Source organism: Gastrolobium bilobum, unplaced genomic scaffold (genome assembly GCF_033153095.1).
Source record: "Gastrolobium bilobum isolate Gb01-03AN ecotype WA unplaced genomic scaffold, APGP_CSIRO_Gbil_v1 utg7396, whole genome shotgun sequence".
NCBI lineage: Eukaryota > Viridiplantae > Streptophyta > Magnoliopsida > Fabales > Fabaceae > Gastrolobium > Gastrolobium bilobum.
The window spans coordinates 21,136-165,314 of NW_026899269.1; the positions used below are offsets into that span (position 1 = coordinate 21,136).

The following is a 144,179-nucleotide window of genomic DNA, read 5'->3' on the forward strand; positions in this document are numbered from 1 at the left end:
TAAGAGGGTGAGGCTGTGGGTGAGGTGCAAGCGATGTTCCTTGTACTAACTGTAGGTAATAGACGTATTCCTGCATTTCTCTGGCCAGTAGAATAGTTATAACACACATGGCATGAATATCTGTTGCACTGCATTGAGTTTTGGAACTTATACTGTTAAATGCTTTTGAACTGATATTGCACGTGTAAGTGAGCTTGGGGTGGAAGATCCTTGAGGACCCCTTGTCTTACTGAGATTTCTTGTTTAGATCTCACCCCACGTTTGGGGACGCTTATTTCAGGTTCAGGTAACTTGGGGGCTGATGCCTCTGGCAGAGGGAGGTCGGAGCTCAGTTGATGATTATTGCTGTTTATATGCTGTCATGTTTGGATGCTGGATATATCTGCTGATGTTATGTTTTTAGCTTACTTTTAGTATGTTGCTGTTGTTGAGACTTCTGTTGGGCTTGTTGTCTTATTTGGGTGAGCATGAGGTTTGTCCATGCCACTTTGATTTCTGTTATGTTTAAGTTATCTGAGTTGTATAAACTATCAGTTAAAGTGGCATGGGGTTTGTCCATGCCACTTTAATTAAAAAATATCACGATTCATGAAGAAGTAATTATAAGGTCTAAACAGTAACTTCAGTCATCATAACCACAACTAACAAATATATATAGATTATAATTTATACATAATCGATACATTATTTTGCCGTGTGAAATTTTCCAAGCTCAATACTGTTAACACAGAACCTAACCTACATAATGCAACATTAATGGTAAAAAATCTTTTTAACCCAAAACTTTAAGGCACTAGGTGATTTATATTAATAATTTTATATCTTTTTAACACTAAATACAGCATAAGCAGAACCAACCTAGATTCCATTCCAGGTGTGTATACTACATAGTTTGCGAAATTGGCATCCTCCATGATTTTGGTTTTTCTGTTTATGTTTACTCACTTCAATTCTTTTTCATTACTGGTTTAATGAATTTTATTCAAGGTTAAAAAAAAAATTAAAATTTGTTCTTTTTCACTTCGGTGTACCGGGTTCTATCATTTTTGTCACTTCAACCTTTGAACTGGAAAGAACAAACCCAAAAATAATATGATTCAACCTCAAACCCGTTTGAATGTAACGGATAATAGTGGAGCCCGAGAATTGATGTGTCTTCGAATTATAGGAGCTAATAATAAACGATATGCTTCTTTTGGTGATATTGTTGTTGCTGTAGTAAAGGAAGCAGTACCAAATACGTCCTTAGAAAGATCAGAAGTGATCGCAGCTGTAATTGTACGTACTTGTAAAGAACTCAAACGTAGTAACGGTATAATAATACACTATGATGATAATGTTGCGGTTGTTATTGACCAAGAGGGAAATCCTAAAGGAACACGAATTTTTTGTGCAATCGCCCGTGAATTGAAATAGTTAAATTTCACTAAAATAGTTTCACTGGCACCCGAAGTATTATAAAAAAATGAGACTATGATAGATAGATATATCTATATTAATATTATTTAATATTTCATAAAAACCCAATAAAAAATGGAATAAGAAAAAACATAGAGAAAAGAGCATGTTGATGATATGGAAAGTCAAGGGCAACCATAATTTTCGTTTATCATGGGTAAGGATATCATTGCTGACATAATAACCTCTGTACGAAATGCTGACATGAATAAAAAAGGAACGATTCAAATACCATTTACTAACATTACCGAAAACACTGTGAAAATACTTTTACGGGAGGGTTTTGTTGAAAACGTCAGAAAACATAGGGAAAGCAACAAATATTTTTTAGTTTTAACTCTACGATATAGAAGAAATAGGAAAGGGTCATATAAAACTATTTTAAATTTAAAACGAATCAGTACACCCAGTCTACGAATCTATTTGAATTATCAACGAATTCTTAGAATTTTGGGAGGGATGAGGATTGTAATTCTTTCTACTTCTAGGGGTATAATGACAGATCGAGAGACTCGATTAGAAAGAATCGGCGAAGAAATTTTATGTTATATATGGTAATTTTTCTGATATACGAATTATACGAGAACCTTCTATTCGTTTTTTTTAAGGAGGGGGTACAATTTGAAATTCAAAATGGAAAATGTAATAAATAAACATTATTTTCTTTCATTAAATAGATTTGCGATTAAGTAAAGGAATGATAAATATGATAATAAGGGCCTTTGCTCATAAAATTTGTGAAAAATGTCGATTGATCCGCAGGCGGGGACACGTTATAGTAACTTGTTCAAATCCGAGACATAAACAAAGACAAGGATAATATTTCCACAAAAAGAGGACTTTTATTTTTAAAAACCAGATGCACAAATAAAATAAATTTAGATTAAAGAAAAAATAGTATAAATTTCAATAAGAAATCATAAAAAATATGGCTAAACCTATACAAAAAATTGGTTCGCGTAAAAATGGACGTATTGGTTCGCATAAGCATGCTCGTAAAATACCAAAGGGGGTTATTCATGTTCAAGCTAGTTTCAACAATACCACTGTGATTGTTACAGATATTCAGGGTCAGGTGATTTCTTGGTCCTCTGCCGGTACTTGTGGATTCAAAGGTACACAGAGGGGAACGCCATTTGCAGCTCAAATCGCAGCAGGAAATGCTATTAGAATGGTAGCGGATCAAGACATGCAATGAGCAGAAGTCATGATAAAAGGTCCCGGTCTCAGAAGAGATGCGACATTAAGAGCTATTCGTAGAAGTGGTATAGTCTTAAATTTTATACGAGATGTAACCCCTATGCCACATAATGGATGTAGATCTCCAAAAAAAAGGTGTGTAAAACTAAAAATAAACATCGAAGAGATTTCAAATTCAAGAGAAATTTTTTTTTTGAAAGGGTTGATGATAAGAAAATATATTACTATGGTTCGAGAGAAAGTAAGAGTATTTACTCGGACACTATAGTGGAAGTGTGTTGAATCAAGAGTAGACAGTAAGCGTCTTTATTATGGACGTTTTATTCTGTCTCCACTTATGAAAGGCCAAGCCGATATAATAGGCATTGCGATGCGAAGAGTTTTGCTCAGAGAAATAGAGGGGACGTGTATCACAAGTGCAAAATCTGAGAAGATACCACATGAATATTCTACCATAGCGGGTATTCAAGAATCAGTACATGATATTTTAAAGAATTTGAAAGAAATTGTATTAAAAAGTCAGCTCTATGGAACTCGGGAGGCGTCTATTTGTTTCAGATATCATTTTACCACCTTCTGTAGAACTCGTTGATAATACACAACATATAGCTAACGTAACAGAACCAATCCATTTGTATATTGGATTAAAAATGGATAGGAATCGCGGATATCGTATAAAAACACTAAAAAAATTTCAAGACAAAAGTTATATTATAGATGTTGTTACGATATGATAGATCGATATATCCAATCAGAGATTGGTATGTTAATATATGATCTGTTTGCCCTCCCTCAGGTACCTATAGGAGAGGTACCCTAAAGATAAGCGGATCACTGTGCACTATAATATAATGACATAGTCAAGGCGTGGGGTGTGTGCACAGTGACAAGCTAAGAGAAAGGGTTTAGAGTGTGTGTACCTTATTGGTTTAACCCTTTATTTATAGATGGGTTACCTGGCAGGAGCAGATTTTTTGGCCTCTTAGGAGTATTGGGGGTCCAATTGTTGATCCATTGCTGCCGTAGTAGGATTAGTATAATTAAGGAATATTTCCTTAATTTCCCCTTAGCAGTTAGCCTTATTTGGGCCTTCTAGAATATGGGCTGCTTAGTTGTTCGGATAAGATCGTCATTAATAGAAGATTCCCTCCCTGTTTGTGCTGTCCTTTATTGGACCTTCTAGAACATAGGCCTTTGTCATGTCCATAACAGTTTCCCCTCATTCTGAATCCGGGAATGATTTTCCCTGGCTCCTTACATGGGCGGATTATGCATGAGCCCGACAAGATACTTCACATGTGTAATCGGGGAACGGACGACCTTGAGTTGTTGGGATCCAACTGACGAGTTGCCCACAAGCCTCATCCATGTAACCCGGCTAAAAGTTGCCCCCAGCCCGGTAGTTTGGTTGTTCAGGCTGCCAAGATGAAATAGCAGTAATCTCAGCATTTGAATTTCCTTTGCATATTTTATTCAAGTTAACATTCAAATTCTTGCTTTGACTTGGCATCTTTATTGAAGCAATTTTCTTTGGGTTGGAACTTTTTTTGGCCGACTTAATTAGGTCAGCGATTGCAGATATTATTTCTGTCATTCATTCAGCCAATTTTAGTGAACCGAGTATTTGAATATGTTGTTTCCATATTTCTCCCTCAACCTTTTTTGGCTGAGATGGTGCTTCGGTGAGGCAACGTTTGCCTTCTATTAACCTCGAGCTCGGCTTCTCCTTCTGAGATTTTCGCTTTGAGCCCAACTTCTTGCACTGTGGCTTTATTGATTCAGATTTAGCTTTTCAGTGTTAACTGAACAGAATGACCAAGCCAAAGGTATTTCATGCGGATTCCGCCTTTTAACCCAATTTTCTTAATTAGGTTTTCAAATTTGAGGTGTCATGGTGACTTGATCAAGGTCGTACCAATCTGCCCCTTATTTTTCAAGCCAAATTTTATTTATCACAGCTTGTACACATGTTGTTTATTTTGACAACATTTAGGATTCAGAAGCGTCCTTCCGTTTTCCTATGCCTCGGCTAGAAGTCACAGTCCTGCAGTGTGCTTTTTATTTTTAACCCGTTTTCTATCCAGGTTCTTGCATGTTGCTAGCCGTAGGTTTCCAATACCTTGGTTTTATAATATTTAACTCGGCTTCTTGTCAGAGTGTCATTTTTTGACTTTGGCTTATTTTGACTTTCTCATGCGTTTTAGGCTTTGAATTTTTGGAACAGGGAATGGTACTTCACTGCCCTTTATCTCGGCGGGTTGAGCATGAACCCGACAAGATACTGCGTACATTCCATATAACCGGGTGATGAGTGAGCTTGAGTTGTTCGGATCGAACTAGCGATTTGTCACCAAGCGCATCATCCTTGTAACTCGGCTTAATATAGTTGTGTCCAGGTGTCCATTTCTTGGATCCCGGATGTGAGTTTTCAGTTCTCCTTACCAATTTTCTTGTCAGTAATCGCAGATTTGGGGTGCGATCCTTTTTTCCAGGACCACATCTCTCCAAACCTGTCTTCACTTTATCCTGGATTGGGGTGTGATCCTTTTACTAGGATCCCATCTCGCCAAATCCGTCTTCATTTTTTATCCCGGATTTATATCTTGGGTCTTCATCCCGGATTGGGGTGTGATCCTTTTTTCAGGACCACATCTCTCCAAATCCGGTAGTCTGGATGTCCGGGGTTCATAAGTCGGGTATCATGTATGTTGTTTCAACATTCCTCCCTCAATCTTTTTGGCCGAGGTACGTAGCTCGGACTAGTTGACCAGTCTTTTTGACTGTCTTACCGAGATCTTAAAGTATGGGGATTGCTGCTTTTCTCTTTTAATTTTGGTTGCATTCCTGCACTTCCCCCCAGTTCGCCAGTCGGGATATCCGGGTTGTCGGGCTGTATTACTTAAATCAAAGTATCTTTATGTCGGAATACTTACTTGCTTTTGTTATTTTCCTTTTTTGCTTATTTGAGGATATTCGAGATCCCTTTTGACTGATGTTGCGGGGTTTTTTTCCCGGTTCTTTGCATGTTTGGTTTGCAGAGTCGAGTTTCTCCTTACTATAATTAGCCCAGTTTTATATACTGTAGCTTTATTTGTTTGAGATTGGCTTTTCCAGAATCTCGTATTGATATCGTCTTCTATTTCAACCCGGCTGTGCATACCGTGTCTTTCACAGATTTTGACTTGATCAACATCATTCACCTTTTTGAGTCCGGCTTGCATTATCGTGACGTTCAGATAGAACAGGGTGAGACTCCCGCTGAATGCAGGGCCGGGATGTCGATTTTCTTTGTAATTACTATTGCTGGGTTCTTATCTGGTTCTTCTTATCTTATGTTTCTAAGGCTTTCCATCCATTTCACGCCTTTGGATGATTTTGCATTTATATTCGCATCTTGAGTTTAATGCCTCCCTGATAACTTAGATATATTTTTCTAAGTATTCGAGGTTCATCAGATTCCAGAGTTGCCTGAAGTATTCGTTAAATACTTCTAAGGACTTAGCATTCTCTTGATTTTGATAAACAAGCTTGTATCCTTGTTATCTAGGAATATCAAACCTTACTCGAGTTGTTCCTCATCTGAGACGGGTTATTTTTATAACTCAATAAATTCTTATTTTCGCAACTCGTGCATTTTACGAGTTTCGGTATATTGACCTGCCCGAGGTCAGAGCATTATACGGATTTCGCTTTTTGTCACTCTCTGTGACGCATGTTTGTTTTAACTTAATGTTTTGTTAAGTCGGCATTGATGAAGGTGATCATTGTCGCCTTCAATCATGACCTAGGTTTCATAACCTGGTACTATCCAAGATAAAGGTAGTATTGTCACATGTCCCACTTGGGTCTTTCGACCTTAGTACGGAGCATTTCGACTTGATCAGAGTCAGCATGACAAATTGCGCTTGTATCTCAAAATTTATGTTGATGCATCATAAACACAAGGATCCATATTTACGAAGGTATTTACTTGTTCCCTCGTTTTACTTTAACCCAGATTTGTATATCGTGGTTTCATAATATTCAACTCGGCTTTTTTCCTGAGTTTCAATTTCGAAGGCATCATGATGACTTGCTTCAATCTGCCCTCTTGAATCTTAGTTTGGTTTGGATTACGAAAGCGTCCTCCCGTTTTCCCTGAGCCAGGCTTGATGTTGCATGCATGCATTATTCTTTTATTTGAACCCGAATTTGGATCCGTCTTCCATTTTATATCATGGATTTGCATCTATCCCGGATTGGATCTCGCCATATCCGTCTTCATTTTATTTTTGATTTGCATCTCGGATCTTTATTTCTATCCCGCATTGGATCTCGCCATATCCGTCTTCATTTTATTTTCGATTTGCATCTCGAATCTTTATTTCTGTCCCGGATTGGATCTCGCAATATCCATCTTCATTTTATTTCCAATTTGCATCTCAGATCTTTATTTCTATCCCGGATTGGATCTCGCCATATCCGTCTTCAACTTTTATGATGGATTGACTCCATTTAATAAACCATTTATATCCCGGAGGGCGGGTCTTCATTCTGACTTGGCTTCTTTTGTCGAAGCGTTATATTTAAGGAGACACATTTTGCCTCTTTGAATTGCATTGCTGCTTCTTCTTGCATGGCTTTTTAATTTGGACCCCACTTCTTTTGCAGTGCCTTTTTATCTAAACCCAGCTTCTCATGCCTCAGCCCTTCTTTCAGCTTGGCATTTTTCGCATAAGTCTTGTATTGGACTTTATCTTTAATTGAAGCTCGAATCATTGACCATTTTTTCCGCGACTCGACTTTCTAGCCAAATCTTATTTGAGTGGATCTCCACATCATTCGTTTGAGTATTCCTTGCAACAATAAATGCAGCATAATAAAGTATGGAGAAGGAAATTAGCAATAATATTGATTCAATCAGCAATCAATAATTATCCAAGTATAATCAGATAATAATTGCAATCAACAATTAATAATAATTGACCAGCATCAATAATAATTAATACTAGTTGACTATAATTCATTCTATCAGATTTGATTGAGCATCCATCATGAAGGATCCATGCTCCCCAATTTTGTTGATCTTCATCTATGCTCCATGAAACTTAGGGAACGCGGCCTCATGGTGAAATCTGATACTCTTTTGTCATGATAATATTCAAAATATCTGCCGACCTGCTTTTGTCGACATATAATACTAGACATATGCATAATTATACACTTTGTATATCAATGCTTGTTGAAATTTCACATCATATAAGAATTTGGTCCAACAAGATGTTTCGTAAAATCATGATAATAATTTCTGGGATATAAAAGTAAGGAAAAGAATATTTCCCTGTTATTTTGTAACCATCCTGCTTGCAATAGAGAAGGATTCCTGTAGTTGGAGGAACATAAACCAATTCGGGTCTTTTTGATTTGGGTCCATTGGCATAGTTTCAACATATTATTCTCACTCCTATTGAAATCTGATCCCGTTTTAGGTCATGATGCCGAACATATTGCTGATGTGGAATATTTGAGAATTTTAAGTGCTCCTCCACATGTTATGCAGCCGACCTATTTGCAAAGGTTTCTAGCTTTTGCTCGAGAATCTCACCCATAAATAGAATAGAATTAGAATAAGAGAAACATTGACTATAGTGCCACAAGCTGCATACTTCAACGGATCTTTCCCCGAGGTGGTTATTGATTTCGTTGCATTTAATGGCCCAGATGTTCATAAAAAATGCAATTGTATGATGACAACATATGTTTTATGTGGGCACTATCCCAATCATCATAAAATATTTATGTTAATCAAGAATCTTTTATATGGCCTAACTATTGAATCATGGGCTTATTACCAAGTGCCCATATAAAATAGAATTATGCCAATCAAATGAAAAAGCGAGAATCTGATATATGATTACCTCATACCATTGCCATTTGAAATATAGAATCATGGCTTCATGCCCGCGGCACGTACCTCCATTTAGCTATCAAATTGATGGGAACTAGAGGATGATTTTAACGCTAACGCCTCTCCAGTAAAGGTTGGCTAGCCAAGTCACAAAACCGATGTGGCAACTTTTCCCCGGCATTATAACTTCCTTGCAATATTCATGAAGTATCTTTTTACTTCCGATTTGCCTTGTTTTCTCAACCTCTTTATTCGTGTTCCTAGATTGAGGCCTCCAAAATTCTCGTACTGCATTTTCTCGAACTGTTATGGGAATCTATCATGCCGATTCAAAGTCAATTCTGGCCTGGTAAGAGAACTTGGTTGGGCATCACCACCATCAGTGACGTTATTATTCTGGCCGAGTTGTATAGATGGACAAAGCTTTGCCAAGAATTTGCCTTCTTTTGGTAGGAGAACATGGAACAAAGCTTTGCCAAGACGCGTGACAGTGATTGGTTATGCTCTGAGGAACTCTAGCATATTCATATTTGTTGGGTCGACCTTGATCGCCTGTGTTCTCTAGTGTAAGGCAATACGTCCAGCCATGCTTAACTTGGAGTGGGATATTGTTCTGCTTGAGGCAGATGTGTCCAATTGAGATTGGATGATTGATCTAGGATTTAAGTGCTTCTCTCTAGATACCTATGAACTAGGTAACTTGGGGACAGCGAATCACAACACATTATATGACGGCCTTAGCCTGAGGGGTGTGTGTGTGCACTGTCGTGATTGCATAAAATAGGGTTAGAGCTCTCCATACTTGTGGTCTTTAGCTCCTATTTATAGTGCTCACTTGTGGGCTTGCGCTATTCGGGCTTTCCGCGACTATGGGCCTTCCTCTGGTCCATAACAGTTACCCCCCAGCCCGGTAGACTGAGCTTTCAGGATGCCGGGATGAAAAGCCGGGTTTGCATGGTACCCATATGGTCGTATTGAATGGGGACACTTTGATAATTTATGTTGTATTGGCAATCCTTGATTCGAGACTATGACTCTGCAAAGTACCCCGGATAGTCATCCGACCTATGCCCTGGGGGTTGACCGTAGTAGCTGGTGACCATTTAAGTTAACCGGCATCTCCTAATCTGGAACCACGGTTCTTCACAATACCCCGGATGTTAGGACCCAACCATAACATTGGAATTTCCAGTTATGACTATTCTCCTCCCGAAAAGACGGTTCCTCTTTTTAGGTAATCATAACTGCTTTCCACGTGACCTTGTATCGTATGCCACGACGCCCGTTTGAGCCGCTTGCATTTATTGCAACTGTCAGGGTGCTCTTTCAACTGTCTCGTCCAGCAAAGTTACCTTTTTGCCCTTGACCTTTGGTTTTCGCAAGTCACGCTATTTGATTTCTCTTTTTTCCTTCATTTGTCACTCATGCATTTCTGAATTGGCGTTGCTCTTTAAGGATTTCATCAGTTTACCCATTTTCCAGAATCCTCCAACCAAAGTGTTCAATCGTTTTCCAGGTACGTGCTTTACTTTACTTCAAGCTATTGTTTCTTTTTGTTGTTGCTTTCTACGTGCCCCTGCTCTCTATCATCTTTCGCCCATGGTGTTTACCATTTACTATGCTTGCTGTCTGGTTATACATGTTTCGTTCTTGACCACCTGATCACATCCCATTCGAACATTTCTCCCTTCCTTGCCTGTGATTATTCACATTTTATTATTCCTTTCGTACAAGTTCTTCTGAGATATGCGTGGGGGGAACTTCAGCGGTCAAGGGGGGTCCACCTGTCCTCGAATCTTTGGCCGTAGTGATGAGATTATGACAGAGGAGGAAGAAAAGGTTGCCCAAGAGGAAGAAAGGTTCATCCAAAGCCTTCCTCATAGGCCAAGATACTGGCTGTATGGAAGACCTCAGACCGAAGCGAAAACTCAAGCCGCTCTTTTAAGAGGTTACCGAGGTGGTAGAATCAGGGGAGCTTCTTCGTCCTGTCCTTCCGTACAAGGACGTCGTCAAAGACCTGGCCGTACTCCGGGTGGTGAAGACTCTCCTCTACCCCGTCTGGCCTCAATGTGCGTTACCAATCATATTCCGGCTCGAACTATTTCTCAAACCGAGTCAATCCCTAACGAGGTTCGAAGCCCGGATCCATGTTTCAACTGCGTCTATCTTAGCGCTCAATTCATCGAGAGGGGGAACGACTCCATGGCCGACATAGTTTTAGGAAGTTGCACCCACTATCCCGGCTCATTCACTCCTGTTCCCTTAACTTCTTCTGATGATTCATCGAGCTCTGCTCATAGTAGTTTGTTTGATTCAGGTGCGTGATTTCTTTGCTACGTGCTATTTCTGTGTTTAATCCTCCCACTTTATTATTCTAGGTTTTTATGGAGTCCCCTTGTGCAGAGTTGAATCCTGAAGCTACTTCATTTAATCAAGGTCAGGAAGCCGACGTCATCCCTGCCGAACAAGGCTCCGCCCTCGTTAGCGATGATCTGCGTAAGCAATTTCTCTGGGTTACTGAGGAAGTGCTCAGTTTTAGATCCCTCATGACTACTGAAGAGATATCCGGGCTTCCCATAGGGAACCCGGTGGGATTCGATACTTTTTGCCCCGCCGAAGATGAGCCCGTCTGTTCAGGCCGAAATCCCCAAGAACCCCCTTTTTCTTCTGTTATCATGATCTGATTACAAAAATTGGTATCCTCTTTCCTTTTTCTTCTTTTAAGATACAATTATTGAACCATCTTCGTGTTTCCCCTACTCAAATTCACCCTAATGGTTGGGCTTATATCGTTGCCTTTGAACAACTGTGCTCATCGCTGTCTGTGTTGAGCACCGTACCCCTGTTTCTATATTTTTTTAACATATATATCCCCCGAACCGGATCCGAGCCCGCTGAATTCAAAGGGTGAACCAGCATCCGAGGTCGTTTCAGTAAGCCTTCCCGGAGGTTATTTTCTGTGTTCAGTGATTCATTCAAAGATTTCAAAGGCGCTTTCTTTAAAGTCGTCGTCGAGGTTGGCGCAAGACCGTGCTTTTTGAAGGAGGACGGGGAAGGAAAATTTCCTCTATACTGGTGCTATGACCACCATCTTCGGAAGCCGGCTGATTTCAAGCTTGGATTGTCAGCCGAGGAAAAGGCCAACAGCAAGACCTTGTTGGATCATGTCGGCTCTCAATGGCATTTGAGCGCTGCTTCCTTAGTGGCTAGGTCTCATGCCAACCTAACCCATACCAGTACGAACTTGTACATAGAGCATATATATTTTGTCAACGTTGTTTTTTTTGTTTGCTTACATTGGTTCTGTTTTGCTTTTGTGTAGCCTGCCAGATGAATCCTGCTGCAGGTAAAGTTCCGGACTACGTTCTATCCCGGCGAGGGAAAGCTGCCGCTTGTCCTCCTGCTGTCTATAAGCGACCTAGGCTTGCTAGCCCCACTGCCGGATCTGGAATGCCCATGTCTTCTGGGACGGCTGAAATATCAGTGTTGGACTTAACTAATGATGCTAATCAGTGGCTCGACCCCGGCAACCTCCAAACTTCTGCTGGAATCGAAACCGTTGGTGCCACACGAGCTGTCGTGACCATGGACCGGGGTTCTTCATCCCCCAATCCCCTTCCTTCTGGACTTAGGAGAGGGGCTCTGTGGGAGACCGGGGTGGCTACCGAACTTCGTGGTGTAACCCGCCCTCCCCTAGAATTTTATGAAACTGGAATTTTTGTCAAAGGCCCAGGAGGAGGAGCTTCAAAAGGCTGAACTGTACGCCTATAAATTGGCCTCTTTTGTAAAGCCATACTCATTGTTGCTGGAGAAGTACTCAGACGTATGTGCTGAGAAAGATACCCTGCACGCTGATAAGGATACCCTTCAGGCCGATCGTGATAAGGTGGCTGAAGAGAATAAAAATTTGTCCATTGCGGCAACGGGCTTGAAAACATCCTTGGAACAGGCCCAGGCCGATTTGAAACTTGTGTCGGATTCGTTTGGCCTGGATGCAAACAAGGATGCTATTATAAATTTTTTTAAAGACAAATTGGCTGCTCTTACCGAATCAGAAGCGAAGAATAAGGCCCTGGATTTGCAAGTCTGCAAGTTGCAAGCCGACGTTCGAGCTCTACAATCCGATTATGATAATAGCCAAGCCGTACTTGAAAAGGCTGTCGGGTCTGCTTTTGATAATGTTGTTAATCAAATCAAGTTCTTTAATCCCGACGTGACCCTGGATGTTGACCAATTGGACTGTTTTGGTTATGTTCTTGATGGCGTTTTCTTCTCATCCACCAAAGAAAATGACGTAGCAGCCGGGGAAGGTACGCCTGTGAACCGAGCAATGGGGGCCGCGGGGCAACAATTCGAAGATGAGATGAGAGACATGTTCAAGAATGATGCTCAGTAACTTGAAGAGCTGGGATGCCGGTCTATTCTGTAATCATTTTTGCTTTTTGTTAATATTTTGCTGACTCTATGCCACATGCTGGCTGTTTTGCCCAGTTTGAAATGATTTGACAATATTTGCCAATTTCGTGTGCATGATTTTAGTTTATGTTCATGAAACGTTTTAAAAGTTTTTTAGGGTGTCCCCCTACTTTAACGTTTGTCCCCATTCGAGGAAGACAGGTTCAACTGCCTCGTCCCGACTTGCGAGGCTAGAACGCTCTATCCTGCCCTTTGGGCAAGACGGGTTCAAATACCCCAGATTTATTTACAAGGCTAGAACGCTCTATCCTGCCCTTTGGGCAAGATGGGTTCAAATACCCCAGGTTTATTTACGAGGCTAGAACGCTCTATCCTGCCCTTTGGGCAAGACAGGTTCAAAACTTCAAATACTCCGAGTTTATTTACGAGGCTTGAACGCTCTATCCTGCCCTTTGGGCAGGACGGGTTCAAATACCCCGGGTTTATTTACGAGGTTAGAACGCTATATCCTGCCCTTTGGACAGGAAGGGTTCAAATATCCCGGATTCCCTTACGAGGCTAGAACGCTCTATCCTTGCCTTTTGGGCAGGACGGGTTCAAATACCCCGGATTCCCTTACGAGGCTAGAACGCTCATCCCTGCCTTTTGGGCAGGACGGGTTCAACTTTATATGCCTCTTTTTCTTCTCTGAAAAATACCCTTCGTGCAACACGGTCAAATTTCCCGCAAACTGGCGCCGGTGTGGCGCTAGTCTGCACCACGCCACTGTCTAAAATGAAAAGTCGGAACAAATTGTACGTGAACTGGCGCCAGTTGGCGCCATCCTTCAACTTTATGGGCGCCACTTGGCGCCAACTTTCTTGTATTTTGGGCGCACAATGGCACCATTCTTCTTGTGTTTTGGGCGCCTAGTGGCGCCACTTTTGGTACTAGGAGGTGCCATGTTGGCGCTAGGTAGCGCCATGTGGTAGTCTCCGGTGCAAAATTCGTAAACTGGCGCGAGTCCGCGCCAGTGTGGTGCCAGTCCGCACCATTCTTCTGGAATTTGTAGTGTGTTGCACCCGTGTGAAGTTGCGTTAACAGACTTGTATAATTTTGCAATTTTTACTCCTTTTATCTGTATAAACACAACCAATAGGTGAGAAATATTATTGAAAAGAAAGAATCAATATAATTAGCAAATATATATTTAAATTGCTCTAGTATGACTCAATTCTTATCAATTTTAACACAGAAAACCACACTTGCCAGAGGCACATCAAACCATTTCCAGATTTAAACGTTGCTGTCCCCAGCAATGTACAAGACTCAATCCAAGAAACAATCAATTATTCCAACACAACATCACACAGACAATCAATAGATCACTATGCTAAGCATGAATGAATCAATGCAAAGAACTCCTAACAATGTCTTCTATTCTCATGAAAATATCAGAATCTAGCTTGAACACCCCTCACCAAGATAAACATATAACGCTCAGCACTCAAGTGTTTAGGGGAGTAACAATCACTCAATCCATCACATTAATAACATTACCATAAGCTTGATCATATTCTCAAAAATTCTTAAAAATGAAGAATCAAACACATGCATCAATTGATCAAAAGGACTTCACAGGTTGTAACTTGGCCGAGTTAATGGGTAGGAATATATGGACAGTAGCTCAAACAACAATGAAATTGAAAAACTGGTATTATTTCACTTTAACACATTCAACTCAATGGTTTTGCTCCACTCAGATTCCCACAGAATTTCAGGAATTAATTCCTATCAACCACATTTTCTTTACATTCACCCTTTTTCTTTTTCTTGCTTTCTTTTTCTTTTTCTCTTTCTCCCTTTGTTTTAAGGGCACAGATGAAATTTTACCTCCCCTAATTACTTGACCTCTGTGGAGCTTACCTCAATTTCTTTGTTTTATTTTTCAACACATCAGTAATTCAATCTCAATTAAGGTAAGTCACATGGATATAGACTAAGCCATCAATCAGGAATTATGAACAAAAAGGCTCAGGCTCAAAGGGGCTAGCAATGGAAAAATTCATATATGTGGGTTATTTTGGCCAATAGCTAACAAGAACAAAATGCCTTTATCATATCAACCAATGTATGCATAACAGAGAAATAGAGCAAGTTCTAGAATGCTATCACAGTGAGGTCTCTCAGAATAAAATAAGTGTTTAAGCACAAAACCTCACCGGCTATGATGTCAAGCTAGACTTCCAAAAGAAACATCAGGCATTATTTATCATTCAAGCACGAAATTCAGACAAACGAGCAATCATGAAATCTACTCATGCCCATACAATATCATGCCAGAAGTTCATACAAAACATGTTTTCTAGGATGAATCAGTCAAGCACATTAACTAGAAGGAGCACATTTAAACCTGAGAATTGCTTGAAAAAAAGATCATTTTTTTCACAAAAAACTACAAAAAAAAAATTAAAAAAATTAAGAGTTAGAATATCTCCCCTGATAGAAGAATTGCAGCAGTTCTAAGATGCAAGCCTACCATTCCCAGATTTAGAGAATTGTTGTCCTCAGCAATAATTAAACCACAAGAAGGAAGAAAAAACCTGCACAATGGAACAAACGGTGGCATATAGGATAAACTATAATGCGCACATTAAAACATCAGAAAGAGATATACCAACACAAAACAACTAATAATACGAAACAGAAAAATAAACTAATATACAAAATCTCCGTCAGCAAGGAGATATAATCAACCCTCCATGTCATCCCCCTCAGCAGCGTGGGATGACTCAGCAACTGGAAGATCTGGTGGTACTGGATGCTTTGGTGTATGAGACCACCATTCCCAGATTTGTTCCAAACCATGAAGCCATGTTAAGAACTCTTTGAAGCTTTGGTTTTCTGAGAGATAGTGTCTCGGTGTCTCTTGTCAAACTTCAGCTCCCGGTGTCTCTTTCAACTCGTATCAAAGAGTTTCACCACTTCCTTTCTCAGTACCTTCTTTTGTATAGGATGACGCCTCCCTTGGGGTTTTCTCCCATGTTTGTCATCATCTTCATTGAGAATTTTTTGGGTACGGGAAGAGGGATCTTTATCTTTCAAATCTGAAGTAGACCACCCTACGGCAGTCTCATGTTCCTTCAGTACTTCAATCACTGCCTCCTTATTACCCAAGAAGGTATGTTTCAAAGTTTCAGGAAGCTCTTTCAACTTTATTTTTGGGGCACCATCTTCTTTGTCATCATTTGTTTTCTCAAGAACTTCAAACACTACATTTTTTTTCTCTTAGCAGGAACAATCTTACGCTCCTCAAGTTCTTTATCAAGCTCTTGACTAGAAGATTTTTCTTCCTTCCCCACTTGCTCGAGTCTAAAACAATCGCCTTTGCCATAAGATTGTTTCATAGAGTCAAAGACATTGATGGTAATGGACTCATCATTCATCCTTAACTCTAGCTTCCCATTCTCAACGTCAATCATGGCACGAGATGTAGCTAAGAACGGTCTACCCAGCAAAAGAGGCATCTCAGCTCCCCCTTCCATGTCCAACACCACAAAATCAGCAGGAAAGATGAACTTGTCCACCTTCACAAGAACATCTTCCACTATTCCACTAGGCTTCCTTATAGACTTATCAGCAAGTTGAAGAGATGCCAAAGTAGGCTTCAACTCGGTGATCCCCAAGGATTTACAAATAGAAAGGGGCATCAAATTAATGCTAGCACCAAGATCACATAATGCCCTGCCAATTTTGGTGTTGCCAATTTCAATTTGAATATTGAAGCTCCCTGGATCATTAAGCTTGGGTGGAAAATTCTTCTGTATTATGGCACTACACTCCTCAGTGAGTGTTACTGTTTGGCACTCTTGCAGCTTATGCTTTCTTGATAACAAGTCCTTCATGAACTTAGCATAATTGGGCATGCAAGCCAGAACTTCAGCAAAGGGAATGTTGACATGCAATTTCTTGAATATATCAAGAAATCTGTCATAATGTTGCTTCTGAGCATCCTTCTCGAATCTTTCAGGATAGGGTGCCATGGCTCTCACATATTCAGGACTTAGCTCAAACTTCTTCTTTTCAACTGGTTTCTCCACTTCAGCAGGTTTTTCGATTTCTTTTTCTTTTTCGGGCTCACCTGCAGTATCTAGCTTCTTCTCAGCTTCCACATTTATGCTCGGATTTTCTGGAGTTGCCACCACTTTACCACTTCTAGTTGTGACAAACATGCAATCCTCCTTGGGATTTATAACTGTGTTACAAGGGAAAGTGCCTGGAGTTCTATCAGCAACTTGCTTAGCCAGTTGGCCAATTTGATTCTCCAAGTTTTTTATAGAAGCACTCATGTTTTTAGTATTGGCCCTAGTCTCCTCTACGAAAGCATTTGTGTTCTTGGTATTGGCTCTAGTCTCCTCTATGAAAGTATTAGAGTGTTGAGCCATTTGTCCCACTAGCTTCTCCAAATCAGAAGGTTCCTTGGCTTGAAATGGTGGAGGCTGCAAGTAGTTGTTTGAATTGTAATCCAGACATGTGCCTTGGATCTTCCGTTGATAATTATTACCTCCAGGAGCAAAATTCTGACCTCTTTGAACCTTTTGCTGTTGAGGTCTTTGATCATACCAGATGCCATTCACTTGTACTTGTTGAGGTGAATCAGAAGGCATCAAAGGACATTCACTAGACTCATGATTGTCCTGGCAATATTCACACACCACAGCAGCAGTTTTTGTCTGAACACCAGCAAGCTGCATCTTGTCAAGCCTTGAGGTCAGGTTTGCTACCTGCTGAGATAGCAAACTGTTTTCAGCCAACACCGCATCATTACCTTCCAATTGAAGGATACCTCTCTTAGGCTTGGATGACAGCACTTCATTTTCATTGGCAGCCATCCTCTTAATCAACTCAAGAGTCTCATTTGCTCTCAGAGTTTTAATAGTGCCATCCGCTGCACCATTCAACACCATCCGAGTCTCAGGCCTGCAACCATTGAAAAAGATTCTCACCTGATTGCCAGCAGTCAAGTTATACTGAGGACACCTCCTCAGTAAATCCTTGAATATGTTCCATGCTCCACACATAGTTTCACCCTGTAACTGAGTGAAATTGGTGATGTCATTCACAATCTGGTTGTACCTCTCCATCGAGAAGAACTCAACAAAGAACTTCTGAGACATGTCATCCCATGTAGCAATGCTACGGGCTGCCTCTCCAACCAACTAAGACCTTTTCCCTGAAGAGCAAAAGGGAACAACCTTAACCGAATTGCATCATTAGACACTTGAGGATGTTTAGTGGAGTCACAGATCCTCAAGAATCTGTCAATAAATCTGTGAGGGTCTTCACTCTCCCCTCCTCCAAACTGGTCTCTCTCCACTAAATTGATATGAGAGGACTTAAGCTCCCAATTGTTGGCAACGTTTGGCTGAACAATACTCGCGTTCGGCCTGTTGAAGGATGGAACCATAATAGTATCCATGAGTGGATTATCTTCTTCATTGTTCCCTGCCATCTTGTGTGCTTCTTCAGACAGATTTTTCTAACTCGTTAAAAGCAAGCTTCTTCCGACAAATTTTCTGTTCCTCTTTTTTGTTTTTGTAATCTCCAAATCAAGTGGAAATTCTGGCTCTTTACCTCGCATACAACTCAGAAAAGAGATCAGTAGCACTGTTCAAGAATCAAAAATAAAATAATAAAAAAAATCCAATCTTAAAAATCAAAATTAATTGATATAAGAAACGCCAATCCCCGGCAACGTCGCCAAAAACTTGATGCTTCCCGGCAAGTATACCGATCGCACAAGTAATATAATAGTAAGTAAAGTATCGTCTCCACAGGGATTGGGTCGAATATCAATTAATTGTTCCTTTTAAGAATGGATGAGTTCAAAGGTTGTGACAAATATTGTCAAATTTTGTGAAATTGAGAACCGAAAATAAAGACTTGTTTTTGTAATTTTTCTGTAATGAAGAATAAAAATAAGAACAAGAAAATGAGTTTTGATTTATAAAAATGAGAAAAGCATTGTAGCTAGAGCGCACTCACCTTATGATCCCCACTTATTACTTTGGATTTTTGAGAGAATAATAAAAAGCATTGCAGCTAAGGTACACACACCATATGATCCCCACTTTAAACTTTGGATTGATTGACAACGTTCATTCAATTTAATAACTCAGACAAATTATCATCTAAAATAATTAGTTAAATCTCAATCTCTTGGCAATCTAACCCTTTAAGTCAATCGGATTCCTAATCCCTTAGCAACCCCGCAAGAAATTAAGCATTAATCACGATAAATCAAACGACTGCAACTCACACAAGTCTATCCCTAGAGCATGCATAAATTGTTATCTTACCCCATTTCAGAATTAAAAACTCCAATATTCCTATCGCGAGCCCTAATTCCCAAATTATTATCTCCTATTAGGTTGATCAAGTCTAACAGAAAAAAGATAGCGAAAAAAATGATTCCTAAAGTAGAGATTAATAGGAATGTATAAACCAATGCTTCCATAGATTTGATCGTGGTTTACAATTATAGCTTTCATGCCTGTTTATTTAGGACCATATCCCGGATAAAGAAAAAGAGCAGGAGTAAAAAAAGTGATGATTCAAATCCAGATTTACCCGGTTCCCTACGTAAAATTAAAATAACAATAAAAAAAAGTTGAAAAGGCACAAAAGAATGTTCTATCAGACTGCTTGTCTTCTTGTCGTTGGGTCTCCAAGTTTTTGGAATGCTCCAAATTCTACTTGAGCATCCAAATCGGGGTCGATACCAGCAAAAACATCTCTGAACAAGGTTCTAGCACCATGCCAAATGTGCCCGAAAAAGAAGAGCAGAGCAAACGAAGCATGTCCAAAAGTAAACCAACCCCTTGGACTGCTACGAAAAACACCATCCGATTTCAAAGTAGCACGATCTAATTCAAAAATTTCACCTAATTGAGCGCGTCTAGCATATTTTTTCACAGTAGTTGGATCACTATAACCGACTCCATTGAGTTCGCCACCATAAAACTCAATGGTTACACCTACTTGTTCAACACTATACTTAGATTCTGCCCTTCGAAAAGGAACATCGGCTCGAACAATTCCGTCTCCGTCTACCAAAACAACCGGAAATGTTTCAAAAAAGGTAGGCATACGACGTACAAAAAGTTCACGCCCCTCTTTATCTCGAAAAATAGGATGTCCTAACCAACCCACGGCTATTCCATCTCCATTGTCCATTGAGCCCGCTCTAAACAACCCCCCCTTTGCCGGATTATTGCCGATGTAATCATAAAAAGCTAATTTTTCAGGAATTTTAGACCAAGCTTCTGATAAACTTTGATTTTCGGCTAGCCCAGCACCAACTCTTCGATATATTTCTTGCTGGAAATATCCCTGATCCCATTGATAACGAGTGGGACCAAATAATTCAATTGGGGTGGTTGCTGAACCATACCACATAGTTCCGGCAACAACAAAAGCTGCAAAAAAGACAGCAGCGATACTGCTCGAAAGGACGGTTTCAATATTTCCCATACGCAATCCTTTGTACAGACGTTGGGGCGGGCGCACACTAAGATGGAAAAGGCCCGCTAATATACCTAATGTCCCTGCTGCAATATGATGAGAGGCTATTCCCCCCGGAACAAAGGGATCAAAACCCTCCACACCCCATGCGGGATTTACGGATTGTACCCTTCCGGTTAGTCCATAAGGGTCGGACACCCATATTCCAGGACCATACAATCCTGTTACATGAAATGCGCCGAAACCAAAACAAGCCACCCCCGCAAGAAATAAATGAATTCCAAAGATTTTGGGTAAATCCAAAGAAGGTTTTCCAGTACGTTCATCACAAAATATTTCTAGATCCCAATAGACCCAATGCCAGATAGCTGCCAAAAAGCACAAACCTGAAAAGACAATATGTGCTCCGGCCACACCTTCGTAACTCCAAATACCCGGATTGGTTATAGCCCCCCCTGTGATGTTCCAACCGCCCCATGAATTAGTTATTCCTAAACGAGTCATAAAGGGTATAACGAACATACCCTGTCGCCACATTGGATCAAGAACAGGGTCAGAGGGATCAAAAACTGCTAATTCATATAGAGCCATCGAACCGGCCCAACCAGCAACCAGAGCTGTATGCATTATATGAACAGAAAGTAAACGGCCGGGATCATTTAATACAACGGTATGAACACGATACCAAGGCAAACCCATGAAAATACCTCTTATATCAACAAAAAATAGACACTATGTAACTTTATTGCACTGGAAATATACAAAATGTTATTCTATTTCGAAAATATCGAATATCATTTTTACATCTTCTGCACAAAGATCTTCCATTTTCAAAAGGTCTTCTTGGTTGTTATTCAAGAGTTCTAATAATGTATTTATATTATACCTTTTGAGACAATTATAGATCCTGTGGGGCAACTCTAATTGGTCAATAAAAATGGATTTCAATGTTATTTCTTTTTTTTTTCCTTAGGTTAGACCTAGCCAATCTATCATGAAAAGTAAAAAGGGGTAAGGTCAATTTGTGTTGATTGTTTTCTAATTTTAAATTTTCCTCTTCCGCATGTAAAAAAGGAATAAATCAATCAATCAAATTCCGGGAGGCTTCATAAAGTGCTTCCTTCGGAGTTAAACTTCCATTTGTCCATATTTCGAGAAAGAGTATCTATTGTTTTTCATTCCCATTCACATAAGAATGAATACTATGATTTGCATTTCGAACAGATATGAATACATCATCTATAGTATAACTTTCGTCTTGAAAGTTTTTGAGTGTTTTTATATGATATCTGCGATTCCTATTTAATCCAATATACAAATGGATTGGTCCTGTTACGTTAGCTATATGTTGTGTATTATCAACGAGTTCTACATAAGGTGGTAAAATGATGTCTTGAGCAGTTACATATCCAGGACCCTTAAAACAAATAGACGCCTCCTGAGTTCCATAGAGATGACTTTTTAATACAATTTATTTCAAATTCATTAAAATATCATGTACTGATTCTTGAATCTAAATTCATATCCATAGGTTTAGCCATATTTTTTATTATTTCATATTGAAATTTATACTATTTTTTTCTTTAATCTAAATTTATTTTTTTTGTGCATCTGGTTTTAAAAATAAAAATTCCTCTTTTGTGGAAATATTGTCCTTGTCTTTGTTTATGTCTCGGATTTGAACAAATTACTATAACGTGTCCCCGCCTGCGGATCAATAGACATTTTTCACAAATTTTACGAGCAAAGGCCCTTATTTTCATATTTATCATTCCTTTACTTAAAAAAATATAAAATCATTAATATAAATCACCCAATGGCTTAATGTTTTGAGTTAAAATGATTTTTTACCATTAATGTTGCATTATGTAGGTTAGGTTGTGTGTTAACAGTATTGAGCTTGGAAAATTTCACACGGCAAAATAATGTATCGATTATGTATAAATTATAATCTGTATATATTTGTTAGTTATGGTTATGATGACTGAAGTTACTGTTTAGACCTTATAATTACTTCTTCATTTATCATGATATTTTTTAATTAATTATAATTTTTTCAAAAATATGCTTAGTGATATATTTTTATTTATTTTAAATAATTCATATTTCTATTGTCGATTCATACTCTCAATCAAAAACATATAATTGAAAATATTATATTCAACTGTCAAATTATTATTATTATTATTATTATTATTACTCTGAGGTAAAAAGTTTTGGGCGACCTTTGGAGGACAGTAGCCTCATTAAACTATGATGAATACGTAAGTATTTTATTTGAAAATGGTAATTAGTTAAATGAATATAATGTTGATCATCTCAAAATAATTTACTTCTTAAGAATATTATTGTAACAGAGGGCATATCAAACAAATGGCATAACGGATGCGGGAACAAAATTTTGACGTGCATAATTACACCAGATGTTTTATGTACTCTAAAATGAACGGCAAATTGAGACTACTAACTTCGTTAGAATGGAGAAAAAAAGGTTATTGCGAATTGAGAAGCAGAGAAAGTTATATTTATTATTATTTTAAATTTATCATTTTTATTATTTGATTGGTTATCGTTGTATTAATTTGAAATCAACAATAGAAAAAAATAGAAGAAAAAAACTGTTGTTGATTTCGAATTGATCCTTGGATAAATAATTAGATAATAAGAATGGTACATCTAAAATATAATAAATATAACCGCCCCGACTGAGAGAGGCTTGATAGTCCATTATTATTCCTTATAAAGCAAAGGTTTTTTTTTTTCAGAAACTCTTAGTATTTAAAAAATCATTGAATTTCAATTATTTCGAGTTGAGTCGAATGAACTTAGTATTATCACTGGCTGCTTGTGGAAGCTTCCAAAAAATAATCCATTTTCTTTATCACTGGCTGCTACACTAGTCCGGTGAACATTCTTTACCTCAGTTACTCTACCATCAGCCTCATTCATACTCTCATATCACATGAATACCGAACTAATTTGTTTCCAGCTGCAATAGTAGACTGAAGAATATCATCCTCTTTCTGTTGCTTCACTTTAAGTGAATTTTAGAATAAATTTCAGCCCAAACTTTATTGAAATCTGAACGACACCGACTCCACTCCTCCTGTTTCTGCTTCAGTCGAGTCAATATTACAGGGAGCGCACGAGTTGGGTTTTTACGCAATATGTCTATAACGTCAAGACCATGGTTACCATATAGACGTTCAATGCACCTTAAATTTTGAACAGTAAAGTAATCTTCAATACGGTTCAGAGTCTCCATATTGATCTTATTTTCATTCATGTTATTATATAATTCCTCTGCACGTTTAGCTGCAGAACTCACAGACTCTAATAACATGTCCAGCTCAAATCTGTCATCTTCACATCTGAACAAGCTCTCTTCGTACTGATTCCTGCACATATGTTCGAAAGAGTAATCCTCACTTCCTGAACTCACAGATACCCAGTGATCATTCAATACTTGAGCACCAAGCTCAGATCTCTGACTAGCTGTAGGAATTGGATAATCAGCAGGTAGAAGCCGGTAGCTGGGAGTGCAACGTTTACAGTCACTGAGGTCAAGTTCTTGAATGGATTTTCCCATGTACTTCTTCTCCCTGTATCTTTCCTTCTCTTTAGCTCCATCCATCTCACGCTTCTGCTCTTTGTCTTTGTCTTTGTCTTTGTCTTTGTCCTCCAACTTTGATGATCTTAGTGACTTTTTACTCATGACACCAGCAAGGAACCTATCAATATTTTCACAACGCTCCAGGAAATCATTGAATTCCTTCATAAGATCAGGATGTTTTCCAAGTAAATCGGTTACCAAATTTTGCAATTCATTCCTATTTATTATTCCACCGGTGAAAAAAATATGAAGGCACTTCAAGAAAGCTTGGTAGTCATCAGCACTGTTCAACTTCTCCTTAACTTTCTCAGAGAAACTGATTGCTTGACTATACATGTTCTTTAAGGTATCCTTGTCTTCCTTAGAAGAAAAGTCTGAAGCCAACCCAAAACCTTCAGCCTTCTTGACAGATTTATTTTTCTTTAGAAAGCGCTGCAAGTTCAAATCCCTGCTGTTATTATTTTATATTGACAAAAATCTCACATGAGTCTTTACAATATTATTATTTTTTTATTCTATAAATAATGTTCTCCCATCTAAATGTGACAACGCCTAACTCACCAGGTGTTGTAAGCGAGTTAGGTAACGTGACATTTTGATCAAAAATTTACAAAATGTGACATTCAGATAATTTTTTACAAAAAATGTGGCACTTTAATCGTTGTCCATCAAAGAATCCTATAACAATTTCCATCTTAACAACAAATCAAGAATTACAAGCCGTCTGTACTAAATAGGGAATGAAAGAAAGGGGCAAAAAAGTAGAATACATTCTTATATATTAAATTAAAGTTTATTCTCTTAAATGTAATGCCTATAATAGAGTAAACGCATATGATTTACTCTGCATCAGTATCCTTTCTATATATACTGCAAAATACAACTCTGTGTTTTGTGATATAGTTTCTGAACTGTTAAGAGTTTGTTTCGTGCCAGCTCAGTTTCTGTTACAAGTTAGATTTGCTGAGCTGGGGGGACACTGTAATCAGTTTAATCTTAAGTCAATAACACAGTTCTCACTCCGAAACTTTCTCTGATCTCTTCTTTCTTTCTCCTCCTCCTCCTCCTCTCTCTCTCTCTCTCTCTCATACTTACATTTACTCAACAAACATAAACACATACTAGAACAGACGAAACGTAAAAGAAAAAAAAAACAGAACAAACTTAAAAAATAAAAATAAAAAATAAAAAAAGAACCTATTCAGTCACAAAATTATATTCTGTTATGTAAATAAGTTTACATTCACTCCAATTCCTTCTTATACTCAAACTAACTAGGTTGATTGAGAAAACTGCATTACACTCAACTAACAGAAAACAACCTTTTTCGTCCTAATCAGCAATAACTTTGGGGTAATTGATGAATCATGTAGCTTGTGAAACTCATGCATTAGAGAGGGAGCAAAAGATTGAAAGTTTTGCTACTGAGTCACCTATTAGAGCACAATCAAGTATATTTGAAGTGCCAGCATTATTCACAATGGATATGAATGCAGCTATAAAACAAACTTGAGAGAATTTCAAAGCTTGGATACAAACATGACAGGCTTGGAGAATTCTATAGGTTTGGAAGTTGAAGATTTAAAACTGTAGTTGAGTCACTTCCAGAGAGGATTACTATTTAAGAAGCTCATACTTTACCAAATGATGGCAACAATGTTGAATCCATCTCAGAACCTCGGATAATACAAAAGGAACAGGACATTTTTTTTAGAATTTCTTAACCATCATCTATCCAACTTGGGTTGTTCACGTTTCATGTTTCTATTTATTGAAGACACCGAATGAAAACATAATGGGTTAGTACGATTATTTGAGTGATCCTGTTGCATATATCTTGACCATAAAATCTCACAAGTTTTTGGTGATGCAGCATGTCTACCTCAATCTCAATATCCAGCCTGCTCATATGAATGCACACAAGAAGATGAATATTCAACAAGTGATGATAATGCTGAAGTTCAAAATGCTTTTGATGAATTCATTGCTCAGAATAATCTTTGTGAGCCTCAAGCTTTCTCCTGTGGTGGCAGCAATGCAGAAGCAGCTATAGAAGAAGCAGATAATACACGAGGTACAAAGAAGTGTAAGAATTAAAAGAACTTAACACACTCCCTTTGCAATTGTGTTGTTCGATGTTTCCTAGTAACTAGTTCATCAAATGAAATTAGCATATGTAGATGTAATACGTTTGCATACATTACATGAGATATCATTTTTAATATATTTAAAATATCAACAATTTTAAGAAGTTTTTTCTCCCCAGCCAATAAGCCTCCATTTCATGAACCAGGCTGCTCTTGTCAATGCATACAAGAAGATCAATCTTCAACAAATGATGATGATACTGAAGTTCCCAATGCCTTTAATGTGTTCGTTGCTCAGAACAACATATGAAAGTTTTACATATCATACATTATTTTTTTTCTTTTCATTTTGTTTTATTTCATGAAACTCCAACTTCTGTTCATTACCTTAATAGGAAATTGATGCTCTTTGAGGATGGAAGTGTTGCAAGTGAGGCAGAATGTGGTGATCCAGTTTTAACAATTAAACAGCTAAAATCATCTTAAAAATCTGAAAGACTCTTTAAGTGTTTTATATCAGGAACTAGAAGAAGAGAGAAGTTCCTCTGCAATAGCTGCTAACCAGACAATGACAATGATTACCAGGCGGCAGGAAGAAAAAGCAGCAATGCAAATGGAAGCATTGCAGTGCCAAAGAATGCTGGAAGAGCAATCAGAGTATGATCCAGAAGCTTTGCAGATTTTGAATGATTTAATGATGAAAAGAGAGAAAGAGAAGAAGCAAGAACTTGAAAAGGAATTGGAAGAGCACAGGAAAAAGATACTCGACTATGAAGGAAAAGAGAAATTGAGGGTGTTGAGAAGAAAAGATGGAATTGTAAGAAGTAGAGACTCATCTTCATCTTGCAGCAACATGGATGAGCTAACCATTGATCTTAATTAACTATGAAGCAAAGGATGAAGACAATGGCATCTTCAACCATGAGGAAAGCAGCCACAACAATACAACTGCTGATACAGTTTCAAATTTGGAGGAGATGGCAATAGACTGTGCAAAGTTTATAAGTGTTGTTGATAATTCATCGGCAGAATTTGAGGAAGAGAAGGTGTCCATTCTAGATGTGTTCAAAGCATTGAGGGAAAAACTTATCACAGTGGGTGATATAATGAGCAATTCCTTGATGAATTTAACTTGATTGAGCTTTCATCAAGACCAGGTGACAAAGACTTGATATGCAAAACTCATTTCCTACACTTGAAATGGATAGCATGAAGGTGTCCTTTGAAGAGGAGGTTGATCATGTTTATGAGAGGTTACAAGCTCTTAAAACATATAGGGAGTTTCTAAAGCACTGTAAGGGATCCACACAGAATGGAGACAAAGGAATGGATTTTCTTCAAGAAATCTTGCAACATCTTTGTGATTATAAGCAATGGAAATCCGCCTAAAGAACTTGGGAAACAATCCATTGGGGTGAAGATTCATTCACCAACCGAAAACCGTGTAGGGTATCCAATTTATATCAAAGTTCATTTTAATCTTAAGTCAATAACACAGTTCTCACTCAGAAACTTTCACTGATCTATTCTCTCTTCCTCCTCCTCCTCCTCCTCCTCCTCCTCCTCCTCCTCTCTCTCTCTCTCTCTCTCATACTTACATTTACTCAACAAACATAAACACATACTAGAACAGACGAAACGTACAATAAACAAAAAAAAATAGAACAAACTTAAAAAATAAAAATAAAAAATAAAAAAGGAACCTACTCAGTCACAAAATTATATTCTGTTATGTAAATAAGTTTACATTCACTCCAATTCCTTCTTATACTCAAACTCACTAGGTTGATTGAGAAAACTGCATTACACTCAACTAACATAAAACAACATTTTCGTCCTAAATGATCAGCAATAACTTTGGGGTAATAAGTTATGAGTCAGATTAGTTCTAGCAATCCCAACCCCATGAGCATGTAACCAACCTAGGAAAATGAAAATGTAGAGAGAAAGAATCATCCAATAAAACCGTTAAAAAGGGGAGAAATGGATACCTCAAGAAATTGTTGAGCATTTGTATGATCAGGTTCTCTCTCATCCTGATCACGATTAATCCTCTTATCCTTACTCTCACGTTTCCTCCGCTTCTTGTGCATGTTCATCATTCTTTTCTCATCATCCATCTCAGGGTTTTCAACACTCAGATCACGCTCACGATCATGAGAAGGAAGCCTCTTTCGTCGATATCCTTGTGTCTTGTCTACTTGCATTTGCCGCATCATGGGTGCCATAGAACTCCGCTCACTAAAGCGCTGCAATGAATTTCGAGCATCCGGAGCATGCTGTGTAGAAGGTGCTGCGGAACTATCTGGTAAGAATCTAGTGAACTCCTCAAGCAAATCTCGATGATCCTTAAACAGGGTAGCAACCTCACTATAAGCTTCACCCATGTCCTTATGCTCTCTGCGGTACATAATCATCATGTCCAAGAACGATATGTAAACATGCTCATCACTTTGGAATCGTTTCTTTATCTTGTTCAAAAAACTCATAGCTTCTTCAAATTCAACTGTTTTCTTTGGAGGAGCCTCATCCTCGTCAAGGGTTATCTCATATCCCTTTGGCAGGAAAGTGTTGTGCCCAAGTTTCTGGGAAGTGATTGCTCCCCCACCAACACTACCTCCACCTCATCCTCCTCCTCCAGGGACTTGGGTTTGGCCATAGAAATCACCATGTGAGGAACTATCTGGTAAGAATCTAGTGAACTCCTCAAGCAAATCTCGATGATCCTTAAACAGGGTAGTAACCTCACTATAAACTTCACCCATGTCCTTATGCTTTTTGCGGTACATATTTATAATGTCCAAGAACGATTTGTAAACATGCTCATCACTTTGGAATCGTTTCTTTATCTTGTTCACAAAACTAATAGCTTCTTCAAATTCAACCGTTTTCTTTGGAGGAGCCTCATCCTCGTCAAGGGTTATCTCATATCCCTTTGGCAGGAAAGTGTTGTGCCCAAGTTTCTGGGAAGTGATTGCTCCCCCACCAACACTACCTCCCCCTCCTCCTCCTCCTCCAGGGACTTGGGTTTGGCCATAGGAATCACCACGTGAGGAACTATAGGGGCGTTTGAATTGAGAACCAGAACCAGCATAAATATCATCATCGCTTACTCTCTTCATCTTTTATCGGTTCTTCAGATTTTCCTAGGAAAATTCGCTGGAAAACAAGTCGAGTAGATCGACAAGAGAAAAAAAAAGAGTGAAGGGTTTGATCGGACAGAACAAGAAATAAGGTAAACAAGAAAAATAAGAAATAGGGTTTCTTCTTTCTCTGTGTCTCTCTTACTTTGGTGTGATGGTTTAAGGTTTAGGGTTTATAAAAGAGAAAAACAAAAATAAGGAATTAAGACAAAAAGAGTGAAAAACAAGATATGATATGATATGATATTCTCATATCTTATATTATGTTTGATGTGCATTAGATAAGCTATCTGACAGGACAATAGTATCTTATCCGGTGTTTGATGTGAATCAGATTGTGCCCGAATATGCTTTAAATAGACAAAAATATTCTCAATAATAGATTTTCATATAATTCTTTTTTATTTTATGTTTAAGCTTTTCATTTATTTATATTAATTCCTATTTTAAACTATTTAAAAAAAAAGTAAATTCATTTTTTTAAATAAAATATATTAAAAATACATAATTACGAATATTTTTACACATTAACTATGAAATAAATATATTAAATTGTATCTAATTACAAATTTTTTTAAGTTTATCTCAAAATGTATTAAATTGTATCTAATAAATATATTAAATTGATAGGATTAGGCAAAAAAAATTAAGTTAATGCTATTTAATAAATTAATTATGCATTTATTGTAGTAGAAATAAAGGAAATAATTAAATAAATATTCTAAATCTCTATGGAAGAAGGATCAATCAACAAATTAATGACTCTACTAATTTAATTTAATATATTAGTTATAATTTTATTTAAAAGTAATCTATTAAATTAATATATTTAAAATCAAATTAAATCTAATCATGCCAATTATTAAAAAAACTTTAAAATATATTTTGTTTTTAAAATAAAATAAAATAAAAACATAAATGAAATGATAGTTACAATTCATAAAATTTATATTTAATATATTTTAATTTTATTTGTCCTGATGATATAAGCATAGGTTATGTCAAAATTTTTATATAAATACATAAAATACAAAATTTAAAAGTACACAATACGATAAAGTTTTGTTTCAAAATTTAAAAGTACATAATACAAAATTTAAAAGCACAAATTCTTTTAGTTTTAAAATAATCATTGTTTAAAGTTTTGTACAAAAATTAAATAATTTATTAAATACTTTTTGATTTAATGAAAATATAAGTTTATTTGATTATATTACACCTTCACTCTATTAAATCATTCTTACTCCAATAAGTAGAAATAAAAAAATAAAGTAGAGTTAAGACAAATAATATATTTTTATTTTTTAAAGTGTAAAATAATTTAGAATAAATTATAACTTTTTAAATACAATTAGATACATAAAATGTGCCTATCACATTAGAAAGCAAGTTAAATTCAACACCTATACACATTTATTACACAATATAACGCCCAATAATTGGGCGTCACTCAAGAGGCAATCATGCTTAATTTAGGCGTCACTCATCGGGTATTGACATGTGTCATATTTTTTCCAAAAAAATAATAATTTAGTCATAAAACTTCTGAAGGCCATAACTTTTGACTCGGGTATCTAAATCAGGTAATTCTTTTTTTGATTCCACATAACTTTTCGAGATCTACGCAATGAGATCTCATTTGACATATTTTATTTCTCACAAACACAATTTAAATTTGCAAGAATGATATTAGAAGAGTCGTTAAACCCGGAAGCCTCTGAGTTCTGGATTTGTGATTTAATATAAATAAATAAATAAAATTTTGATTTGTGATTTAAATTTTTTTTTATTATAAAAAAATTTGGTTTGCGATTGAAATTAATGATTAATGTTATGAGCTTCTGGGTTATTATTTATGGTCTGAAATTAATTATGGCTTATGAAAGTTTTTCAAGAATAAAATTACCTAAATTAGGCGTGATTGCCTCTTGATTGAATCCCAATTTAGACGTCATTGGTGACGTGTCAGGTGTTGACACGTGTTGACGTGTCACATTTTTAAAATCAGAAGCTTCTGTATTCTGGGTTTGTGATTTAATATAAAAAATAAATCAAGATTTGATGTGTGATTTAAATTAAAAAAATAACAATTATTATTAATAAGGAAAAAAAAATAAAGACGCCCAATTTATTAACAAGATTTGATGTGTGATTTAAGTTAATACTTTTTAATAAATTAATTACGTATTTATTATAGTTTTCAAAATAATTACATATTTATTGCACAATAAAATGCCCAATTTGGGCGTCACTAAAGACGCCTAATTTGGGCGTCACTCAAGAGACAATCATGCTTAATTTAGGCGTCACTCATTAGGTGTTGACACGTGTCATATTTTTTTCAAAAAAACAATAATTTAATCATAAAACTTCTGAATGCCATAACTTTTGACTCGGGTATCCAAATCAGGTAATTCCTTTTTTGATTTCACATAAATTTTTGAGATCTTTGCAATGAGATCTCATTTGACATATTTTACTTCTCACAAACAGAATTTTAATTTTGCAAGAATGATATTATAAGAGTCGTTAAACACGGAAGCATCTGAGTTCTGGATTTGTGATTTAATATAAATAAATAAATTAAATTTTGATTTGTGATTTAAATTTTTTTTAATAACTTTTTTTATTATAACAAAAATTTGGTTTGTGATTTAATTTAAAAATTAAAATTAAAATTATTATTAATAAAGAAAACAAAATAAAAATTTGATTTGTGATTTAAACTAAAAAATCATTTTGAAAAGTCTGTAGAAATAAAGGTAATAATTAAATAAATATTCTAAATCTCTAAGGAATAAGAATATTATTTTTGAAATTAATGATTAAAAAGCTTCTAGGTTATTATTTATGGTCTGAAATTAATTATGGCTTATGAATTTTTTTCAAAAATAAAATTACCTAAATTAAGCGTGATTGCCTCTTGATTAAACCCCAATTTAGACGTCATTGGTGACGTGTCAGGTGTTGACACGTGTTGACACGTGTCACATTTTTAAACTAAGAAGCCTCTGTGTTCTGGGTTTGTGATTTAATATAAAAAATAAATCAAGATTTGATGTGTGATTTAAATTAAAAAATAACAATTATTATTAATAAGCAAAACAAAATAAAGATTTGATTTGTGATTAAAACTCAAAAATCAATTTGAAAAATCTGTATTAATAAAGGAAATAATTAAATAAATATTCTAAATCTCTAAGGAAGAAGGATTACCTGATTTAAATTTAAATTATGTTTGTGAGAAATAAAATATATCAAATAAGACGTCATTGCGTAGATCTCGAAAACTTATGTGGAATCAAAAAAAGAATTACCTGATTTGGATACCCAAATCAAAAATTATGGCCTTCAGAAGTTTTATGATTAAATTATTATTTTTTTGGAAAACTTGTCGTCTACTTTGAGGAAATGTTCTTGGAAAAAAAATATGACACGTGTCAACACCTGATGAGTGACGCCTAAATTAGACGTGAATGCCTCTTGAGTGACGCCCAATTTAGGCGTCTTTAGTGACGCCCAAATTGGGCGTCATAATTTGCAATAAATGTGTAATTATTTCTAAAACTGTATTAAATGCGTAATTAATTTATTAAAAAGTTAAATTTATTTTTTTGCCGACAGATTAATTTAATTTCATTAGTTGCGTTAGTTTTTCTGACTGGAGTGGTTGTGTCATCAACGTCTCTGACGGGACTGGGTGCCGTCAACTTCTCTTATGGAACTGCTTGACAATACATGACGAGACTGGTTTCGTCATTCCTTTTGACGTGTTTGACTACCTTAGTCCGGTAAAACTTATCAAATGTGCTTTTAATTGAAAAAAATTCTTACAACGATGCTTTAGCCTGCTAAATATGCTTCATAAACTGCAGTGCAAGGTTTCCTCATATGTACATAGATGCATATTTGCTATTGAAGCCTTCTTGGGGTGATGGGGATTACACAAGCAAAGGGACTCTAATTTTAGAAATAATAGATGATGAAATTGAAGAAGCTGATAAAGAAAAGTTTGAGAGCAACAATGGGGAAGATCATGAACAAGATGACGAAGGGATAGCAGATAAGCATCATATAGTTTGTGATGTTGAAAGCTTTTATCCTCAGAGAGGTGGAAAAGTTCTTTCTCAAACTTGCACTCTGATGAAAAGGATAAAGAGAGGGATGAGAAGGAAGATAGAAAACTTGAATTTGCATTTTGAGAATCATGTAGCTTGTGAAACTCATGCATTAGAGAGGGAGCAAAAGATTGAAAGTTTTGCTACTGAGTCACCTATTAGAGCATAATCAAGTATATTTGAAGTGCCAGCATTATTCACAATGGATATGAATGCAGCTATAAAACAAACTTGAGAGAATTTCAAAGCTTGGATACAAATATGACAGGCTTGGAGAATTCTATAGGTTTGGAAGTTGAAGATTTAAAACTGTAGTTGAGTCACTTCCAGAGAGGATTACTATTTAAGAAGCTCATACTTTACCAAATGATGGCAACAATGTTGAATCTTCCTTAGAACCTCGGAAAATACAAAAGGAACAGGACATATTTTTTTAGAATTTCTTAACCATCATCTATTTAACTTGGGTTGTTCACGTTTCATGTTTCTATTTATTGAAGTCACCGAATGAAAACATAATGGGTTAGTACGATTATTTGAGTGATCCTGTTGCATATATCTTGACCATAAAATCTCACAAGTTTTTGGTCATGCAGCATGTCTACCTCAATCTCAAGATCCAGCCTGCTCATATGAATGCACACAAGAAGATGAATATTCAACAAGTGATGATAATGTTGAAGTTCAAAATGCTTTTGATGAATTCATTGCTTAGAATAATCTTTGTGAGCCTCAAGCTTTATCCAATGGTGGCAACAATGCAGAAGCAGCTGTAGAAGAAGCAGATAATACACAAGGTACAAAGAAGTGTAACAATGACAATGATTACCAGGCGGCAGGAAGAAAAAGCAGCAATGCAAATGGAAGCATTGCAGTGCCAAAGAATGCTGGAAGAGCAATCAGAGTATGATCCAGAAGCTTTGCAGATTTTGAATGATTTAATGATGAAAAGAGAGAAAGAGAAGAAGCAAGAACTTGAAAAGGAATTGGAAGAGCACAGGAAAAAGATACTCGACTATGAAGGAAAAGAGAAATTGAGGGTGTTGAGAAGAAAAGATGGAATTGTAAGAAGTAGAGACTCATCTTCATCTTGCAACAACATGGATGAGCTAACCATTGATCTTAATTAACTATGAAGCAAAGGATGAAGACAATGGCATCTTCAACCATGAGGAAAGTAGCCACAACAATTTAAGTGCTGATACAGTTTCAAATTTGGAGGAGATGGCAATAGACTGTGCAAAGTTTATAAGTGTTGTTGATTATTCATTGGCAGAATTTGAGGAAGAGAAGGTGTCCATTCTAGATGAGTTCAAAGCATTGAGGGAAAAACTTATCACAGTGGGTGATATAATGAGCAATTCCTTGATGAATTTAACTTGATTGAGCTTTCATCAAGACCAGGTGACAAAGACTTGATATGCAAAACTCATTTCCTACACTTGAAATGGATAGCATGAAGGTGTCCTTTGAAGAGGAGGTTGGTCATGTTTATGAGAAGTTACAAGCTCTTAAAACAGATAGGGAGTTTCTAAAGCACTGTAAGGGATCCACACAGAATGGAGACAAAGGAATGGATCTTCTTCAAGAAATCTTGCAACATCTTTGTGATCATAAGCAGTGGAACTCCGCCTAAAGAACTTGGGTAACAATCCATTGGGGTGAAGATTCATTCACCAACCGAAAACCGTGTAGGGTATGCAAATTATATCGAAGTTCATTTTATGTCGTTTCTTATCATCAATAGTTTTTCATACTTAAAAGGATGCAGATTGCATAGTTGAAGTGTTCATATTTAAGGTGTCAAAATTGACACATTAGCATCAATAGTTCATTCTATGTAGTGTAACTGTACAAAAATTATGGTGCTAGACCCTGTGTTTAGCAGGATCTCCTCCTTGTCAACTTCTCCTACAAAGGTGGAAAATAATAGGAGTATAGTAGGTCTAGTGACTTTGGTCTCTGAGTAAAGCCATATGGGATTTGAGCAAATATTTCTCAATATATGATTTTTTTTTATTTCCATGCTATTTTTTTGGGTTTGATATTTATCTTTTTCATTTGCTTTTCCTTTGTTACGTTTAGTTGCCAGAGGAAAGTACAATGACGGAGCCAGCAAAAAATGTTAGCCCGTGCAAGCTCCCCAAAAATTTATCCCCTGCTCCTTTTATCTGTTTTGCATAACTACCAAATTTTAGCCTTTACCTATGCCAACAAATTCTAAAAAGTTTGAAAATTACCTAGTACCAAGGCACTAGCTAACCCCAACGTAGCTTTGCCACTGAAGAGTGAAGTATAGAAAGGAACTTTATCCTTTAATGAAGTGATAAGTTAGGCCTTCTAAATAAATCCAATATGACATCTAAAACAAAGCACTTTGTTTTAGATTGTCTTAGAGATGTGTTCATCACATTTGGAGTTTCATTTAAGACTTATTATGGCAACCAATTCTCGAGATGTAGAGCTCATATTCTTTTTTTTAATTTTTTTTTTTGGGTACGTATAGAGCCCATATTTAGTTGGGTTTACGTGTGATTAAAAGAATTTTGTTAATAGGTGAGCCAATGTTATTAAACTGATTATCAATTCGGTTGAGATACTAAGTTGATCGCTCAATCTATGAATCACTTGTTGAACTTGCTGGTTGAATTACTTAATTGAATTATATAAGAATATATAATAAATGTAATAATAAAAGTATTATGATAAATACATGAGGTTGGATCCTTTGACACCGGTGTCAAATTTGAAATTTGAAACCTCATCTGAGAGCAGTTAGATCGAAAAAGATCAATGGTGTCACATGCTTACAAATCAGAGCCGTTGATCTTTTTGGATCTAATGGCTCTCATATGAGGTGTCAAATTTCAAATTTGACACTGGTGTCAAATGATCCTACCTCTAAATATATACTTGTGGTATAGTGATTAATGTTAGAAAGATATAAAATCATTAATGTAATATCACCTAATATCTTAAAGTTTTGGATTAAAACAGTTCTTTAGCATTAATGTTGCATTACGTAGGTTAGGTTGTGGGTGTTAACAGTATGAGCTTGGAAAATTTCACACAGCAAAATAATGTATCGATTATGTATAAATTATAATTTGTATATATTTGTTAGTTATGGTTATGATGACTGAAGTTACTGTTTAGACCTCATAATTACTTCTTCATGGATCATAATATTCATTCATTAATTATAATTTTTTCAAAAATATGTTTAGTGATATTTTTTTATTTATTTTAAATAATTCATATTTCTATCGTCGATTCATACTCTCAATCAAAAACATATAATTGAAAATATTATATTCAACTGTCAAATTATTATTATTATCATTATGAGGTAAAAAGTTTTGGGCGACCTTTGGAGGACAGTAGCCTCATTAAACTATGATGAATATGTAAGTATTTTATTTGAAAATGGTAATTAGCGAAATGATTATAATGTTGATCATCTCAAAATAAATTTTTTTTTGGTGAAGATCTCAAAATTATTTACTTCTTAAGAATAGTGTTGTAACAGAGTGCATGTCAAACAAATGGCATAACATATGCCGGAACAAAATTTTGACGTGCATAATTACACCAGATTGTTTTATTTACTCTAAAATCAACGGCAAATTGAGAAGACTAATTTTGTTAGGATGGAGAAAAAAAGATTATAACGAATTGTGAAGCGGAGAAAGTTATATTTACTATCATATTAGACTTATTATTCTTATTATCTGATTAGTTATCGTTATATTAATTTGAAATCAACAATAGAAAAATAGAAGAAAAAAATAACTGTTGTTGATTTCGAATTGATCCTTTGATAAATAGAAGAAAAATGCATGTATCCCCAAGAAACTCACAAAGAAAACTAAAGCGCTCAAAATGTAAAAACTGATTACAACTAAAAACTGAATTCTCTCTTCAACACGAAAATCTGACTTCCACTAAGTTCTGAGTTCCACTCCTTTTTACAAAACAAAGACTATTTTTTTTTTTAAAAAAAAACTAAATCTTCAAATTGATGTTGTCCCTTAGATCAAAAAGCGTCCAACGGCGTTCAAATTTCCATCTCATCTTCTTCTTTCATCTTTCATTGCCATGTGTCTTTTTCTGTGTATGAAAAGAAAAATAATTTGTAAAAAGTAAAAATTCCTTTTTTTTACCTCTTTTTACCAACTTGGGCTTACTTCTTTAAATTTGGCCCAAATTTTACCTGCACTTTAATACAATTAAGCCCATAAAACATAAGATAATTACCACTAAATTAAATAGAAATTAAGACTAACACTCGTCAGATTAGGTTTTGGCCTAAATACGTTAAGTTTATATAAAATATTTTGAACTTGGTTTGACCTATTAATTTGGTGTACTCTACATTATAGGTTTGGTCTTGTCTATATTTAAAAATCAAAATATATGACCTAGGTATATTAGCATGTTTAAGCCTACGAATCTTTAATAATTATCAAAGTTAAAATATATATATATATATATATATATATATATAATAAATTTGTATTAGTTAAAATTATATAAAAAATTATTTATTTTATTTTAATTAAATTAAATAATATGATATACTGACGTATAGGTCAATCTTTGTAAAAGGAAATGTTTTCTAAACAAGTTTTTTTGAGGTCCAAGCCTATTTTATTTGGGATAGGATATTGTGACAACCAAGTCATGTTACACCCATGTGACAACCAGTCAATCTCACTGTTAAATTAGGTTTTTGATCTAACGATCCAGATTTAATCCTTATATACACCATCACTTCCCCTTCTCTCTCCCTTTTCTCTCTGATCATACTCTCTCTTTTCCCTTCTCTCTCATCACAATCTCTCTCTTCCCTTCTCTCTCATCATACAATCTACCGCCGCCGCCGCGTCGCCCTCTCTAATTCACCGCCGCCGCCCCAGGAGGAAGGAGAATGTTCCCCCAGAGTAAAATACAAGCGTGCCCTTGAATTCTTCACCTTGCAACGAATCAATTGTCCTTCAGTCCAAACCCCTATTGCCAGAAAATGCAGTTGATTCTAGTCTGTCAAATTGGTTGATTACTCCTAATTATAATGTCTCCAAGATTACAATTCATTGTCAATGATGCAGATATGTCATTGAAGAATCAGAGACTTGGAAGATATTAACCCCATGAATTTCACACAGGAAATTGCAATATGATACTACCAGCCTATTATTGGTGGAAACCAATTTGAAAGGACAACGCATCTATTTTCAACAAAAAAAAAAGGATAACACATCAAATTTTGATTCTTCTGTTGATTATTCATTCAACAAATCAGTATAAGCCACTAAAGCCAGTTGGGATGATTTTCATTGTATTTGTGTGTCTAATTATTATCCTGTATTTTGTTTTGTTTTGTTTTTTGGAAGGGTTATGTTGTGATCAATGCAGTGAGCGGCGGCGGTGGTAGATTGTATGATGAGAGAGAAGGGAAGAGAGAGATTGTGATGAGAGAGAAGGGAAAAGAAAGAGTATGATCAGAGAGAAAGGGGAGAGAGAAGGGGAAATGAGGGTGTATATAAGGATTAAATCTGGATCGTTAGATCAAAAACCTAATTTAACGGTGAGATTGACTGGTTGTCACATGGGTGTAACATGACTTGGTTGTCACAATATCCTATCCCATTTTATTTTATTAAATATATTAGCTAGGTCAAACCTAACTTACTTAGACCGAATTATAAACACTTAATAGACCATTTGATCCATTTAAATCCCTACATGGAAGTTATGTGTGAGGAAGAACTTGCAATTTGAAACTAATTGGAATCTACTGGTTTATTTTACTTGCCATGGTTAAGACTTAAGACAGCCACTAATATGAATTAAAAAAAAAATTCAACGTTGTGTTTTTTCTGTAGAGAAAAATTCTTACTATTCATATATGCAAATTATTCTAAGAATGAGTGGGGTTATATTTACAATCTCTTTCAATTTATTTTGCCACCATTAGATTAACTCCAAATCTATGGTGCCTAATTTTTCTTCTCTCTCTACTCTCACACCACCATGTTCCCTTATTTATAGGGATTTGACACAGCAACCTTCCTTCTCTTTCATCTCACCTTCTCACACTTTCTTCCCCCATGCAACATGTTAGAAAGAACATCGTATTTTTCAAATTTGGAGAGTATGGTATAAGCCCTTTTTCCCATTCAAATGGATACAATAACGAAATTTGGATTCAATGGATTCAGTTCTTGCTAATGGCAACCAATTGTTATGTTGTATTATGTTATATATTTCTCCAAAGTTGGAATTTTTTTTTTTTATCAGTTGGAAAATTGTAATGTTATTGAACTCCCAAAACGGCTTATGTTGAAGCAGTGGGTACAGAATAATTCCAATAGAATCAATAACTACTGGAGTATTGGAAAGATTTATTGAGAGAGATACGTGAATATGTGTATTGCGAACTACTTGCATTTTAAAGTTTAATAACTTTGTGTTCCAAAAAAAAAAAAAAGTTTAATAACTGTAAAGGGGAATGTTATATTTACAAACTTTTTTCCTTACAAATTATATTAAGTATGACTGGTCAGACTTTTGTCTTATATGCATTATGTATGACCTATAAGACATAACATAATGTAATTTGTAAGAGTTTGTAAACAAAAAGTTTGTAAATATAACATTCCCCAACTTTAAAATAGGTTTTAAGAGAAACTTTTTTGTTGTAAATATAAACCTCCTTTTTGGCTGTTGGCTTGTTGCCTTCTTCAGTGAGGGCTTTAACTTTGATAATCTTTGCTTAAAATTTAGTTGGCTTTTGTCATAAGCATTTTGTCATGCGTAGAATACCAAGTATTAGCAACTTGAACATACTATAGATCTTACAATTGGGGCATAAGTGCATGGAATATATTTTTTCTTCCTCTTTCAATATATGCCACTGCTTAATCACAATGCTATGAGGCAAAATGACGGAAGAAATTTGAGATAAACTTAGAAAAATTTGTAATTAGATACAATTTAATATATTTATTTCATAGTTAATGTGTAAAAATATTCGTAATTATGTATCTAATTACAAATATTTTTATTTTTACACACGTCTTTTTTTTGGAGATCTACATCCATTATGTGGCATAGGGGTTACATTCCGTATAAAATTTAAGACAATACCACTTCTACGAATAGCTCTTAATGTCGCATCTCTTCAGAGACCGGGACCTTTTATCATGACTTCTGCTTGTTGCATGCCTTGATCCGCAACCATTCTAATAGCATTTCCTGCTGCGATTTGAGTTGCAAATGGTGTTCCCCTCCGAGTACCTTTGAACCCAAGAGTACCGGCGGAGGACCAAGAAATCACCTGACCCCGAACATCTGTAACAGTCACAGTGGTACTGATGAAACTAGCTTGAACATGAATAACCCCCTTTGGTATTTTACGAGCATGCTTACGCGAACCAATACGTCCATTTTTACGCGAACCAATTTTTGGTATAGGTTTAGCCATATTTTTTATGATTTCATATTGAAATTTATACTATTTTTTTTCTTTAATCTAAATTTATTTTATTTGTGCATCTGGTTTTTAAAAATAAAAATTCCTCTTTTGTGGAAATATTATCCTTGTCTTTGTTTATGTCTCGGATTTGAACAAATTACTATAATGTGTCCCCGCCTGTGGATCAATCGACATTTTTCACAAATTTTACGAGCAAAGGCCCTTATTTTCATATTTATCATTCCTTTACTTAATCGCAAATCTATTTATTGAAAGAAAATAAGGTTTATTTATTACATTTTTCCATTTTGAATTTCAAATTGTACCCCCCTCCTTAAAAAAATTGAATAGAAGATTCTCGTATAATTCGTATATCAGAAAAATTACCATATATAACATAAAATTTCTCCGTCGATTCTTTCTAATCGAGCCTCTTGATCTGTCATTACACCCCTAGAAGTAGAAAAAATTACAATCCCCATCCCTCCCAAAATTCTAGGAATTCATTGATAATTCAAATAGATTCGTAGACCGGGTGTACTGATTCGTTTTAAATTTAAAATAATTTTATATGACCCTTTCCTATTTCTTCTATATCGTAGAGTTAAAACTAAAAAATATTTATTGCTTTCCCTATGTTTTCTGACGTTTTCAACAAAACCCTCCCGTAAAAGTATTTTCATAGTGTTTTCGGCAATGTTAGTAAATGGTATTTGAACAGTTCCTTTTTTATTCATGTCAGCGTTTCGTATAAAGGTTATTATGTCAGCGATGATATCCTTACCCATGATAAACGAAAATTATGGTTGCCCTTGACTTTTCATATAATCAACATGCTCTTTTCTCTATGTTTTTTTCTTATTCCATTTTTTTATTGGGTTTTTATGAAATATTAAATAATATTAATATAGATATATCTATCTATCATGGTCTTTTTTTTTATAATACTTCGAGTGCTAGGGAAACTATTTTAGTGAAATTTAAATGTCTCAATTCACGGGTGATTGCACAAAAAATTCGAGTTCTTTTTGGATTTCCCTTTTGGTCAATAACAACCGCAGTATTATCATCATAGTGTATTATTATACCGTTACTGCGTTTGAGTTCTTTACAAGTACGTACATTTACAGCTTCGATCACTTCTGATCTTTCTAAGGACGTATTTGGTACTGCTTCCTTTACTACAACAACAACAATATCACCAATAGAAGCATATCGTTTATTATTAGCTCCTATAATTCGAATACACATCAATTCTCGGGCTCCACTATTATCCGCTACATTCAAACGGGTTTGAGGTTGAATCATATTATTTTTGGGTTTGTTCTTTCCAGTTCAAAGGTTGAAGTGACAAAAATGATAGAACTCGGTACACCGAAGTGAAAAAGAACCAATTTTAATTTTTTTTTAACCTTGAATAAAATTCATTAAACCAGTAATGAAAAAGAATTGAAGTGAGTAAACGTAAACAGAAAAACCAAAATCATGGAGGATGTCAATTTCGCAAACTATGTAGTATACAGACCTGGAGTGGAATCTAGGTTGGTTCTGCTTATGCTGTATTTAGTGTTAAAAAGATATAAAATTATTAATATAAATCACCTAGTGCCTTAAAGTTTTAGGTTAAAAAGATTTTTTACCATTAATGTTGCATTATGTAGGTTAGGTTGTGTGTTAACAGTATTGAGCTTGGAAAATTTCACACGGCAAAATAATGTATCGATTATGTATAAATTATAATCTGTATATATTTGTTAGTTGTGGTTATGATGAATGAAGTTACTGTTTAGACCTTATAATTACTTCTTCATGAATCATGATATTTTTTAATTAATTATCATTTTTTCAAAAATATGCTTAGCGATATATTTTTATTTATTTTAAATAATTCATATTTCTATCATCGATTCATACTCTCAATCAAAAACATATAATTGAAAATATTATATTCAACTGTCAAATTATTATTATTATTATTATTATTATTATTATTATTATTATGAGATGAAAAGTTTTGGGCGACCTTTGGAGGACAGTAGCCTCATTAAACTACGATGAATATGTAAGTATTTTATTTGAAAATGGTAATTAGCGAAATGAATATAATGTTGATCATCTCAAAATAATTTACTTCTTATAATAGTATTGTAACCGAGGGCATATCAAACAAATGGCATAACGTGTGTCGGAACAAAATTTTGACTTGCATAATCACACCAGATGTTTTATGTACTCTAAAATCAACAGCAAATTGAGAGTACTAACTTGGTTTGGATGGAGAAAAAAGGTTATAGCGAATTGAGAAGCGGAGAAAGTTATATTTATTATTATTATTATTTTAGGCTTATCATTTCCATGCTTTTCTCTTATTATTTGATTGGTTGTATTCTACAACATGAGATAATATATCAATTTGAAATCAATAATAATTGGTTATTGTTATATCAATAATAAAAAATAGAAAGAAAAAAAAAACTATTGCTGATTTCGACTTTGATAAATAATTAGATAGTAAGGGTGGTACGTCTAAAATATAATAAATATAACCGCCCCAACTGAGAGGCTTGATAGTCCATTGTTCCTTATAAAACAAAGGTTTTTTTTCTTCCAGAAACTCTTAGTATTTAAAAAATACATTGAATTTCAATTATTTCGAGTTGAGTCGAGTGAACTTACTCAAAGGAACAATATTCTCATAATGTCTGTTTTTTCGTTTTCAAAATTAAGACTTCACTTAAATATAATCGAGTCCCTTATTACTCGAACTTTTTACATATTGATTTATAAAACAAACAAATAATAACATTTGTAGATAGATCTAAAAACTTTATTTTTGGGTTTGTTCTTTCTTGTTCAAAGGTTGAAGTGACAAAAATAATAGAACCCAGTGACAAAAATAATAGAACCCTGTATACCGAAGTGAAAATGAATTGAAGTGAAAAAGAACCAATTTTAATTATTATTATTTTAACCTTGAATAAAATTCATTAAACCAGTAATGAAAAAGAATTGAAGTGAGTAAACATAAATAGAAAAACAAAAATCACTGGCTGCTTGTGGAAGCTTGTGAAGCTTCCAAAAAATAATCCATTTTCTTTATCACTGGCTGCTACACTAGTCCGGTGAACATTCTTTACCTCAGTTACTCTACCATCAGCTGCATTCATACTCTCATATCACATGAATACCGAACTAATTTGTTTCCAGCTGCAATAGTAGACTTAAGAATATCATCCTCTTTCTGCTGCTTCACTTTAAGTGAATTTTAGAATAAATTTCAGCCCAAACTTTATTGAAATCTGAACGACACCGACTCCACTCCTCCTGTTTCTGCTTCAGTCGAGTCAATATTACAGGGAGCGCACGAGTTGGGTTTTTACGCAATATGTCTATAACGTCAAGACCATGGTCACCATATAGACGTTCAATGCACCTTAAATTTTGAACAGTAAAGTAATCTTCAATACGGTTCAGAGTCTCCATATTGATCTTATTTTCATTCATGTTATTATATAATTCCTCTGCACGTTTAGCTGCAGAACTCACAGACTCTAATAACATGTCCAGCTCAAATCTGTCATCTTCACATCTGAACAAGCTCTCTTCGTACTGATTCCTGCACATATGTTCGAAAGAGTAATCCTCACTTCCTGAACTCACAGATACCCAGTGATCATTCAATACTTGAGCACCAAGCTCAGATCTCTGACTAGCTGTAGGAATTGGATAATCAGCAGGTAGAAGCCGGTAGCTGGGAGTGCAACGTTTACAGTCACTGAGGTCAAGTTCTTGAATGGATTTTCCCATGTACTTCTTCTCCCTGTATCTTTCCTTCTCTTTAGCTCCATCCATCTCACGCTTCTGCTCTTTGTCTTTGTCTTTGTCTTTGTCTTTGTCTTTGTCCTCCAACTTTGATGATCTTAGTGACTTTTTACTCATGACACCAGCAAGGAACCTATCAATATTTTCACAACGCTCCAGGAAATCATTGAATTCCTTCATAAGATCAGGATGCTTTCCAAGTAAATCGGTTACCAAATTTTGCAATTCATTCCTATTTATTATTCCACCGGTGAAAAAAATATGAAGGCACTTCAAGAAAGCTTGGTAGTCATCAGCACTGTTCAACTTCTCCTTAACTTTCTCAGAGAAACTGAATGCTTGACTATACATGTTCTTTAAGGTATCCTTGTCTTCCTTAGAAGAAAAGTCTGAAGCCAACCCAAAACCTTCAGCCTTCTTGACAGATTTATTTTTCTTTAGAAAGCGCTGCAAGTTCAAATCCCTGTTGTTATTATTTTATATTGACAAAAATCTCACATGAGTCTTTACAATATTATTTTTTTTTTATTCTATAAATAATGTTCTCCCATCTAAATGTGACAACGCCTAACTCACCAGGTGTTGTAAGCGAGTTAGGTAACGTGACATTTTGATCAAAAATTTACAAAATGTGACATTCAGATAATTTTTTACAAAAAATGTGGCACTTTAATCGTTGTCCATCAAAGAATCCTATAACAATTTCCATCTTAACAACAAATCAAGAATTACAAGCCGTCTGTACTAAATAGGGAATGAAAGAAAGGGGCAAAAAAGTAGAATACATTCTTATATATTAAATTAAAGTTTATTCTCTTAAATGTAATGCCTATAATAGAGTAAACACATATGATTTACTCTGCATCAGTATCCTTTCTATATATACTGCAAAAGACAACTCTGTGTTTTGTGATATAGTTTCTGAACTGTTAAGAGTTTGTTTCGTGCCAGCTCAGTTTCTGTTAGAAGTTAGATTTGCTGAGCTGGGGGGACACTGTAATCAGTTTAATCTTAAGTCAATAACACAGTTCTCACTCCGAAACTTTCTCTAATCTCTTCTCTCTTTCTCCTCCTCCTCTCTCTCTCTCTCATACTTACATTTACTCAACAAACATAAACACATACTAGAACAGACGAAACGTACAAAGAAAAAAAAAACAGAACAAACTTAAAAAATAAAAAATAAAAAAAGGAACCTATTCAGTCACAAAATTATATTCTGTTATGTAAATAAGTTTACATTCACTCCAATTCCTTCTTATACTCAAACTAACTAGGTTGATTGAGAAAACTGCATTACACTCAACTAACAGAAAACAACCTTTTTCGTCCTAATCAGCAATAACTTTGGGGTAATTGATGAATCATGTAGCTTGTGAAACTCATGCATTAGAGAGGGAGCAAAAGATTGAAAGTTTTGCTACTGAGTCACCTATTAGAGCACAATCAAGTATATTTGAAGTGCCAGCATTATTCACAATGGATATGAATGCAGCTATAAAACAAACTTGAGAGAATTTCAAAGCTTGGATACAAACATGACAGGCTTGGAGAATTCTATAGGTTTGGAAGTTGAAGATTTAAAACTGTAGTTGAGTCACTTCCAGAGAGGATTACTATTTAAGAAGCTCATACTTTACCAAATGATGGCAACAATGTTGAATCCATCTCAGAACCTCGGATAATACAAAAGGAACAGGACATGTTTTTTTAGAATTTCTTAACCATCATCTATCCAACTTGGGTTGTTCACGTTTCATGTTTCTATTTATTGAAGACACCGAATGAAAACATAATGGGTTAGTACGATTATTTGAGTGATCCTGTTGCATATATCTTGACCATAAAATCTCACAAGTTTTTGGTCATGCAGCATGTCTACCTCAATCTCAATATCCAGCTGCTTATATGAATGCACACAAGAAGATGAATATTCAACAAGTGATGATAATGCTGAAGTTCAAAATGCTTTTGATGAATTCATTGCTCAGAATAATCTTTGTGAGCCTCAAGCTTTCTCCTGTGGTGGCAGCAATGCAGAAGCAGCTATAGAAGAAGCAGATAATACACGAGGTACAAAGAAGTGTAAGAATTAAAAGAACTTAACACACTCCCTTTGCAATTGTGTTGTTCGATGTTTCCTAGTAACTAGTTCATCAAATGAAATTAGCATATGTAGATGTAATACGTTTGCATACATTACATGAGATATCATTTTTAATATATTTAAAATATCAACAATTTTAAGAAGTTTTTTCTCCCCAGCCAATAAGCCTCCATTTCATGAACCAGGCTGCTCTTGTCAATGCATACAAGAAGATCAATCTTCAACCAATGATGATGATACTGAAGTTCCCAATGCCTTTAATGTGTTCGTTGCTCAGAACAACATATGAAAGTTTTACATATCATACATTATTTTTTTTCTTTTCATTTTGTTTTATTTCATGAAACTCCAACTTCTGTTCATTACCTTAATAGGAAATTGATGCTCTTTGAGGATGGAAGTGTTGCAAGTGAGGCAGAATGTGGTGATCCAGTTTTAACAATTGAACGGCTAAAAACATCTTTAAAATTTGAAAGACTCTTTAAGTGTTTTATATCAGGAACTAGAAGAGAGAAGTGCCTCTGCAATAGCTGCTAACCAGACAATGGCAATGATTACCAGGCTGCAGGAAGAAAAAGCAGCAATGCAAATGGAAGCATTGTAGTGCCAAAGAATGGTGGAAGAGCAATCAGAGTATGATCCGGAAGCTTTGCAGCTTTTGAATGATTTAATGATGAGAAGAGAGAAAGAGAAGCAAGAACTTGAAAAGGAATTGGAAGAGCACAGGAAAAAGATACTGGACTATGAAGGAAAAGAGAAATTGAGGGTGTTGAGAAGAAAAGATGGAATTGTAAGAAGTAGAGACTCGTCTTCATCATGGTTGTTAGTATCGCACGATACACGATACGTATCGTGCGATACGATACGATACAGCAACAAAACGATACAAATCGCACCAATGAATCGATTATGATAAGAATCGGAATAGTGAATCGTTGAAATCGGACGATTCAGTTATGAATCGTGAATCGCTGCAAATTTGCGATTCAAATTTTAAAAAAAAAAACCAACAGTCGCAGAAGTTGAAAAGATAAAAATGTAATCTGAAGAGTTGTTTTGCTTCAGAAAAATTTGGGATTTAAAATCCCATCTGAAACTCATAATAACAAACAATAAAAGTGAAAAAGAACAGAAAGGAAAACAAAACGATTTGCAGAGAGTTGAAGCAGAGAAGAAACGATTTGCAGGGAGACTGAGTTGAACACCTGAAGGAATCTGAAAACGAAAAACAGTAGAGGTTTAAAACTGAGTTGAACGCCTGCAGGGAGACTGAGTTGAACGCCTACAGGGAGACTGAGTTGAACGCCAGTTCGGGTAATCTTTTAAAACTCTCCAGTCTTCACTATTTCAGTCTTCAATTCTTCATCTAATAGCTAATTTTGAAGAGGTTTAAAATATATTAAAATATTATAAAATATCTCTGAGTTGCAGCTGTGTGTGGTGGCCTTGTGGATACCGTGTCATGCATTGATGTTATACATATGTTGCAGCAGCATTTAAAGAAGCTTTTTAAAGTATTAAAATTTAAAAATCTAAACTTGTAGTGTTGTCTTGTCAACTTTTCAGATAGTGGGTAATGGGTATACTATTATATTATATTATAATACATAGTTACATCAATTTTTAACTTACATAGTTACTTATTTTTTTTGGTATTTGGGTTTTTTTTAATTTGGATTTATATGATATTATACATTTTGAAGTTATTTTTAATTTGTTTCTGTATCTTACGATTCGATACGATTCACGATTCATGATACGAAAAAATAGCCGAACGATTCACGATACGTATTGCGATTCAAAAACCTTGCTCTTCATCTTGCAGCAACATGGATGAGCTAACCATTGATCTTAATTAACTACGAAGCAAAGGATGAAGACAATGGCATCTTCAACCATGAGGAAAGCAGCCACAACAATACAACTGCTAATACAGTTTTAAATTTGGAGGAGATGGCAATAGACTGTGCAAAGTTTATAAGTGTTGTTGATAATTCATTGGCAGAATTTGAGGAAGAGAAGGTGTCCATTCTAGATGAGTTCAAAGCATTGAGGGAAAAACTTATCACAGTGGGTGATATAATGAGCAATTCCTTGATGAATTTAACTTGATTGAGCTTTCATCAAGACCAGGTGACAAAGACTTGATATGCAAAACTCATTTCCTACACTTGAAATGGATAGCATGAAGGTGTCCTTTGAAGAGGAGGTTGATCATGTTTATGAGAGGTTACAAGCTCTTAAAACATATAGGGAGTTTCTAAAGCACTGTAAGGGATCCACACAGAATGGAGACAAAGGAATGGATTTTCTTCAAGAAATCTTGCAACATCTTTGTGATTATAAGCAATGGAAATCCGCCTAAAGAACTTGGGAAACAATCCATTGGGGTGAAGATTCATTCACCAACCGAAAACCGTGTAGGGTATCCAATTTATATCAAAGTTCATTTTAATCTTAAGTCAATAACACAGTTCTCACTCAGAAACTTTCTCTGATCTCTTCTCTCTTCCTCCTCCTCCTCCTCCTCCTCCTCTCTCTCTCTCTCTCTCTCTCATACTTACATTTACTCAACAAACATAAACACATACTAGAACAGACGAAACGTACAAAGAACAAAAAAAAAAGAACAAACTTAAAAAAAAAAAAAAGGAACATATTCAGTCACAAAATTATATTTTGTTATGTAAATAAGTTTACATTCACTCCAATTCCTTCTTATACTCAAACTAACTAGGTTGATTGAGAAAACTGCATTACACTCAACTAACAGAAAACAACCTTTTTCGTCCTAATCAGCAATAACTTTGGGGTAATTGATGAATCATGTAGCTTGTGAAACTCATGCATTAGAGAGGGAGCAAAAGATTGAAAGTTTTGCTACTGAGTCACCTATTAGAGCACAATCAAGTATATTTGAAGTGCCAGCATTATTCACAATGGATATGAATGAAGCTATAAAACAAACTTGAGAGAATTTCAAAGCTTGGATACAAACATGACAGGCTTGGAGAATTCTATAGGTTTGGAAGTTGAAGATTTAAAACTGTAGTTGAGTCACTTCCAGAGAGGATTACTATTTAAGAATATAACGCCTCACAATTTTAAATCAAGTAATTAAAATATTAAGTGAGCAATCAAGTGATGGATTAGTGAAAATCCAAAAGATTAGGCCAAAATACAAAGAAAGGGCAAAACGGTAATTAGCCAACACGCAACCCTAGGAAGATAAAAATTGAGTAGAAGGTCTCAGATGGTAAAAATATCCCTGGAAATGGGTTCAGAACGAAAAATTGAGTGGACAGGCAAGTTTCAGAAAAATCAGTGAATAGTGTTTTTCGCGGGTAAAAATATCGCTGTACGATTGCACCGTAAAACGTGCCGATTGAGTTTTGAGCTCTAGGTTTCAAATATGAGTTAAAAATGGTCTAATGAGTTAGGAAATATGATTTCTTATAATATTCGTCGAAATTAAGACAGTTTGGGGAAGCGTGCCAATGACGCGCATAATAGCTTAAAACAGTGTTTTCTCCGAACGAATGGAGGACTCTTAATTCATCTGATCAAGCCTAATTAAAGGGGAATAGTTAATGTTAAAAATTTGAGTTTCTAAATAGGTTGTGAATTTACGGACGTTTAGTGGAATCGGAGGAAAATTCGGATTAGTTTTAAATCGCGTGAGGTGGCGGTGGGACCCACCCCACTTAAGTGACTTAAGCCACATGTGCTTGGCACTATTCATGCATCACTTTCCTCCCTCTTCTTGCTCAAACCCGCAGCCACCATAGCCCTTCCCCTCCAAGATTTCATTTCACCATAACTTAGCCATTTCTTCACCAAATCCATTGATTCTTGTCTTGAAATTTGATGGAAATGGCCTTCTAAATCCATTGGTGGTACTCCCAAGCCTTGAAAGCCACTAGATTTTGAGAAAAACCCTCCCCAAAGCTGCGGCCCTTTCCTTTAGATTTGTGAAAATGGTGTTGATTGATGCTCCAATGGTGGAGTATGTTTAGGAGGAGCCTTGTGCCAAGCTTTTGGGTGAGTTTCCTTGTGTTCCAATGGTTTGATTTTGTGGTTGAATTTATGAACCCTAAAGAGGGCTTGTTGGATTGATGTGTTTAGAGAGCTCAATTGGAAAATGTTTGTACATGAATGTGTCTTAGAATGATGTGTAGTAGCCATAAATGCAATAAAAATTATTGATGAAAAATGTGAATTTTTAACTTAGAAAATTTTGAGGTTGTCATGACTTTGAGTTTTGAAAATGTGTTAGGATTGGATTGATGAGTTGTTGTATGATTGTATGTTGATATAATAGGATTGTATGAGGTGTGGAATGATTAAAGTTGTATGGAAATTCCTTGGAATGCCATAGGGTAAAATTCGATTCTTTGAGGAAAGATTGAGGAATTGATGTTGAAAAATGATTTGGATGATGATTTGTGTAGTTATATGGTGCTTAGATGGGTTGTGTTGTGCTTGGAGAGTGTTTGAATCAATGGAAAAAAATGAATTGTGTTAGAGACCTAAATGAGCCCAGAATGAAATATTTCGCAAAACGATGCGTAAATGTCGGAAAACGGAAAAACGACGATTGAACTAGCCTCTAAACAACCTAAGGGAGTGTTATAAAATGAGAAAGAAAATTTAGAAAAATAAATCTCACATTTACACTACAATGGCCGAACCATCAAGGGAGGATGGGGATGATTTTTGTGTTTTTGCGTTTTGATACTATTTGACGAGTACTGATGGATGTACGTTATTGTATAGGTTGCCGTACGTCGACCTGAATCCCGAATCTTGAATCAGTGAATTGCCCTTGGTCCGGGACCAAGTGGATTGAGGTAAGAAATTGGTCCATTGCATGTGTAATTATAAATTAACATGTATGGGTTGAACTGAGAGTGATTGGGAATGTCCTCTGTGTAGGCATTCCGCTGTGTACCGAGTTGAGGGATAAGCTGCGGCGAAGCTTGTGGAAACACGAATTAAGGTAACCTCTTGGTACTGGGGCTTGTTCCCCTTTTCTGTTCCACCTTGCCAGTTGATGGCAACGGTAGGAAGTGTGTATGAATAGTATAGAACACATGAGCATGCATGCATTATTGCTATGGGTACTGCAGTACCGAGTCTCTGGCCAGTAGACAGTTTTATTAGCCTTCGGGCATTTTCGGACTTCCGCTGGATAGGTCTCCAGGAGGGAGTTCCAGTTGACCGCGTGTCATGGTGTGTGATCCGGGTAGGAGCACACTAGGAATGTCTTTGGCGTTTTGGTTGGTTTGGGCATCATGGTTGTGGTTTCTGTGAACACACCTTGGATGATACCCATAGGCTTATATATGCCGAGGGCGTACGTGGAATTGGGGTTACCATCCCGTATCGTCGTATTTTGTTTTCTTTATATTCCCCATTCTCTAAATCCCTTGCTATATCCCATTTTCAAAGTGGTTGTTGTATTCTATTGATATGCATCGAAGTGAACCATTGGGTGGAGTTTTCTCCAGAACCTCTTGGTTACTGAGATATATTCGTATATCTCACCCCGTCTCGGGGCATTTATTTCAGGAGGTAGCAGTGGAGCAGGAGCCTCGGGCAAGAGGCCCGCAGAGTGAGCGATGGAGCGTTTCTTATTTTGCATTTTGTTGGCCGTGTGGCCTAGGCTAGACTTAGGGCATGAACATGTCATTTGTATTTATTAGTAGCTTCATTAGCATCTTGTTCATGCCATTTTGCCTAAGTCTAGTAGTGATGTATTTGGTTATGTTGTCTTTTAAATTAAGTTGAAATTTTAGAAGAATGTAATTTGAAGTTTTAGTTTCAAGTTGTAATTTGTAAAGCCATATTGTAATAGTATTGATGCATGTCTAATTATGATGGAAGGGCCTTAGGCCTATTTTAGGTTATGATAATATGTATGATGGAAATATGCATGAAAAAGGTGTTAGTGATTGCAACTACTTAAGAATGATTAATATGGACTCTATGTTTAATAACTATAAACTGGATTGGGTTGTAAGTGCCCCAAGGCGTTGTTGGTCCTTGTGTGTGCCACCCATTGGATTATTACTGTATTATCATGTGTTTATTAGGTACATTTGAGGTTTAAATGATCTTTTACAAATTTGGGATTATTGGAAAAACAAAGGAAACTCTGGCGAATTTTCTGTAGAATTGACAGATTTTAGGAAAACTTCGGGAGAGCATATCTCCCTCCATAGAAGTCCCCTAGGGACGTTCTATACGCCATTTTGAAGGTTGAGATGTCCTCTACCTTGTGTCAAAATTTGAGGAAATTCTGGGTTGATCTTCGGCCTGAAAAAAATAGAGAAACACGGACTGCCCATGTGCCCCTGCACCTGAGGCAGATTCTGGACCGGATTTGGGAAATTAATTCCCGCTTCGTTTCTCTGCCAAATTAAGCGTGTGATATATCAAAATGAAGTTTTAGATGTCTAGTTTGTAGGATAAAAATTTGAGAGCAAATGGTTGAGTGGATTGAGTGCAGTAATTCGAGAAATGTGAGTGGTTTGGAGCTGTTTTTGGGGTTGTTTGGGCTAATTGCTTATCCAACTTCAAACGGCGATAACCGGAGCAAATGAGCTCTGAATTGAGCGTATTTTAGCTTGTTAAAAAGGGAATTAAGTAACACAAAGATATAATCTGAGAAGTAGGGTTGGTTGCGATCTGTTTGGTCGCAGAAAAACTTAGAGTGTAACATATTCGAATTGGTGTAAAACGTGAAGTTGGAAATTGGCTAAGTGAGTTTATGGGAACTCCTTAGTAACTTATAATAAGTAACGTAAGTGATAAAAATAGTTTAAATAAGTCTTCCGCAAGAGTTTATGGTTACGGTCACAGCTTTTAATTATTACGCCTTTTTATGTTTTAAATGCTCGCGTAATAATCGAAAAAAATTTATTCGCGTTTTATAAATGAACTGCTGTGATTGTGACTGCGCTTAATATCATAATTAATGTTAACAATACCGGTACGTAACGGGCTGTTACATTTTATGGTATCAGAGCAGTTTTGTTAGGGAACTCTGATAATGTATATATAGTTGTGTTGTGTGTTGCATAGTTGTATGTAGATTCTTATCGATTACTGCATATGTGATTCCTTAGTGTGGGTCTGATCAACCCATTCCTTTGTGTTACATGCGTAGTCATCATAAGAAGCCTACGTGGCAACTGTGGAGCACCAAATGTAAGTCTTTAGCCTGATGTTGTGGATGCAGTGTTGACTGCTTCATGGACAAGAGATGGCAGTAAGTAAAATATGAATATTATAGGACTTCGGGGAAACATACTTAAATGTTTTGTCTGACCTTGTAGATGAAATTTATAAAGCTGGATTGTAAGTGAAAGTTGTAAACAAATCTATGATATGTACGGTATTGCATGGATGAACCTTGTAGTACCATGAATAATAAAGATATATAATAGAGATGAGTCCATAGTATGGAAAAGGTATTGGTGAAGCTTCCAAGTATATGTGTTGTATAGTAAAAACAATTATGTCCAGGTGGACGTGGTGGAGGGACTTCATCAAGGTGGAAGATTAGAACCTGTTGGGTTATTGAAAATGATGAACAGATATGCTTAGGCGTGAGTTTGAATATTTTATGTTGACTAGAAGTTATAAGTCCTTGATGGATGATGTACACTTAAACAAATTGAGATGGTTCATGCAGAGAAATAAATAGAATAATTGATGATTAATCCTATGGGATTTGACCACTTGAAATTATAATGCTGGTCAATTGTTAAATTGAGATATATTGAAATATGGGATTTAAACTCATAAGGAGGTAGTGCTGATTAAACATAGGCGAGATGAATTAATTATGTATTATATGTATAAGGAAGAAGTTGAGAGGATCGCCATGGATGGCATTGAACAAGGTTCATTGAGAGTATGATTGTCCGTAACGGAATAATGGTTTAGCTTGACCGATATGCCATGAAGGAAACAAATATGACTATATGTGTGCGTTAATGTGTGGAATTCTCCTTGGAAATGGCTACTATGTAGAGATTCAGGTGTTACGAAGCATAAGAGGATTGATCCATGATGGAGGTCTCTTGGAAATCTCAGAGAATGAATATCGTAATTTAAATGGCCTAATTACTTGTGGATGTTGTAATGCATTGTGAATAATACCTAATGGCCTGATGGCCAGTATACCTATTCTGATGAATAAACGGATAATAATCCAGTGATGGCCTAAGTGCCAGTATACATATATATGTATGTACACCTTGTGACGGCCTGAGCGCCTAATTATCCGTGTTGAGGTAAATTATTATATATATATTTTTTTTTGTAAAAGGACAAAGAGGCCGAATGAAATCCCCGATGATGGGAAGTATCTGAAGAGATTGTATGATTAGAGAATGAGCTAATGTACAACCTGATGGGAAATCATGTGATTAGTGTATGAACTAAGTTACAATAAAGTGTGGAATTATGTGTTTAGCAAAAGAGCTAATGTGTAATGTCAAAACAAAAATGATAAGATTAGTTAATGAGTTGAGGTATAAGTGTTAGTGCAAGGATTGATATAATTTTGCAGTGCACGGATTGAGGTGAAATTAGTCCTCTGGGATAGGACGAATATGTTTAGAAGATCCCTGTGTGATGGGAAGTATATGTGAGATGTGTGCAGAACTTTGAGAAAATTCTGGATTCACGGAATAGAGATTATGTTATGAACTATGCCAATTGAATAGTCAAAGTAAGAGAGAAAACAATCTGTGAGAAGAATAAGCAAGGAAGAGATAATGGACTATAGATTTGAACGGTAATATGACAGAAAAAACTATTAAAAGTTAGAAAATGTGTACGAAATTACGAAGAGAATGTGAATTATGATAATAGTGACTTATGTGTAAACTATCAGTGAGAAGAATGAAATGAGAGAGTAAGACGAATTGACTTATATGTAACAGGGTATATTATACCACTACTGCTATGATTATGGGGATAACCCCATGTGAATATACCAAAGATATTTTGTTGTTATATACAGAGTGATACAGACACCAAATGGACTGGGTCCATGTGTGATCTGGAGTGTACGGGGTACCAGTTTTGCCGTTATATACGGATATGTTATAAGTATGAACTCCCCTGTGTACTGGGTACACGTTTGCTGTTGTATACAGATGTGATGTAAATATGAACTCCTCTATGCACTAGGTGCACGTTATGAGACTTGATATTACCATCTCTGTGCGGCTTATGTGCCCGAAGTGTGTAGCCATCTCCATGCGGATTATGTTCCCGGAGACTATTATTATGTTATACGAGTAATATGAGATGAGGAAGTATCCCGCAGTGATGAGACTGCTATTATAGTTGAATTGATCTACATAAGTGCACAAATAAGAAACGTTGGGAATACTAATAGAACACAGTCAGCAGGTGGTAGGTTATCATTACTGCATGGATTATATGGGTGGATTCTCTGATCGGTGGGTCATTACATCTGGGGCCCTGAGGACAGCAAGAGCTCGAGCGGTTAAAACCTGTGAATGTTGTTACCCACTGTATTGAGAGAGTTCTTCCATGTGATTAACGCAAAAATGAGGTCAAATGTTTGTAAATGAACAAAATACGTCAGATTTGGATATAAGAGGTGAGGCATAGTGTGTAAGAATTTAGAAGTGTGATAGTGAAGCACTATTGTGGGTGTAAAGTAAGTTCGATGAAATAATTTCGGCTCCAAGTGAGGTAATAAGTTTGTTGGAATCCTCGCTTTATGATAAAAGAGATAATAATGTGATTTAATGTTGACAGATTGAGTGAGTGTCCTTCTAGGAAGGCTGGTAATGATCAAGAGCTCATGTTAAAGGAGTGTTATATATAATCGCATATGCCACTTATGGTGGAAAGTGTGTGGAAAATGCACAATGTTGATGTTGTTTTGGTTAAGTATTAATGAGGTATAGCTGAGTGCTGTGGTAGCTTTGAATATTCCGATAGACTGATATACCAACCGATGGTAAATTGTATAAGTAGTGGCAAGGATGGATTTAGTTTTATGTGACTTGATAATGAAGTTTCAAAGATTCCTATAGGATGAGACTTGCATGTGAGAGACATGACATTTTTAGTGGTCCATCAGTTAATAGTGAAATGGGTGTGGAAAAATGATTCGTCCCAAGGTATTTGGTGAAAGTTGGTAAAACTGTAAGGTGATATTATATTGAGTTTGACATCCAGGATTAAATGACGATGATTACGAAGAAGTGGTATAAATAAGTGGAACAAATGGTTAAGTTGTAACACCGGAGTGGAATGAAAGTTGAAAATAGTTAGTGGGAGAAAATATTAAGCATGAGGCCTTCATGTGGAGGTCATTAATGAGTGTTGTGTTTAGACTATGAGAGGTCTAAGTATGGAGTTGAGCTGATTGAGTTGGTAAAATTGAGATGGTTAAGTTAATAAAGAGTTTAACAATGAGTGTAAATTATGAACATGATTTTGTGGATGGAAAAGAAAATTCGGGAGTGTGTTTGTGGTTGAAGGGCCTTATAGGGCTAATCGAAAATATAAACTATGATGAGTATTGTTAGTTTCGTATCACAGAGAGAAATATATAGTTGTGAGTACCTAAAAAGAGGTGAAGACACGTGACAAGGAAAAATAAAGTATATGAGTATAGAATTTAATGTGAGTCGTAATTGTAGGACACGACAAAGTGCCTTTGAAACTAGAAAGTATGTGCTTGGGTGAAAGCCAAGAAAACAACGAAATGATAAGCGTAGTAACAGTAATAGAAAGAAATGGTTGTTGGGGTATTGTGAAAACAGTGAGGAAAGCGAAAAGAGTTAAGTACTAAAGAACATGTGAGTTGGAAATACTCCAGGAATAACTAGTGAATGTGCATGAGAACGGTTAGAGCCTAGTATGAAAACGATTAGGTGCTTTTGAGAACGACCATGGGTCAGAAGGATGGATAAAAATGAGAATGAGGTAAATTGATACCGACAAATCCGTAATATGGTTATATTATTACCTACAAATCAGCGAAAGAGAAACGGTAAACCAGAGAAAGTTTAAAGTATTGGGAATTAAAATGTCACAGAACCATGAGAGACGAGTAATTATGAAGGATCAAAGGTTAACGAGTATCATAAAAAGGAGATCATGCTTGTGATAAAAGTAATATGGTAAAGATACACACTTGAGGATGCTACTTGGGAGCGAGAGGATGAGATTCTCCGGCTGTGTCCTGAGTTAGCGGGTGAGTACGATTTAATTTTGCGGACAAAATTCTAAAAAGTTGGGGTGAATATAACGCCTCACAATTTTAAATCAAGTAATTAAAATATTAAGTGAGCAATCAAGTGATGGATTAGTGAAAATCCAAAAGATTAGGCCAAAATACAAAGAAAGGGCAAAACGGTAATTAGCCAACACGCAACCCTAGGAAGATAAAAATTGAGTAGAAGGTCTCAGATGGTAAAAATATCCCTGGAAATGGGTTCAGAACGAAAAATTGAGTGGACAGGCAAGTTTCAGAAAAATCAGTGAATAGTGTTTTTCGCGGGTAAAAATATCGCTGTACGATTGCACCGTAAAACGTGCCGATTGAGTTTTGAGCTCTAGGTTTCAAATATGAGTTAAAAATGGTCTAATGAGTTAGGAAATATGATTTCTTATAATATTCGTCGAAATTAAGACAGTTTGGGGAAGCGTGCCAATGACGCGCATAATAGCTTAAAACAGTGTTTTCTCCGAACGAATGGAGGACTCTTAATTCATCTGATCAAGCCTAATTAAAGGGGAATAGTTAATGTTAAAAATTTGAGTTTCTAAATAGGTTGTGAATTTACGGACGTTTAGTGGAATCGGAGGAAAATTCGGATTAGTTTTAAATCGCGTGAGGTGGCGGTGGGACCCACCCCACTTAAGTGACTTAAGCCACATGTGCTTGGCACTATTCATGCATCACTTTCCTCCCTCTTCTTGCTCAAACCCGCAGCCACCATAGCCCTTCCCCTCCAAGATTTCATTTCACCATAACTTAGCCATTTCTTCACCAAATCCATTGATTCTTGTCTTGAAATTTGATGGAAATGGCCTTCTAAATCCATTGGTGGTACTCCCAAGCCTTGAAAGCCACTAGATTTTGAGAAAAACCCTCCCCAAAGCTGCGGCCCTTTCCTTTAGATTTGTGAAAATGGTGTTGATTGATGCTCCAATGGTGGAGTATGTTTAGGAGGAGCCTTGTGCCAAGCTTTTGGGTGAGTTTCCTTGTGTTCCAATGGTTTGATTTTGTGGTTGAATTTATGAACCCTAAAGAGGGCTTGTTGGATTGATGTGTTTAGAGAGCTCAATTGGAAAATGTTTGTACATGAATGTGTCTTAGAATGATGTGTAGTAGCCATAAATGCAATAAAAATTATTGATGAAAAATGTGAATTTTTAACTTAGAAAATTTTGAGGTTGTCATGACTTTGAGTTTTGAAAATGTGTTAGGATTGGATTGATGAGTTGTTGTATGATTGTATGTTGATATAATAGGATTGTATGAGGTGTGGAATGATTAAAGTTGTATGGAAATTCCTTGGAATGCCATAGGGTAAAATTCGATTCTTTGAGGAAAGATTGAGGAATTGATGTTGAAAAATGATTTGGATGATGATTTGTGTAGTTATATGGTGCTTAGATGGGTTGTGTTGTGCTTGGAGAGTGTTTGAATCAATGGAAAAAAATGAATTGTGTTAGAGACCTAAATGAGCCCAGAATGAAATATTTCGCAAAACGATGCGTAAATGTCGGAAAACGGAAAAACGACGATTGAACTAGCCTCTAAACAACCTAAGGGAGTGTTATAAAATGAGAAAGAAAATTTAGAAAAATAAATCTCACATTTACACTACAATGGCCGAACCATCAAGGGAGGATGGGGATGATTTTTGTGTTTTTGCGTTTTGATACTATTTGACGAGTACTGATGGATGTACGTTATTGTATAGGTTGCCGTACGTCGACCTGAATCCCGAATCTTGAATCAGTGAATTGCCCTTGGTCCGGGACCAAGTGGATTGAGGTAAGAAATTGGTCCATTGCATGTGTAATTATAAATTAACATGTATGGGTTGAACTGAGAGTGATTGGGAATGTCCTCTGTGTAGGCATTCCGCTGTGTACCGAGTTGAGGGATAAGCTGCGGCGAAGCTTGTGGAAACACGAATTAAGGTAACCTCTTGGTACTGGGGCTTGTTCCCCTTTTCTGTTCCACCTTGCCAGTTGATGGCAACGGTAGGAAGTGTGTATGAATAGTATAGAACACATGAGCATGCATGCATTATTGCTATGGGTACTGCAGTACCGAGTCTCTGGCCAGTAGACAGTTTTATTAGCCTTCGGGCATTTTCGGACTTCCGCTGGATAGGTCTCCAGGAGGGAGTTCCAGTTGACCGCGTGTCATGGTGTGTGATCCGGGTAGGAGCACACTAGGAATGTCTTTGGCGTTTTGGTTGGTTTGGGCATCATGGTTGTGGTTTCTGTGAACACACCTTGGATGATACCCATAGGCTTATATATGCCGAGGGCGTACGTGGAATTGGGGTTACCATCCCGTATCGTCGTATTTTGTTTTCTTTATATTCCCCATTCTCTAAATCCCTTGCTATATCCCGTTTTCAAAGTGGTTGTTGTATTCTATTGATATGCATCGAAGTGAACCATTGGGTGGAGTTTTCTCCAGAACCTCTTGGTTACTGAGATATATTCGTATATCTCACCCCGTCTCGGGGCATTTATTTCAGGAGGTAGCAGTGGAGCAGGAGCCTCGGGCAAGAGGCCCGCAGAGTGAGCGATGGAGCGTTTCTTATTTTGCATTTTGTTGGCCGTGTGGCCTAGGCTAGACTTAGGGCATGAACATGTCATTTGTATTTATTAGTAGCTTCATTAGCATCTTGTTCATGCCATTTTGCCTAAGTCTAGTAGTGATGTATTTGGTTATGTTGTCTTTTAAATTAAGTTGAAATTTTAGAAGAATGTAATTTGAAGTTTTAGTTTCAAGTTGTAATTTGTAAAGCCATATTGTAATAGTATTGATGCATGTCTAATTATGATGGAAGGGCCTTAGGCCTATTTTAGGTTATGATAATATGTATGATGGAAATATGCATGAAAAAGGTGTTAGTGATTGCAACTACTTAAGAATGATTAATATGGACTCTATGTTTAATAACTATAAACTGGATTGGGTTGTAAGTGCCCCAAGGCGTTGTTGGTCCTTGTGTGTGCCACCCATTGGATTATTACTGTATTATCATGTGTTTATTAGGTACATTTGAGGTTTAAATGATCTTTTACAAATTTGGGATTATTGGAAAAACAAAGGAAACTCTGGCGAATTTTCTGTAGAATTGACAGATTTTAGGAAAACTTCGGGAGAGCATATCTCCCTCCATAGAAGTCCCCTAGGGACGTTCTATACGCCATTTTGAAGGTTGAGATGTCCTCTACCTTGTGTCAAAATTTGAGGAAATTCTGGGTTGATCTTCGGCCTGAAAAAAATAGAGAAACACGGACTGCCCATGTGCCCCTGCACCTGAGGCAGATTCTGGACCGGATTTGGGAAATTAATTCCCGCTTCGTTTCTCTGCCAAATTAAGCGTGTGATATATCAAAATGAAGTTTTAGATGTCTAGTTTGTAGGATAAAAATTTGAGAGCAAATGGTTGAGTGGATTGAGTGCAGTAATTCGAGAAATGTGAGTGGTTTGGAGCTGTTTTTGGGGTTGTTTGGGCTAATTGCTTATCCAACTTCAAACGGCGATAACCGGAGCAAATGAGCTCTGAATTGAGCGTATTTTAGCTTGTTAAAAAGGGAATTAAGTAACACAAAGATATAATCTGAGAAGTAGGGTTGGTTGCGATCTGTTTGGTCGCAGAAAAACTTAGAGTGTAACATATTCGAATTGGTGTAAAACGTGAAGTTGGAAATTGGCTAAGTGAGTTTATGGGAACTCCTTAGTAACTTATAATAAGTAACGTAAGTGATAAAAATAGTTTAAATAAGTCTTCCGCAAGAGTTTATGGTTACGGTCACAGCTTTTAATTATTACGCCTTTTTATGTTTTAAATGCTCGCGTAATAATCGAAAAAAATTTATTCGCGTTTTATAAATGAACTGCTGTGATTGTGACTGCGCTTAATATCATAATTAATGTTAACAATACCGGTACATAACGGGCTGTTACAAAGAAGCTCATACTTTACCAAATGATGGCAACAATGTTGAATCCATCTCAGAACCTCGGATAATACAAAAGGAACAGGACATGTTTTTTAGAATTTCTTAACCATCATCTATCCAACTTGGGTTGTTCACGTTTCATGTTTCTATTTATTGAAGACACCGAATGAAAACATAATGGGTTAGTACGATTATTTGAGTGATCCTGTTGCATATATCTTGACCATAAAATCTCACCAGTTTTTGGTCATGCAGCATGTCTACCTCAATCTCAATATCCAGCCTGCTCATATGAATGCACACAAGAAGATGAATATTCAACAAGTGATGATAATGCTGAAGTTCAAAATGCTTTTGATGAATTCATTGCTCAGAATAATCTTTGTGAGCCTGAAGCTTTCTCCTGTGGTGGCAGCAATGCAGAAGCAGCTATAGAAGAAGCAGATAATACACGAGGTACAAAGGAGTGTAAGAATTAAAAGAACTTAACACACTCCCTTTGCAATTGTGTTGTTCGATGTTTCCTAGTAACTAGTTCATCAAATGAAATTAGCATATGTAGATGTAATACGTTTGCATACATTAAATGAGATATCATTTTTAATATATTTAAAATATCAACAATTTTAAGAAGTTTTTTCTCCCCAGCCAATAAGCCTCCATTTCATAAACCAGGCTGCTCTTGTCAATGCATACAAGAAGATCAATCTTCAACCAATGATGATGATACTGAAGTTCCCAATGCCTTTAATGTGTTCGTTGCTCAGAACAACATATTTTACATATCATACATTATTTTTTTTCTTTTCATTTTGTTTTATTTCATGAAACTCCAACTTCTGTTCATTACCTTAATAGGAAATTGATGCTCTTTGAGGATGGAAGTGTTGCAAGTGAGGCAGAATGTGGTGATCCAGTTTTAACAATTGAACGGCCAAAAACATCTTTAAAATCTGAAAGACTCTTTAAGTGTTTTATATCAGGAACTAGAAGAGAGAAGTGCCTCTGCAATAGCTGCTAACCAGACAATGGCAATGATTACCAGGCTGCAGGAAGAAAAAGCAGCAATGCAAATGGAAGCATTGCAGTGCCAAAGAATGGTGGAAGAGCAATCAGAGTATGATCCGGAAGCTTTGCAGCTTTTGAATGATTTAATGATGAGAAGAGAGAAAGAGAAGCAAGAACTTGAAAAGGAACTGGAAGAGCACAGGAAAAAGATACTGGACTATGAAGGAAAAGAGAAATTGAGGGTGTTGAGAAGAAAAGATGGAATTGTAAGAAGTAGAGACTCCTCTTCATCTTGCAGCAACATGGATGAGCTAACCATTGATCTTAATTAACTACAAAGCAAAGGATGAAGACAATGGCATCTTCAACCATGAGGAAAGCAGCCACAACAATACAACTGCTAATACAGTTTTAAATTTGGAGGAGATGGCAATAGACTGTGCAAAGTTTATAAGTGTTGTTGATAATTCATTGGCAGAATTTGAGGAAGAGAAGGTGTCCATTCTAGATGAGTTCAAAGCATTGAGGGAAAAACTTATCACAGTGGGTGATATAATGAGCAATTCCTTGATGAATTTAACTTGATTGAGCTTTCATCAAGACCAGGTGACAAAGACTTGATATGAAAAACTCATTTCCTACACTTGAAATGGATAGCATGAAGTTGTCCTTTGAAGAGGAGGTTGATCATGTTTATGAGAGGTTACAAGCTCTTAAAACATATAGGGAGTTTCTAAAGCACTGTAAGGGATCCACACATAATGGAGACAAACGAATGGATTTTCTTCAAGAAATCTTGCAACATCTTTGTGATTATAAGCAATGGAAATCCGCCTAAAGAACTTGGGAAACAATCCATTGGGGTGAAGATTCATTCACCAACCGAAAACTGTGTAGGGTATCCAATTTATATCAAAGTTCATTTTAATCTTAAGTCAATAACACAGTTCTCACTCAGAAACTTTCTCTGATCTCTTCTCTCTTCCTCCTCCTCCTCTCTCTCTCTCTCTCTCTCGCTCATACTTACATTTACTCAACAAACATAAACACATACTAGAACAGACGAAACGTACAAAGAACAAAAAAAACAGAACAAACTTAAAAAATAAAAATAAAAAATAAAAAAGGAACCTACTCAATCACAAAATTATATTCTGTTATGTAAATAAGTTTACATTCACTCCAATTCCTTCTTATACTCAAACTCACTAGGTTGATAGAGAAAACTGCATTACACTCAACTAACAGAAAACAACCTTTTCGTCCAAAATAATCAGCAATAACTTTGGGGTAATAAGTTATGAGTCAGATTAGTTCTAGCAAACCCAACCCCATGAGCATGTAACCAACCTAGGAAAATGAAAATGTAGAGAGAAAGAATCATCCAATAAAACCGTTAAAAAGGGGAGAAATGGATACCTCAAGAAATTGTTGAGCATTTGTATGATCAGGTTCTCTCTCATCCTGATCACGATTAATCCTCCTATCCTTACTCTCACGTTTCCTCCGCTTCTTGTGCATGTTCATCATTGTTTTGTCATCATCCATCTCAGGGTGTTCAACACTCAGATCACGCTCAGGATCATGAGAAGGAAGCCTCTTTCGTCGATATCCTTGTGTCTTGTCTACTTGCATTTGCCGCATCATGGGTGCCATAGAACTCCGCTCACTAAAGCGCTGCAATGAATTTCGAGCATCCGGAGCATGCTGTGTAGAAGGTGCTGCGGAACTATCTGGTAAGAATCTAGTGAACTCCTCAAGCAAATCTCGATGATCCTTAAACAGGGTAGCAACCTCACTATAAGCTTCACCCATGTCCTTATGCTCTCTGTGGTACATAATCATCATGTCCAAGAATGATATGTAAACATGCTCATCACTTTGGAATCGTTTCTTTATCTTGTTCAAAAAACTCATAGCTTCTTCAAATTCAACCGTTTTCTTTGGAGGAGCCTCATCCTCGTCAAGGGTTATCTCATATCCCTTTGGCAGGAAAGTGTTGTGCCCAAGTTTCTGCGAAGTGATTGCTCCCCCACCAACACTACCTCCTCCTCCTCCTCCTCCAGGGACTTGGGTTTGGCCATAGGAATCACCACGTGAGGAACTACAGGGGCGTTTGAATTGAGAACCAGAACCAGCATAAATATCATCATCGCTTACTCTCTTCATCTTTTATCGGTTCTTCAGATTTTCCTAGGAAAATTCGCTGGAAAACAATTCGAGTAGATCGACAAGAGAAAAAAAATAAAGAGTGAAGGTGTTTGATCGGACAGAACAAGAAATAAGGTAAACAAGAAAAATAAGAAATAGGGTTTCTTCTTTCTCTGTGTCTCTCTTACTTTGGTGTGATGGTTTAAGGTTTAGGGTTTATAAAAGAGAAAAAAAAAAATAAGGAATTGAGACAAAAAGAGTGAAAAACAAGATATGATATGATATGATATTCTCATATCTTATATTATGTTTGATGTGCATTAGATAAGCTATCTGACAGGACAATAGTATCTTATCCGGTGTTTGATGTGAATCAGATTGTGCCCGGATATTCTTTAAATAGATAAAAATATTTTCAATAATAGATTTTCATATAATTCTTTTTTATTTTATGTTTAAGCTTTTCATTTATTTATATTAATTCCTATTTTAAACTATTTAAAAAAAATTAAATTCATTTTTTTAAATAAAATATATTAAAAATACATAATTACGAATATTTTTACACATTAACTATGAAATAAATATATTAAATTGTATCTAATTACAAATTTTTTTAAGTTTATCTCAAAATGTATTAAATTGTATCTAATAAATATATTAAATTGACAGGATTAGGCAAAAAAGTTAAGTTAATGCTATTTAATAAATTAGTTACGCATTTATTATAGTAGAAATAAAGGAAATAATTAAATAAATATTTTAAATCTCTATGGAAGAATGATCAATCAACAAATTAATGACTCTACTAATTTAATTTAATACATTATTTAAAATTAATATATTTAAAATCAAATTAAATCTAATATGCCAATTATTAAAAAAAATTAAAATATATCTTGCTTTTAAAATAAAATAAAATAAAAACATAAATGAAATGATAGTTAAAATTCATAAAAATTTTATTTAATATATTTTAATTTTTTTTGTCCTGATGATATAAGCATAGGTTATGTCAAAATTTCTATATAAATACATAAAATACAAATTTAAAAGTACACAATACGATAAAGTTTTGTTTCAAAATTTAAAATTACATAATACAAAATTTAAAAGCACAAATTCTTTTAGTTTTAAATAATCATTGTTTAAAGTTTTGTACAAAAATTAAATAATTTATTAAATACTTTTCGATTTAATGAAAATATAAGTTTATTTGATTATATTACACCTTCACTCTATTAAATCATTCTTACTCCAATAAGTAGAAATAAAAAAATAAAGTAGAGTTAAGACAAATAATATATTTTTATTTTTTAAAGTGTAAAATAATTTAGAATAAATTATAAATTTTTAAATACAATTAGATACATAAAATGTGCCTATCACATTAGAAAGCAAGTTAAATTCAACACCTATACACATTTATTACACAATATAACGCCCAATAATTGGGCGTCACTCAAGAGGCAATCATGCTTAATTTAGGCGTCACTCATCGGGTATTGACACGTGTCATATTTTTTTCTAAAAAAATAATAATTTAGTCATAAAACTTCTGAAGGCCATAACTTTTGACTCGGGTATCTAAATCAGGTAATTCTTTTTTTGATTCCATATAACTTTTCGAGATCTACGCAATGAGATCTCATTTGACATATTTTATTCCTCACAAAAACAATTTAAATTTGCAAGAATGATATTAGAAGAGTCGTTAAACCCGGAAGCCTCTGAGTTCTGGATTTGTGATTTAATATAAATAAATAAATAAAATTTTGATTTGTGATTTAATTTTTTTTTTATAATTTTTTTTATTATAAAAAATTTTGGTTTGCGATTTAAATAAAATTGCGATTGAAATCAATGATTAATGTTATGAGCTTCTGGGTTATTATTTATGGTCTGAAATTAATTATGGCTTATGAAAGTTTTTCAAAAATAAAATTACCTAAATTAGGCGTGATTGCCTCTTGATTGAAACCCAATTTAGACGTCATTGGTGACGTGTCAGGTGTTGACACGTGTTGACGTGTCACATTTTTAAAATCAGAAGCTTCTGTGTTCTGGGTTTGTGATTTAATATAAAAAATAAATCAAGATTTGATGTGTGATTTAAATTAAAAAAATAAAAATTATTATTAATAAGGAAAAAAAAATAAAGAAGCCCAATTTATTAACAAGATTTGATGTGTGATTTAAGTTAATACTTTTTAATAAATTAATTACGCATTTATTATAGTTTTGAAAATAATTACATATTTATTGCACAATAAAACGCCCAATTTAGGCGTCACTAAAGACGCCTAAATTGGGCGTCACTCAAGAGACAATCATGCTTAATTTAGGCGTCACTCATTAGGTGTTGACACGTGTCATATTTTATTTTCAAAAAAACAATAATTTAATCATAAAACTTCTGAATGCCATAACTTTTGACTCGGGTATCCAAATCAGGTAATTCCTTTTTTGATTTCACATAAATTTTTGAGATCTACGCAATGAGATCTCATTTGACATATTTTATTTCTCACAAACAAAATTTTAATTTTGCAAGAATTATATTATAAGAGTCGTTAAACCCGGAAGCATCTGAGTTCTGAATTTGTGATTTAATATAAATAAATAAATAAATAAAATTTTGATTTGTGATTTAAATTTTTTTTTAATAATATTTTTTATTATAACAAAAATTTGGTTTGTGATTTAAATTAAAAATTAAAATTAAAATTATTATTAATAAATAAAACAAAAAAAAATTTGATTTGTGATTTAAACTAAAAAATCATTTTGAAAAGTCTGTAGAAATAAAGGTAATAATTAAATAAATATTCTAAATATCTAAGGAAGAAGAATATTATTTTTGAAATTAATGATTAAAAAGCTTCTAGGTTATTATTTATGGTCTGAAATTAATTATGGCTTATGAATTTATTTCAAAAATAAAATTACCTAAATTAGGCGTGATTGCCTCTTGATTAAACCCCAATTTAGACGTCATTGGTGACGTGTCAGGTGTTGACACGTGTTGACACGTGTCACATTTTTAAACTCAGAAGCCTCTGTGTTCTGGGTTTGTGATTTAATATAAAAAATAAATCAAGATTTGATGTGTGATTTAAATTAAAAAAATAACAATTATTATTAAAAAGAAAAACAAAATAAAGATTTGATTTGAGATATAAACTCAAAAATCAATTTGAAAAAGCTGTATTAATAAAGGAAATAATTAAATAAATATTCTAAATCTCTAAGGAAGAAGGATTACCTGATTTAAATTTAAATTATGTTTGTGAGAAATAAAATATATCAAATAAGACGTCATTGCGTAGATCTCGAAAACTTATGTGGAATCAAAAAAAGAATTACCTGATTTGGATACCCGAATCAAAAATTATGGCCTTCAGAAGTTTTATGATTAAATTATTTTTTTTTGGAAAACTTGTCGTCTACTTTGAGGAAATGTTCTTGGAAAAAAAATATGACACGTGTCAACACCTGATGAGTGACGCCTAAATTAGACGTGAATGCCTCTTGAGTGACGCCCAATTTAGGCGTCTTTAGTGACGCCCAAATTGGGCGTCATAATTTGCAATAAATGTGTAATTATTTCTAAAACTGTATTAAATGCGTAATTAATTTATTAAAAAGAATTAAATTTATTTTTTTGCCGACGGATTAATTTAATTTCATTAGTTGCGTTAGTTTTTCTGACTGGAGTGGTTGTGTCATCAATGTCTCTGACGAGACTGGGTGCCGTCAACTTCTCTTATGGAACTGCTTGACAATACATGACGAGATTGGTTTCGTCATTCCTTTTGACATGTTTGACTACCTTAGTCCGGTAAAACTTATCAAATTTGCTTTTAATTGAAAAATCTTCCACAAAAAATTCTTACAACGGTGCTTTAGCCTGCTAAATAAGCTTCATAAACTGCAGTGCAAGGTTTCCCCATATGTACATAGATGCATATTTGCTATTGAAGCCTTCTTGGGGTGATGGGGATTACACAAGCAAAGGGACTCTAATTTTAGAAATAATAGATGATGAAATTGAAGAAGCTGATAAAGAAAAGTTTGAGAGCAACAATGAGGAAGATCATGAACATGATGACGAAGGGATAACAGATAAGCATCATATCGTTTGTGATGTTGAAAGCTTTTATCCTCATAGAGGTGGCAAAGTTCTTTCTCAAACTTGCACTCTGATGAAAAGGATAAAGAGAGGGATGAGAAGGAAGATAGAAAACTTGAATTTGCATTTTGAGAATCATGTAGCTTGTGAAACTCATGCATTAGAGAGGGAGCAAAAGATTGAAAGTTTTGCTACTGAGTCACCTATTAGAGCACAATCAAGTATATTTGAAGTGCCAGCATTATTCACAATGGATATGAATGCACTATAAAACAAACTTGAGAGAATTTCAAAGCTTGGATACAAATATGACAGGCTTGGAGAATTATATAGGTTTGGAAGTTGAAGATTTAAAATTGTAGTTGAGTCACTTCCAGAGAGGATTACTATTTAAGAAGATCATACTTTACCAAATGATGGCAACAATGTTGAATCCATCTCAGAACCTCGGATAATACAAAAGGAACAGGACATCTTTTTTTAGAATTTCTTAACCATCATCTATTTAACTTGGGTTGTTCACGTTTCATGTTTCTATTTATTGAAGTCACCGAATGAAAACATAATGGGTTAGTACGATTATTTGAGTGATCCTGTTGCATATATCTTGACCATAAAATCTCACAAGCTTTTGGTCATGCAGCATGTCTACCTCAATCTCAAGATCCAGCCTGCTCATATGAATGCACACAAGAAGATGAATATTCAACAAGTGATGATAATGCTGAAGTTCAAAATGCTTTCGATGAATTCATTGCTTAGAATAATCTTTGTGAGCCTCAAGCTTTATCCAATGGTGGCAGCAATGCAGAAGCAGCTGTAGAAGAAGCAGATAATACACAAGGTACAAAGAAGTGTAAGAATTAAAAGAACTTAACACACTCCCCTTGCAATTGTGTTGTTCGATGTTTCCTAGTAACTAGTTCATCAATTGAAATCAGCATATGTAGATGTAATACGTTTGCATACATTACATGAGATATCATTTTTAATATATTTAAAATATCAACAATTTTAAGAAGTTTTTTCTCCCCAGCCAATAAGCCTCCATTTCATGAACCAGACTGCTCTTGTCAATGCATACAAGAAGATCAATCTTCAACCAATGATGATGATACTGAAGTTCCCAATGCCTTTAATGTGTTCCTTGCTCAGAACAACATATGAAAGTTTTACATATCATACATTATTATTTTTCTTTTCATTTTGTTTCATCTCATGAAACTCCAACTTCTGCTCCCTACTTTAATAGGAAATTGATGCTCTTTAGGATGGAAGTGTTGCAAGTGAGGCAGAATGTGGTGATCCAATTTTAACAATTAAACGGCTAAAATCATTTTAAAAATCTGAAAGACTCTTTAAGTGTTTTATATCAGGAACTAGAAGAAGAGAGAAGTGCCTCTGCAATAGCTGCTAACCAGACAATGACAATGATTACCAGGCGGCAGGAAGAAAAAGCAGCAATGCAAATGGAAGCATTGCAGTGCCAAAGAATGATGGAAGAGCAATCAGAGTATGATCCGGAAGCTTTGCAGATTTTGAATGATTTAATGATGAAAAGAGAGAAAGAGAAGCAAGAACTTGAAAAGGAATTGGAAGAGCACAGGAAAAAGATACTGGACTATGAAGGAAAAGAGAAATTGAGGGTGTTGAGAAGAAAAGATGGAATTGTAAGAAGTAGAGACTCCTCTTCATCTTGCAGCAACATGGATGAGCTAACCATTGATCTTAATTAACTATGAAGCAAAGGATGAAGACAATGGCATCTTCAACCATGAGGAAAGCAGCCACAACAATTTAAGTGCTGATACAGTTTCAAATTTGGAGGAGATGGCAATAGACTGTGCAAAGTATATAAGTGTTGTTGATAATTCATTGGCAGAATTTGAGGAAGAGAAGGTGTCCATTCTAGATGAGTTCAAAGCATTGAGGGAAAAACTTATCACAGTGGGTTATATAATGAGCAATTCCTTGATGAATTTAACTTGATTGAGCTTTCATCAAGACCAGGTGACAAAGACTTGATATGAAAAACTCATTTCCTACACTTGAAATGGATAGCATGAAGGTGTCCATTGAAGAGGAGGTTGATCATGTTTATGAGAGGTTACAAGCTCTTAAAACATATAGGGAGTTTCTAAAGCACTGTAAGGGATCCACACAGAATGGAGACAAAGGAATGGATTTTCTTCAAGAAATCTTGCAACATCTTTGTGATCATAAGCAGTGGAACTCCGCCTAAAGAACTTGGGTAACAATCCATTGGGGTGAAGATTCATTCACCAACCGAAAACCGTGTAGGGTATGCAATTTATATCAAAGTTCATTTTATGTCGTTTTTAGCATCAATAGTTTTTCATACTTAAAAGGATGCATATTGCATAGTTGAAGTGTTCATATTTAAGATGTCAAAATTTACACATTAGCATCAATAGTTCATTCTATGTAGTTGGACTGTACAAAAATTTTGGTGCAAGAACCCTGTGTTTTGCAGGATCTCCTCATTGTCAACTTCTCGTGAAAGATAATAGGAGTATAGTAGGTCTAGTGACTTTGGTCTCTGAGTAAAGCCATATGGGATTTGAGCAAATTTACCTATGCCAAATTTTAAAAAAATTTAAAATTATTTAGTGCCAAGGCACTAGCTAGTCCTAATGTGACCCAGCCACTGCTCTTAATGATGGAGGAGTGAAGTATAAAGAGGAACTTTATCCTTTAATGAAGTTATAAGTTAGGCCTCCTAAATAGGCCCAATATGACGCCTAAAACAAAGCACTTTGTTTTAGATTGTCTTAGAGATGTGTTCATCACATTTGGAGTTTCATTTTAGACTTATTATGCAACCAATCATCGTAACGCTCATATTTTTTTTTTTTCCTTTTTTTTTTTTTGGGTACATATAGAACTCATATTTAGTTGGGTTTATGTGTGATTAAAAGGATTTTGTTAATAGGTGAACCAATGTTGTTAAACTGTGATTACCAATTCGGTTGAGGTACTAAGTTGATAACTCATTGGCTCAATCTATCAATCACTTGTTGAACTACTATTGTTTATTTGTTCGTTTATTATTACTAAACGGTTTAAAATCATTAGTCGCGCACAATTAAAATGATTCTAATAATAATATAATTAACAAGCTGCAGCTAATTCCTCCCTTAGTAGAAAAGACGAAAGTCCTATGTATATGTGAATATAGAAATCGATGGATTCAAAAAAAGTAAGTCAATTTTCAAAACAAAAAAAAAAAAAAGTAAGTCAAAATATCATATTTAAAAAGAAGAATGATGATGAATTCTTATTTATCCCTCTTGCTTCGAATTTACATAGCTGTGGTTGTTTTTGCTGCCGAGATCACATGCCATGGCTCCCAATTCATTTATCACTTTTTCTTTTCCCCATTTCCTGCCCATGCTGATCAGAGATTTTCTGAATCATGCTTTTGGATGGTGCATGGATATAGAAGCTAGCTGTTGAGATATGGGTATTATGGGTTAGTGCTAAAGCGCTTTACGAAGGATGGTGTGGTCTGAGTCTGACATGATTAAACTCTTTGCTCGAAAGAAGTATGGGTCTCTCACATGCTACTGCTATGCTATGCCTCTGTCAGGTGGTAGTTATTTTGTCGGATTCAAAGATAACGAGGTATAAATGGACCGGATTAGGATAGGTTTTGGCTTAAATACGTCAAGTTTGTGTAAAAAATATTGGGTATAGCCTGGCTTATTAGACTGTGTAGGCTCCAAATTATAAGTCTGATCTGACCTATATTCAAAAAATAAAAGTCTTGGCCTAAGCCTGTTAGCCTGTTTGAGCCTACTAAACATTCAACAATTAAATGAATAACTAAAATAATATTATTTTATTATTCAAAATTATTAAATAATAATTTTATTTATTATATTTTAAATACATGATATAGGCCGTCCTGTAGGTTTATAGGCCCGAACTGTACAAAAAAAGTCTATGGCCGGTTTTCTAAATAGATTTTTGTAATAGCCTAGACCTATTCTATTTTACTACTTATAATAGGTCAAATCAGGCCTAATATAGGCTAGACCGTAGGCCTCTGTAAGCCGGCCTAACTCATTTACACCTCTAGAGACATGCAACGGGTAGTGGAAATAAAAAATCCAAAAGAAGTTTACGCTTTTTTTTTGTTCGCTTACAACTAAAAATAAAAAGTAAAAATAAATTAAAATAAAATGTAAATTAAAAGGACCGAGAAAAAAACTACTGAATGTATTTTATTATTTTTAAATAAAAACTGCTAATGTACATATTTTTAATAAAAAATACTGTTAAGATCTGATAGATCGTAAATATCCAATCAGAGATTTGTAATTTAATATTGGATGTGTTTACCCTCTCAGGTACCTATGGGGAGGTACCCTAGATATCAGAGGAACTCTGTGCACAACAAAAGAAACGACATAGTCAAGGCGTGAGGAGTGTGCACAATGACAAGCTAAGAGAGAGAATTTAAAGATCCAATATTAAATTATCAATCTCTGATTGGATATTCACGATCTATCAGATTTTAACATTGGCGTCATCTTTGGAGATTAGTATAATTAAAGAATATTTCCTTAATTCCCTCTTAATTATTAGCTCTATTTGGATCTTTTAGAATGTAGACTTTTGTCAAGTTCATAACAAATACAAAAATGAAAATATACCCCATCAAAAGAGGGTGTTCACAATTTTAATTAAAAATCGTGTTTAAAAAATTATGATGATTGAATAACGTTTTAAAAAAGCAAAAAGTTTAAAAAATGAGCAAGAGAGCAAGCTAGAATCGGAATAAAAAATGAGTGAAAAGTTTAGCATAAAATAAAAAATAGTAAAGCCTCTTTGGATCGTTTACAAAAAAATATGATTCTTATATTTGTTTCTTATAAAAAAAAATTAATCTCGAGATCCATAAGAAATTTAAAGTGAATTTATTTAGTCGAAAACGTGATCCTCATAAATTCAAAAAAAAATGCACATTTTTTCGTCAAAAGTACTAAAATGAGTCCACTTTGAATTTCACAAAGATTACGATAGTAATTCTTTTTATAAGGGACTAAAGTGAGAATCGTATTTTTTATTAGAGATTTTACTCAAAAAAAATAAGTGAAATTTTTTTCAATTAAAATAAAAAATAAAAAAATTATAAATTTTGTGATAAGTCAAATAAATAAGGTGGATTATTTTTACAATATCAGATAGTGAACGAAAGTAGCACCAGAACCAGGGACATTTTGGTACTTTAATAGTTTCCATAAAATTTTCAAAAAATCAAAATGTTCTGCCACGTCATAGTTCCGTGTGTCATTCTCATGGCAAGTCCCCTCCGTCAGATCACCGTCCCTTCCGTGATTCCTGGCTGTCTATGTTTCCATGATTGAAAACATCAACAACAACAGAGAGAAAATAAAAAATAAAAAATAAAGAATTTTTTTCTGTATCTTATTTCGTTTTATATTATTTATTATCTTCCTTCCAATCAAGATCCTCAAATCCTCGCAGTTGCTGGTTCTAAAATCAACGTAAATTTCTATTTTATGGAGTGTTTGGCACCAGGATTTTTGAGAAATTGAATTTTTCTAAATTTTAAATTTTTGGATATTATTGTAAACTGAATATAAAAATTATATTTTTAAAAATTGAGATTTTCGGACAAAACAAAAATTTCTCCTCTACCAAACGCCCCTAAGGCGCTTTCAAAGAAATTATCGACTACGTAGCACCGATATCGACACGTAATATGAGATACGACACGATATTTTAACTCGATAAATTTAAAAAATATTAAATTTCGACACATTAGAACACGTTTTGATATTGAATAATATTTTTAATTTATGTTCTTGTTATATTTAATATTCAATAATTTAACAAAAAAATAAAACTAAACTTATAATACTCATTAACTTTGTAAAAAAACATAAAATATCATAAATTATATTAAATTTAATAAAATAGTAATAGTAATTCAACAAATCTAATAGTTAGAACTAAAATTGCAACGCAACGCAATGTAACCTTTGAATCTTTTTTGAGTGTCTCCAACGCGTGTTGAAGTATCGGGAAGTGTCGGAGTACCCAAGAGTGTCGAGAAGTGTCGGACACTACACATCAAGATTTTTGAGCACCGTAGATTATCGATTATCAATCTAAATAGGGATTTATACTTATTATGTTACAGAAAATTATTATTGTCAATTGTCATGTTAGAGAGAGATCAATAACCGTGTTTTAATTGTTTTGATTTTTGATTTTTTTTAAAAGCAATGGGATCCAGATCCAGACCCACTGAAGTTGTCTCTGCAGAAAAATAAAATTGATTTCTGTTGTATAACAATTCGAAATCCCATCTAAATAATACACAAGATTGATAAAGTTTTCAGTTCTCCATCGTCATATTCCATAAAAAATAAAAAATAAAAGTTGTTAAGTAAATAACGTTTATGTACAGGGTACTCACAAGATATCAAGGCTTCAAAGATGAGGTGAGAGAAAGAAATATCATTTGTCTCGACCTAAATGATTTGGGCGTGGACTTCTTCTTCTAGTTACCGAGCAATAACGTCTTTTGCAAACTCCGGCGAAATTCCGACGACTTTCAAAGAGCTTCCGTCAAGTAGTCAATTTGGTGATTTTTCCATTTAATGAAAGAGAAAGAACATAATGGATGAAGTAGGAGACAGTGGGAGGGAATGAGATGAAAGACAGACGGAGCGGGAAAGCGAGCGAGAGCCGGAATAAAAAATGAGTGAAAAAATTTCTGAATTAAAATATAAAATATTTATAAATTATAAATTTTGTGATAAGTGGAGCATCCAGTTTTGAAAATGGACCTTTTGTCTTAGTGCACTCGTTTTTTAAATTGAACAATGTTTGAGAATCCACTGTGCGATGAAGAATGGAGATTAAACCCCCGCAGCACCCCCAACACACTCATCAATAGATAATGCTATTGTTTAACAAAAAAAAAAAAGATAATGTTATAAAAATCGTATTGACCTGACTAAGTCGATCTAAAAATCGATAAATCGATCATGTAACTAGTTCGGTATTTATATTAAACCAAATATGTTATAAAATCGGTGTGACCCGGTGCGGTCTGCGATTTTTACAAAAAATGGTAACCCGATCAATTCAATCGGTGACCGAGCCCTGTTTATAAAAAAAAAAAAAAAAAAGTTGTTCTCGTCGATTGATGCATGCCTTTCTTTTTTTCACTTTCACACACAAATGGTTTGTTTTCTTTAAAAATATTTGATTGATCTGTAGCTTATTAATTTATATAGATTTTGTATCTACAACTACAACACTAATATTATCTTGATTATACAATATGCAAAAAAAATTGACTTAATTTATAGTTAGAGATATTGTCTACTAAATCTGAAACACCAGTCTCACAGGTATTATATGTTTGATTATTTTATTTTTTTAGTAAAACAATGGAATTAAAAAAATATAAGACAGTACAAAGTCTTAGGCAAGACACGCCCAAAACATTCCTTTTTAAATGGTAACCCTGTCGGTTCAATCGTTGACCCAGCCATGTTCATAAAAAAAGGTTGTTCTCATCAATTGATGCATGACTTTCTTTTTTTCACTCTCACACACAAATGGTTTCTTTTCTTTTGAAATATTAGATTGATATGTAGCTTATTAATTTATATAGATTATGTATCTACAACACTAATATTATCTTGATTATGCAATATGCAAAAAAATTTGACTTAATTTGTAGTTACAGATGTCGTCTACGGAATCTGAAACATCAGTATCACAAGTATTATATGTCTGATTATTTTACTTTTTTAGTAAAACAGTGGAATTAAAAAACTACAAGACGGTACAAAGTCTTAGGTAAGACACGCCCAAAACATCCCTTTTTAAATGGTAACCAAGTCGATTCAATCGGTGACCTAGCCCTGTTCATAAAAAAAGGTAGTTGTCGTCAATTGATGCATGTCTTTCTTTTTTTCCCTCTCAGACACAAATGGTTTGCTTTCTTTTGAAATATTTGATTGATCTGTAACTTATTAATTTACATAGATCATATATCTACAACACTAATATTACATTGATTATGCAATATGCAAAAAAAATTGACTTAATTTATAGTTAGAGATGTCGTCTACTGATTCTGAAACACCAGTATCCCAAGTATTATATGTTTGATTATTTTTATTTTTTTGTAAAACAGTGGAATTAAAAAACTACTAGACGGTACAAAGTCTTACGTAAGACACGCCCAAAACATCCATTTTTAAATGGTAACCTAGTCGGTTCAATCGGTGACCCAACTCTGTTCATAAAAAAAAGGTTGTTCTCGTCAATTGATGCATGTCTTTCTTTTTTTCACTCTCGCACACAAATAGTTTGTTTTCTTTTGAAATATTTGATTGATCTGTAGCTTATAAATATATATAGATTATGTATCTATAACACTAATATTATCTTGATTATGCAATATGCAAAAGAATTGACTTAATTTATAGTTAGAGATGTCGTCTACTGATTCTGAAACACCAGTATCCCAAGTATTATATGTTTGATTATTTTTATTTTTTTGTAAAACAGTGGAATTAAAAAACTACAAGACGGTACAAAGTCTTACGTAAGACACGCCCAAAACATCCATTTTTAAATGGTAACCTAGTCGGTTCAATCGGTGACCCGGCTCTGTTCATAAAAAAAAGGTTGTTCTCGTCAATTGATGCATGTCTTTCTTTTTTTTACTCTCGCACACAAATAGTTTGTTTTCTTTTGAAATATTTGATTGATCTGTAGCTTATTAATTTATATAGATTATGTATCTAGAACACTAATATTATCTTGATTATGCAATATGCAAAAAAAATTGACTTAATTTATAATTAGAGATGTCGTCTACTGAATCTGAAACATCAGTATCACAAGTATTATAAATTTGATTATTTATTTATTTTGTAAAATAGTGGAATTAAAAAACTACAATACAGTACAAAGTCTTAGGTAAGACGTGCCCAAAATATCCAATTTTAAATGGTTACCCAGTTGGTTCAATCGGTGACCCAGCCCTGTTCATAAAAAAAGGTTGTTCTCGTCAATTGATACATATCTTTCTTTTTTTCACTCTCACACACAAATAGTTTGTTTTCTTTTGAAATATTTGATTGATCTGTAGCTTATTAATTCATATAGATTATGTATCTATAACACTAATATTATCTTGATTATGCAATGTGCAAAAACAAATTGTCTTAATTTATAGTTAGAGATGTCGTCTACTGAATCTGAAACATCAGTATCACAAGTATTATATGTTTGATTATTTTTTATTTTTTTATAAAATAGTGGAATTAAAAAACTACAAGACGGTACAAAGTCTTAGGTAAGACATGCCCAAAATATCCCTTTTTAAATGGTTACCCAGACGGTTCAATCGGTGACTCAGCCATGTTCATAAAAAAGGTTGTTCTCGTTAATTGATGCATATCTTTCTTTTTTTCACTCTCACACACAAATGGCTTGTTTTCTTTTGAAATATTTGATCGATCTGTAGCTTATTAATTTATATATATTATGTATCTATAACACTAATATTATCTTGATTATGCAATGTGCAAAAACAAATTGACTTAATTTATAGTTAGAGATGTCGTCTACTGAATCTGAAACATCAGTATCACAAGTATTATATGTTTGATTATTTTTTATTTTTTTTATAAAATAGTGGAATTAAAAAACTACAAGACGGTACAAAGTCTTAGGTAAGACATGCCCAAAATATCCCTTTTTAAATGGTTACCCAGACGGTTCAATCGGTGACCCAGCCCGGTTCATAAAAAAAGGTTGTTCTCGTCAATTGATGCATATCTTTCTTTTTTTCATTCTCACACACAAATAGTTTGTTTTCTTTTGAAATATTTGATTGATCTGTAGCTTATTAATTTATATATATTATATATCTAACACACTTATTATCTTGATTATGCAATATGCAAAAAAATTTGACTTAATTCATAGTTAGCCGTCTACTGAATCTGAAACATCAGTATCACAAGTATTATATGTTTAATTATTTTTTTTTTTAGTAAAACAGTGGAATTAAAAAACTACAAGACAGTACAAAGTCTTAGGTAAGGCACACCCAAAACATCCATTTTTAAATGGTAACCCAGTCGATTCAATTGGTGACCCAGCCCTGTTCTTAAAGAAAAAAGTTGTTCTCGTCTATTGATGCATGTCTTTCTTTTTTTCACTCTCACACAAAAATGGTTTGTTTTCTTTTGAAATATTTGATTGATCTGTAGCTTATTAATTTATATAGATTACGTATCTACAACACTGATATTATCTTGATTATGCAATATGCAAAAAAATTGACTTAATTTATAGTTAAAGATATCGTCTACTGAATCATAAACACCAGTATCACAAGTATTATATGTTTGATTATTATTATTATTTTTGTAAAACAGTGAAATTAAAAAACTACAAGACAGTACAAAGTCTTAGGTAAGACACGCCCAAAACATCCCTTTTTAACAAAGCAATACAATATATGGGAGGAACTCATTCAGAAGCTGCATCTCCCAATCACTAAGATCATGACCCAACTTAGTAAGTTTATCTACAACATGTTACCCTTTCTAAAGGTATGCGTATCATTGGTCTTCCTCTGTCTTCGAAGCAGCTCACATATCCTGTTAACCAAGGAAGCCAAAGGATGTCGGGGCTCACACCCCACTTGATAGTCCCCTTCCACCCACATGTGTCTAATACTTGCATCCCATGCAAGCTGGAGGCCAAGGAAGAAGCCCCATAGCTCCGCTCTGGTAGATGAACCAGTCCCAAGATTATGACAGAACCCATATATCCACCTGCCAACCGCATCTCGAAGAACACCTCTGCAACTAAATTTTCTATCTCCCTCACAAGAAGACCCATCAACATTCATTTTGCACCACCCGGTATCAGGGAATTTCCAGCAAATCAGTTTGATTGATCTTTTGTTGGACAATGATGTGTAATTTATTATTTTTTATATTAAAACATTTGAAATTAGTATTATTTTTTTACAGGTATTTAAGTATATTTATATTTTTTGATATAAATTATAGATTTATATATATTTATCGGGTTGTGCGATTGAATCAGTAACCCAATATGTTGATTGGGTCAATAATCGTACCAGGTTTAATAATATTGCATAAGATATTTATCTTATATTGGTTGCTAGAATTTATTTTTACCATTTTAATTATGGGAAAATAAATCTTATGTTGTAGGAAAATTCTAAACTCATGTCATAGATACATCAAGTGTGCCACCCTCTTATTTAAAAAAAAATAAAAAACAAAAAAAAGTGTGGCATACCTTTTTATAGTGTGTGTAGAAAGCGTTTGTTTTCTCATGCAACATGAGAAAAACAAACCCCTTTAGTTATACCATGCCAAAAATTAACAAATGAAAATAAAATTCAAAATTTACCAGAAAATTTAACTAAACATTCTATAAAGAATTTATCGAAGTGTGGTGGCTCAGTTGGTAGCAAGGGGACTGAGTGGTGGGAGAGGACCTCGGTTCGAATCCCACCAACACCATCTGGGGAGGGGCATAAGTACCGTAATCTTTGGACTCGCACCAGAACTCTGGATTAGTCCCATAGGCGGCTCAAAGAGTCGAACCTGTGGGGATACCGGTGGGTTCTGATTCGCCTCAAAGAGGTAATTAGGATCAGTTTCCAAAACATTCTATAAAGAATTTGATATATAAAAAATGATTTTTTTTTCTGTAGTGAATGCAGATAAGTGATCTGCATTAAACCCAAAAAGACGTCATTTTGAGGTAAAAATCAATGTATTTTTGTATTTATAATTTATTCCAATGTCATAATTTATTTTTAATCTTTCAACGTCAAAACGACATCGTTTTGGGAGTGAAGATAGATAACTTACGTGGATTCACTCTAAAAATATTAATGACATAAAAAAATTGATGGCAGCCAAACAAAAATAAATATTCAACAAAAATAAAATAAATAATGTGTTAATAATTTTATAAAAAAACGAAAACCTGATTGTAAGTTTGTAACTACGCCTGTGTACATATGTTAACATGTGAAGTTAAGATTCATGGCCTACTTCTTCTTCTTTACGGTATTTGCATTATTTTAATAATATTTTTAGAATGTAATAGTATCCAGCACATATATCATCATCTATGATGCACGGACACTCACACGGGACACGACACGACATGCCGACACGTTAATTCTAAAAGATTGCATATTTTAACGTGTTGGGACACATTTTAATATTAAATAATATTTTTAAAATATATAATATAATTTATATTTAATACATATAACAGTTCATAATAAATCATACAGTCAATCAAATATTCAAATTTCATAAAATAAATAAAAAATAATAATTTATCATATCAAAATAATTTTGCATGTCGAATTTCGTAACAGAAAAAAAAAATTTATAAATAATTTTTTTTATTTTTAGTTAATAAAATAAAATTAAGACAAAAAAAAATGTGTCGGAGCGTATCTGAACGTTGACCACGTATCGAAAAAATTGATTGCATCAGAGCGTGTCGAAAAATTGACCACGTGTTCCAAAATATTGACCACGTGTCGGATACATATCAGAACGTGTCAGAGCGTGTCCGTGTCAGACACTGTCTGACACGCCATTTTTAAAAAAAAAATGTGTATCCGGATATTCTAGATCATCATCATACAATACATGACAAATGAAAATTGTAAACTAAATCATACAGATATATTGGTGACTAATACATCTAACCCAAAATGTTCAAACTGACCTCACGAGCTTACAATCCACGACAAAAACAATTCAACACGGTACTTCTATTAAACCGGAGGGTTTGCTAGAGGAGAAAAAAAAATTTAGCCGAAAATCTCAATTTTCAAAAATATGATTTTTATATTTAGTTTACGATAATACCCGTAAATTTAAAATTTAAAAAAATTTAATTTTTCTAAAATCTTGAAGAATCCCGCGTATCAAACGGACCTGATAACGTCCCACAACTATCTTCTTTGAGACTTCAACAATAACTAAAGCAGAGATTCCATCAACTTCATGGCTGGAATGGGTTTTTTTTTTTTACATAATTAAACCCTTCGCGCAGGAGAGGTATGGGTCTCATATTGCTTCAGATGGTGCGATCCGAAACAATATGGGAAGAAATGAGGCTCTCACATGGGATTTCAATGCCTCTGTCATTGTGTCGTTATTTTGTCGGATCCCCTAGGCTGAGGATCGTCCCTCACGAGAAAAAAAACTTTTGGTACAACTGTTGGAGATACATTCATAGTTTCCTATTAGAAGAGAAAAGTTTATGGGCTTTAAATGAAATTCTAGAAAAAAAATGAGTTAATATGAAGAAAAAAAAATACGCAACACTAAAAAAATTTCCATTCATCACCTCTTGTCTGAACCATGTGCTTACGGGTCCAGCCATGTCTGTTTCTGTCTAGCAAGTCCTTTTTTATTTTTATTTTTATTTTTTTCTTTAAAGTATGGGTCCTAGTCAAAAAATGATTGCTTACAAGTTTACAATAAGTTACATGGATGAGGTCAATTATTTTTGATTGGCTTTTTATACCGTTACTGCATATAAGTTATTTGCAGTAAGTTCAATATGACATTATTTAGGGACAAAAATTGTGATGTTTTTATAATTTTAATTTATTTTAAGATTATTACAGTATTTATAATTATAATTTTATAATCTTTCAATCTCAAAATAATGTCATTTTAAAAATAAATGCAGATAATTTATCTGCATTAATTACAGAAATATTTTTATAATTATTTTTTCACATGTAAAAAAATGAATGAAAGTATAATTGAATTTTGAGTGTTCAGTGCTTATGTAGCACTTAAGATTTAGGAACAATGATCAAAGATTCAAAATGTCACATCTTTTTAATTTTTTTTAATTGCCATATGAATAATACATTTTTTCAAATTGTAATGTCACCAAATTTACTATAACTGTTAACGAGTTTGGTTTGGTTATGCGATACATTTTCTGGGTCACTAAACTCACTACACTTGATAGCAAGTTTGATGGTCAAATCAATCAGTAACACTGAAACATGACACATAGCACATTTAGACAAACTCGTTGAGCTTGTATCGAGTTTAGTTTGATACGTGGCATAAAATTTTAATAATTTTATCGTAAAATTTTAAAAGATTATAACTTTTGGCAAAAAAATTAAAATATTTTATTTTAACAATTATTTATGAAAATAAAACTATTTTAAAATTAAAAATGAATCTATTACACTCAGTCATACCCAGGGCGGACCCAGTAGGGGGGCTAGGGTTGGCCCCCGCCCCCTCTAAAATTTGGGAAATTTTTTTTAAATATATGTAGAAAAATGTGATGATAAAATTACCGTGTTGTAAATATTTTTTCTTTCAATTCCCATGCTTCTTCCTACACTTTTATCCATATTTTTCCTTGAGAACATCATATCATCCTCTCTCTCTTTTTCGTGTTCCATCCATCACCAACCTTCTTCTTCAGCCTTTCGATTTTGGCTGTGTAAATTCTAGAGCCAGACAGAATCAACTTACCCCTTCCTAAGATCATTGCATGTATAGTCATAGACTATCTTTCATTACATACATTGAAAAATAAATTATTTTGAGTTTTAGCACGGATTCAATTATATATGAATTTAATAATATGAAAACACGTAAAGCAAGAGTAAGTGAAGTGATATTAATTTCTGTAATAGATTTCTTTCAATTTTTTGTATATTAAGTTTGTATTGTACTTCAAGTACTTTTATTTATGATGTAGTATTCTTTATTTTCGCCCCCTCTTATTAAAATTTTTGCGTCCACCATTGATCATACCCAAAATTAAAAGTCACTGCTCACGTCCTATATAACACGTGTCTCGGAAAGGTGACACACCTGATATAGAACGTGGGTCGAGAAAAAACACATTGTTGTGAATGAGGAGAAAGGCATCCCAGAACAAGACGTGTCCTCTAAAAATATATGCTAGTGGTAAGAATAGTCGAACAAAATTCATATCAATCAAACCAGTACAAATATTATGCTCCCCGGCCTTATCATGCGAATTTTATTTTGCGCTACTACTGTACCGAGTTTGGATACAACATTTTCTTAAATTGAAAATTTTTAATATCACTTGAATTTAAGTGTCTGTTTGGATTTTTTTTTAAGTTAAAAACTATTTATAAACGTAAATTATGCCAAATAGATTTTGACAAAAATTCTTATAATAAAAAATTCTTTTTTATAAATAAAAAAAGCTAAGAGTTAAAAATTCCTAAGAGAAACTTTTTCTAAGGTCTTATCTACTTTTTTTGAATAGTGTATTTTTTCTAAAATAAAAAGCTATAAATATAAAGATGAAAAGAGAGATAATTTTTTTGAAATGTGTGTTTTTAAATAGCTTTTAAGCTAAAATTTGTATATAATTATCAAATAATTTTTAGCGTTTTTAGTAAGCTCTTTGTAAAGAAACCTTGGGATACATCACCTCAAAAGCTAACTCAAAAGGTGGGAGTGCCAAAAGCCTTATAAATTCCACATTAGTTGCACATACAACCAATGTAGGACTATATATCTCAACACGTCCCCTCACACAATAGTCCATTGCGCTTGAAGAGTGGATGATCAACAGGCCCAGCCTACCTATGGTAAGAAATTCCACAAAGAGAAAGTGGGGGGCGGCGAGGTTTGAACCCGGGACACGAGGCTCTGATACTATGTAAGGAATCTTGGGATACACCACCCCAAAAGCTAGTTCAAAGGGTGGGAGTGCTCAAGGCTTTATAAAGGCTACATTAGTTGCCCACACAATCAATGTGGGACTATATATCTCAACACGCCCCCTCACACGAGAGCCGATTGGGCTTGAAGAGTGGATAATGCAACAACCCAATCTACCTGTGCTAAGAAACTCCACAAGAGAAAGTGGGGGGCGGCGAGACTTTGATACCATGTAAAGAACCTTGAGATACACCACCCCAAAAGCTAGCTCAAAGGGTGGGAGTGCCCAAAGCCTGTGGGACTATATATCTCAACACGCCCTCACACACGAGAGCCCATTAGGCTAGAAGCGTGGATAATGCAACAGGCCCAGCCTACCTGTGCGAAGAAAGAAATTCCACAAGAGAAAGTGGGGGGCAGCGAGGCTCTGATACCATGTAAAGAAACTTGAGATACACCACCCCAAAAGCTAGCTCAAAGGGTAGGAGTGCCCAAGGTCTTATAAATGCCACTTTAGTTGCATATACCACCAATGTGAGACTATATATCTCAACACTCCCCCTCACACGAGAGCCCTTTGGGCTTGAAGGGTGAACAATGCAACAGGCTCAGCCTACCTGTGCTAAAAAACTCCACAAGAGAACTGAGGGACGGCGAGACTCTGATACCATGTAAAGAACCTTGAGATACACCACCCCAAAAGCTAGCTCAAAAGGTGAGAGTGCCCAAAGTCTGTGGGACTATATATCTCAATACTCTTTTTTTTAACTTTATCTTATAAGTATTTTTTAAATTAAAAAAGAGATAATCCAATCATTCTCTAAATCTTTTCTCGTAATTTCTTTCGAATCTAATTTTCTTTCAAGAAATGATGTATAGTGCAGTAGTAGCACCTATAGGCCTGCACTAGACATAGGCTATAATTATATGCTGGTGGTGACTGGTGACCATGAGAGCGACCACTCCCTGGCTTGGGTTTTCGGGCCTTAAAGCTTGTGGTACTTTTCCTCTGCTTTTAATTAAAATTTATTTTTAAAAAACAATTAAAAGCTTTTAACTAAAGGATTTAGTTCATATTAAAATATTTAAAATTCAAAATATTAAATGATTAGTACTATTTAATATTTTAAAAATTATATATTATTTTTATTATTTAAATGAATAATTAATACTATTTTTTACACATGTCATAAAAATACACTTTTAATTAAATAGTGATAGCTTGAAAAGGAAGACTACAAAGTTATAGCCAATAATAGAAATAGTGTATATTTTTTTGTTTCTCATCTGAATTTAATTAGAAAATAGGAACTGACACATGCATAAAAAAGGGAAGAAACATAAGATTTAATTTTGAATTTTTTTATGGTTACCGAATCTCGTCTTGTACCTTTTGTGCTTTAAAGTTGCTGGTTGAAGTTCATAAATAAAGTGACCAACAACGACCTTTTTTAGGTGTGCTTTTACTTCTTATCATTAATAGTAGTTTATGGAGGCAAGCTCTAACACAGAAGCAACCAGTATAATGCAGCTACTAACAAGAATGGCTAACAAGAATGGTGAATTTTTATCTTTGCATCCAAGATTCACACAATCTCTCTCTCTCTATATATATATATATATAAAATGAATATCCGATTACAAATTTTTAGAAATTATATTCTATATTTTCAAGAGAACATAATGTAACTTAATATTCTCTCAGAGAATATAATGTATTTTATAAACAAAAAATTTGTAAATATAACTCTTTCTATATATACATATGGAAAAAAATGTATGTCATTTTAAACGATACACCTTACATCTTTTCACTCTTATAAAGATGTGAGGCCCACGTCTTTAAATTTTTTTTCCTCCACTCTCTTTCTGATAATTTATTTTTTTTTCTCACTTAAAATGATACAACTTTATATTTTTTAAAATGATACATATTTTTTACTATATATATAATATATATGGTTTATAAAATTTTCAAAAAATTAAAATGTTTTGCCACGTCATCTTCCGTGTTTCATTATCGTGCAAGTCCCCTCCGTCAGATCACCGTCCTTTCCGTGATTCCTGGGCGCCAATATTTTCATGATTGAAAACATCAAAGGAAAAAAAAAATAAAAAAGTTATTTTTTTAGATCTTTAACAAAAAAATTACGAGGACCAAATTAATTTATTAGAAAAAAAAATTAACTTATGGTTTAGAATTTTAAAATAAATCTAATTTAATTAAAATTTTGATTTTTCTGAAATTTAAAAAAGACTTATGTTATTATTTCAAAAAAAATTAATATGAATTTATTTAAAATTCAGAAGAAACACGAATAGATTTTTTTTTATATAAGATTAATTTGAGCACCTGATTTATTGATAATTCAAAAGGTGTTTTATTTAAAAAGCGCTTTTTTGTTTTTTGTTGTAATTTATTTCATTTTATATTATTTATTATCTTCCTTCAAATCAAGATCCTCAAATCCTTGCAGGTTCTGCTCAAATAAATCATGGTCTCGAAAAAATTAAAACTCACTTGCTGTCGGCAAAAAAAATACGCCACAATAAATTATAGAAAGCTTTGACGTGCTCAATGGGATTTTAACACCCGAAAATCGTTTTAGTAGAAAGATAATAAACGGGGAACAATTAGTGTGTGTTTGGTACAAGAGAAATTTTTTGGTGACCGTGAATCATGATTAATGGGAATTCAGTAGAAATTGAGTTCTTACGAAAGATGTGTTTGGTTCGCCAAAATATTACCGGAAATATTGGGTAAAAATTACTGATTCCATATTTGGTTTAGAGCGAAATATGACTTGGAATATGAGGTTATTTTACAAAAATAACCCCAAACTATTTTTACTTTTGTAATTGATAGATTGGGTCTAGATTTTTATGTGTATTGGAGTATTTTTGTCTCAAAATTTATTATTGTGCTTTCCCTTTACTTGGTATTCTGAATTACCATATTATTTTTGGTAATCTGAATAGTGACTTTTCTTTATAAATCAAATTACCGGTAATCCTTGGATATCCGGGAATCGTAATTTATTCCTTCTACCAAACGTGGTAATTACATTTACCAAAGAAGGATTACTGGTAATCCTCTCCAAAAACTTGAACCAAACATCCCGTAAGAATTTAGGATTCCTCACTCCTCACAAGGCTATGCAGAAGTCTGATATGATGATATAGTTAATTTAACACTTAATCTTAAGAATCTTCTTTGATAAGTACAACTAGCTGACTGCTGATAAGTTCTGAAAAAATGCTGGAAATTTATAGATGAGATTTGTTAAATTGCATATGATCAATACTTAATGTTAATCATATAGTAGTTGTTAATTCATATAAATCAATGGATTCAACAAATAAGCCCATGTTCACTCACATGTACCCTTACAACGTGAGGGGTTGTACTTGGAATGTAGCTTTAAATTAGATCAACAATACCAAACGATGGTAGTTCAGTTGACGCATGAGAGCTAAGTAGGTAGGGATGAGAGCATTTGTTCGAATCTCTCCAGTACCACATTTGGGAGGAGTTTAAAGTCTTAATCCTGGATCCGTCACGAATCAGATTAATTGCGAAGCAATGAACCGATTAGAATATTTCCAAAAAAAAATACATAAACAATTGTGAGTTATTAAAAAACCTTTTTCAGACTTCTTATTCATTTATATAATCATTTAACTACCTTTTAATATAATTTTTTGCACAATTATTTTCCACAACTCTGTAGATGTAGCTTTACTAAATTTAAATTGTGGCCATAAAGAAGAAAAGAAACCGATTAGTAGCATGTTACCAAGTTGACAAAAAGCGAATAAAAATAAAGGAAACAACAAACATGCCGCTTTTATCGCTCATTTTCTCATTCAAGATTTCAAGCATCGTTTGTGTGTTCTTTACCTCTCGCCTTTTTCCTTTTTTTCCCGGTTAACGTAAGGCCCTGGGCCCCACTTACCGCTTGCCTTTTAAAAAAACCGTACAACACTTTTTTTTTTGTATCTTGGTACAAATCTTATCCTTTTTTAGTGCCTTGAACAACTCAGTTGTCCGTAAATTTTGAAAAAAATATTTATTCTTTTAAAATGATATAATTTATATTATTTCACTCTTACACGTAATTTATATTTTTTTCAATTTTTTTTTATTTATTTATCTTTTTCTCTCTTTTGCAATAATACAATTTTACATCTTTTAAGATGACACAAAATTTTCTCATTAATTTTTTATATTTCTCTCTTCTAATTATGCTCCTCAAAACAAAATGCAAAGAATTCTAATCCTAGATTTTTATAAACCTCCTATCTATTCCTATAAATAAAGACTCATACCTCTCATGTTGCTTCACTCATCTTCCATACAGATAGTGTTGTGAGAGAAGGATAATTAACCTTTTTCTAAGTCATTTTCTTTGTTTATCTTTTCTTATAAGAAGAAAAGTGAGCTCTTCGCTTCTCACAGCAATGGCAGGTCGTCCGTACTCAATCTTGATCATTCTCTCTTTGCTTCTTATGGTTACATTCTCTGATGTGACTAAGGTAATTTATTGTTCATATGATGGTTAAATCATATGCATGCCAATTTATTTAACTTCAAAATAAGAGTTCAATTGTTTTAACTCTTACAATGTTGCAGGTTTATGGACTAGCACAACTTCGCCCTTCAGGTATTTTCAATCAGAATGGGTATCAACCAATTTTGGGTCTTTCAATTTTGCACTGAAGAAATTAACCATAACTTAGAACAAAAATAAAAAATAAAAAAAATTGTTTAGTTCTGTTTAAGCCTTTAATTAACCAAGCTTCTAAGGAACTGCTAATCAGTGTTATAATAATCGGACCGAACTGATCGGTTCAAATCGAAAACCGGTTATATGACCGATCTGAGTAGAGTAATAGATTGGAAATGTATCGCTTGTGTGAATCCGAGTGAAACAGCCGGTTTTACTAAAATCGGTTACTTGTCGGGTTAAAAAAAACCGCTTGTATGAAACCGAACATTGTAGACACAGAGAAGAAGAAGAAGAGGAGTCGAATACGTATGAAGAAACCATTGAAAAGAAGACACAATGAAAGAGAAAAGTTGAAAAACATGTTGCGGTAAGGAGAGAGAGAGAGAGAGAGATTTACTTTTTGGTTTGGGACGCTGTATGCCACTCATTTCTTATCTTATCTCTTTCTTTTACAATTTTTTTTACTATTTAAATTTACAATTTTTTATTTCTTTTATTCCACTTTATTTTTGTATGGCATTGATTATTATTATTATTATGTCATGGTTTTTAAAAAATAAAAATAAAATATGAAATATAAATTTTAAATTTATGTAAATCTGGCAGTGACCCCCTGATTTAACAAATGATCCAATGACCCGTTACTTCAACCAATCTAATTGTGTGTCTGTGTGTGTGCAATTACACAGACTGCAACCCAAAGTGCATTTACCGTTGCTCAGCAAAAGGACACAAGAAGCGATGCATGTTTTATTGCCAGAGATGCTGTGCAAAATGCCTCTGTGTTCCTCCTGGTTTAGATGGGAACAACAGGCAAGTTTGCCCTTGCTACAACAACTGGAAGACAAGGTCAGGAGGACACAAATGCCCTTAAATCTATTTCTTCATATATAATAATTAATAATCTAAAATGCTACCGTTTAGTACTGGAGCATATTTAGCTGTGTTCACTTCAGATTCTCAAGGGAAAACTTTAAAGTTTTTAGTTTGTTGTAATTTGATGCTGCTGCAATGCAACTGTAGTATTCGTTCTTGGTTCTGAATTATGAAAGGGGTGTAATATTATCGATTAGTATTAAATGGTTTTTTTTTCTCAACTGTTTTCTTTTATCTTGTTATTTTAACGTTACATATTTATTTATTTATTTATTCATTCAATGGTACATCATTTTTTTAGAAGAATTAATGGTATATCATTAAAAGTCATTACAACATCGTTAAAAATTAAAATATAACTAATTGCAACTTTTTTTATATCCAAACTGATTTAACCCGCTTCGAATATTGACATACTTATATTGAGAATGTTGAACGACTCTTCCAATATTATTATTATTATTATTATCAGAATTAAAATTTGAGATCTGTTATTAAAGGGAACAAGTTTATTATTACTTAAATTAATAATTATTTATATATATTTTATTTTTTAAGTTACATAATTTGACGATTACTTGAAAAAATAAATATCTGCAACCTCCTAATATTATAAACATTATATAATCGTTTCCTTTGGACATACCTGGCAGCTATGTGTGAGGGAGAAATGCAACTTTAAAACTAATTGGAATCTAATGGTTTATTTTATTTGCCACAGTTAATACGGTTAGTAACATGAATTAAAAAAAAATAAAAATTCAACGTTATGTTTTTTCTGTTGAGAAAAAATTCTTACTATTCATATATGCAAATTATTTTAAGGATATATTATAAGAAATATTTTTATAAATTTCTTTGTACTGGATGATCTCTACTTTTGATCAGACCAATAAAATAGATTAATTGAGAACGCATAAAACATTTTTTTCAATCTTTTTTTCTGCTCTGTTTTGTTTTCTTTTCTTTTCTTCTTTTCATTTTTTATGGGTTAATATTATAATTATTCTATCTCCATGGCGTTGTGGATCAATCAACTAATAAATTACTCTACTAATTTTTTTAAAAAAAGAAATTTACTTATTTGGGCCCAACAACTTCTCTTCTATGCCTGCTACTATTGGGCTCGTGGATCCGTTCTAGTACAATCCGGCATACGATTAACCCACATTATAACTAGAAAGCGACTATAGCTGGCGTAAGATGTCATTTCCATTAATAAATATGAAAATAGATCCTCTCATTATAACCATACAAATGTGAGTTAATAATGATAATAGAAGAGAGAAAAAAATATTGGGATAAATAATTACAAAATCATCAGTGTTGATTCAGCCTTTGTTTAATTAGAATTTTCTAACATGACATGGCACATAAGATATCTATTTGCCAGTGATCAATATTCTCCTATTGAAAGAGACAAATTATGAAGAAGGCTCAGCAAATAAAAATATGTCCATATTTGATTGCATTTAAAAGTGTACTGTGAACTGAACTTACTAAAATTTAAAGATAAATACATCTTTATTTAAACTTTGAAGACTAAATTCAATTTAGAGGATCTTTTTTCCCGAATTATGCACGGGGAAAATGAAAAATTAGTTGCCTTAGGTGCATGTGTGGCAGTTTTCTTTGTACATCACCTTACAAGAAAAACCAATTATGATACCTTGTTGGTAACCTAAGGCTTAATACTGTCTTCCTCTTAAACTTCGTTAAGATTGTATCTGCCTCAATCACAAGAACCAGCCTCCTGATATGAAAGCACACAAGAAGATGAATATTCATCAAGTGATGAGTATGCTGAAGTTTCAAATGCTTTTGATGAATTCATTGCTCAGAATAAACTTTGTAAGTCTCAAGCTTTATCCAATGGTGGCAGTAATGCCTTTGATGTCTTCATTTCTAATAACAGCCTATGTAAGTTTTACATCTCATACATTATTCATTTCTTTTCGTTTTGTTTTATCTCCTCTACTTGTGAAGCACTTAATTCTATAAGACATTTAAATGTTTCCATCTTTCGATAGCTGTAACTGTGTAACAGACCATCACAATGCTGTTCCTGATAAAACAGGTGCAAATGATAAGGAGAATGCTGAAATGATTAAGAACATAAGCTTGGTTGAGAAAAGCCATCAACCAGCCAAGTGCTCTGATTCATTTGAAGTAGGAGAAGATAAATATCAGGAAACTCCAACTTCTGTTGATTACCTTAATAGGAAATTGATGCTCTTTGAGAATGGAAATGTTGCAAGTGAGGCAGAATGTGGTGATCCAGTTTTAACAAATGAACGGCTAAAAACATCTTTAAAAAGCTGAAAGAAAGACTCTAGGTGTATTATATCAGGAACTAGAAGAAAGAAGTGCTTCTGCAATAGCTGCCAACCAGATAGTGGCAATGATTACCAGGCTGCAGGAAGAAAAAGCAGCAATGCAAACGGAAGCATTGCGGTATCAAAGAATGATGGAAGAGCAATCAGATTATGATCAAGAAGCTTTGCAGCTTTTGAATGATTTAATGATGAAAATAGAGAAAGAGAAGCAAGAACTTGAGGAGGAATTGGAAGAGTACAGGAACAAGGTACTGGATTATGTAGGAAAATAGAATTTAAGGGTGTTGAGAAAAATGAAAGATGGAAGTGTAAGAAGTAGAGAGTCCTCTTCATCTTGCAGCAACTTGTATGAGCTATTCGTTGATCTTAGCTGTGAAGCAAAGGATGAACACAATGGCATGTTCAACCATGAGGAAAGCAGCCACAACAATTTAAGTGCTGATACAGTTTCATATTTGGAGGAGATGGCAATAGACTGTGTAAAGTATGTAAGTGCTCTTGATAATTCATTGAAGAGAAGGTGTCCATTCTAGATGAGCTCAAAGCATTGAAGCAAAAACTTATCACAATGGGTGATAATGAGCTTTCATCAGGACCAGGTGACGAAAACTTGAATGAAAATTGCAATGTTATCAGTCCAGGGAACTTGTATTTTGGTGAGTTTTCAGATGATAAATGCTCTTCATGTAGAACAATGGATTCACTGGCAAAAAGTGTCTTGCCATATTTAGATGCAATTGATAATGAGATTGAGGAAGCATGTACATTTGTTGATATGCAAAACTCAGTTCCTACACTCGAAATGGATAGCATGAATAAGGTGTCCTTTGAAGAGGAGGTTGATGCATGTTTATGAGAGGTTACAAGCTCTTGAAACAGATATGGAGTTTATAAAGCACTGTATGGGCTCCATCCTCCAAACAGAATTCATGGAGACAAAGGAATGGATCTTCTCCAAGAAATATTGTAACACCTTCGTGAAGAACTTGGGTAACAATCAAGTGGATAATCAAGTGGGTTGATGCTTTCCACTTATATACAAATCAGAATATGAGGCACAAATTAACATGGATAAGGTGAATGAAGCTTTAGAAACTCTGTATAATGAATATTCAGCTTTAAGTTTGCAATAATCATCCTCTGATAATCAAGTGGGATCTAGCATGAATGTATCATCTTCTACTTCCTTTACTCAAGTTTGACGTGGCTCTACCTCTGGGTTTGACCAAATCATGAGGCATGAGCATGGTGCGTGAATAAGAATATATTCCTACAGCAAAGTCAGAGTTGAAGTCATATCTTGAAGAAGGTGTTTATGAATATCATGAAAGATCTCATCTTTCATTTGATGCCTTAGAATGGTGGAGGAGTAATAGCTTAAAGTATAAAATTTTATCACAAATAGCAAGAGACATACTTGGTGTACCAATTTCTACAGTAGCATCAGAATCAACATTTAGTGCTGGAGGAAGAGTTATTGATGCTTATCGTTCTAGCTTGGCTGAAGATACCATCCAAGCTTTAATATGTGGTGGAGATTGGCTACGTAATAAGTATGACTTGAAAAAAAAACAAAAGGTATAAATCTAATCAATTTAAATTATTTTATAATTTAATTATATTCGATTAAATTTTAACTGAAATTTGACTTTATTTTCATGTAGGAGGAACCAACATCTCAGCATGTGAGATTGCCTATGTGAATCTATTAAAAGGTTTTTTTGTTTCTTAATCTTGGTTTTTTTTGTTTCTATTCTTTATTCTTGTTTTTTTTCTACATTTACAAATTATTTGCCAACTTATGTAACCTTGGAATTGTATTTGCAGGGGAGAGAAGATGAAGATAAGTTTTTGGCAACTCTTGTAGTCATCATGATGTGTTTGTTGTATTCATGTAGTTATTTTAATATACATAGTATGGATTGACTTGTTAGATCTGATGAAATATATATTATTTAGTTTGAGCATTTTTCTTTTGACAGTGACTTAAATGCAGATTGTGATGAGTTATTGTGGTGATTCATGGTTCTGTTTGGACGTTAAAATTGTGATTTTTGTTTTAACAATAGAATTTGAGTATTTTGTGGAGTTGATTTATGATCTGCTTAGAAGTTAAAAATTAACAGGCCAACTGGCTGGGCCAGGCCATTTGTTTTTTTATAAGTGGGCAAAGACAGTTAGACTCATACTATGCTATCGAGCCAGGCCAAATTGAAATTTTTTGGCTTAGGCTTGGGCTGTACGGGGCAAAACTCGGCCTAACCCAGCCTACTTTCACCCCTACACACATACAAGCACTGGCGGACCTACATGATTGTCAATGTGGGCAAGTGCAGACATAACAAAAAAAATTCGTTTGAAATAGCAAAGTTTGATATATGTGAATAGTTGGTGAGTCATCTCTACTACTGCAGGACAGGACTGCTATGTGAATAGCTTGAAATATGAAGAGTAAAGTACCTTTGGGTCATTAACAAAAATCACAGGGCCCATTTTAATCCCATAGAAAAATAAGTCGACTTTGTGGTCCCTCGAAATTCAAAGAAGACACACGTTAGTCCCTCAAAAAGATTAACATTGGTCTATCTTGAATTTTAGAGTGATCATAAGTCGATTTTTTTAAGAGATTGAATTGAGCCTCGTGATAATTGTTGAGAACCTAAAAGATACTTTACTCTAACTTGAAATAGCATTTACAAAAAATAATATATGCGTGAAATAGCAAAGTTTGATATATGTGAGTAGTTTTCTTTTCTCTTCTTGTTTATATTCTTTTGTTTTTTAATGCATTTACAAATTTCTTTATATTTATTTTTTCAGGAGCACTGCCCCTGAACCCTCGCCACTAAATGTGCAGACATAAATAAAAAAATTTGGGTCCGCCACTACATACAAGTATGTGGAGTACATTTTTTTTCTCTTCCTTCTCACTTCTGCATATTTTTATATGTACGTACATTGTTGTCAAAGACTAGTGTAAAAACGTAAAAACCTACGTTTTTACTAGAGTGATGCGTGTTAAAACGCAAGTAAAAATGGTCCTTGCTAAAAACTGGTAAAAACGTCGCATAAAAACGTAAAAACGGTAAAAATTTATGTTTTTACCGTTTTGACCATTTTTACTTAAAACAGAATTTAAAAAAAAAAAAAAGATTTACAAAAAAAGAAATAAAAAAAATCCAATTTTCGTTTTCCCCAGATCATATGCATAGTATCTTGATATCTTTTTGTTTGGATATATGTCTTTTATAATTATGTCTTATAAAGCTGCAATTCTATTATAAGTTATGCTATGAGAATCGTTTTGTATTTTTGGATCATTGTGTGCATTGAAAGAAGTGGAATTATATCCTGATGACCGATGATCCAAAATTCACAAAGTGCATGAAGAAACAGTTAGAGCAAATTGGTTATCCATTACTTGTTAGTTACCACGCTTTATAGTTTTGATACTTGGTTATCAAAAATAATTTTCCTTATTAGATAGATAAGTGGCTCAACACACATGTTCATTGTGTGATATTTTTTTACATGCATATATATAATTTTGTATCTTGACCTAAAGTATTAGAAAGTAGAAACTTTACATTTCGTGTCGTTTCTACGTTTTACGTTTCTACCACCCTTTCCGTTTCTACGTAGAAACTCGAGTTTGACAACATTGTGTACGTAGGAAATAAAATTATCTCCTACAATATTAAACTAGGGGCGGACCCATGGGGAGCTATAGTGGGTCGCCAACCCCCTCTGAAATTTGAAGAAAAATAAATAAATTGTGTTATTTCTCATCTCAACAATGCCTTGTAGAATTTGATTTATCTAACAGGGCAGGACATGTGAAGCATTTCTCTGAAATTATTTAGATGTTCCTTCTTCCGCCACATTTCAGGCTTCCATGGTGGTGCCTTGTCTTCTTCAATCTTCACTATTAACGAAGCATGAAATAGGTGTTACTTTTCATCCTTCAACAATGACAATGATAGCTGAACGCAGATCCCTGATAACTAGAACGACATGGTTCCAATCCTCGACACTCTCTTCCCCATTTTACTCATACTCGCGTCTCTAAGCTCCGCAGCTGACGTTGTAGCAGCTTGCGAATTCACTTTCCTCAACGGAAATAAGCTTTACAATTACACACCTCTCATTTGCAACTTCCCTCACGGCATACTCAGCGAAGACAGACAGATGCACCCTCTCTTTCTCTCTCTCTTTCTCTGCATCCAAATGAACATGTGTTTCCACTTCTGTTGATCTAACGTAGTTTCATTTTTTCGGTTTTGGTGAAGTCTCTTTATTAGGATCTTCTATTCTTTTTTATTTTTTTGTTATTTTTATTCATCTTTAGAAACGTTTCGGGGATAACAATATATATTTCATTTTGCATGAGTTTGATTTAGAATGGAGAATTAATATTTCATTGTGAGATAACAATATGTATGTAACGTCTGGCTAAGGATCAATAATTATCCCCACAAACCAACACAAAAATTTTTAATATGCTTTGTTCTCATTCTCACACTTCTTAAGAAAATTTCTCAGAAGGTCACTCATCCCAGAATTGCTCCAACTCAAACACACTTAACTATGGTGTTCTTAAATTATAGGCTATCGTTCAGGTGTTCTTTAAGTCTTCCTCAACTGTACAGTCCCATTCGTTCAGGTGTTAATTACCCCACTCGCTGGAAGCCTGTCAGGAGCCTACCATCACAACCCTTATACCTTAATGGGTATGGACTCCAGGCACTAGGATTTTTGACTGGTAGTACATTCCGACCCACGTACCATAGGACTATCTATTCTCCGCCCTCGTCAGCGCCTGAGATGTTACATTTCAACCCACGTACCATAGGACTATCTATTTTCCGCCCTCGTCGGCGCCTGGGATGTTACATACCCACCAGTTTCCACTTGGTTCATCCTCGAACCACACCGAACTAGGAGAGAGGCCTTGCTCCGATACCACTTGTAATGCCCGGCTACTTACAGGATCAATGACTGTCCCCACAAACCAACACGAGACATTTCAGCTTGCTTTGTCTTGAGAAAACTTCTCAGGAGGTCGCTCATCCCAAAATTGCTCTAAGTCAAGTACACTTAAATATGGAGTTCTTAAGTTATGGGCTACCGAAAAGTAGATGCATCTTGTTAGTATAGGTAGTACATATTAATTTCTTTTAGTCATCCTCATCTGCACAGTCACGTACCTGCACAGCCACATACTTGCACAGCCTTTGGATCCCTCTTGTTCGGGTGTTAACTCGATTCATTCATGTACCCTTCTTGATAGAAGTCTGCTGGGAGCTCACTGTCATAGCCCTCCTACCTTAGTGGGTTACGTACCAAAGGACTATCTTTTCCCCGCCGTCATCAACGCCAGGGATGTTACATGCCCACAAGCTTCTACTTGGGAGAGAGATTCTGTTCTGATACCTCTTGTAATGCCCGACTACTTACAGGATCAATGACTGTCCCCACAAATCAACACGAGACTTTTCAACGTGCTTTGTCCTGGCTCACAAACTTTCTGAGAAAACTTCTCAGGAGGTCACCCATCCCAGAATTGTTCTAACTTAAGCACGCTCAACTATGAAATTCTTAAGTTATGAGCTACCGAAAAGTAGTTACATCTTGTTAATATATGTAGTACATATTAATTCCTTTAAGCTATCATCAACTGTACAGTCTCAAACCCGCACAACCTCTAGATCCCTCTCATTCGAGTGTTAATTCGATTCATTCATGTATCTCTCTCGTTGGAAGCTTTCCAGGAGCCTACTGTCACAACCCTCCTACTTTAGCGGTCTGAACTCCAAGCACTGAGATTTTCGACTTGTACAGTTCAACCCATATACCAAAGTACTATCTATTCCACATCCTCATTAACGCCCGAGATGTATAATTATGCTTGATAATGAGGATGAAGACCCTTCTTATATATAATTATTGTTTAAGACACCCCCAGAGGTTTAGAATTTTCTCCTTAATTGATGGCCCATTACATAATAGATCTAAACTTAAATAGCATATCCAGAACAAGATGAATGAGCAATAAGTTAAAATTAATAAGTTTTTTATCTCAATGTTAAGTATAAATATTTCTATCCTAAAATTTTCTAAGAGTCTTGAATAATTTTTTCACGAGCCTTAAGCAGGAGCCTTGCTTAAAGCCTTTCCTACGCCACTTATAATAGTGACCTTAAACCTGTCTCAATCGTGGAATGATAATCGGCGCAAGAAAGTTGCTTGATCCTTATGCTTTAATTGAAAATAGTAACAAACATCTCTGAGTTTCAATTACATATATTTACGTAGTTTGTTTTTTCAGGAAAAAAGTGTATATTAATTAAAAATGGGATTTAAAAAAATGTGATGATTAAATAATTTTTAAAAAAGCAAAAAGTTTTAAAAAATAGATTAATACATTTTTTGAAGCCAAAAGAATAACTTAAAAAATTCTATCATAAAAATATTATTTTATTGTTATATTTAGGATAATTGCAAATACATTTTTATCTCAATTAAAACAAAAATTAGCCAAAAAAAATCCTCATTATATAACCTAAAAATATAGTAATATGTTACCGAATATATATATATATATATATGAGATATGGAATACAACTTACTATCAAAGTGCTTTTACGTGACGATATCTAAACTGGGTTCTAATTAATTTTTTATTTTGATCGAAATCTCACTATCAGTTTAGAAGAAGAAAAGAACGAAAAAAGTGAGAATATGTGTTCAATATCGTCTTTGGGGAATTTAAAGTTTTAATATCGAGACTTGCCGCTGAATTGGACTAGTCTCGAAGCGATGAATTAATTGAAATATCTAAAAAAAATAAAAAAAATCTAACCTGAGAGTAGTGCTAGTTTATATTCATCGTATTTGAGAAGCAAAGAAATAAAATATTGTGTAGTGCGAACCTTACTTCAAATGAAAGTGATTGTTGGTTGTTCATTGATTTTTTTTTTTTTCGGTAAACCTTGTTCATTGATTTCAAATAAAAGTAAACTATTTCCTTCTTCCAATTGAGATATGCTTAAAGTTTATATAATAATTAAATAATTCATTAAATAATTTTAATTTTATTAAAATACATTTATAATTTGATTAAATTAATTTTTCATTTCATTTAATGGAAGTACCCATTGATAAGAATAAAATAAAAAAATTATTCTTAATTTTTTAATATAACAAATTAAACAAATATTTTTTTCTGTAAAATGACTAATATTTTAAAATAGGTGGTGTATTTTATATTATGAATTTTAAATGTACATCTACAAAATAAAACGTATTGAGAATTATTTGTTTTAAAATATTAGTCGTTTGAGATTCTTCTAAAATCATTAAATACTCTTAATTAAAAAATGACTGACTTTGACTATATTATCCTTTCACTCTATTAATGCTATTTTTTTTTATTTAGTGAAGATATCAAGAAATAAGAAAAAAAATTAAAAAAAATCTCTTCTTAATTTTTTAAAATAAAAAATAAAATGAAATAAATTTTCTTCTCTCAGATGATTATATTTTAAAGTGAAAAAATAATAATAATGTTTTAGATATTAAAAAAAAAATGTCTTGCTGCATTCAATTGATTAGTGATTATATAAAACAAAGTGAACACCAAACTCAGAAGGTGCACATGCAACTGTGAACAAGGACAAAGCTTCTTGCTCTTGCGCTAGCTGCAATTAATTGAAGTATGGAACATAATTATCAATGTGTGCAATAAAAAGTACGTAGCTGTGGATGATGATGTACAAAGAAATCTGGGGCATAGCTGCCACTGAACAACCATATCTGAAGGAGTGAGACGACACATGTTCCTTGGTAAGGTCCTTTTACATAAATTTGGAGCCTACATCTGTTGTGGTCACGAAAACAAGGAGCCTCAGATTCTGGTTTTGGCATTAAATTGGGACCCATGTGGTCATGTTCACAAAGTTACATAAAAAAATCAAACATCATCCACAACCAGGGACATCTTGGTACTTTAGCAGTATCATTTAAAATTTTCAAAAAAATTAAAATGTTATGCCACGTCATCGATCCGTGTGTCATTCTAATGGCAAGACCCCTCCGTTAGATCACCGTTCTTTCCGTGATTCCTGGCCGTCAATATTTTCATGATTGAAAACATCAACAACAACAACAGGGAGAAAATAAAAATTAAAAAATTAAAAAATTAAAAAAAAGAAAGAAAGAAGCTTTATTGTTTTTTTTTTTTTTTTTTTTTTTTTTGTATTTTATTTCATTTTATATTATTTATTATCTTCCTTCAAATCAAGATCCTCAAATCCTTGCAGGTTCTGCTCAAACAAAAACATTTCTGTGAAAGCTGTGTTTGTTACAAAGGTTGTTGCTGTGGGAATCCGAGGTTGGAAAGCTTCAAACCCTGCAACACAACTTTAATGGCGGCTAGAGAGGTTATGAATAAACCTCCTTCACTTCCTCCATACCCTGAGGTAAGTTCGTTCCAGCAACCATTTCTAAAAATTTCACCTTAATCGAATTTCATAGCTAGAATTGATCTAAAATCTCCACTTAATTATTCAGCCCCTGCTGATTTTCACTTTTAATTATCTTCTTTTCAACTTTCTAGAAAAATCTAGGGAAGATTAAAAAATAAATAAAAAATTCCTTTTAACCAGGATTACGTTCAGGGCTATTGATCTTTAGGGGATTTTTTCCCTCCACTATTCTGGTTATGCTTGCATTGGAATTTCAGAAACGTAGAGAAAAAAAAATGTTTTTTTTTTTTTGGGTAAAATTTTTCACAAGGAAAGAATTGTGAAGACTGAGATTGGGTGTGTGGGTGTGTGTTTGTGTGTCAATTTTTCAGATGATTTTGAAGGCAATTGAAGCACTGAACGAAGAGAATGGTTCCAACAAATCATCAATATCAAAGTATATAGAATCCACATACGGTGGATTGCCTCAGGGTCACAAGGCACTGCTCAATGTGCACCTTGCAAAAATGAGGGACAGTGGGGAGCTAGTGTTTTGGAAAAACAACTATACAAAGCGTGACCCAAACGCGCCACCGCGGCGGGGCCGTGGTAGGCCCCCCAAGCCCAAGGTCCCGCTGCCGCCGGGTACCATGTTGGCACCGCCTAGGCCAAGGGGCCGGCCCCCAAAGGACCCAAATGACCCACCAAGACCACCCAAGGTCAAGGCTTCAACCGGGAGTGGCAGGCCCAGAGGGCGGCCCAGGAAGATGGCTCGGCCCGCCGGAGGCTTTGGCGGAGCTCCGCCCCCAGCCGCTAGTGGGAGGCCCAGAGGTAGGCCTCCAAAGATGAAGTCTCCTTTTACAGAAATTAGTGTTTAACATTTAGAGCCTTGTATTGGGTTTAGGCCTTGCATGGAAATGGAAGTGTTATGTACATTTGTGTAGTTGTAGTTGCTGTGAGCCTTTGATGGTTTGTAAATTGTAATTGTGAAAATAGGAGAATGGTTAGAGTTGATGAACTCTCTAAAATTCTTGATTTGAAGAATATGTGGGTGTTATTATTCATCTTGAATTATTATTTTTTCTCTCAATCTTCACATGGTTGCTTCTGCATTCAGCTCGATTAGCATTGTTGAATACTGAAAATTTTAATCAGACATTTTTTACTTTAAACATTATACTCAAAATTTATTATGCGTAGAGTGAAAATAAATGTGTAAAATCATTTTTTGAAAATGGACAATGTTATGGAGCAGCTCAACTCATGTATAGCAAACATTGTCCAAGAAGGCATTCAACAATGGAATCCACTGTTTCTTACAAATAGTAATGAGGGGTATTGTGGGTTTAGGTGGCTCTTGTGGTTGTATTGTGGAACAGGGACCAAAATGTCAGTGTTCACTAATTTTTTTACCTAAATGCCACGCGAACAGTGTTATTTTCCAATCTGTCACGGGGGCAAGTTCGCTTCCCGGTGTAGCGAACTCGATTTGCTGACGTGTCACGTTTCTAGTGGATACTAACTTGATTTTAACCAAGTTCGCATACATGGTAGGCGACCTTCATTTTTTTTTTTTAAATTTGATACTTGTTATTTACTAAAAATGTGACACGTCAGCAAACCGAGTTCGCTACACTGGGAAGCGAACCTACCTCCGTGGCAGATTGAGAAATAACATTGTTCGCGTGGCATTTAGATAAAAAAGTTAGTGAACAGTGACATTTTGGTCAGTATCCCTTGTATTGTGGCATGATAATTACAAGTAGAATTGATGTATGAAAGGGTTCTGAGGGGTATATATAGATTAAGAATATTTTCTAATAACGTGTGTGATGGAGGAATAACTGTTTCTGTCCTTGTAAGACAAGTATCCTCAATTGGTGCAAAAGGTTTATATGCATGGGAGTGAGATTTAGTATAATGAGGTCATATTTGTCTCAATTTAAGGATGCAGTAATATAATCCCTGAAGTTGGTTTTAAAGATTGATTCAATAAACTAAGCCTGTGATTAGTCCAGAATAGTTATCAACATTATTTGTAGACAGAGTAAGCTAGTCAATGTCTCATAAACATGGAAAATTTTATCAACAATATTGTAGATTGAAGAGAGTGGTTAATTGAATTTAATCCTCTGGGGCTGTTTGGTGTGACGTATAAGGTCTGATAGTATAAGTTTATACTATACGTTATGACATTTTCAGTTATTTGGTGTGGCCATCGTATAGTATAAGCTTATACAGCAGGAATCCTTAATACATCAAAATGATGTATAACTTAATCCGGCCTAAGGGAGAGGGATAAAGTCTGATAAGAAGTTGGTGTATTAGCATCGTTGACCAGTGTAATTTTCAAAAATTAATATATTATTTTAATATTGATATATTAAAATAAAAAATAATTTTTCAATATATTAATTTTTAAATATTGAGTATTTTTATTTTTATAAAAATTAATTTATGTTTTGAACACACTGATCAATAAATTTTTATAAAAATTAATATCATATGACATTTTTTTGAAGGATTATATAAATTATTTATTAAAAGATATTTATTTTATCCTATATAATATTGTACAGTGTATTATGAAATACTAGGTGATATTATCTTATACAATATATTATTTTATACAATACTGTGCCAAATGTTGAATAGTATTAAAATTCAATTAAACTTTATACTATCAAGTCTTATACTATCAGACCTTATTCTGTACTATCCCACAACATGCCTTGGTTATGAGAAGTGTGGATTTTTGAAACGTGCCATGGGTGACATTTACCAATTAAGAGAATGATACTTGGGGAACTTCAGTTCATTAGTCATGTCAAGGTCTTTCCACCATCTGTTAAAAAAATAGGTTGGTGGTTACTAGCATTTAAATAGGGGTTTATTGAGTCTATGTTATTAGAGATAAATTTATTTTTTATATATAAAAAATATGTGGAGTTTATATTTTTAAGGAAGATTATATTTATTATTTATTTTTTTTACTACTAAATTTTAATCGTTGATTTTCGTCAATTTAACGGTTATAATTTACTAAAATTAATAATTAATTAATAAGTATGACTCCATAAATTACAACCGTTAGATTGACACGGAAATCAACGGTTAAGATTTGATAATAAGGGGTAGTAAGAAAAATAGGTAGTAAGCATAACCTCTTTAATATTTTTTATTTCTTTCTTATCTTCTCGTATGGATTCACATGATCTTCACACACTTTTATGTGTATAAAAGATAAAATTTATTTCTTATAACATAAGAAATATTAACCGTTTTAAATAACCATCAGGAAACAAAAAAATAAAATGACTTCTAAGGGATGTTTGGTATAAGATTTTTTGGTTGAAATGCTGGGAAAGTGGGGTGAATTTTTTTTTTTTATCATATTTGATATAAGTAAAAGTAAAAAAATCTCAGGATATTCTTTTTTTATCATTTCCATTTTTAGCTACACATGGAAAAAAAAAATTCATCTCATCATGGTATTATTTTTTTTCCACCAAGTGGGAAACACATTTTCAATTTTGAGAAAAAAATGCTCTTATACAATATATCAGCAGATGTGTAAAAATGGGTAATTTTGTCATTTTGGTTCATATTTCCATCAATATTTTACAATCAACCAAATATAGCATCAGTAAAATTAATCCAATTTTTTCGGAAAAAAATTTGACCTACTAAACACCAATTTGTAACTTACAAGAGAAAAAAAAATTCCACCATATTCTCGAAAATCTTTTTTTTCGAGAAAAAAATATCTACTCTACCAAATACCTCGTATTATTATTAGCTACTTAACTGGCTTCGAAACTTCATTGTTTTCATTCTGGTTCATGAAAGAGAATGGATTTCATCAACTTCCTCAAAACATATCTTTCCATTCTTTGCCTTAAGGGGATATTTGGTAGGGGAGAAAAAAAATTTATCCGAAAATCATGATTTTTATGAATATGATCGGAATTAAGTTTTTCGAGAATATTACCAAAAAGTTATTTGATAGGCTAATATATTTCCGGAAATATTAAGTTAGTTTTCTTAATACTATGTTTGGTTGTATTAAAATTTTCATTGTCATAAAAAAGTCTTTATGATTATTCCCTTTTATATAATTTTTATTTTTTTCGTAAAGAAGGGCCTACTCCCAAATTTATCCACTGCAACCCAGCCGTTGCTTTAAGGCAACGGGAAAAAAATGAATAACATTTTTTGTGTGGTAAAAATAACATTTTTTATATGTAATAACATGACATGATGTGATATGATAAAGTATTAATCTTTATTTATAGTAATAATATACTTTTAATCATAATTAAATAAAAACATGAAATATAAAAGAATATAAAAATTATTCTTAGGAGATAATCTAAAATACTTAAAAATATTATAAAATGTAATCGTGATATTAGAAATATCATCTAGATATTCTAAAATAATTTTATGATTTCAAACATATTGATTGTTGATTTGAATAAACATGATTAGCTTCTTTGCATAAATAGAGAATAATAAGTCATCTAATAATTAGATGTTTGATATATGGTAATTGTATTGAGTATTCTTTTTTTTAATGATATTATTTTTAAATTGTGAACTTTTACAAGTTTTTATAATAATAATGCATGAAATTTAAATTCACTTATTATTATAATAATATTCATGTTATTTATTAAAAAACTCAAAAATGAAATGATATAAATATAAAATGGAGAAGAAGCACATGAGAGGAATGTAACAAGGAACATTATTTATGTACTTTAAATTTTAATTAACATGTATATTATAAAGAAGACTTGAAATTTAAGTCTTATTGAAATTTATTTACTTTATTTCGTAATATCAAAGTACAAATCATTAAATCAATATAGAGTGTTAAGTAGCGGTGCTAAATGAGCCAGAGGCTTTTTAGGGATCTTTGTCTCCTCTCGTGAAGGCCTGAACTTATATGTCTAAAAATGATTATTGGTACCAGACTTGAACTTGTATAAAAGCTCGTTTAATAAAAAGGCATCAGGTTCTAATTCAAAAGCTCGCTCTTAGAGCTTCTCAGGCTGACCTAGTATATATATATTTTTTATACTACTTGTAGTACTCTCTCTTCCTCCTCAATCCATTTCACCCCATTTTATTGGTTAAGTAGATTTTTTGAATGATTTTGTTCTATATTATGCCGTTTGGATACACATTGAATTTATGATATTTATGGAATTACTAGTGTTGTTGGTTGTATATTCTGTTTGGATAAATTTTGTTATTTTTTTTTTTTTAAATAGGTTAAACCAGACTTTTATTTTTTATAAATAAGTCAGGCCACATGCCGATAATAATATTTATAATAGATAACAATACCACTAATGTTAAGTTACTTTTACAAAATACAAATACTTCAACCAAAATAAAATTACGATCCAGTACAAATTTTCACAACTAAATAAAAATATAGATTTTACTGGATAGTTGAAAACACACATTTAATGAAATATTTATGTTTTTGAGAATTTGAAAAAGGCCGATGAATTGAGGGTTCAATTTTTTGACTTTTAATAGTTCTACCAATCCTAGTTGAAGGGCTTACTTTTAAGAAAACATGTTTATCTTCCTCAAATTTTAAAAGTCGTCTTCCCTTATCTGCATAGCTTATTTGCCTACTTTTTTTTAATACATTTATTTTCCTACTTTGAGTTGTATGCATCTTAACCCTGATTAATTTAATTTTCGCTGAAGATTCCTAAATCTATATTTCCTAACATAAAGTGATTCATAGTGCGCTAATCCCTAATGAAAATGTGCTTCTTATTTGTATGCTATGAATACCGAACATGTTGGTATTACTTAATCTAAAAAAGAAAAATATTCTTATTACTTTTGGAGCTTGTTGCGGTCCATGTTCATGTAAAATCTAAACCAAATACATTGGAAAGGTTGTTACTTGTGGCTAATCTTGTTGTGATGGATAATGGTTACTAATTTTAACATCAACAATGTGGACTACTGATTTAGTGCGTTTTGTAAATTATTATGTTGATTGGCCACATAATGCGTTCGTAATATTCCATTTTTATTTTTATATATTAATTTTAAGTTATTTATATAATTTGTATTCGAAAAGTAAAATTAGTAGTTATCCACATCCTGTCACGTATAAGCAGATTGCGTTAGTATCATGGTTTTGACATGAATAATTATTTCTATCATATTCATTTATAAGATTTTTGTGTTCATATCAAATTTATATAACATGAATTGCTAACCCGGTTTTCAATTTTAATCAAACCATCACTGGTAATTCATTTGAGTTTTAAAAAGTATATCTTTCATTTTCTTGCAATTTGGTGGAATTGGATATTTGTTGTTATTATTAAAAATTGTTAACATTAAAATTGTAAAATATTATTTATCACATGAAAAAAATTAAGTTAGTTTAATTGTATGTTAAGATTAATCTTTTTTTTAGGTAGTATTTGATAGATGTTAAAAGATATAATACAAGGGATAAGTTATTCTACCTATTATTTTTTCTGCCTACCACCTTCCAACATCGTTAGATCAAAATTTTAACTAACATTTATTTTTCTCTATCTTCTTGAAATTTTGATCTAACGATGTTGGAGAGTGATAAATAAAGGTAGGCAGAAAAAATAATAAGTAAAATAACATATCCCATAATACAATCATTCATCTTATTTTATCAAACAATTTAAACTTTTTGGGAACATTTAGTTGTGTAACATACTATTATAGTTTGTGACTAAACGGTCTAAAATTTGATCCTTGCCGGTCGTGCCTTATAATCTAATAACGAAAAAGAGAGATAGGAATTTTAAAAAAAGTTGTAGCAAACATATTCATGTTAGGATACAAAGCTGGATTCTGGAATAAAAAAAAAAATAGGATACGAACTTGAATTTTGGTGAAAATAAGTATTCTTGCAAAAATTTTAATCTACAGCCACAACAGAGCTATTAAAGTCATAAATAGCACTCAGAAAGGAAGAAACATGGTAAAAATTAACTGGATGCAGCTAGAGGTGGCAAAGCGGGCTGCCCGCCCCGCTCCGCACCTGCCCGCCAAAAAGCGGGCTGGCTCGTCCCGCCCCGCCATTGAAGGTGGACTAGATATCTCTGCCCGCCCCGCCCCGTTTGGGCGGGCTGCCCGCCAAGCCAGTCACATTTTACACTAAAATTTAAAAAAAAAAAAAAAAAATCAGCCCGGACGGGCGGGCCCGGCGAGCCCGGCGGGCTCGGCCCATTTTGTCAGCTCTAGATGCAGCACTATCATATGGTAATAACTCTTGTGGTATTAGGTTGTTGGGGGATGGGATGCACACAGGGAAACAACTTTCTTACCAGGGTTTCCGCAACTATTTTCAGAAGGAAATTGTAGTAACATATAATCTTGCACCAGGGAAGGCTTGGATGTCTTTTTCTTACCAAGGGGCTATTCTTTAAGATTTTTTCATCTTATTTTTACAATTCAATGTCATTATCTATTTATTTTTATAAAAATCAGGATCTGAGTCCTCTCTTGTTAAAAAGAAATGACGTGATAATGTGAAAAATCATAATCATACAAAGATAAATAAATAATAATAAAAAAAGAGAGAAAAATATTAAAGTAATTAATTACAAAATCATAATCGTTTATTTATCTTTGTATGATTATAATTTGGCTTTAATATTTATACAATGAATGTAGATAAGTTATCTACATGCACTCCCAAAACGACATCGTCTTGAGATGAAATATTAAAAAATTATAATTAAAAAGACTATTATAAACCTGAAATAAATTATAATTACAAAAATATCTTGATTTTTGTACCAAAACGACGTCGTTTTGAGTTCAAGGTAGATAACTTATTTTGCAGAAAAAAATGAAGTCTTATAATTTTCTCACGTGACCATATATATATATATATATTTTTTTTAATATGAGAGGATAAATTTCTTAAAAATCAACTGTATCCAAAATCCTAACTAAACTGGACTAATTCGATTTTGGGTTTCTAAAATTTCTTTCCTTTTAGCTTTGTAATTTGATAAATGACTCAACTTGATAAATGAGCACACCCATAGGACTTTTGTTAATTTGTTAGGATGCTCATCTCGAGTCTTGAACAAAACTGGTTTTCATCTAAAAAATAAATAAAATAAAGTGACATCTTTTTGTGGCATCATAATATTCCCCACTTTCATACCCCAAATTTTATTTAAAAGAAAAAAAGAAAAGAAAAGTGAGTGAGAATTAAGTTGGTCACCTCATCCAAAAAGCAAGGAAATGCCAGCAGAACAGGGTACATTAAAAAATCTGTGAACTTGCACTTACCTGACATGTCATCAATCCAAGTGACCCCTTCATAATGGATCCTCAACCGTGGGATCATCATATATTTCATAAATCTAAACCGTCCATGATCCCAAAAAGATGAAGGAGAGGTGGGTGAAAAAGAGGAAGGGCCTTACATCTTTTTCTTTATTATTTCCCCCCTCTTTTTCTTCGTTTTGCCAAATTTTTTAATTTATTTATCCTCCTTTAAATCCAGCCCTCAGATATTTGCAAGTGCCACCCAAATCATAACTGTTCCTTTTCGTGAAAATTTTGAAAACTTCCTCCGTTAAAGTTTTGTTTTTTTTTTAATATATATATATATTTTTGGCGTGGTGTGGTGTGGCACTGTGCTCTCTTCTGAGCTGCTTCACCATCTGCAACTTCAATGGCAACCGAAGAGGTTAATAAGCCTCCATCACTTCCTCCATACCCTGAGGTAAACTCAGCTACCTCCTTCCTTTTTCTCCTTTTCCATAATTGAATCTTGAATTTTTTTTTCCTAGTAGAGATACTTAATTCTAAGCTATTGAATTGATTTATAAACATTTTTACTTATATGGCTCTTTTTTAACCCAAGAAAAAAATGTTTTTTTTTAACTGTTTACTTACGTATTCGTTTGAGTTCCAAAGCTCTTTGAGGAATCCTAGGATAAAAAAAGGTCATAACTTTTTTTTATTTTTTCTTACATGATAATTTTAAGGTGCTGATCTGGTTTTGTTCATTGATTTGGATGTGTTGAGCTAAATTATGGGCATTTTAGAAATGAAAGTGAAAAAGAAATTTGAGGTTACTGAGGAATTTTTAAGCAAAAGTAGTACACCCAAAATTTTGAGTTACCATTTTGTCTTTTTTCTAGTGAATTTGACTCCAACTCATCTTAAGTACTTAACTTTCTCACTGTATCGTTAACCTGAGCTATGATTTTCACAAGATGCAAGCTGTGTTGCTGAAAAAGACCACATTTTCAAGACACCCACCAAATTGTTGACCCTTGTTGTTGATTCTGCTGTTGTGTTTTTTTGTGTGTTTGTGTGTGTGTGTTTCAGATGATACTGAAAGCAATTGAAGCCCTGGGAGACAACAATGGTGCCAACAAGTCAGCGATATCAAATTACATAGAGTCCACCTATGGTGAGATGCCAGAAGGCCACTCAACGCTTCTGTCTTACCACCTTAAGAAGATGAAGGATAGTGGTGAGCTTGTGTTCTTGAAGAACAACTACATGAAGCCTGACCCAAATGCCCCACCAAAGAGAGGGCGTGGAAGGCCACCAAAGCCTAAAGATCCACTTCCTCCAGGTACTGTTTTGTCCCCACCAAGGCCTAGGGGTCGCCCTCCAAAGGACCCTAATGCTCCACCAAAGCCACCAAGTGCCAAAGTGTCAAGTGGAAGTGGTAGACCAAGAGGGAGGCCTAAGAAGATTGCTAGGTCTGGTGTGACATCAACAAACAGTCCTAGTGGAAGGCCAAGGGGTAGGCCTCCTAAGGTGAAGCCTCAGATGACAGAAGTGAGTGTTGAACAATAGAACTCTATTGTTGATCAAAAGTAGTGTGATTTAAATCTTGAACTCATCTTCCTCTTTAGAAGTTGTTGTGGTCTTAGTTTTTTTAGTGTGTCAATGTAATTTCTTTGTAAAATTGTGTAGTGGGGTTAGCTTATGAGGAGGCTTTGTTGGTTTCAATTATTAAAAGAGGACAATGACTACTAGAGTTGATGGTGAACTGTGTTGTCCTTGTGGTTTTCTAAGTTCTAACTTGAAAATTCTCATAATGTGGAAAAGGGTGTTGTCCCTTGTTATTGGTTATTCTTGTTGATGATTTAGTTGGAAATCCAATCTAATCCATGATGAATAGGGGGGTGAAACACTGTAGCTAAATTGTAGGGAGATGATGTAAAGAATTTGACTTTGTTGTGCTTGATGATGTTTGGACTTTAACGCATGCAAACTACAAGAACCTCGTACGGTACTTGTTCTTATCTGTTCCCTTTGATTAGACCCTAGTGTATGGATAATTTTATGGATGTTGAATGTTTTACTTTTTATACCACGCGTCTACATTGAATTTCATTAACCATTTTTTCTCTTCTGTGATTGTACTGAATAATAACCTATATTTTGTTCTTACACCATCATTCTTAGAATCTTAAGCTACGGTCATAGGTTTTGGTATGGGATAAAAATTCCGAAAATTTAACTACACGACAACTAGTCGATAAAATCTATGCAGTAGCAGTAAGTATTCAAACGAATTCTCTCCGATGCTATAATATAGCAACTAGTCTCGTATTATTGTCATGTATCATTGCACTGGCATCCAAAATAGTAAAAAAGTGAGATCTTATCAGGGTGTATTTGGTAGATGAGTTAATTTGGATTTGATGGGAAAGTATGGGTGGGTATTGAAAAATATCATGTTTGTTACAAGTTTGTGAAAAAAAAATCTAAGAGATTAGAAAGCCTAGGCAACTGAGTTCTGTGTTTTTTTTTTTTTATGAAAGTCACTGTTCCAAAATATCACTTGAGATTTAGTATTTTGGAATAACGGGAAAATGAAAAAATGGAAGCGAAGTTATGTTCCAAAATACGCTCGCTATATCTCTGTTTAGTTTATAGCACACTTTCATCACTGGTTAATCTATTTTTGTGAAATTTTTATAACAGTATATTTTGTGCAAGACATTGTTGCTTCCTCTTAATTTAGTAATATTTTCAAGGGAAAATTGTTTATCTTTTTCAATGACATAACTTATATTCTTTCACTCTCACAAAAAGATGGGACCCACACTTTTATTTTTTTTGTTAACTCTCTCTCTCCTATTTTATCTACCTTTTTCTCTCTCTTAAAATGATCAACTTTACAACTTTCAAATTACACACATTTTTACCTATTTTCATTGTCAGTAATTTTTTTTTATTTAAGAAAATTATATGTTGTTATATTGAAATTTGTCGACATGTCAGTAAATCTCAAAGTTGACCAAGATCTTTATTTTTTTTGTTTTTGATCATAAATGACTAATTATGAACTTTTACTCAACTAAGTACTTTTAAAATAAAAAAATCACTTATCATCAATTCTTGAGTACATCTACATATATTACGATCCTAAATTTAAAAGAATATAAATATTATGATTCTTTTTACAAAATTAAAATATTTTTGTTTAAAAAAATTGAAAAAGGTATAACTTTAGAAATATTACGAGCAATATATAATTCATACATGTTTTTATTTTGCTTTTAGAGGTGGGATTGGAAAGCAGCAGTAGTGAGAGCGAATTGAATTTGAGGCTTTATACAAAAATAATTGTAAAGGTTAATTTTTCATTTTAGATTCGGGGTTATTTTTGTCTTTTCAATCCATTTTTCTATTAATATTTTACTTTCAACCAAATATAGACTCAGAAAATTTAACCCAATTTTTTTCAGTAATATTTTAATCTACCAAACAATTTTTTTTTTATTTTCCTACCAAACTCACTTTCTCATTATATTGCTAGTAATTGTATTTTCCTGATAAAAAAAAATATCCTCTACCAAACACCCCCTTAAGCAATTTATCAAGGATTGTTGGAAAATATATAGAACCTTGGGGACGTTTGGTACAAGAGAAATTTTTATTTGTCCGAAAATCTCGAATTTTAAAAATATGATTTTTACATTCAGTTTACGATAATATTCGAAAATTTAAAATTTAGAAAAATTCAATTTTCCGAGAATCCTACAAAATGCCACGTACCAAACCACTCTTTGGAATTTTCTGTCAAACAGAAATAGACAAATGTTTAACATTGATATTACATGATTCAATGTGCAGCTTTTCAAACCTTGAAAGAGGTCTGAACCTTCAGTTTTTGTTACAAAATAAAAAAGTAACAGCATGCCTTATCCTAATACTCAATGCTTGTAAATTATATATGTAGACGATGGATTTTTATCAACATAATAAAAGGAATAGATTAACAAAAGAATGATAAATCTGTCCCTTGCTCTTATGAAATACCTAGCAATGAAAATTTTAAAAATAAAATAAAAAGAGAAACTCTTCTTGTCATAAATTTTCCTCAATGCACTAAGTAACGGTTGGATCGTTAGAGGGAGCTCATGACGAATAGAGATCATCATTCATGGGCTAATTGAGCAATCATATTAAGTGGGATTAAATACCACAATCAAACTTAAAATCTTAAAATATTAGATGCATGAGTATTTTCACTTATATAATATTAATCTAGTCCATTATTAATTAAAATGAGACTTCTCTCACTCACACTTAGATTCCCTGTAACTCTATATACTCTATAGATGAATGTAGGCCATGTTAAGTTGCAAACTTGAGATCTTCACTGTGTTGCATCGAATAATATATGAGGGAAAGTATACATTCAGGAAGTATAGACTGCAATAAGGCTCTACTAAAAAGAGATCTACCTTTTCAGGACTAATCATCATACGTAATTCTAAAATTGATGCCCAAGCAAGCACAAGGGTATTACTTGTACTACTACAGTTTGTAACATGGAAAGTATCAAGCAACTTCGACCGTTGGCACACAGGGAATCAGACAAGATATAATAAATTATATAGCATTTATCTATCCAAAATTCTCTGCTAAAATGCTATAAAAATAAAATGAACACTTATTAAATCAAGCTAAAACAACAAGAGTACTGCAAATTAAAAAAAAAATATCAAATTAATACATATCTGAAACAATTTACTAAAATAATGCAATCAGTTATGCACGAGGAAGTGCGCGACTAATTACGTATGGGAAAATGCACAACAATCATGTGACACAATCAGATGAATTACGCACACTCCTCATACATAAATAATATTGCATTACTTTGATAAAATATTTTAAATTTATATTAATTTTTTTTTTCAAATTTGCTTTACTTTTGTCGTTTTGCCCTTGAATCAAACCATATCCGCAAGACTAAAGAATGTAATACTTTTAAAGTGATTTTGTGACATTTGATAGCTGGAGCAAGTGCCAGCCAATCTGCCATGATAAAGAAATTGCCCAAATTCACAAGCAATTTCCACGTAGAGTGGCAAACGGTTTTGAAATTTAGTCAAGAAAAAGAGAATCAGATTCAAAACCAAATAGTGTGCACAAAGTCAATAAAGAAGACAAATTTTTGCAATATCCTCTCTTTTCCTTGGCCTGTGATTTCTACGAAACGTGGATTAAGAGAAAGAAATCAAAGAATTGACCCAAACCAAAAATATTGGTTCCCTTGAATCCCTGATTGTACTACCCGGCCTTGATCCATTGCACACGACAGACAGAAAAGAAAGTGGGGATAAAAAAACTTTGTTAGACGATAAATTAATATGGAATATCACTGTTACAGGAAGGATCATTCTTATTTTATTTATATTTTGATATCTATCTAATGTGACATATTGTATAAAATAAGCTTTTTTTTTTACTGTAAGTCCCATGTCATGTTGCATTACCATTTTTTTTTCTTTCCAAAATTAGTTTTCCAATACTATTTATTATTTAACATTTATGATAACCTTTTTAATTTCAATTAATACAAATGAAAATCAATTCTCAAGGAATGAAGTGTACTACAGGGGGATTGTAGTCCGTCGGATGCTAATATGTGTGATGCACTAAAGAGATTAGAATTTGCATGATCTGTGTGACTATGAAAACAATCTTGGCAGAAAATTGTCTAGAGTTAATTTTCATACTCACCACTTATGGTGATGATGCTAGACAATCACACTTATTCACAAGACTTCGGGCTTGATTTTCTAAAGATTAGACAATTCTAGTTCGTTTTATGCCAAGGGAAGGCTTCCATTTATATTTATCTTGTATTTTGTTTAGTTTTTGCTGGGCTAGGCAGGAGCAAATACATCATACAAGGAGATGAAAATATTTAAAATGTTGCAACTGCTGAGATTTGAACTCAAGTCTCATGAGAATTTCCAACAACAACTTATCACTGGGCTGAGTTTGTTTGTTAGTTAATTTGCATCATTTAATATATATCATATCATTTAATAGAATTATTTCAAAATTGCATCCAGTGGGGATCGAACACTTATTGTGAAGATATAAATTATAGTATTTACCGCTAAGCTACATTTGGTTCTTGATTCACTTGCACCATTTAAAATATTTATTATATAATTGAATATAAAATATAAATTTATATACATATCCGATTCATGCAGTTGAACCAGTGACCCACTGACCCGATACCCTGACTGAATCGATGACCAGTCCGAGTTTAATAAGATTGGTCTCACCGTGCAATCAGGTAAGTTATGCACACCATCAAGCATAACCCACGGGATTTTGCTACGTGACACAATTATGGTTGTTTGTCTCAAATTTCATTACCATGCACATGACACATTTTTATCCTCTTACTCAACGGAAATATTGATTAGGGTCATAAATATTTATTTAATCAAAAAATAATAAATAATAGCTAAACGACAATTTGAATTATTTCATTCAAAATGAAAAAAATCAATTACCATTTCATGATCGATTTTTTTTTTTCAATTTTGATGATTGAACTATTTTACCAAAAAAAAAAAATTATCAAATTGATTTCGATGTTAATAATTTTATATTAAAAAATATGATTTGATAATTGATTTTTTTCCATTTTTGATGAAAATAATTTGAATTATTTACCCGAAAATGAAACAAATTATCTAATCATGATTGTGGATGATAAATTTAATTTTTTTTAAATTTGAAAACAATTATTTCGCTGACCAGGATCGTGTCACGTGACACAATCTCGTGAACAATGCAGGGAGGTGTTTGCAACTCACTTGATTGCGTCATGTGATAATTGTACACTCCCCTTGTGTATAGTTATGTATTTCTCCTATGCGCAATTGATTGTATTATTTTGTAAAATAATTTTAAATCTATATTATGCAAATGATTTATTAAGCTAGCTATTTTTTCACTTAGTAAGGTTGGTTGGTAAATTTTTAGAACGAACGCACTTTATCTATAATAAACTTCGGCAAATATATTAATGGGTTTAATATTTTTTATGTTATAGGATATAAATTTATCTCCTACACATACGTAAAGGTGTTAGAAATATTCAAATGTGAGTAAAGGTAAAAAAAGCCTCACAACGATTAGAAATATTCCAAGTGAATACCATATAAGTGCAAAACAAATTCATACAACTTGAGCCTTAAAGTTTTGAGTTGAGATGTGGTGTCGGCCCACTTATTATGGTTTATCATTTGACCCCTTAGTGGAAGAATCCTTTGCAAAGGGTTTTGAGTTCCCCCATACCATTCTCAACAAAAAGTATGTTGGACCGGGGGTGTAAATAGGCTAGGCTAGACTACACTAGGCTTTGGCTTAAATAGGACAGGTCTATGTAAAAAACATTGGGAATGGCCGGATCTATTAGCCTGTGTAGGTCCTAAATACAAGTTTGGTTTGACCTATATTTTAAAAATAAAAGCCTTGGCCTAGACCTGTTAACCTGTTTAAGCCTATTAAACATTCAACAATTAAAAGAATAATTAAAATAATATTATTTTATTATTCAAAATTATTAAAATAATAATTTTATTTATTAAATTTTAAATAAATAATGTGATATAGGTCGACCTATAGGCTTATAGGCCCGACATGTACAGAAAAGCCTATAGCTTGTTTTCTAAATAGGTTTTTTTAAGAGCCTAGGCATGTTCTATTTTTCTATTTATAATAAGTCAAATCTGGCATAATATAGGCTAGGTCGTAGGCCCTTATATGTAACACTCCGTTCTAGAACCGGTTTGTTATAATTGTTTTATGATATTAAGCGCAGTTACAATCACATTGGTTCAATTAAAAACCCGGATAGATTTTTCTTTTTCTTTTTAAAACTTACTTATTTCTCCTTTTGAATAACACCGAATTTAAAAAAATCAATTGTGTGACCATAACCGTATGACATTGCAGAATAATTCAAACTAAGCTTAACATCATATTATTATTTTGTTCAAGTTCAATACTAAACTACCTTCACTTTTTATTAAGTTGGGAATTCTATACTTCCTTTATAGTTCTCATCTCACACTATGTTATAAATCTCTCCGTTAGCTACGTGTGGGTTCAAACCGCGCTCAAATCGAAGATCTGTAGCAAGAGTTATGCCAATTTTACTAAACTATGTTCATGTTGTTTTCGAGATGCGCGCTTAAGCGCTAAACTGGGCGCTCGAGCGCCCAACGACAGAGAATTTTGCCATCATCTAGATTTTCAACGCGCTTGGGCACGCACTAGCACGCTTGAGCGCCCAGAGACAGAGAATTTCACTTTATTTCACGGATATAACTCGGTTGAGCGCCTAAAGTAGCGCTTGAGCGCCCTACACCTGGGGCAGACTTAGTCTCCCTTATTTTTGGTGATTTTGTTGGAGAAATTTCGTTCCCCCTTCATTTTCCATGGGTCATAGCACCTAATTGACAAGGAAAGGCCAACCATGGTCACACACCATGTGACACCTACATTCCACAAACACTTTACCAATTCATCATGCAAATAAAAATGATAAACATAACTACATATTCATCAATACATTAAAGTCTCATTTACAGTAATGCTCTTCCAAATTTCATATGCATGCCAAAGGACTTAGCTACCAAAATAAACATGATCAAAGCAATTAACCATATACCATATACCAATTACTACTACAATGATCAAGCACGAAGTCCTTCAAAATACATCATATGGCCTCAAAATAAATACATATAATCATTCTAAATGGCATGCAACTCAAAATGTTCAGCTATCAGGTACACTCTATTCATGCTTCTTGCCTCGATCAGCCTCACCTCTATTAGTATCTGAAATGATGCCCACAACACGGGGTGAGATATACGAATATATCACAGTAAACAAGGGTTCCTTGGAGACCACTCCACCCAAATGTTCACTTTCGGTGAACACATAATAATAACAACTTAACACATTCTTATCCGTAAACATCACATGGACTTCCAAAAAGAAATCCTCAAAGGGTTGTTTCTCTTAGGTACTCACCACAAGGAGATCCGCATAGGGCTATTTCCTAGGGAAGTCCACAACTCACTCTAGGGGCTTCCAAGAAAGATCCTCAAGGGTGGTTTCTCTTAGGCTCTTATCACATGGAGATCCTCATACGGTTGTTTCCAAGGAAAGTCCCTACCAAATATCCTCATCATAATAGTAGGCACTTCCAAGAGAGATCCACAACAAGGCTATCACTCTTCGGCTCTCACCATAAGGAGATCCGCATAGGGCTGCTTCCAAGGGTAAGACAAACCACCTAAAGATCCTCATAGGGTTGTTTCCAGGGGAAGTCCTTACTGGCATAATGTATTCAAGAGAGATCCTCAAGGGTTGTTCCTCTCTGGTAATAACCATAAGGAGTTCCCCTTGGGGCTAGCTCTAAGGAAGACCACACATCCATCATACTAGTTACATTCATTGGACTTATCCAAGGACTATTCAATCATTTCTCATTTATCAGTCACTACTTCATCTCTCAACTATTAACCTAACCTGAATCTGAATCCTCGCCCTTTACCTCATTCATTATTTTTAACATCTATCAATCATTTCTCAATTACTTTTAAACAATCAAACATCAATCAATGATAAATAAGCGTAACATTTATCAATGCATGAATCAATGCATGAGCATACAATTACTATCATCATTACATATCACACCTCATAAACCATTCCTCCTCAAGGGAGTATGGTGGAACATTCAAGGGGATCAACCCCAAAGTCCGAAGGTTTACCTGGCACTTGAACTTTCCTCAAAGCTTTCCTTTCCTTAATTGAACACAACCACAAGGATTGGTCACTCCACTTGGTCCACTTGCTTCAATCCTAGCCATACAAGGGACACCATCAAACATACAACCAACCAAGGCTAACAATGCAAGAAAATCTTTAATTTCAAGCATAGATTTATCCAAATATCAAAGTATACTAAAATGATAATTTAAACTCATTTTTACTATTTATTTATCATTCATAACAACATTTCCAAAGGAATTTAGCCTCAATCTTACTCAAACTCATAAAACCCATAAAACACTATTCATTACCTTCAACCTCTAGAAAACTCCATGGAAACTAGGATAGAGAAATGAAACTTACCATAATAGGCCACACAACCAAACTTTATCCAATGAACTAGAATATTTTTCCAGTCATATTTCTAACTTTACTTTTACATTTTAGGTACTTTTGCCTACCCACATTTTTATCCCTTAATTCTCACTGACTGCACTTTTTACGTTAAAAGTGCCCTTAACTCATTAATTTTAGCCTCTTACTTAATTTTATCCCACTTATACATGTTTAATTACTTAATTGCAGGTAATTAATTAAATACTTAAGTTAGGGGTATTATACTGTAGGTCGACCTAGCCCATTTACACCCCTAGTGGGACTCGTATGAAGAAAAGAGAGAGAAAGAAAAAATATGAGCTTCACACACTTTTATGTGTGTGTAGGAGATAAATTTATTTTCTGTAACATGAGAAACATTAAATCATTAATTAAATACTTATAATATGAAAACCTCTCCCATGAGGCCACGATATCTAAAACCCTTAAATACATACATATTAGTCCTTTTTTTATACAATTATGAGAATTGAACACATGACCTAATACAATCTATTCAAATCCCTCACCACTAGACTAATCTTAATAGATTTATATTAGTCCTTATAAAAACTAAAATATTTGATAATTAAATACTAATGTAATCAGTAATTATGGTTCATAGCATGAAAACCTTCAGAAGTGTTGAACATGAGATATCCAGCAAGGTTAATTTGATGATTTTATGTATGGATGTGTGTAAGTAGGGTTGGAAAAAATGAGCCAACTCATTGGGTTGGCTTGTAACCCGTCAAAAATGAGTCGCGTTGGGTTAGCAAAAATGAGCTGTCAATTCGAGCCAACCCGTCTCAAGCCAGATCGGGAAAAAACGAGCAAACCCGCAGGTCAAACAGGGCAGGTCGTGGGTGTGCGTGTTTTTTATTTTTATTTTTATTATAAAAAATACAAAATATAATATATAAAAATGGACAAAATTCGCACGTGCTGTCATCGTCTTTCTTCCTTCTCTAAACTTAAGTCCCTAATCTTCTCACATCCCTGCCATTTTTATATTGTTAGGTTGTACTAGTTTTGTTTGATTCAAATATCTTACCCACTTGGTAGCAAGTGGTTCTGATTGTTTCTTGATGTTGGTTCAAATTTTTTGTAAAGAAAATTTGAAAGTAGAATATTTTGCTTTTATTTCTCATTTTGTAACCCTTTGTATAAGCTGATGGAAGCCACATAGCTGGTGCATTAATACTACGGGTTCATTTAAATAGGTTGGAAATGAGCCAACCCGCGAGCCAATTTTCGAGCCAACTCGCGAGCTATTTTTTCAAGCCAACCCACGAGCCATATTTTTGAGCCAACCCGCGAGCCAATCCTAACCCGACTCGGGTCGGTTGGGTTGGGTTTTCTTGCTCATTTTTTTTCGAGTCAACCCTAACCTGACTTGTTTTTTTCAAGTTGCATGCGAGTTGGGTCGGATCGAGCTAGGTTGGCCTGTTTTGCTAACTCTATGTGTAAGAGACAGTTAACAGGGTAAGAATATTCGGACAATAGTCTTATGAGCAGGTACGGACCGATGGAGGACAAACATTGATGATCTCCACTACCTAAAACTTTATTATTTTATTAATATATGTATAAAACGATATTTATCTAATAATAAACTATTAGCACTGATAGTTAGCTCCCCCAAAAAAATACTTATAATAGTTTGTCCATTTTATTATTCTTAATAATACTTGTAACTTTGGTATTTTATTTTCGCCTCCCATCGTAAATTTTTTTGGGTAGGCCACTGCCTATGAGGAAAATCAAAGTTGTGTATACACTTGGGAAATATGGATGCTCAGGATGATTGAAAGCTTCAAATGCTAAATATATAAACTTGTCTGTCTGCTCCCTTGATATTGTACCAGCCTTTTACAGGGGGGATTCTATGATAGTTGGGAGAGTAAGGGATGCTCCAGAGCATGAAATTCGCAGGATGGTGATTATGGGTAATGTAGTTAGTGGTGACAAAAAAAATCACGAGAATAAACTCTCGATACGAGCTAAGGCGTCATGATGGGCTATCCGTCAAAGACGTGTTCTGCCCATAAATGGACACGACCTCTATACTTGCTACGCACCTTAGTCTCACTTCTCTAAGTAGGATAAAAATCTTGGGATGGGAACATAAAGTATGATTTTTGTCTTGTCATGGATTGATATATTTGTTGGTTATTGTTCAATTTTTGATAGAGAAATGTAAAAAACTGTTTTAATTTTTAATTAAGTAAACAAAAAAGGACACAATTAAAGTGAATTCCATTATTAATGAAAGCTAAAACATGAGGGGACTTTGAGCACTCTACCATGTTTCTTCCAAAAATTATACCTAAATGTCATGCTGCCAGGAAATTTTACCAAACTATCACCGCGTCAAACTCCCTACTAGTTGCAGCGGGTATCATTTGCCATGTGGCACATTTCCTAAAACCACAAATTTTTTGCCAGTGGTAGCAACTTTGGTGTTTAAAAAAGTCAGAATGCTCAGAGGTGCACGGATAAGTGGCAATCAGTCTGGAACTTGCTGTTAGTGGCAGCGGCTTTCAAGACTCACTTGGCACAAAATTTTGATAGTTTTACCATAAAACTTCAGAAGGCAATAATTTTTGACTCAAGTGTTCGAATCATGTATTTTTTTTATTCTATATATTTTTTCGAGATCTACGCACTGACAAATTCCCGGAGGACTATTTCTTAGTGTTGAAAAGTTAAAACAAGAATAGGAACTTAATAAAATCATTCACAAAGATAAAATGTGCCAAACGCGGCACAATGAAGCAATTTTTGATAAATTTTTTTGACTAAGGATTTGCTAACATGTAGATCTTTAAAAGTTATGTGGAATAAAAAAAGAAAGCACTTGATTCAGGCACTCAGATAAAAAGTTATGACCTTTTAAAGTTTCACGATAAAATTACAAAATTTTGTGCCACGTGTCATCACTATGTAAGTCTATACCTTCAAACTCGCTGCTACTCCTAGCTAGTTTCAAACTGCCTCATTTTGGCTAGTTTGACCATCAAACTTCTTGTTAATGGCAACAAGTTTGGTGGCTTTAGGTTTCGTCCCACGTGACAAATGAAATCCGCTGTAACAGGTAACGAGTTTGCCGCCGTAATCTTTTGGCGAAATTTTTAGATATCGTGACATTCATATAATTTTTTTGGGAAACATGGCAATATGGTCAAAATCGCATAAATAAAGTAAGCATTATTATACCAAATGATAATAGCTAAGTAGGCATATAAGAGCTAAGCAAGTAAGGGTGAGAGCATATATTCAGTCATCTCAAATACCATATGTGAGGATTAGAGTATATATTCAATACTCTCAAATATCATATTTGAAAAGGATTTAAAACTTTAATTCCGAATTCACCATGAATAAAATTGCTTTTGTGGAAGATAGAAATGGTTTATCAAAAAAATAAGCATCATCGTAAATTCGGCAAAAAAATTTAATTAATGCTTTTTAATAAAATAATTACGCATTTATTACAGTTTTAAGAATAATTACGGATCTATTGCACAATGTGACGCCTCATTTGGGCGTCGCCCCAATGAGGCGTCTCTCATGAGGTGTTGACACGTGTCTTTTTTTTTCCAAAAAAAAAAACTTAATCATAAAACTTCCGAAGGCCATAACTTTTGACTCGGGTATCCAAATCAGGTAATTCTTTTTTGATTCCACATAACTTTTTGACATTTACGCAATGACATCTCATCTGACATATTTTATTTCTCACAAACACAGTTTTAATTTAAATCAGGTAATCCTTCTTCATTAGAGATTTAGAATATTTATTTAATTATTTTCTTTATTAATACAGATTTTTCAAATTGATTTTTGAGTTTAAATCACAGATCAAATCTTTATTTTGTTTTCCTTATTTATAATAATTGTAACTTTTATTTTAAATCACAAACCAAATTTTTTTTATAATAAAAATAAAAAAAAATTATTTTTTAAATTAAATCACACATCAAATCTTGATTTATTTTTTATATTAAATCACAAACGCAGAACTCAAAGGCTTCTGAGTTTAAAAATGTGACACGTGTCAACACCTGACACGTCACCAATCACGTCTAAATTGAGTTTCAATCAAGAGGCAATCACGCCTAATTTAGGTAATTTTATTTTTGAAAAACATTCATAAGCCATCATTAATTTCAGACCACAAATAATAATCCATAAGCTTATAGCATTAATCATTAATTTCAAAAATAATATCCTTCCTCCTTAGGGATTTAGAATATTTTCTTTATTTCTAGAGATTTTTCAAATTGATTTTTTACTTTAAATCACAAATTAAATCTTTATTTTTTTCCTTATTAATAATAATATTTATTTTTATTTTTAATTTAAATCACAAACCAAATTTTTGTTATAATAAAAAAAATTATTATAAAAAAAAATTAAATCTCAAATCAAAATTTTATTTATTTTTTTATATTAAATCACAAACTCAGAACTCAGAGGCTTCTGAGTTTAACCGCTCTTATAATATCATTTTTACAAATTAAAATTGTGTTTGTAAGAAATAAAATATGTCAAATGAGATGTCATTGCGTAAATCTCGATAAGTTATGTGGAATCAAAAAAAGAATTACCTGATTTGAATACCCGAGTCAAAAGTTATGGCCTTCAGAAGTTTTTTAATTAAATTTTTTATTTTGAAAAAATGACACGTGTCAACACTTCGTGAGAGATGTCCCATTGGGCCGTCTCCCCTTAGGGTGAGACGCCCAAATGAGGCATCACATGTGACACTCAAAAGAGACGTACATTGTGCAATAGATCCATAATTATTTCCAAAACTGTAATAAATTCGTAATTATTTTATTAAAAAACATTAATTAAATTTTTTTGCCTTGTACATTCGGTAAACATTCAATAATATCTCGTACAATAATTTCTCTCGCTGGACGCGGTTCGAAGAAAAGCGAAAAGGACAATAAAGCCCCTCAAGGCTTTTTAAAACGACACAAAATCTAAGCTAAACCCAAAAAGCTCTCTCTTTGGAAACCCTAAAACCCCTTCCTCGCACAACCATGGATCTTTCCTCTCTTTTTCATTAGAGACCCTAAATTTTTCTCCTCATACTTCTTTATCTCCAAGATTTTGCCCCCAAAAACACACACGCTCTCTCCCTCTCTCCATCGCTTCTCCATCTGATTCTCGCTTGACACACTTCACTGCTTTCTCTATACGCTGTTCTGTTACAATCTCTAGGTATTTTTTTTTTCTTGCCTGGTTTTGTTTTTTCCAATTTTCGTATCGTTGCGTGTTTTTGTGCGTTTTGGGGGGTGTGATTGGTTGTAAATTTAGATCTGAGTAGATTAGGGTTTTCAGTTTTTAAAGATAAGACTAACTTTTGGGGGAAGGGTTGAGGGCTTTGATCTAATGCTGATAAGGTCATCATTTTAATCAAATGCTGCTATGGGGGTTATTTATTGTAAAGTTTGTGCGTTTTTCATATCGGCTGAGTCTATTGTCAGGATCCATGACAGTGCTGTCCTGAAGGAGATCATTCTATTCTCTCTCTCTCTCTCTCTCTCTCTACAAAATCTGAGTGCAGGCTTCCCTGGGAAATTAAACTTATGCGGATTTTTAAATTGGGGTAGTTTTAAGGCTGAACTTAGATCTTATTCTATAATACATTATTTTATGTTTTCTTTTGATTGTGATGCGTGCATAAAAATTCAGAAAGTAGTCATTTAGGTGGCATCTGCTAGTTGATGTTTGACAGGTTGTGGTCTTGAAATCGTTGATTATTTTGTGGGGTTAACCTGGGATTGGCTATTCAGTTTTGGGTGCTGACTGTTTAATAATACAGTTTAGGCCACATGATATCTGGAGGTGACTGAACTATTGTATGAACAAAATTACAATCATCTTAGTCCTGTCATTCTTTATTGTTTGAATTCTACATGATCTGTTTTCATTAGGATCTGGGACACGTGCTTATAGCTGATTTTATTTCATTATTTTTGCAGGGCTACATAATTAAAATTCCTTGAAGTGTTTGACTTTGTTAAATTTCAAGTGCAATGGCTTCTTCCTTGGATATGTCACTTGATGATAGAATAAAGAACAGGAGTAACAGAGGGAGAGGTAGAGGACGTGGCAGAGCCCGTCCTGGGCGTGGACCAAGCGGGACTCTTAATGGTGGAAGAATGACTGGTGCTGTTAATGGTAGAAGAATGACTGGTGCTTTTAATGGTGGAAGAATGACCGGTTCTGTTCGCAGAGGTCCTCTTATGGTTAACGCTCGGGCATCATCTTATGCTATTGCAAAGGCAAGCTCAAAAAACGTGGATGCTTGTACTTATGCTTGAGATTCTGAAATGCTATAAAATATCCAATTATGAGAGATTCAGCATTGTTTAAACTCAAAAGCAAGATGAACTCCTACTTTAGTATTTGTTCCATGGAGAAGCTCATGATCGATCATTTTGCAATCTTGATGCCTTTGTCATAGTTCCATAATGTCACAATTAATATGCACCTAAGAGTTATATGCTTTTGTTTTTGGGGGCTGTGCTACAGATATCTGATGTGTGCAGGAGTTGTTTCATGATTCCTAGCATATTATGTGAAGGAGCTTCATTAGGTGAATTTCAAAATGGAGCTCTTACCAGTAGCACAAAAATCATATAATTATAAGTGGGGTTGAATTCTCTAAACCATACTAATCCATTTCATTTAGATGAGATGAGTTTTAATGTTTGACCGGTTTGTGTGCGCCGGCGATTTAGTGGATCCTCTTGCTTAATTGGGTTCTACGGTGCAAGAATTCAGCTTACTTCCCTATTTCATGGTATTTTGCAAAGAGGCTTTTCGCTTATCATCAGAACTGGAGCTCTCACTTGTAGCATAGCACCATGCAGTGGGTTGAATTCTTACTCCTGCCTACCATCTTTTTACCTAGAATATTGATGCTTGAGTATGGGTTTTCTTTTGAATATATTACCATGGCCAGTTCTACTTCGTTAACAGCCTGTTTTTTTTTTTTTTTTTCTGGGAGTTTTCCTGGTCTGTCTTGTCTTGAAGAATCGTGAATATGTTTTTCTGGTGATAATCTGATGTGTTCTTTTGACACTCTGGAAACTGTTCTGTTTGCTTTGGCCAGTCTATTCGCAGAACCAGGCCTTTTCCATGGCAGCATGATTTGTTTGAAGATAGCTTAAGAGCTGCAGGGATTCAAGGAATAGAAGTCGGCACTAAGTTGTATGTTTCCAACCTGGACCATGGAGTAACCAATGAAGACATAAGGGTATATATCATGTCATATCATCACATGCTTCCTTCTTAGTCAGTCTTTCTAGTCAACCTCTCTGGAAAATCTCTTGAAACTTGATTTGCAACTCAGGAACTTTTCTCTGAGCTTGGAGATTTGAAGCGTTATGCTGTTCATTATGACAAAAATGGACATCCAAGTGTAAGTATTGGATTTTGTTACTTGTTCTTGATTAGTCTTATTTCTTATTAGTTTGAGGTCTTAAGTGAGAGTGACTTTTTTTGTTTCTTTCCTTCTACTTTTTTGTGTTTTAAGAGAGAGGGGGGGGGGGGGGGGTAGTTGGACTATCCATTGCCTTTCCTTTCCCAGCTTAACTACTCTATGTTTCTGAAAATAGTATTGTGTTTAGCAGTTTTGTTTTATGAATATTAGCTTTTTAACTATGTGGTTGCCATATTTATTCAACTAAATCTTTAATATCTTTCACTGTATAACAGGGTTCTGCTGAAGTTGTCTATACTAGAAGAAGTGATGCATTTGCTGCTCTGAAACGATATAATAATGTACTGTTGGATGGAAAGCCCATGAAGATTGAGATTGTTGGTAGTAATGGCGAATTGCCCATAACTGCTCGTGTGAATGTCACTGGGGTGAATGGGCGGAGGAAGAGGACAGTTGTAATGACGTAAGTTACTTAAGCATAGAAGCTTTTGTATGATATGATTCTGTCAATGTTTCCTCTGCATCTATTCTGTAATTTGTGCATGTTTATTTTGGAATTCTATAAAATGATGTCAACTCTACATGATCAAAACGTGCCGCAAGTGGCAAATATATCTATTACCTTTAATACTACAGAATTCTGTTAAATCTTTCCTCTCTTATCTTTGTAGTAGAAAAATTAATACTACAGGTGCTGATGTTTGGGGTGTTGCAGGTCTAGAGGAGGACGAGGTGGAGGTCCTGCTGTGCCTAATCGTGGTGCTGGGTAAGAAGACTCTTAGATCAGTAATGGTGTAATCTCTTATGGATATTGCTTTTTACTGAAATTAGTGCTTTGGACTTTGTACAAACAGAGTTTATCATGCATATACATATTTTCTAATGGCACTCTATAATTTTAGTATGAAGATTTAGGACATATATCTTTCGGATTATGTTTGAGGATGTCTTTGTTTCATATGAGATAAATTGGCTTTTGTTCTGGTCTGTATTTCCTATGAGATAAAGGACATATTTCCTGGTTTACTTCTTTACTTTTCTAATCTGATGATATTTATCAAAACGAAAAATGCTTGAGTAAGTAGAACCAAAATTAGAAGGGATGTAAATATTAAGCTGTTCTTGAGCAGTCTGAGGCATCTTAATAGGCCATGTAGTTATTTTGGTGGCATGAAAATAAAATGTTTCAAGCTTTCGAGCATTCTGATAGATTGTAAGATGTCCATGTGAGTAATCATGGGCTATATAATTGTTTTTGTGCATGAATTACGCAAATTTGTCTACTGTCTGCACCGTGTTTAAAATTTTCACATTTGGGTCGACAGATATCTGAGATGTATGTGTGCTTGCATGCTTTTGTTAAAGAAGTTTCTACCGTGAAATAAACTCAAAAAAGTAGGAACTGACGAATTGTACTCTTACTGAGTACCACATAGGATGATATACCTTCCTTATTTCTGAGAATTGTATTTCTGTTATTACCATTATAAAAACAAGACTAAGCAATTCTGGTGCATTAAATTGGTGTTTAACCCTACTTTGCAAGTACCTGTTTAATTGTTTATAGTTTTGTTTTGAGCTTTTTTATGGATATTTGAAGGTTTATAAGTGTCATTTTCTTTTGGTGTCCAGTTATGGACTTGAGTAAAGATTCTTCTCTGTTGGATTTTCCTTTTCTTTTTATCATGTGATGCGATGTAGTTAAGATTTGTACATGTTAAGATTGGGCCTGCATGAAGGTTATCTTCAATAATTCAGGAGCCATGCTGCTTTATTCGGGCATTTTGTTTGCTATTATCGTATGGCTTGTCTATTAAACAGGGAATAAAATGGCTCACTCTTTTTAGTCGAGTGGTGTAACAAGATACATTGGTGAATTTGAACTTTTCCTCCCTTCTTTCATTGAGTTATTTACCCAAAGGCTTGGCATTCATTGTTCATTTTTATACAGATGGGGACGGCGAGGTGGCACAAGGAATGCGAGTGGCATAAGGAATGGGGATGGGACTGGGACTGGACGTGGTCGTGGAGGACGTGGTCGTGGTAGGGGGGGTGGAGGACGTGGGCGTGGCAGAAACGATGCTGTTGAGAAGTCAGCTGCAGATCTTGACAAGGAACTGGAGACCTACCATGCTGAGGCCATGCAGATCTCATGAACTCGGAAGCAGCAAGTTTATTTTGTAGTATGAGTCAAGATTGTACAAAAGCTGCAGTTTCTTTGGCTTTGCTTTGAATCTTTTACTGCGCTGTGCTTTTAAATTCGCCATCCTATTTTACCGCATTAAAATCTTGCTAGGGGCTGAATGATTGACTGGGTGGTTTTTTAAATTCTCAGATTTTATAGAGTATAGTTAGATTTGTCTATTATTTTATAATTGGTAAAATTTGCTAGTCTTCCTAAATCTACCGTCAGCATTTAGCCAGTCCTTAATGTGGCTTTTGTGGCCTTATTACGTATGTGGTTAGTGATCTAATATATCGCCGTTTGAAAATTATTCCCTTTACTATTATCGGTTGTGAAAATTAGCAGATACAAGTAAATGTGTATTTGGCCTCGTTTAGAGGCCTGTACACATGACAGAAGTAATATTTCCCATAAATAGATTATTGATGCTGTCAACGGTTTTCGGAAACACTAAATAATTTTTTTTGAATGGTTTAAAATTATTAATTACTTGTTATCAAAAAAAAAAATTATTAATTACTTTGAACAATAACTTCCTTTGTAGGTTAATGATTTTTAATTCTTTTTTGTCATTGATTTTATAACCAGTCTTATTATCAAAAAATGGTCTCTGAATGATCATCAAACCAGAATGAATCCTTTTTTGAAAATTTAAAAATTAAGTCATTTAGTTGGGGGAAAAAGAATATAAATTTGAACCATTTTATCACTTATGTTAGCAAAATGAAGAGCATGGAAGGTTCCCTGCTAAAATTAGTTTGCCAGCGAATGGGACGCTCAGAAAATTGCTTCCAATCTTGTAGTATATGAAAATATTTATTGATCCATGTTTACTTAAAAAATGTACGTAGGAAAACCTCAAAAAAAAAAAAAAAAAATCAGGACCGACACATTTGAAATAACACTCAAGTCTTATCAATTGGAATTCCCCTTAAGAGTGTAAGCCTGGGTTCCAAGCAATGTTAGCTATCTCTTTTACATCATAAATTTACAAACTCAAGAATATCTAGAACCAAAAGAATCAATTATATGTTGGTGGTGATGGGAGTGATGAAGATGACGATGATGGTGCTGTATTCTTTGTCTTTCTTGATTTTTTTACATGCATTTCGCGCAGCCTTTTCTTTTCTTTCTTTGGCTCTTTGTCTTTGACGTACTCGCCTCTTCATGTTGGGGTTTCCGTTCTCGGAAACAACTCTTAATCAGAGCCATTTCTTTGTGGTTATAATACTTTGGTGCAAGGTGCGATAAAACTATATCCCAATAGTGAGGCCTGAAGGGTTTGGAAGACATCTTTTGACGCGTCTCCTAACCTGAAATTTCCCCCATCAAATCACAGAGTTTTGTTGTCCCTTTGAGTCATGGTGGCAAAGCAAAGTTGACGAATGGAAGCGTATAAGGTTTCTGTTTCAGGGGTTTGGAATAGAGCATCAAAAGGTATGAGGTTTATTTCACGGTGAAGTAAGTGAGTGATGGAGTTTCTGTTCAATTTATAGTGAGTTATCAGATTTAGAATCTTCCGAGATTAGAGATAAGCTATCATCATAAGTAGAAAATTTGGAGATAATCTTTTTATATATGTGTAACTCGGTTTATTTCATCTAAATTTTTAGATTTTTAAAGATTTAATATTAGTAAAGATAATTCCCATTAATAGCTTTCAAATAAATAGCTTTCTAAATATGTGACTAACTAACCCGGTTTATTTAATTTATATTTTCATATGTTTTTTGATTTGATAATAGTAAAGACAATTTCCTTTAATAACTTTCAAATAACATAGCTTTCCAAATGTATAACTAACTAACATGATTTAAATTTTATTTGGTTTAATATAATGTAACTTTCATATTTGATTTAATATTAGTAAAGATAATTCCAACAGAGAAGCACCCAAATTATCGATAAACTGTGTAAACATACTGCTTCTATAGAACCTGCGCAAGGCTATAATGAAAGGAAGAAAATGTTTCAGATGTAAGGAAGAAAATGTTACATAATAAATTGGTTAACATTATGATAGTAGAACACATGATCCAGGCCATATTATGTTTCCAGTGTGGCAGTGTATGTGCCTGCATGCCTTTCACAGTAAAACTTTCACCAATAGCAGAAGCAGTATTGAAAAACTAACACTAGATATTACAATTTTTTTAAGATATTCTAAATCCATACATGCATAGAGGACTCAAACTGACTCTAAGAAGACTAATTTCAGTTTCATTTGACAAAATGTGTCTGCTGATTTTGATAATTTTTTGGTTATTTTGGTTATTCATTAAAAGCAATTATTTTATCTGTACTATGATGCCCTGCTGCCCTTGTTGGTATTGTTTCATGCCAAATTTTTGGGAAGTTTATCTGATTTTCAGTTAACCCTTGATTGAGAAATCCAAACCCAAGTTGATTCCTTTTTATTTCTGACAGATAAGAACAGTTAAGGTAAACAATAATATACTTATACTTCATTTTTTTAGTATAGGGTTCCAACATAGCTAATGTTTCTGTCACCATCACACCTGTTGAGAACTACCAGCTGCCCCCTGATGCTCTTCCCTTAAGTCCTGCGAGTACCTATTTTTTTATTCAAATTCTATGATATTTATTGCATGCAATTGAGTATCATCATTCTTCTTTGTGCTACTTCTAGTAAATCCATATCTGCTTAATTATGCTATTTATGTTCAATTTTGCTGAACACGGTTGTTCACTTGTTCCTTGTGCCAGTCCAAAATATCAGTCCCTAAGGTGGTGTTTGGTTGATGTTTTTTTAGGAGATACCTAGGCATCATAGATAGGGTTTCTTTGTTTTCCATGTTTGGTTCACAATATTACAAAATTTTGATAGGAAACACATTTCCCTAGACTTTAATATTTGTGTGTAAAATGGAAAGAAAGTTGCTGTTCAATTTCTCCACTTTGAACGTGGTATTGTGACTTAGACAGCTAAATGAGTAAAAGACAATCAAAAAGCTGACCGTAATACCCTTATCTTACCTAATTTGCCCGGTAAATTTTTTTCCAACCAAACAACTTTTTTTACATTTTCCTACCAAACTCACTTTCCAACCATTTCCCTATCAATTACATTTTCCTAGTATTCAAAAAATTTCTCCTCAACCAAACACCCCCTAAGAAACTTAGAGGTGCTTGAGTGTTTTATATGTATGATCGTTGACATGCTCACAAGTACATTTGGATTGGTTTAGTTTGTTTAGTTATAGTCAGAGACTCAGAGTCCACTCTTCAGTTGCTTCAAGTTTGTTGTATGATGATAAGTCCTGTGAATTGTTATAATGATGTAAAAGTTGTCTACGTATCTGATTCTTAAATATGGATCAACATTCATGAAAAATGATTAATATTTTCTGTTTTTCTATGTTCCTTTTTTCTTCATATACCTCATTAAACAAAAACAGTTTGAACTTGCCTTACATGTTTCGGAAAAGAAATTTTCTTCTTGATTTGGTGCTCAATGTTCTTCACAGATAAAACATTGTTTCTCTGTTTTAATAGCAACATATTTTTAAAGTTGTTAAAAATCAAATTTAAACAATATAATCAAGAAGAATTAATCCTATTTATTTTTATCACAAGGATATTTATGTTATTTAAATTTAATCTAATTTTAAAAAATAGAATGCCATTTCATTCCAAGAATTTCCATTCTTTAGAGTTGGAATGGTTCTATCCAATTTGCTTATTCCATTTTTTAAAATAATTCTTTTGTTTCGCGTATCAAATGATATGCAAGTCATTAGTATATAAATTTTTTATAAATAATTTTAGAAATTTTGAAGTTGTTTCATGTTAAAGCAAAACATTATATATTAAATGGGAAAAGTGTCTATACATTTAAATTACACAACTTACATCCTTTCACTCTCACAAAGAGGTGGGACCCACAACTTTATTTTTTTTTGTCAACTCTCTCTCCTCTTTTATCTATCCCTTTCTCTCTCTTAAAATGACACAACTTTACATCCTTCAAAATTATACACACTTTTCCCATATTAAATTTAAAATATCGTATTATTTGATCATTTATACAAATCATTTTTTAAACTATAACCTTCACAGCGATAACATTTTGTTAAACGAGTTTAGATTTGTAATGCACTGGAACTCATCACAATGGAATGCAATATAAGAATATACGCTCTTTTTATCACATGATGAATTTTTTTTAAAATGAACACTTATATTTTGTGTGTTTAGTTTCAATATTCCATTATATTTTATAACAAAAATATGTATATAATAATATCATTAAATACATATCTAGTCAATTTTACTATAGAATACTATTCTTTTATCTATTATTGAAAATTAACGAAGATTATTTATTCCCTTTCCTCATAATTTGTCTTTTTAATTTTACTTTTCTATTTTTTGATGAAAAATATATTATTCATTGCTTCATATTATAAAACGCATCTTTAAATAATTTCATCATAAAATATAAATAGACAACTTATAAATAAAAATGTCATTAATTCCTCTAAATGAAAATAAATAATTCAAGAAAAAAAATCCCTCCAATTCATTAACAACATTGAGCATTTGAGCTACTCTTCATCGTTTGCAGTACAATTATGACAGTGAGCAACTACAGCTTAAACGGCTTTGTGCAACTCTACCATGGTATCGTCTCTGGAACGAGGAACGATGAAGAGGCCAGTTGTTGCATGCAGAGAACTCATATTTGTTGGAAACAACGTCGTCCAAATTGATGTTGGGGTGAATATTGTCTTTTCTTATTCACCGAGTAAAAAGAAGAAGAAACATGTGTTAGAATTTTTATTACGGGCTTCAATCAATCAATTGTAGTTTTTTTTGTTTTAACAAAAAAAGGATTGAATCATGATTCATATGTAGGTGCAGTAGAAAGCCCATTAATTAAGTGATCCTTTGGTTTGAGCTCGAATATTTGTAACAATATAGGCATAACTTATAGGCCAGTAAAGGGAAGGGGAATAGGATTAATGAGTTTGACTAAATCTCCTCTGCATTCACAGTAGGTTAAAAAAAGTTGCTCCACAACTTACCTCATCAACAATTGTGATCAGGGAGTGGTGTGAACTGCAGAGTAAGATCCTGATCTTTCAAACTTTGCAGGAACATCAGAGCAAGCAAGAAGCGTCTTTTAAGAAATCTCATGTCTTCAACAAGTAAGCCTAAACTTTTTGGTGTTGTAATTTCATATAATCATATTTTGTGATTTCTTACATTTGGTATCACAACCTAGATTATATGATTTAGGACCCTAATTGGACATAATATATCTTTCACGATTGGAATTTCTTGCCCTCTTTTGTTCTTGAATTTGAAATTTTTTAATTAACCTTTATAAAAGAGTTTATACATTGGGGCTTTTACAGAACAAATACGTCTAAGACGGTTACTCACATTTTCAATTACATTCTCGTTTCTATCATTGAACCACTTCTAAGACAGTTATTCTCATTTTTGATTACATTCTCGATTTCTGTCAATGGACCACTTCTTAGACTATTGTTCTTGTTTTCAATTACATTCTCGATTTTGTCACTGAACCACTTATAAGACATTTAATCTCATTTTTCTGCACATTCTTCGTTTCTATCACTGAACCATTTCTAAGACAACTAATCTCATTTCCTCGCACATTCTCAATTTTTATCACTGAACCACTTCGTGCCGTGTCAACCCACATAATAAGCAACACATTTTATGATTAACAAGTTATGTGGTAGTGTCGTATCATCTCATATAATAAGCGACACACTTTGAGGTTGGGTAACATAGGTTGTTAAGGTAGCATTGAACGATAAGAAAAAGAAGCCAAATGTGTCGTTTCATGTAGTGATGATTGAGTTTAGGTATAACAATTCAAATGTGACGTTTCAACATCATAAGGCATTCAATTCAGTGTTGTTGCCTTTAAAAAGCTTGTTGCCTTTAAAAAGCTTCTCAACAATTGAAAGAAGAACATGCTACTATACAACATCTTACATATGGAATTGAAGATCCCTTACCTCATACATAAAATTCAAAGGAATCTTTTCAATATCAAGATACAAATGTAGTGGCGCATAAACTTGACTATAATTACATATATTTTTTGAGATAGTGGTGGTGCTTAATTCCTTATTTTATTAATTCCAAATTGGTTTGTAATTGGCCTATAAAAATGTGTATAGGGTTTCTATTGAAAAATAATAGTATATTCTGTTATTTTGATAACCGATTAGAGAACAAATGTTTTCTTTTTTTAAATCCCAATTTTCTGGTTAGCTTTCTTTCTTTGTTGTTCAACATCAATTGGTATAAGAGTTTGATTGTCTTTACCCAATGCCTTATGAAACAAGAACTCCATTCAAGAGAGAAAAGAACAATGAAAAAGAAAGAAACTTGATTATCATATCAGAGAAAATTATTCTATATTTAATAATACATCATATGGGCTTTTGTACTTATATACAACGGATAGGCTAATACTAACTAACTAACTTGCACGTGCTCCCTTTTAACTTTGCACTAGGCGTACTTGCAGCTGCATTTGCATTGGTTGCATCTGCATCTGCATTAGATATCTGTAAGACCTCCCACAAGCTGGGTTGTGGACATCAAGAAGCCCAAGCTTGCTAAGAAGAAAATTGAAGGGAGTAGGGAGTAGAGCTTTTGTAAAGATGTCTACAACTTGTTCGGTCGATGGAATGGGAAGAAGATAAATCAACCTAGCTTGTATCTTCTCACGAGTTATGTGACAATCCAACTCAATGTGTTTTGATCTCTCATGGAAGGCAGGGTTGTGGGAGAGATAAATGGATGATTGATTATCACAGGAAACAGTAGCTGGTTTTGGCTGTGTAATTCGAAAGTCCTTGAGAAGAAAGGAAAGCCACTGCAACTCACATGTAATGGCAATTAAAGCTCTATACTCAGCTTCAATAGATGACCGAGACACCGTGTTTTTCTTCTTGGATCTTCAAGAAATAAAGGACGAGCCAAGAAAATAGTAAATCCTGTGACTGGACGTCTTGTATTTGGGCAACTTGCCCAATCTGCATCTACATAGCCATTGAGCTGAAGATCACTGGAAGCTGAGAAGAAAATAAATTTGGCTGGAAAATTCTTTAGATATCTGAGAATCTTATGAGCAGCAGAAAGATGAATATCAGTTGGCGCCGAAAGAAATTGACTAAGTTGTTGTACACAGAAACTAATATCTGGACGGGTAGTGGTCAGATAGAGAAGTTGTCCAATGATCCTTCGATAAGACGAAATATCATCAAGAGGAAACCCAAAGAATGATGTAATTTGAGGGATGAATCCATAGGTGTTGATGCTGGTTTGGATGCCAAAAGTTCAGTGTCAGATAATAGCTTTAGAGTGTATTTCCGTTGGTTCAGTAAAATACCAGAAGGAATAAGTGATACTTCCAGCCCAAGAAAAAATTGAAGCTTGCCTAAGTCCTTGATTTTAAATCGATCATGAAGATAATATTTTACCCATTGTATTTCATCCATGATATTACTAGTGAGTACTATGTCATCTACGTACATCAGAAGAGCCGTAAACAATGAATCTTGCTGTTTTGTAAATAAAGAATGGTCTGAATAAGATTGGTGATATCCAATAGATACCAACACTGAGGAAAGTTTAGAGTACCACTGTCAGCTGGCTTGTTTAAGCCCATACAATGACTTTTGAAGCTTACATACTTTTGTAGAATCAGAACATATGATTCTAGGGGGGAGATCCATGTACACTTCTTCATTCAACTCACCATGAAGAAAAGCGTTGTTTACATCTAACTGTTCGAGTAACCAATTCTTAGAAGCAGCAATTGAAAGAAGCATTTGGACAATGGCTAGTTTGGCAATAGGGCTAAAAGTATCTAGATAATCCAAGCCTTTAGTTTGTGTGTATCCTTTTGCGACAAGCCTGACTTTGTACCTTTCTATAGTGCCATCTGCGTGATACTTTATCTTATAAACCCACTTGCATCATATTATACGTGTTCCAGGAGGCAAGGTAACAAAGGACCAAGTATTGTTTAGCTCAAAAGCAGAAATCTCATTCTGCATGGCCTTGTTCCAGCATTCATGTTTAGTAGCCTGGGTATATGTTTTTGGTTCTATATTTGTGGTCACATTAAGACATAAATTTTTGTATGAGGGTGAACAAGAATCATAGGTACGGACATTGGAAAGAGGAAATGAGATATTAGAAGGAAGTCTAGGTGTACCTGAATGTGAATGATTGACTAATGCCATTGACAGATTACAGTAATAATTTTGTAGATAAGACGATGCTCTTTTGGCTCTTTGAGATCTTCTTGGTGTAACTTGGAAAGATTGGGGCTAATCATGACTGACATCCAGATTTTAAGCTGTATGTAGGGAGGCATTTGAGTAGGGAAGATAAGGATCATTCGGGTAGGAGAGATAGGGCATTGGATTTTGTATTTGAGGGTGGTTTGTGGTTGAGGTTGTTTGGTTGGTGTTTTGGAAAGGGAAATGTGTCTGATAGAAAATAACATTACGAGATACAAAAAAATTTCTGCAGGCAATGTCAAGGAAGATGTAACCTTTTGCTCCTTATTGATAACCAAGGAATACAATTTTGGAAGCTCTGGGGTTGAATTTGGTACGGTGAGCAGAAAGGGTAGAGGCGTAGCTGAGACACCCGAAAACCTTGAGGTGTAAGAAGGTGTGAGGCTTTTTATATAGTTTTTCATAGGGAGTGTAATTCTATAATAAAGGACTAGGCAAACGATTAATAATATGGATGGCATGACTGACTGCATATGACCAGAATTATAGGGGCATATTGGATTGAAAAACAAGTGTTGTAGCCACATTTAATATGTGTTGGTGATTTCTTTCCACAACACCATTTTGTTGGGGGGTTTTCAACGCATGAGGTTTGATGAAGTATTCCTTTACTTTGATAGAAATCAGTCATCACAAATTCTAGGTCGTTATCACCGCGAACACATTTTACAACAGTGTTGAATTGATTTTCTATCTCACCATCTTCTCTCCCATACAATTCCAAGGTTACATAAGTTGGCAAACAATTTGTAAATGTAGAAAACAAAAAACAAGATTAAAAAATAAAAATAAAAAGATTAAAAACAAAAAATCTTTTTATTCCTTTTTTTTTTCAAGCCATACTTATTACGTAGCCAATCTCCACCATATATTAAAGCTTGGATGATATTTTCAGTCAAGCTAGAATGATAAGTATCAATAACTCTTCTTCCAGCACTAAATGTTGATTTTGATGGTACTGTAGAGATTGGTACAGATCTTATGTCACTCCCAAAGGTAGTATTGGTGGGGGATCGAACCTAGATCCTTCCACCACCTACTCAGCTCAAATGCACCAACTGAACTATAACCATTTGGTGCTACTATGAATAATATTATTTTATTTTCTTTAAAATAAATAATATGATATAGGCTGACCTGTAAACTTGTAGGCCCGACATGTAAAAAAAGTCTATAACCTACTTTCTAAGTAGACTTTTTTAAAAATCCAAATCTGTTCTATTTGAACATATATAATAAGTCAAAACTAACCTAATATAGGTTAGCTCATAGGCCCTATCCATGACAATTCTTCCAGCATAAGAGCAGCAATAATGAATCTGAAGTCTCCCCTTGACAAGTCAATGTTTCCCCTTACCTATTAGGAAATAAATATATTACACGGCACACTAGCATATATAATTCTCTTGGGTCTAGAATCATATATAAAAACAATATAATGGGAATCACTTGATTTGCTTGAATGATATTGCTAACATGCAAGAAGTTAATTTTCTCATTTAACTTTTTTTTGTTCTGTTATGCGAATCAAACGGTTCAAAAAGTGTGGTTCTATCCAACTCGGTCATTATTGTCACGTGGGTTAATTTAGGATCCATCACAAAGGGTCAGAGGTTTTTTTTTTCACATTTTCTATTACTGATATTGTCTAAATTGCTCTTTAATCAAAAGACGAGAAAAAAAAAATGTGAGAGAATAAGGAATGATAAAATCAGCATAGTTGACTTGCCATGAATAATTATGAAAAGAGAGACTATACTCCTAATTTATAGTGACATGTGGTAGATAACTTGATTATAATTGCTCTTTGATCAGCCCAGAAAATTTCATTAAACCTTTCAGCCTATCTTATTCATTTAGAGTGTCTTCCATATTTAATTAATCGTAGCCTCCTCCTTGTTCCTCTTAATTTCTACTTAGAATTCAAATGAAAACCACACTTAAGAAGGATCGCATGACATACTATAGATTGAGTTATTATTATTCAATTAGAGAAACATGAAAGGAAATTGAAAAAGGAAACATCATATTTGTTCGACATATATAATATCACCATTTTTTTATACATATAATATTACCACTTACCAGTTCAATATGAATTGGGCTACATCATACACGGTTGAAAGATGAAGACTTTGGACTGTATGTTGTACTATTGTTGAATGATTCTGGCGTAATGGAAGTGACTTGAGGGTACCCTGCAAATCCGACGCTCAAGTCAGTATCAATTCTAGGTTTTATGTTATATTCAATGGGAATAAAGATGATTATACCTGGGTTGTACCCTTCATATTTATAGCAAGTTTTTATGCCGCCTTTAGTAGGCGACATGCCTTCTTATTGGTTATTGTGGACTATAGACTTTTATGTCTCATGCCTTTCTAGCTATAAGTTTGCCTTTCTAGCTATAAGTCTATATACTTGTCTGTTTTCCTAGAATGATGGCAAGCTGAAACTATCTTCCTTGCATTGATCTTTATGCGCGGTAAAACTCAACTTGTTGCAAAGCCTTTCCTTAGCATTTAAGTTATATAAAGTGACTTAATATTATAACCTTCGCAATGTTTGGCTCATGCATCTCGCGCTATGAGATTATTGCGCCTCTTGGACCCTTTCTAAGCCTTGAATCTCATGGGCCTATATAGTTATCCAGATCAATCCTAAAACTTAAGCTAAAACTAATAAATAAATAATATATATAGGACAAAATCAATTTAAACCGGTATAATTTTATATTCAATTTTAACCGTTAATTTTTATCCATTAAATAATTATAATTAATTAAATTATTTTATTAATTAATTATTAATTCTCAACAAATTATAATTATTGAATGTATGAATATCAACCATTAAAATTAAGTAAAAGATTTATTATTCTTAAGAAAATCCTGCCTTATTATATATAATAAGGTTTGTAAAGAAAAAAGCAGAACATGAAAGTAAGTAATTAATACACACTATTACTTATATATGGCAACATACATAACTATGATGCTATTACTTGTTGTGGTGATGTGTTCCAGGAAGTTTCTCCTTTATCTTCTCCATTATTCCTTTCTTCTTGTGATGGTGCTCGCTCTCAAGTCTTATCAATTGGAATTCCCCTTAAGAGTGTAAGTGTGGGGTTCCAAGCAATGGTAACTATCTTTTTTACATCATAAATTTACAAACTCAAGAATATCTAGAAGAACCAAAAGAATCAATTATATGAATGGATGTGGACATGATGTATCTAACCTAAAGAACAAGGAGAGAAAGGTGTCATTGTGGGACATTTGTATCCCTTTCCAGGTGTGGATCTGCTGTCTCATTCTTCTTTAAGAGTTTTTCAACAACCTCATCCCAGTTTGCCCTAGCACCACTTGATTTTGATTGGGTACTTGAGGGGTCTTTGGCCCCACTACTGGATGCCTCACCTTCATTGTTTGCAGACGGTTCTTTCTCTGCAGTGTCAACTGCATGAGGTACATTTAAACTAACTGCTCTTTCCAAAGCATCTTTATGTTCCTTTTCAATGGTTTTCAATCTCTCAAACTTTTGTACGGTTGGAGGGACTGTCACAGTTTCGGAGCTGTGATCCTTCATTAACTAAAAGGAATCACCAAGAACAGTCAGAAATCGTTAAAGGCAGAAAAGGTTGAGAAAGTTAATTCTAACAGCATTTTGATCCATAGATTACATTATTCTCAATAACAAGAAGTCTCAAACTTCAAAGAACAATGTTAAACAAAGGCAGAACCTCATCTTCTATTCCTAGTTCAGAATGTTAAACAATGTTAGAAAAAAGCAGCAAAAACAGTAAATGGCAGATATTATTACAACTAAACTTCCTTACTTGTAAGGCTTTCTCTGCCTCCCTCTGAATCCAAACAATTCCATGATCTGACGTCGTATTACAGGACAAGACAATATGCTCAAATCTTCCCTCAACAGGAATAGCAGTCCTCACTTCAGGAGGAAATCTCCCACATCTGTGTTCACCAAGCAACGAGGAACTTCATTATATAGAACATATTAGTTGTAGCAGTAGTTGAGGACAAGATTTAGCTATGCATATGATATCTCAGTCACACTTAGTGAACTATTCCTTGACTCCTTGTGCTAAACCAGTAACCTTGGAATTTGTTCTTTTATACGGGTTATAGAAGATGCTAAATGAGTGAATATGGAATTCCTTTCAACAAACTTACCAGGGAAAGAGGAAAATCAGACCATGGGAACATCTGAACTAGCATGGTCAAGATGACTGAAAGCGTTTATAGCTCCCAGTTTTGCAGTTCTAAAAGGTTAGAATCCCAAAAAATTAAAAATTAAAAACTTTCCGACTCAGCATGGCTAAATAGCATCTTGTGCTTAGCTAATGAAGCTGGGTGGATGGCGCTTTAAGTATATATATATATATTTTGACTCCAGTCTAAAACTAAGAAATCTTAGTCCCTATCTAAACCGTTGATTTCCGTCCATCTAACAGTTATAATTTATTAAGTTATACCAATTAATTAATCATTAATTCCAAATAAATTATAACTGTTAGATGGACGGGAGTTAGATGGACGGAAATCAACGATTGAGATGGGGAGTAAGACTTCTTAGTCTTACTCTAGAGTCAAAAGATCCCTCCTATATGTATATATAAGGAGAACAAGTGAAGAAAAGATAACTAAAATATAGAACTAACTGGGTCTGCGTGTATTCAAAAAACAAAAATGCACTACTCATAGTAACTTGATTCCTTAGGCATATGAAGAAAAAGTACAATTTCATGAATCATACTCTCAGCTAACTACATTAAACAAGTCATTTAGCCACTGTTTAAGCAATTAAAACAATTACAATCTATGCCTTTTGTAACTTTTGGTTACAGAAGTCGAATTCCTTTGTCTAGGTTTCATAAAAGTTACTACAACTAGAAGAGACCAAAAATAATACTTTTGCACCAGAGCAAGTAAACTAAACAAAATAATAATAAGTATATTACCATAATAATTATTTTGATTAAACAGGAGTTTACTACAAACGGAACTGTTTGCAAGTCAATACCTGCAAAATTTTCTCTCCACAATATGATACATTCGACCAGGTGCGTAAAGTCTCCTTGGATCTCTAAGCTTTCTACCCTCAGGTATGAAGGTGTCCCTCAGGCAAACCAAGAATAACAAGCACGGCAAGCTGTTCAAATCATCAAGGCCTGGTTTAAGAAACCATCATGGTAATTTACTCCACTCAACAATAAACCTAAACAACTAGAGAATAAATCACGCAATTGAAAGTTGAAACAAAATGCTCACATATCCATATCACACAAAAAAGGACAGTACTAACCAGAATACTGATTTGAATATATCTTCCAATGGAGTGGGCGTTCTTGGCAAGAAATCATCCTGCACCAAAAAATAAATGAATATTATAATTTGAACAATCATCATCATCATACAGTTGAATACAATTAAGGCATGATTGCAATTTTTGGTCCTTATACTATGGTTAATGCGCGATTTTGGTCCACCAAAGTTTGTGTATAAACAAATTGGTCCTCAAAGCTGTCAACTAGCTAACAAGTTCATCCTACCAAAGCTGTCAACTTGCTAACAAATGTTTACCCTACCAAATTTATTAACTTGTTAACAAATTCATCCATTCTGGAACCAATTTGTATAGACGGGACTAAAGCAACACAAATAATATCTTTCAAATACCAGATTATATATTTACTCAAAACCCAACTTTGAGTGAGATAATACAACAAAACACACAACCATAAGTAACCACCAAGCACAGAAGAGGTTGTTCCAGCTTAACCAGTGATTTCGAGTTTGAATCATGTTGTGTTAAAACTTGATAGAGACATCTAATCCTATCCAGCTCGAATCGGACTAATCGAATAATCGATAAACCAGATATTAAAAAAAAATTGTAATCTAGTGAGTAGTACTTAACAAGAGTGAAAAGAGAAAAGGTATATTGATGACCTAACCTGCAACACTATAGAATGTATGACATTGGCATATTTAACAGCCAAATTGAGAGACATACACCTGGCAGGAGCAATAGCATAACACCGAATCTTCTCTTTGGGAATCCCTCCAAGCTTTTCCCTATGATTCACAACTAATATGGTTAACAAAGACACCACACCAGACCCCAAAGAGTGCCC

General features: G+C 34.0%; 10 protein-coding genes and 2 pseudogenes across 13 annotated transcripts in view; 6 read left to right on the forward strand and 6 right to left on the reverse strand.

Moving 5' to 3' along the window:
* Window positions 1-2,013: 2,013 nt before the first annotated feature.
* Window positions 2,014-3,392, forward strand: LOC133289034 (DNA-directed RNA polymerase subunit alpha-like; annotated as a pseudogene).
* Window positions 3,393-19,394: 16,002 nt separating this feature from the next.
* Window positions 19,395-21,209, reverse strand: LOC133289060 (photosystem II CP47 reaction center protein). The gene has a single exon (XM_061486926.1). The coding sequence runs from the start codon at window positions 21,161-21,163 to the stop codon at window positions 19,637-19,639; it is 1,527 nt and encodes a 508-aa protein (XP_061342910.1). The 5' UTR covers window positions 21,164-21,209; the 3' UTR covers window positions 19,395-19,636.
* Window positions 21,210-21,232: 23 nt separating this feature from the next.
* LOC133289050 (DNA-directed RNA polymerase subunit alpha-like) lies at window positions 21,233-23,413 on the reverse strand (annotated as a pseudogene).
* An 82-nt stretch (window positions 23,414-23,495) lies between these two features.
* LOC133289051 (paired amphipathic helix protein Sin3-like 2) lies at window positions 23,496-29,286 on the reverse strand. The gene is made up of 4 exons (XM_061486913.1): window positions 29,113-29,286; window positions 28,874-29,037; window positions 28,156-28,747; window positions 23,496-24,497 (listed from the first exon to the last, which is right to left on the reverse strand). The coding sequence occupies exons 1-4, from the start codon at window positions 29,284-29,286 to the stop codon at window positions 23,496-23,498; spliced, it is 1,932 nt and encodes a 643-aa protein (XP_061342897.1).
* Window positions 29,287-40,608: 11,322 nt separating this feature from the next.
* Window positions 40,609-42,210, reverse strand: LOC133289052 (large ribosomal subunit protein uL14c-like). The gene is made up of 2 exons (XM_061486914.1): window positions 41,879-42,210; window positions 40,609-40,792 (listed from the first exon to the last, which is right to left on the reverse strand). The coding sequence occupies exons 1-2, from the start codon at window positions 42,208-42,210 to the stop codon at window positions 40,609-40,611; spliced, it is 516 nt and encodes a 171-aa protein (XP_061342898.1).
* Window positions 42,211-44,151: 1,941 nt separating this feature from the next.
* Window positions 44,152-65,236, reverse strand: LOC133289053 (paired amphipathic helix protein Sin3-like 2). The gene is made up of 2 exons (XM_061486915.1): window positions 64,487-65,236; window positions 44,152-45,159 (listed from the first exon to the last, which is right to left on the reverse strand). The coding sequence occupies exons 1-2, from the start codon at window positions 65,234-65,236 to the stop codon at window positions 44,152-44,154; spliced, it is 1,758 nt and encodes a 585-aa protein (XP_061342899.1).
* A 3,935-nt stretch (window positions 65,237-69,171) lies between these two features.
* LOC133289054 (myosin-binding protein 3-like) lies at window positions 69,172-71,592 on the forward strand. Its single transcript, XM_061486916.1, has 6 exons — window positions 69,172-69,582; window positions 70,113-70,194; window positions 70,387-70,490; window positions 70,727-71,020; window positions 71,100-71,297; window positions 71,419-71,592. Exons 1-6 carry the CDS (start codon window positions 69,172-69,174, stop codon window positions 71,590-71,592), a joined length of 1,263 nt encoding a protein of 420 aa, XP_061342900.1.
* Window positions 71,593-89,474: 17,882 nt separating this feature from the next.
* LOC133289064 (protein RSI-1-like) lies at window positions 89,475-90,957 on the forward strand. The gene is made up of 3 exons (XM_061486930.1): window positions 89,475-89,677; window positions 89,775-89,805; window positions 90,561-90,957. Exons 1-3 carry the CDS (start codon window positions 89,603-89,605, stop codon window positions 90,743-90,745), a joined length of 291 nt encoding a protein of 96 aa, XP_061342914.1. The 5' UTR covers window positions 89,475-89,602; the 3' UTR covers window positions 90,746-90,957.
* Window positions 90,958-101,385: 10,428 nt separating this feature from the next.
* On the forward strand, window positions 101,386-102,598 carry LOC133289061 (HMG-Y-related protein A-like). The gene is made up of 2 exons (XM_061486927.1): window positions 101,386-101,563; window positions 101,941-102,598. The coding sequence occupies exons 1-2, from the start codon at window positions 101,510-101,512 to the stop codon at window positions 102,424-102,426; spliced, it is 540 nt and encodes a 179-aa protein (XP_061342911.1). The 5' UTR covers window positions 101,386-101,509; the 3' UTR covers window positions 102,427-102,598.
* Window positions 102,599-110,128: 7,530 nt separating this feature from the next.
* LOC133289049 (HMG-Y-related protein A-like) lies at window positions 110,129-111,809 on the forward strand. Its single transcript, XM_061486912.1, has 2 exons — window positions 110,129-110,318; window positions 110,930-111,809. Exons 1-2 carry the CDS (start codon window positions 110,268-110,270, stop codon window positions 111,407-111,409), a joined length of 531 nt encoding a protein of 176 aa, XP_061342896.1. The 5' UTR covers window positions 110,129-110,267; the 3' UTR covers window positions 111,410-111,809.
* Window positions 111,810-125,050: 13,241 nt separating this feature from the next.
* On the forward strand, window positions 125,051-129,863 carry LOC133289041 (THO complex subunit 4D). Of its 2 annotated transcripts, XM_061486902.1 has the most exons (7): window positions 125,051-125,287; window positions 126,052-126,354; window positions 127,188-127,331; window positions 127,428-127,496; window positions 127,793-127,980; window positions 128,233-128,283; window positions 129,469-129,863. In XM_061486902.1, exons 2-7 carry the CDS (start codon window positions 126,106-126,108, stop codon window positions 129,671-129,673), a joined length of 906 nt encoding a protein of 301 aa, XP_061342886.1. In that variant the 5' UTR covers window positions 125,051-125,287; window positions 126,052-126,105; the 3' UTR covers window positions 129,674-129,863. The 2 variants fall into 2 exon arrangements, with proteins under 2 accessions (XP_061342886.1, XP_061342887.1); XM_061486903.1 differs by lacking the exon at window positions 125,051-125,287 and having other exon boundaries at window positions 126,212-126,948.
* Window positions 129,864-139,160: 9,297 nt separating this feature from the next.
* The window catches only part of LOC133289066 (uncharacterized), a 5,677-nt gene continuing 658 nt past the window's right edge, over window positions 139,161-144,179 (reverse strand). The window contains exons 1-6 of one of the 3 annotated variants that reach the window (XM_061486935.1): window positions 144,000-144,179; window positions 143,348-143,406; window positions 143,066-143,194; window positions 141,861-141,996; window positions 140,109-140,221; window positions 139,161-139,380 (exon numbers count right to left, since the gene is read on the reverse strand). The exon at window positions 144,000-144,179 is cut by the window's right edge and continues 658 nt beyond it. In XM_061486935.1, coding sequence (XP_061342919.1) covers window positions 139,377-139,380; window positions 140,109-140,221; window positions 141,861-141,996; window positions 143,066-143,194; window positions 143,348-143,406; window positions 144,000-144,179 — 621 coding nt within the window. In that variant the 3' untranslated portion in view covers window positions 139,161-139,376. Of the gene's footprint in view, window positions 139,381-140,108; window positions 140,222-141,032; window positions 141,614-141,860; window positions 141,997-143,065; window positions 143,195-143,347; window positions 143,407-143,999 lie in introns of those variants that run through there. The other 2 variants (XM_061486934.1, XM_061486933.1) reach the window with 2 other exon arrangements.

Excerpts from the sequence above, each read along its gene's own strand:
- LOC133289054 (XM_061486916.1), top strand. The coding sequence starts at position 69,172 with ATGTACATAGATGCATATTTGCTATTGAAGCCTTCTTGGGGTGATGGG. Across the intron at positions 69,583-70,112 it reads CACAATCAAGTATATTTGAA|AATAATCTTTGTGAGCCTCA; the intron begins GTGCCAGCATTA and ends TTCATTGCTTAG. Across the intron at positions 70,195-70,386 it reads AGAAGCAGATAATACACAAG|CCAATAAGCCTCCATTTCAT; the intron begins GTACAAAGAAGT and ends TTTTCTCCCCAG.
- LOC133289061 (XM_061486927.1), top strand. The coding sequence starts at position 101,510 with ATGGCGGCTAGAGAGGTTATGAATAAACCTCCTTCACTTCCTCCATAC. Across the intron at positions 101,564-101,940 it reads CACTTCCTCCATACCCTGAG|ATGATTTTGAAGGCAATTGA; the intron begins GTAAGTTCGTTC and ends TCAATTTTTCAG.
- LOC133289053 (XM_061486915.1), bottom strand. The coding sequence starts at position 65,236 with ATGAAGAGAGTAAGCGATGATGATATTTATGCTGGTTCTGGTTCTCAA. Across the intron at positions 45,160-64,486 it reads ATGCTCAACAATTTCTTGAG|AAAAATAAATCTGTCAAGAA; the intron begins GTATCCATTTCT and ends CGCTTTCTAAAG.
- LOC133289060 (XM_061486926.1), bottom strand. The coding sequence starts at position 21,163 with ATGGGTTTGCCTTGGTATCGTGTTCATACCGTTGTATTAAATGATCCC.
- LOC133289051 (XM_061486913.1), bottom strand. The coding sequence starts at position 29,286 with ATGAAGAGAGTAAGCGATGATGATATTTATGCTGGTTCTGGTTCTCAA. Across the intron at positions 29,038-29,112 it reads CCCAGAAACTTGGGCACAAC|GAAGCTATTAGTTTTGTGAA; the intron begins ACTTTCCTGCCA and ends GTTGAATTTGAA. Across the intron at positions 28,748-28,873 it reads AAGGATCATCGAGATTTGCT|ACTTGGGCACAACACTTTCC; the intron begins TGAGGAGTTCAC and ends CACTTCCCAGAA.
- LOC133289052 (XM_061486914.1), bottom strand. The coding sequence starts at position 42,210 with ATGATTCAACCTCAAACCCGTTTGAATGTAGCGGATAATAGTGGAGCC. Across the intron at positions 40,793-41,878 it reads GAATTGAGACATTTAAATTT|TGTGACTGTTACAGATGTTC; the intron begins CACTAAAATAGT and ends CATCAGTACCAC.
- LOC133289064 (XM_061486930.1), top strand. The coding sequence starts at position 89,603 with ATGGCAGGTCGTCCGTACTCAATCTTGATCATTCTCTCTTTGCTTCTT. Across the intron at positions 89,678-89,774 it reads CATTCTCTGATGTGACTAAG|GTTTATGGACTAGCACAACT; the intron begins GTAATTTATTGT and ends ACAATGTTGCAG. Across the intron at positions 89,806-90,560 it reads AGCACAACTTCGCCCTTCAG|ACTGCAACCCAAAGTGCATT; the intron begins GTATTTTCAATC and ends GCAATTACACAG.
- LOC133289041 (XM_061486902.1), top strand. The coding sequence starts at position 126,106 with ATGGCTTCTTCCTTGGATATGTCACTTGATGATAGAATAAAGAACAGG. Across the intron at positions 127,497-127,792 it reads ACAAAAATGGACATCCAAGT|GGTTCTGCTGAAGTTGTCTA; the intron begins GTAAGTATTGGA and ends ACTGTATAACAG. Across the intron at positions 128,284-129,468 it reads GTGCCTAATCGTGGTGCTGG|ATGGGGACGGCGAGGTGGCA; the intron begins GTAAGAAGACTC and ends ATTTTTATACAG.
- LOC133289049 (XM_061486912.1), top strand. The coding sequence starts at position 110,268 with ATGGCAACCGAAGAGGTTAATAAGCCTCCATCACTTCCTCCATACCCT. Across the intron at positions 110,319-110,929 it reads CACTTCCTCCATACCCTGAG|ATGATACTGAAAGCAATTGA; the intron begins GTAAACTCAGCT and ends TGTGTGTTTCAG.